Source organism: Trachurus japonicus, chromosome 22, assembly GCF_045865225.1.
Source record: "Trachurus japonicus isolate A0001 chromosome 22, Traja_1.0".
Lineage (NCBI taxonomy): Eukaryota > Metazoa > Chordata > Actinopteri > Carangiformes > Carangidae > Trachurus > Trachurus japonicus.
In genome coordinates, this window is record NC_140928.1 from 3,326,410 (window position 1) to 3,470,588 (window position 144,179).

The 144,179-nt window shown below is 42.6% G+C and overlaps 7 protein-coding genes and 1 non-coding gene across 9 annotated transcripts in view; 6 read left to right on the forward strand and 2 right to left on the reverse strand.

Annotated features, from left to right (window-relative positions):
• Positions 1-920, forward strand: part of LOC146963236 (nuclear factor 7, brain-like) — a 1,412-nt gene extending 492 nt beyond the window's left edge. The window contains exon 1 of the mRNA XM_085768282.1: positions 1-920. This exon is cut by the window's left edge and continues 492 nt beyond it. Coding sequence (XP_085624408.1) covers positions 1-885 — 885 coding nt within the window. The 3' untranslated portion in view covers positions 886-920.
• Positions 921-5,048: 4,128 nt separating this feature from the next.
• On the forward strand, positions 5,049-10,006 carry LOC146963237 (E3 ubiquitin-protein ligase TRIM35-like). 2 transcript variants are annotated; one of them, XM_085768278.1, is made up of 2 exons: positions 5,049-6,374; positions 9,945-10,006. In XM_085768278.1, the coding sequence occupies exons 1-2, from the start codon at positions 5,049-5,051 to the stop codon at positions 9,987-9,989; spliced, it is 1,371 nt and encodes a 456-aa protein (XP_085624404.1). In that variant the 3' UTR covers positions 9,990-10,006. The 2 variants fall into 2 exon arrangements, with proteins under 2 accessions (XP_085624404.1, XP_085624403.1); XM_085768277.1 differs by lacking the exon at positions 9,945-10,006 and having other exon boundaries at positions 5,049-6,563.
• A 196-nt stretch (positions 10,007-10,202) lies between these two features.
• Positions 10,203-80,268, reverse strand: arhgap5 (Rho GTPase activating protein 5). Its single transcript, XM_085768275.1, has 7 exons — positions 79,850-80,268; positions 68,709-72,667; positions 66,419-66,572; positions 27,783-27,860; positions 20,617-20,748; positions 13,372-13,477; positions 10,203-12,056 (listed from the first exon to the last, which is right to left on the reverse strand). Exons 2-7 carry the CDS (start codon positions 72,441-72,443, stop codon positions 11,738-11,740), a joined length of 4,524 nt encoding a protein of 1,507 aa, XP_085624401.1. The 5' UTR covers positions 72,444-72,667; positions 79,850-80,268; the 3' UTR covers positions 10,203-11,737.
• Positions 80,269-109,021: 28,753 nt separating this feature from the next.
• On the reverse strand, positions 109,022-109,095 carry trnat-ugu (transfer RNA threonine (anticodon UGU)). Its single transcript has one exon. It is a non-coding gene; the product is annotated as a tRNA-Thr (tRNA).
• Positions 109,096-111,020: 1,925 nt separating this feature from the next.
• LOC146963240 (E3 ubiquitin-protein ligase TRIM39-like) lies at positions 111,021-119,195 on the forward strand. Its single transcript, XM_085767984.1, has 3 exons — positions 111,021-111,036; positions 115,278-115,309; positions 117,819-119,195. Exons 1-3 carry the CDS (start codon positions 111,021-111,023, stop codon positions 119,193-119,195), a joined length of 1,425 nt encoding a protein of 474 aa, XP_085624110.1.
• Positions 119,196-121,497: 2,302 nt separating this feature from the next.
• LOC146963241 (nuclear factor 7, brain-like) lies at positions 121,498-123,138 on the forward strand. Its single transcript, XM_085767985.1, has one exon. It carries the CDS (start codon positions 121,738-121,740, stop codon positions 123,136-123,138), a length of 1,401 nt encoding a protein of 466 aa, XP_085624111.1. The 5' UTR covers positions 121,498-121,737.
• A 9,153-nt stretch (positions 123,139-132,291) lies between these two features.
• On the forward strand, positions 132,292-133,710 carry LOC146963242 (E3 ubiquitin-protein ligase TRIM35-like). The gene has a single exon (XM_085768284.1). It carries the CDS (start codon positions 132,313-132,315, stop codon positions 133,708-133,710), a length of 1,398 nt encoding a protein of 465 aa, XP_085624410.1. The 5' UTR covers positions 132,292-132,312.
• Positions 133,711-144,101: 10,391 nt separating this feature from the next.
• The window catches only part of LOC146963243 (E3 ubiquitin-protein ligase TRIM39-like), a 1,490-nt gene continuing 1,412 nt past the window's right edge, over positions 144,102-144,179 (forward strand). Inside the window, exon 1 of the mRNA XM_085768283.1 lies at positions 144,102-144,179. This exon is cut by the window's right edge and continues 1,412 nt beyond it. Within this exon, the coding sequence (XP_085624409.1) occupies positions 144,123-144,179 (57 nt within the window). The 5' untranslated portion in view covers positions 144,102-144,122.

Here is a 144,179-nt window from a genome sequence, read left to right on the forward strand (position 1 = left end):
GAGAGGCAGATTAAGGAGCAGTTTAAGAAGCTTCACCAGTTTCTAGAAGAGGAAGAGGAGGCCAGGATGGCTGCACTGAGGGAGGAAGAGGAGCAGAAGAGTCAGAGGATGAAGGAGAAGATGGAGGCTCTGAGCAGAGAGATAGCAGCTCTTTCACACACAGTCAGAGCCACAGAGGACGAGCTGAGAGCTGAAGACGTCTCATTCCTGCTCAACTACAAGGCTGCAGTGGAAAGAGTCCAGCAGCGCCCCCTGCTGGAGGATCCACAGCTGGACTCAGGAGCTCTGATAGACCAGGCCAAACACCTGGGCAACCTGACCTTCAACATCTGGAACAAGATGAAGGACATGGTCTCCTACAGTCCTGTGGTTCTGGACCCAAACACTGCTCATCCAGAACTCATCCTGTCTGAAGATCTGACCAGTGTGAGAGAAGGAAATAAACAGCAGCTTCCTGACAATCCAGAGAGGATTGATTCTTTCTGGTCTGTCCTGGGCTCTGAGGGTTTTAACTCAGGGACTCACAGCTGGGATGTCGAGGTAGGAGACAATATAGACTGGAGACTGGGTGTGTTATCAGAGTCTGTGCAGAGGAAGGGAAACAAGATAGTGTCTGGATTATGGGGACTATTGTTTGACCAGGGTGAATACTCAGCTCGTTCACCATCAGATCCAGACATTGATCTCCCAGAGCAGAAGAAGTTCCAGAGGATCAGAGTGAATCTGGACTTGAACAGAGGAAAACTGTCGTTCTCTGATCCTGATACTAACACACACATACACAGCTTCACACACACTTTCACTGAGAAGATGTTTCCATATATAGACACTGTTGATAACCATCCAGTGAAGCTGTTACCAGTGAGAGTGGCACAGAGCAATTAGAGATGAAGAGGATGATCATAATGTTGTTTATTTCATAAAGGGGGAAACCTGTGAATATTATTAGTATTAGTGATTGGTCAAAGTCTTAGTGGTGAAAAAGTTAAATACATTAAGAAATGCCATTTATTTGGGATTGAGTAAATTGTTGAAAACAGTTTGGATGGTTAAAAAAGAGAGAAAAGTACAGTAAAAAATGTTGCTGTAAGTGGTTGCTGAGGCATCACAATGGCAACACTGATTATTTGATCCAATTTTTCCAGGCATGTTGTGGGTTAACATAGAACATGTCTGTCGGCCTATATCTTGTGTTGTGTTGTGTTAAGTCACGTATGCATGTATATAGTAACATATTTTGCTGTGTTACATGTATAATTTTGGTGTTTACTGCACTTGGAATGAGTTGTGAGACGTTAGTGAGCTGAAAGTACATTGGAAATAATGTCAGTAAAATACTATGCATATTATTGTGACATAAAACGGGTGAGTGCATTGTGAAAAAGAACATATTTACTGCAGACTTCTTCCTTTTTATACTGTTTTTGTAAACTTGCTCAATTTTCATTAACGTTCTTGCTGAAGAATTGAATTTGCTGCATGTGTGACTGCTATTCTTTTAAGCAGTGTCTCATTTTGAGACTACTGTTTGTAAAAATGGGCTATACAAATAAAATTGTCTGGCCTTGCCTCATTTTATTTTATATTTCAATTCATTTTAATTATTAGGCGTCTTTTTTCTGTAGCTGTTGTGTGCTGTTCAGTTCATTTTTTTTTTTTTTTTGAGTGCAACTTCACTTCACACTTCAAAATGTGCTTTATAAATTGCATTTTTCCATGAAAAACAGTTTTTGTAATGTGAAACAAAGTTTTGAATAAATAAATAAATAAAAAAAACTTCACCTCCCGTACGTCTGTGGTGGTGCATGTGACATGACGTTGCGGTAAGAAACACCAAAGTCACCTGGGAAATGTAGTTTTCACTGCTCGGCCGACACGCATTTTGCCACTAGATGTTTTTACTTTTCATTTATCATTAGTATTATTTAATTGCATCGATCCTTTCTGCCGACACGTTATAAAGTACCTACTTTTTTTTTTTTTTTTTCTTACCTGGGCGTCCTGTTGACCGGAGAGTAGCAGCTCGGTTCCCTCAGCCTCATGCGGACCTGTTCTCCCCCACAGAGCTCCTCCTTGGCTGCTTCGTTCATCTTTGGGATGTAAATAACACCGGGACCGTTTGTAAGTACTTGAACCTACTGACACTGCCTGCCATGTCATATGTTGACTGAGACATTACTCTGTGTGTCACTGTGAAATAAATCCTAAACATTCCTAACTCAACTGCAGCCTAAAGTTAGCTAACAAAATGACTCGCTACTAGCTAGCACGGCGGCTAACAAGATTCACATTCAAGTTAACCGCTGGATGTTACGTTACATGTCGTTTAACTGTGATACAGTCACTCACCGTCCAAAAACTGCATTTGAGACTTGGAAAAATCCTCTTCCCGCTGTAAATCCTGTTGACATCCCAACACTCGTACATCAAATGTCTTGATTTTTTTGTGTGTGACGCGACGCAAACATTGTAATCTGGACAGTGACCCGGTCAGTCACCCGGCTAGAGAACTAACGGTTATAACGGTCGAAGTTTTAAATACTCCAGACGTTCGAATCCACGGGCGGGAAGCGCGCGACATGAAAGGACGGTCTGTAGAGCACAGAGGAGCACAGTAGTGATGTTCGATTCCACAAATTTCCTTTCCGATCTGATACTGAGTAAAATTCAGGCTGGTATCGGCGATACCGATACTTTGTGCAAATGCACCTAATGTGCCTGGTAAATGTAATAAAATAAAATAAAAAGTACTGTATTTCAAGTCATAGCTTCCTATCCTAAGGATGCAAGACTTCAGAGTAACATATTTACTTTAAACTCTGAACTATATTGAGGTAGTGGCCTCGTTTAGAATATAGCCGAAAATACTGTTTCAAACACTAAAAAAAGAACATAAGTAAAATAATAAGACCATAAATTAAATTTAAAAAATGATAAACAAACATAATATTTATATATATATTTTTGTATTTATTTATTATTAGTTTCCCACAGATATTACAGACTTCGTCTTCACTGTTTGTGGCGCTGAAATAGCTCCACACCTGACTCCTCTCCGCTCCACCATTGACTCTAGTCTACACAGACTGACTTTGTGAGCAGCATGCTGCTGCGCTTGCACGTTACGCACTTACCCAGGCGGAAGAAAAAGTAGTTCCTACCAACCGCGTGTCATTTAGACAAGATCTCAATAGTTTAGTCACTTTCCACTGTGTTCCTGTTAATGATATGCATTAGAAATGACTTAAGTATCAAAAGTATCGATATTTTCATTTGAGTATCGATTCTAGAGCACACAGACCTGGTATCGGAAGTATCGATATTTCAGTATCGATCTGCACATCACTAGAGCACAGCGTAAAGATGGCGGCGTCGCTGAGCACTGTGTTAGGTGTTCAGGTTCAGACGGGACATTTATCAGCTTTGAGAGTCACTGGAGTTTTTTGAGCCTCTTACAGCACTGGGGATCGCTGTTTCTTTATTTATGTATTTAAAGGTGTACAGAAAAGAAAATTGAATTTAAGTCTACTCTGGGTCATAAAATTAGTGTAACAACTCATCTATCAGACGATGTAGGCCAAACTTTGTGCAAAATTCTATTTTTGAGTAAATCTGCGATGAAAGTGTGTATTTTTTTTCCCGCATTGGATAATGCAGGCGCACGGAAACGTCAGCCTGTACAGCCACTGATATTGGATCCATAATCCGTCATTCAAACGTCTGAGACACGCACACACACACACGGAGCTCGGGCTCGCCCCAAGCTTTGAATATCCCGCCTGCTTAATAATGACCAATCAAATTTGTTTTCCTTACTCGGGTAAACTCGTGTTGCAGCTCGTGACAACTCGGCGCAACAAACAGGACAAACGGCCATTTCTGTACACCTTTAAAAGGATCCCCATTAGCTGATGCCAATGGCACAAGCTCTTCCTGGGGTCCGAAGAACCTTACATCGAAAAGAGAAAAAACAGATCATAGGCTATTTTCAATATCACATTCACATCAGTCAAATAGACATCTTAATACATCATGTTTGCAGTAATACTAACAACAGGTGCTGTGAAATCATACATTTTACACCTTACATTTGATTACATTTAAACAAGTTGGTATTAGTCTTAATAGCCTATCAATCATTCATTAACAGGAACAAAACAGGGATAAGATATTATACTTGCCAGACTGGATTATTGCTCATCTGTTAGGCTAAATAGTGCATTCTTAGATGGTATTTGAATGAGGACTTGCTGTTAGATTGTCGTATAATGGAGGGGGCAGTTATTCCAAAGCTTGATAGCACGAAAAATAACTGCTTTTCCATGTGTTGTTGTCTGACTCTGGAACAGCGAACACCCACAGCTTCTCCTGATTGGTTCTCATCAACCTGACACCAGTAGTGAAACAACATGATAACGACTTGCATTGTGACTGACCTTGCTGTCTTTGCAGCTGTTCATTCATTCAGTCAAATTCTCTATTTTGTTGCTACAACTATTCCTGAGACTCACCAAATAGGCTACAGAGTAGACAATCTACTTCCTGTTTGCACTGACTTGCATGTGTCCAGCGTAGTGTAATGGTTAGGGTCATGTGATGTGTGTTATGGTGTGTTCCAGGCAACCCGTAAACCTGTGTTTTTCTGACCTAGTGGGAACTTGTATCAGATCGATCTGGTACAAGGCAAGCGATCCATGGTCTGCAAAGGTAAAGTATTTTTAAAAGTCTTTGAGGTGAAAAGATAAATAGATTCATAAATAGCCTACCATTTAACTGGGACTGAATAAAATGTTGTTTTAAACAACAACAAAAAAACAGTTTATACGGTTGAAAAGGAGGCTAAAATACTTTAAGTTTTTATTTTGGTTACATGCTGTCATTCCGACATCCCACCAACATACCACTATTCCGACATGCGAACGTCCCACTATTCCGACAAGGCTTTCAATGTAAGGAAATGTGCGTTACTTGTGCGTTAGAGGAGGGAGGGGAGCCATGACTGACTCTACTTCCTGTCTGCTGTGTTTTCAGCTCCACTTCTAGACTCAATGGCTTCCAGATTAGAAGAGAATCTCTGCTGTCCGGTCTGTACGGAGGTCTTCAGAGATCCTGTTGTTCTGTCCTGCAGCCACAGCTTCTGTAAAGACTGTCTGAAGAGCTGGTGGAAGGAGAAACAAGATCCACTGTGTCCAATTTGTAAGAGAAGATCTTCAAGGTCAGAACCACCTTGTAACCTGGCATTGAAGAACCTGTGCGAGAGCTTCTTACAGCAGAGAGAGCAGAGATCTTCAGAGGCTCTCTGCAGTCTGCACTCTGAGAAACTCAAACTCTTCTGTCTGGACCATCAGCAGCCATTGTGTGTTGTCTGTCTCCATTCACAAAAACACACCAACCACAGAATCAGACCCATCGATGAAGCTGCTTCAGACCTCAAGAAGGAACTTGAGGAAACTCTGAAACCCTTAAAGGAGAAGTTAGAGGGTTTTGAAGAAGTTCAAGTGGAGTTTGATCAAACAGCAGAACACATTAAGGCCCAGGCCCGACACACAGAGAGGCAGATTAAGGAGCAGTTTAAGAAGCTTCACCAGTTTCTAGAAGAGGAAGAGGAGGCCAGGATGGCTGCACTGAGGGAGGAAGAGGAGCAGAAGAGTCAGAGGATGAAGAAGAAGATGGAGGCTCTGAGCAGAGAGATAGCAGCTCTTTCACACACAGTCAGAGCCACAGAGGACGAGCTGAGAGCTGAAGACGTCTCATTCCTGCTCAACTACAAGGCTGCAGTGGAAAGAGTCCAGCAGCGCCCCCTGCTGGAGGATCCACAGCTGGACTCAGGAGCTCTGATAGACCAGGCCAAACACCTGGGCAACCTGACCTTCAACATCTGGAACAAGATGAAGGACATGGTCTCCTACAGTCCTGTGGTTCTGGACCCAAACACTGCTCATCCAGAACTCATCCTGTCTGAAGATCTGACCAGTGTGAGAGTAGAAGATGAACAGCAGCTTCCTGACAATCCAGAGAGGTTTGATTCTTACTGGTCTGTCCTGGGCTCTGAGGGTTTTAACTCAGGGACTCACAGCTGGGATGTCGAGGTTGGAGACATCACATTCTGGTTACTGGGTGTGTTATCAGAGTCTGTGCAGAGGAAGGGAGAAAACATAGAGTCTGGATCATGGGGAATATTGTGTGACCAGGGTGAATACTCAGCTCGTTCACCATTACGTCGTCCAGACATTGAGCTCCCAGAGCAGAAGAAGCTCCAGAGGATCAGAGTGAATCTGGACTTCAACAGAGGAAAACTGTCGTTCTCTGATCCTGATACTAACACACACATACACACCTTCAAACACAGGTTCTCTGAGAAGATGTTTCCATATATTGAGGCTGTTGATGACTTACCAAAGAAGCTGTTACCAGTGAAGGTGTCAGTGACAGTGGAGCAGAGCAGTTAGAGATAAAGGAGATGATCATATAACTGCACCTGTCCTCCTGCTGCCTCGTTATTCTCTCTTCTTTACTTTTCTCTTCTGTTGGACTGGACCCGCTGGACTTGGTTGATAATGGTTCACGTTAGACTTGCATGTCTAGACACAAACATGTAAAAAGCCTCTGGACTCCTGCAGAATCCCGGACAGAGTGAAGCTGCTTTTTTTTTTTCCTCCCTCACACCTTCTTTTGCAGCTATTCCCAGAAGCTCCTACTGTCCTCTCCTGCAGTTCAGGCTGACAAACACCAGGTGGCGACGTTTCCTCACAGTCAGCCAGAGCTGCTGGCCAGTGGAGCTGAAACACACCAGACTGGGGGAGGGTTAAAACTAGTTGGATGTCATTTTAATTATAATATTTTTTTTTATTTCTAAATAAAGTGAAATTGCATAGATCCAAGTGTGCGGAGATCTTTTTCTTCAGTTTGGACACTTTTGATACCTCCATCACCTTAGCAGAGAACCAGCCGGGTGAAGTGGCAGCCACCTTTTTGCATATACTGTATTTCTAACACATAAAAATACTGATGGATGAAGTCTCATTTTACCTTAAAGGGATAGTTCACCCAAAATTGAAATTTCACTCATTATCTAATATCTACTCCCCCTCATGTGGACTAAGGGCTGGGAGAAGTTTCAGAGTCCTCCGTGGCTTCTCTGAGTTACAGGGGGTCTCGGCGTAGCAGTGCATGTCCATATAACGGTTGCAAATGGATACCAACTGTCTTCGTGACAAAAAGACACACCAAAAAACATCCAAATACCTCCATGCTGCTCGTATGTAATGTCCGTCTTGTACTGAAGGCCCGAAATGTGAAATTGTCCCGAAAAAAATTAAATAAGTCTATATTTCAAGCTTGTTTGTAGTGAAAGCTCCTCTTTCTGGTTCCTGGCTCTAATTTGGACGAACCAGGGTCCGTCCTCTTCCGCTACAAAACAAGCTTGAAATATAGACTTATTTCATTTTTTTCTGGACAATTTTGCATTTCGGGGCTTCAATACAAGACGGACATTACATACGAGCAGCATGGAGGTATTTGGATGTTTTTTGGTGTGTCTTTTTGTTACGAAGACAGTTGGTATCCATTTGCAACCGTCATATGGACATGCACTGCTACGCCAAGACCCCCTGTAACTCAGAGAAGCCACGGAGGACTCTGAAACTTCTCCCAGCCCTTAGTCCACATGAGGGTGAGTAGATAATGGGTGAAATTTCAATTTTGGGTGAACTATCCCTTTAAGACAATCTTCATACAACACAGGTGACAGGATCTCATACAGAGATGGAAGAAGGAAGACAAAAAAAATACACGACTCAGCATGTTTGGAAAAAAGAAACTTTTATTTGGAAACATTATGGAGAGAAAAGAAAAGAACCTTGTTTTAGAGTTTTTCATTTCTGAAAATCATTTTTATTTACTATAATACACAGCGGATGACGTTAAGAGTCAGTTGGTTTGTACACCGGTGCAACGGGATGAGAGCAGATCTTATCAACAAAATGATAAAAATAAAAAAAAGAAGAAAGAAAGACGAGTGATTGATGGAAAACTACAGACAAACAGCTTAATCTTTTATTATCTAGCAGCTGCTGACCCCCCTCCCTCCCCATCCCTCCCCCTTCCTCACCCCCTCCCCAACTAAAACTTGAGCTTGTACATCAGGAAGCTCTTGGCTCTGTTCCACCTGCCGTTCGCGCCCCTTCCCCTTCCCCGTCCTCCTCAGTCCAACGTCGTAAAACCTTTAAAATAAAAAAAAGCAAAAAAAAAACTTTTGGCTTCGTTCCATTCTGAATATTTATCTCATCTTAACACTTTAAACTCCCTCCTCCTCCCTCACTCACACCTCATTTATCGGCTGCGTCCCATTCCAGACCACATGTCCCCTACAAAGTGCCCTTCCAAGGTCACTACACAAGCATCCTCCTCAAGATTTAAATAGAAAATTATTTAGTCTTCTTAAAAGTTCAAGTCTAAATTGTCAATTAATCTGAACAAAGTTTCTGGAGTTGTTTGTCCAATTGAATGCCTCAAATCATAAATATTGAAATTTAAAGTTTATAAAATGCAGTAAATCTTCAAAGCGATGAGCGAGAAGAACCATATTTTGATTTAATTATGAATATTGATGTGTTTTTTTTCCACTGATTTCTTTCAGCGGAAGATAAAATTTGGGTTTTTCTGAGTTTTTTGTAGATCAGTAAAATCTCACTGAACGAACATAAACACAAAGTCCTTGTCATCATCATCATCATCATCAATCGTATGAACACGTCTGAAATGGGACCGAACCTTCGACGTCCCCCATCGCTGCCGTCCATCATGTGCCACTCCTCTTTGAAAGGGGGGCTTTTATTTTGGCGGTAACTTTTTACAGAAGCTGGAAATTAAAGTGCAAACTGTAAATGATGTTTTTTTTACTTCTAATTAATTCAATAAAAGATCAAATTTGGATAAAGGAGTGTTTTTGAAGTGATAGAAATATTATTATAACTCTGTGAGACTGTTACTTCAGTACCTGCAGCTGGAACTGTGCATGAACAACACGCTTCTGAGACATAAATCCTGTTGTTTTTCTACAAAACTCCTCCGTCCATGTTGGATCAAGAAATATTCCATCAGCTTTATGCTAAAATAAAATAATAAAATGAAATAAAAACAGTCTCTATTTCATCATCCAAACCGAGACTGCGCTCAGAAACACACCCAGTAGACAGTGATACTGACGACTGGCTGTTAATATGAATGTGTTTTATTTCACAGCTCTGTCGCTGAAGGACTGAATGTGTGAAAAGACTAAAATGTTAGTGTGTTTTTTATTTATTTTTTTATTTTTTTATGTTAGTGTTTTTATTTTCCTTATTAATGAGCAGCAGAGCTTCAGTGGTGGTGGAGTAAAGATCCTGTAACTCAGAGCAGGTGCGTGAATGAGCATTAGCATTAAAAAGTACCTCAACGACGTGAATGCAGATATTATTGAAGGTGTTTTTCCAAAACAGGATTTCTTTGCAGGTGGAAGCAGATGGAATATTTCTAACAGACAGAGGAGTGTGTGTGTGTGTGTGTGTGTGTGTGTGTGTGTGTGTGTGTGTGTGTGTGTGTGTGTGTGTGTGTGTGTGTGTGTGTGTGTGTGTGTGTGTGTGTGTGAAGTGAAGTTCAGTCACCGATGAACAAAGCGATGAGGGATCGGTGTGTTTTCCAGTTTCTCTCTCTCGGACGACGACGAGCCAATGAGGAATTAAGACGTGTTATCAAACCCCCTCTCTCCCTCCCTCCCTCCCTCCCTCCCTCTCTCTCTCTTTCACACACACTCTCACACACACATACACACTGTCAGAAAACAAAGATGGGTTTTCAGTGACACCATCAGAACCACAAAGAAATATGATGATAGCTTCTGACAGGTTATAGTCCAGTACCCCGTGGTATTTCACTAAGTCAGCAACCTCTGCTGCTGCTGATAAATTTATATATATATATACTTATATATACTTCTTTCCTCTATTTAGGGAAACTATTCAACATATAACCAAAAATATGATATTAAGAGTTGATTTCTTGCATGACAGAAAAGAAAAATGCAGAAACTTTTAAACCCACTCTGGAGTTTTTCTGTGGAAATTTTTCCCCTTAAACCAAAAAAAAACAAAATAACAAACGATGCAAATCTGAACAAAAGCTCCTTTAGAGTTTCAAAGTGTTTTCATTTTCATTTCATTTCATTTCTATTGTTTTTTTTTTGTTTTGTTTTTAAACTTTAAAGTTCACTTTTTTTTTCCTCACTAAGTGGCAAAAAACAGAGACATGCAAATTCTTCGTTTCCAACAAATCAACGGAACAAAAAAAAGTAGAAATGAAGGAGAAGAAGGAGGAGAAGAAGAAGCGCCTCCTCGAACCCCAACGCTTCCAGATTTGAGTGGTTTTCCTCGCGCATGTGCCGTCGTCGAGGGGGTCGGGTGGGGTTAAAGGGGGAGGGAGGGAGGGAGGGGAGGGGGGTCGTGCCGTCGCTTCACAACGACAGACATCAGTCATTGCATTTAGAGTTCAGAGGCTCTGAGGAGACAAAAGTCCCAAGTCCGTCAAGGTCACAGTCTCTCAGTCCCAGCTTCCATTTCCCTCCTGATCCCAGGTACAAACTGGCTGCAACACACACACACACACACACATAAACACACACACAAACACACACACACACTGGGTAGAAATCAGACGATACAAAAAAATATTAAAAAAAGGAAATCTGTCGAAATGATACCGACATCAATCAACGGACATGAAACTGACACAAACCGAGCGTGTGCTGTCCTTTATGAGGGGGGGGGCGTGGCTAAAAGCTTAAGATCTTTTCTATGATTTTCTTTTTTTTTCAGTACTTAAAACCAGACTCCTCCTCCTCCTCCTCTTCCTCCTCCTTCCTTCCTCCCCAAAAAACCAAAACGTAATCCGTAGTATCTGATCTTTCTGCGTTTGTGTGGCGTCTCACAGTGCGATGATCCCTCGCCTCCGACAGAGCGCCGCAAAAACAAAGAAAAAGAAGAAATCTTTGCAGGAATCCTCTGCAGGAACAGGAAGACTCCGTGAACTCGTCTCAGGCCACGAACAAAAACGAAACAGTCAGGAAACAAACAGTCGGTCGGTCGGTCGGTCGGTCGTTGCGTCACAAACTGGTGGTTCAGATTAAAGTTGCAGTCGCGGGGACTCGTAGTTTGAAACTTCCCTTTTCTCTTGAGTGGGAGGAGGGGAGGGGCAGAAGGGGAGGGGCAGGGGCAGGTTTGGGGCCCAGTGTGCTATTCCATCAGGGTATAGTATATAAAGTAGGAGGGTAAAATCTTTATTCCCCCCCCCGGAAGTGTCCCAGAATCCCCGGAGTGGCAGTCGGTCCGACCCTGTGTTTGTCTCTATGTGCCAAATCCAGTCGATCGAGTCGCTTCTTCGTGGTCGTCGGCTCTCGGCTCCGATCTGAGTGTTAGTTAGTTCCAAAAAAAACTAAAACTAAAACAAAAACAAAAAAGTTAAAAAAAAATAAAAAATAAAAAAAAAGTGGCGTCCGATTGTAATTCTCTAATCCAGGATGAACCCGCGGCGGCCGGCGGGATGAGCAGATCTCAGATCAGCTACAGCTGCTGGATCAACCACGTCTTTGTTGTTTTTTCTTCTAAAATCGAAGGACGAGCTCCGGGGCGTACAAACCGCCACCACCGCCGCCGCCATCGGACTTGATTTTTTTCCCAGCATGCTCCGCTCCTGTTCTATGCTGTTATATGAGCGGGTCGGGGTGCAGGGCGTGCTGGATCTGCTGCGGCTGCAGCGGCGGCGGCAGCTGCAGCGGCAGCAGCGCCTCCACCATGTTGTGGCAGTGCGGCGGCGGCGTGCCCTCGCTGCTGGAGCTCTCCGCCACCTCGCCGCCGTGGAAGAAGTAGTCGCTCTGCACGATGAAGGACTCGATGACGGCCTGGTTCAGCTTGGTGGTGGACAGCGTGTCCTTGTTCTCGAAGTCGGGACGCATCAGCGTGGGCCAGAAGCAGATGGACAGGTTGTCGGCCGTCATCAGCGTCGTCTTGCTGTGCTGACTCACCCTGGAACACACACACACACACACACACACACACACACACACACACACGTTAACGAGCTGCTGCAGAAACAGGGCGCCGTGGTGCCTTCAGGGACCGGTCGTTAACCACAGCGTTTAAGTGCTTTAAGCCTCCGATTAGTCACAATGTTGTTGTTCTGTTCTTCACTTTGTTATTTATATCTTTTACTTTCACTTTTCACAATTAAATGTGAACTTTTTAACTCTGATACTTTTACCCTCAACAACTTTATTATTATTATGAAGAAGAGAGAAAACAGTGGTAGAAGAAGAGGAAGAACAAAGAAGAAACAGTGGAAGAAGAAAAAGAAAGAAGAACACTTATATTCGTCTTATTTCTTGTCAAAATGTCTCATTTCTAGTCAAAACTAATCTCTTTCCACTTAAAATAAGACTCATCACCTAAAAATTAACTTGTTTTTAGATCATTTTCACTTGTTTCAAACTAATTTTCACTTGAAATAAGTAGAAAAATCTGCCAGTTAAAGCAAGTTTTTTGTGCTTTTAATAAGAAAGAAAAACTTGCTCCACTATCAGATTATTTTAAGTGAAAATCTGCTTGAAAGAAGTAAAAAGTGTCTAAAAACAAGCTGCTTTTTATGTGATGAATCTTATTTTAAGTATAATGAGATTTGTTTTGACTAGAAATAAGACAAATATTCTTGGTAAGACTTTGAGTTTTTGCAGTGAAGTAGAGAAGGATTTAATATAAGACTGAATATTAATTACCAAAACAGATCCTGACACTAAATGACAGTGTGTGGTTGTTAGAGACCATGACTCATCGTGTCACAGAGATGCTGAGTCATTAGAGTCACTTTACACAGAAACATCGTTATTATCTGATGAACTGTGACATCATCATTAGTGCAGAAAAATTAACAGATCTGTTTAAAACTGACAGCGGCCGTCTGATTGGCCGACGTGTTCACCATGACGACGGGCTGGTCCCCGTGATGACACATCATGTATCTTGTCAGCACTTATCTTATTGATTTGCTTCAAGTTTGTGTACAGTACTCGAGTAAAAGTACTTAGTTACTTTCCTCTGCAGTAACAGTGACAGTTTCTACATGGAAATGAAGCCGCCTGCTGCGATACGTTCACTGGCACCGCAGGTGTTCGTGCATCCGAGCGTCAAGTCGTTCAGCTGCTGCTCCGGCTCACAAACACGGATAAACAACACGTGTGTGTGTGTGTGTGTGTGTGTGTGTGTGTGTGTGTGTGTGTGTGTGTGTGTGTGTGTGTGTGTGTGTCAGTGTGTGTGTGTGTGTGTGTGTGTGTGTGTGTGTGTTTACCTGTTGAGGTGTGTGATGATGTACTTGAAGACCTGGTAGTTGACAGGAGGAAACTTCTTCACGATTTCTCTCAGGACCTGCAGGCGCTCGATGTAGTCCACGATTTCTGATACACACACACACACAATCACACAAACACACACACACACGGACGGAGAGAAAACAGACGGCGTTTTACATTTTACACACACTCTCTCTTGGGAACGGAAATTATACTCTCTGGAAAACAAAAGGCTGAGATGCTGCCAAGAGCAGCTCCCACGCTCTACACACACACACACACACACACACACACACACACACACACACTAAGCCTTGTGGGCAGAAACAACACTACGCTGCATCACGTCTCTCTCCTTTGCCTTAAATCAAAACACTTTTCTCTGACGGGGAAAACAAACAGCCGATTAAAGGTCCAGCTCTTATTTTGAAACACAGCGAACGGCCGATTAAAGGCCCAGCTTTTATTTTGAAACACAGCGAAAGGCTTGATCAAAGGTCCAGCTCTTATTCTAAAACACGGTTAACGGCAGATCAAAGGTCCAGCTCTTATTTTGAAACATAGTAAACAGCCAATCAAAGGTCCAGCTCTTATTTTGAAACACAGTGAACAGCCGATTAAAGGTCCAGCTCTTATTTTGAAACATAGTAAACAGCCGATTAAAGGTCCAGCTCTTATTTTGAAACATAGTAAACAGCCGATTAAAGGTCCAGCTCTTATTTTGAAACACAATGAACAGCCGATTAAAGGTCCAGCTCTTATTTTGAAACACAGCGAACGGCAGATTAAAGGTCCAGCTCTTATTTTGAAACACAGCGAACGGCAGATTAAAGGTCCAGCTCTTATTTTGAAACACAGCGAATGGCAGATTAAAGGTCCAGCTCTTATTTTGAAACACAGCAAACGGCAGATTAAAGGTCCAGCTCTTATTTTGAAACACGGCGAATGGACGATTAAATTAAAGGTCCAGCTCTTATTTTGAAACATGGTGAACAGCTTGATTAAAAGTGCAGCTCTTATTTTGAAACACGGTGAACAGCTTGATTAAAGGTCCAGCTCTTATTTTGAAACACAGCGAACAGCCGATTAAAGGTCCAGCTCTTATTTTGAAACACAGCGAACGGCCGATTAAAGGTCCAGCTTTTATTTTGAAACTGAACATTATCGGCTCATAAATACAGCATCTATTGTATTATATTGTACAGACGTGTGTATTTCTATTATACTGTATGAAGATTATATTTATGATATCGTCCTACTTCACAATTTTGGCGCATTATTGTCTTTTGCTCTTAATTCTTTGCCTTTGATTAATTAATAATCTAATATTTTATAACATTTGTTCGTGAAATAGTGGAATAACTTAAACAGTGCATCATTTTTTCTTATGTAAAAGCACTTTAAGATGCACATAATGTCATGAAAGGTGCTGTCAAAGTAAAGTCCATTATTATTATTTTCACACTGCATTCATGTATTGATTTTCTTTTGCAGACTAATCAATCACTGTATCTCCAGGCTGTCAACAACACAGAAGCTTATTTCATTTATAGTGACAATTAAATGGAGGGGTAAAAAAAAAAATCTTCACATTTAAGAGGCTGAACTCTGGTAAATTATTCACCAGATCAATAAACTGTTCAGACTTGAGCTTCCATCAAATTTTCTGAGGAGGAAAGAAAAGATAAAATAAGACAAAGTCAGATCCGTCCTGAGAGATTTCCTGCACAATAATGATCAATAACTGGAGAAAAAATTAAAAAAAATCTAAGAGGAAAATGCTTTAAAATAAAAAACAGAAACTTTTCAAAGAGTCCAAAACTTATTTGATTGATTTTTTCTTTTTATTTAACAACAAAATGTCTCTGAAGCTGAAGCTGCCAATGATTAAATGTGAAAAATGAGAATATTAATAATAATATTTGGATGTTTGCGTGACGGTGAAAACAATGGCGCGAGCGGCTGTGGCTGTGATTCCTGGAAAGTTCCTTGACGCTCCTCGGTCGTCCCCGGAGACTGAGACTCCATCTCCATCTCATCTCTTTTCCCGCCAGCGGAGCAGAAACGCTCTGTTCGCTGATTAAATATTTAAAGAGCAGATGTTGAAATAAGAGCTTCCACCTTCCAGTTGTCACAACAAAGCAGCTTTAACACCAACCTCCGACCTTCCTCCTCCTCCTCCTCCAGCTCTCTCCAGGATATTCCAGACATTCCAGGACCAGCAGGAAGCCCTTTTTTTCCTCCTTATTCCTCCTTTTTTTTTTTTCATTTCACATTTTCAGACTTCAGATTTACAGCCGTACGTACGTAGGCTACAGATTTATCCGTCCTGTACGCGATCAATCATCTTAACGAGGAGCCGGGGGTCAGAGGTGGTTCATCCAGGGAGGCTGACACGTCACGTCACGTCTCGTCTCCACGGACACAGACAGAGCAGTTCACATCCACGCTACGCTTTAAAGGGATAGTTCACCCAAAATTGAGATTTCACTCATTATCTACTCACCCTCATGTGGACTAAGGGCTGTGCCTTCTCTGAGTTACGGGGGGTCTCGGCGTAGCAGTTGAATATTCCCCTGTCTGAATGGGGGATGTACATTTCTGTGTGGTTGAGGGGTAAAGGGAGTACTGGTTGTGGATTGGATGGTGTGTGTGTGCATGTGTGCGTATGGGTGGGAGGGGTGGGGGTCAAAGTATAATGTTACTGCTGTAAATATTGTGCTATTTGTCTTAATGTAATTTGCTACCTTTATTATAGGTCTCATTGCCGTGCTCCATCCGGCAGGGGGACTGCCAACGGAAATGAGCCTATTGGCTATAATTGGGTGCATTTACATTTTATCTTTTTAAAATGTTCATTAATGTACACTGTCCGTCTCGAACAAATAAAGGAAAAAAGAAAAAAAAGTGCATGTCCATATGACGGTTGCAAATGGATACCAACTGTCTTCGTAACAAAAAGACACACCAAAAAACATCCAAATACCTCCATGCTGCTCGTATGTAATGTCCATCTTGTATTGAAGCCCCGAAATGCGAAATTGCCCCGAAAAAAATTAAATAAGTCTATATTTCAAGCTTGTTTGTAGCGGAAGCCTCTCTTCAAGCTTGAAATATAGACTTATTTCATTTTTTGCGGGACAATTTCGCATTTCGGGGCTTCAATACAAGACGGACATTACATACAAGCAGCATGGAGGTATCTGGATGTTTTTTGGTGTGTCTTTTTGTTACGAAGACAGTTGGTATCCATTTGCAACCGTTATATATGGACATGCACTGCTACGCCGAGACCCCCTGTAACTCAGAGAAGCCACGGAGGACTCTGAAACTTCTCCCAGCCCTTAGTCCACATGAGGGTGAGTAGATAATGAGTGAAATTTCAATTTTGGGTGAACTATCCCTTTAATCCAGGGAGGCTGTCACATCTCCACGGACACGGACAGAGCAGTTCACCACCACCACACCACGCTTTGCTTTAATCTCCTTTTATTTAATCTACATCAGTCTAACACCGCCGCCGGTTACCCACAATGCACCTTGATTCCTCCTGAAGTGAAAAACAATAAAAAAGAGACGCTCCGTTTAAAATCATCTGTTATGGTTTTGTTAAAATTGATTTGAGGAACCAGTCGATGTGCGAAGGAGAAACTTTTCCTTCCCTTTCTTTTTTTTCCCCCTTTACTTTCCTGTTTTGTTTTTGTTCCCGTCGTTGGTTAATCCTCCTGAAAGCTCCAGGATTTATCCGGCGCCCCCCCGCCACGCTCCCAATCCATAGGTTAGTAAGGGAACCGGCCGACGGCTTTAGGCCAAATGTTCTGGGACTGATCCAAAAACACACTCAGACCTGGGAGGAGCAGATTAACCCTTCGAGGTCTGAGCCTCTAGAAACCACACGCAACACAACCTCACCTCTATGATCTGACTGGTGTGGTTTTTTTTATACTTTAACCTACTTTATTGACAAATCCAACAGAGAATGACGACATATGGGAAGAAATGCGACGATCAAATCTCTGGTCGATCAACGTCAAACAGAAACTGGGAGAGTTTTGAGTCTGCTCTTTCCAGGTGACCTAGTTTTTTTTTGTCATGTGACCCTGGAGGGTTAAAGACCTGGTTTAAACCCACACCGACACTAATGATTCCTTATAAAGGAATAAAGATTCAGTTATTGAATTAAAGGGATAGTTCAACATTTTGGGGCAAATTGGCCCATTCCCATAATCCCTATAGTCATAGCAGTAGGTTCGTTACCTTTAGTTATTTCTTGGTTTCCCTCATCAAACTCATCAAATACACAATCCAACAACTCCACAACGCTCTGGTGGACAAGTTGTGAGCTGCACATTCACCACGCTATGAGATAATAACACAACGTTACCAGACAGAGTTGTTTTAGAGGGAAATACAGAGACTGTTGATGAAAAACTGTCCCTGAAGGCAACGCGCATCAGCGGTTTTGCATGAATTTCCCTCTAAAACAACTCTGTGTGGTAACGTTGTGTTATTATCTCATAGCGTGGTGAATGTGCAGCTCACAACTTGTCCACCAGAGCGTTGTGGAGTTGTTGGATTGTGTATTTGATGAGTTTGATGAGGGAAACCAAGAAATCCCATGAGCCTCCGTAGTGTAGCTCTGAGCAGCTCACGGCTCTGCTCCGCCGTTCTAAAAACAGCTTGCACCGACAATTAAAGGTAACGAACCTACTGCTATGACTATAGGGATTATGGCAATGGGCCAATTTGCCAAAATGTTGAACTATCCCTTTGAGGACAGTTTAGAAAAGCACCGTCTCTACTCCTTAATGTAACAAAGTAAAAATCTAAATCAGTTTATTTTGTTCTTGTTGGTTGTATTGTTTCTGTTTTGTTTCGTTTTGCTTGGATGTGGTTTGAAATATTTAATCTTAATTCTCATCGCTTTAAAAACTCGACAAAACACTGAGGTGTTCGCACACACACATACAGGAATCTGAAGTTTGTGCATTGGGAGTTTTGGAGTCTGGTTGATGATTAATTCACATCAGCCTCTGCACATTTTCCTAAATATCCGACATTTCTCCTGCGCCAGGTTTTTTTAAAATTTTTCCTCCTCAGACTTTGTTGAACAGAGACGCCGAAGTGTTTCATCTCGGGATCGGTGCAGTTTGTTTCGATGGTTTGAGGTTTGAACAACAGCTCGGCTCATTAAATATGCGTGTGTGTGTGTGTGTGTGTGTGTGTGTGTGTGTGTGTGTGTGTGTGTGTGTGTCTGCAGCTTCTGCTCCTCTGATGCTTCGTTTCACTCACAGGTCGTGTGAATGTTTCACTGCGTCAGAGTAAAAAAAAAACGCTGCACACGAGACACGAGAGGCTGCGTTCATTATTAATGAGTTCACACAGGTCAAAGGTCAAAGGGCGACCGACGGCAGAGGGGAGTCATGGTGACAGGAGAGAGGAGGAGGAGAAAGAGAGAAGCTGGAAACAAGATTAGAAGAAATAAGGAGTTGGAAAGAGAGAGAAAGTAAGAAGAAGAAGAAGAAGAAGAAGAAGAAGAAGGAGGAGGAAGAAGAGGAGGAGAATAAGAAGGGAGGAGGAGAAGGAAGAGGAGGAGGAGAAGAAGAAGGAGGAAGAGGAGGAGGAGGAAGAGAAGAAGGAGGAAGAGGAGGAGGAAGGAGGAGAAGAAGGGGGAGGAGAAGAAGGAGGAAGAAGAGGAGGAGAAGGAGGAAGAGGAGGAGAAGAAGGAGGAGGAGGAAGAAGAGGAGGAGGAGGAGAAGGAGGAAGAGGAGGAGAAGAAGGAAGAAGAGGAGGAGGAGAATGAGGGGGAGGAAGAGGAGGAGGAGAAGAAGGAGGAAGAAGAGGAGGAGGAGAAGAAGAAGGAGAGGAAGAAGGAGGAAGAGGAGGAGGAGGAGGAAGAGGAGGAGGAGGATGAAGAGGAGGAGAAGAAGAAAGGAGATGAGGAGGAGAAGGAAGAAGAGGAGGAGGAGAAGGAGGGGGAGGAAGAGGAGGAGGAGAAGAAGAAGGAAGAAGAGGAGGAAGAGAAGGAGAAGAAAAAGGAGGAGGATGAGGAAGAGGAGAAGAAGAAGGAGGAAGAGGAGGAGGAGAAGAATCTTCTCTCTCTCCGTCAGACAAACTTCTTAAAGTGTGCACGTTGCAGTGTGATGACGTCTCTCTCTCTCTGTATTTTTGGCTCATTAATCTGCTGTTGTCAGCCTGGTCGCTAACACACACACACACACACACACACGGTGGGAGGGCAGAGTGTGTGTGTGTGTGTGTGACAGTATCCCGCGGCTGTAAAAAGCCTCTTAAGAGCGTATGTGACAGAAAGCTCTCTCTGTGTGTGTGTGTGTGTGTGTGTGTGTGTGTGTGTGTGTGTGTGTGTGTGTGTGTGTGTGTGTGTGTGTGTGTGTGTGTGTGTGTGTGTTACAACAGACGGAGGTTAAAAGTACAGGTGTGAGTCTGAGTGACAAGGAGAGGAAGAAGAAGAAGTTGATCAAGATGTCACCTGGGAGGCGTCTGATTGGTCGAAGGGTTTCTAAAGTCTAGATCTGCAGAGTCATGAATAAACTGACACGTTTCAGAACCAGGTGCATCATGGGAGTCTGAGGCCTTGATCAAATGATGCTAGAACAACCTGGAGAACTGTGTGCACGTGTTTCCTGCACCTTTAAGCATCAACTCTTTTAAAGGGATAGTTCAACATTTTGGCAAATTGGCCCATTGCCATAATCCCTATAGTCATAGCAGTAGGTTTGTTACCTTTAATTGTCAGTGCAAGCTATTTTTAGAACGGTGGAGCAGAGCCGTGAGCTGCTCAGAGCTACGCTACGGAGGCTCATTATGGGATTTCTTGGTTTCCCTCATCAAACTCATCAAATACACAATCCAACAACTCCACAACGCTCTGGTGGACAAGTTGTGAGCTGCACATTCACCACGCTATGAGATAATAACACAACGTTACCACACAGAGTTGTTTTAGAGGGAAATACAGAGACTGCTTGATGAAAAACTGTCCCTGAAGGCAACGCGCATCAGCAGTTTTGCATGAATTTCCCTCTAAAACAACTCTGTCTGGTAACACTGCATTAAATAATGATGACGTGTTTACGAAGATTTATTTTCAAAACGAACAAAAAAAGATCATTTTCATGTGGACGAGGCCTAATTCAGGCTGCAGCCATTTTCCAGTGTGTGTACACAGTGTGTGAGAACAGTGTGTGTGTGTGTGTGTGCGTGTGTGTGTGTTGTGTACTTACTTGCGGCCTCCACCAGCTCGGGGTGCAGACTGTAGGGGATCAGCGGGTCCGGCAGGTCGGCGAAGAACGCCTTCAGCGCTCCGGCAGCAGCGTTCACCGCCACGTCCATCACCACAAAGTCGATGCTGTGATCTACAGGACACACAATTGATTGATTAAATGATTTAGGGAAATTTTAAACAGCACAAATCGAGTACACAATAATTTGCTTGGTCAAAGTCCTCAGTCGGCCTGAACCGAGGGGATTGGGTGTTTTCAAAAAACCCAACACAAGAACTAACATTAAACTGTGTTGTGTTTCTGTTAGAGGTGTTAACCTGTGGGATAGATGTGATAATGAATTAAAAATGTGTACTACAATTTCCTCATTGAAAAATACACTGCCTGTCCAAAAAAAACACCACCTTTAGCTTTGATTACCTCATGCGTTCACTGTGGCATCGTTTCAATGAGCTTCTGCAACGTCACAACATTTATTTCCGTCCAGAGTTGCATTAACTTTTCATAGGTTCTCATCAGGGTTCAGGTCTGGACTCTGTGGTCACACTGGACCAAGTTTCTTCCTTGAGGATGATGGTTCCCCACATTTTATTGGTGATATTTATTCAAATTTCTATTTTTAATGAAGTTATTTATTGATATTCCTTGTTACATGTAACTAGCAGACTTTGCACACAGCTGCCAACCCTACCTTCTTTTTTCTTTCCTAGTTTCTCTGTTTTGTTATGTGTTTGTGCTATTAGCATGTGCTGTGCTGTGTGAGCCGCCAAATGGAATTGCCCTTTAAAGGACAATTCCAGGCGAATTCAACTCAGGGGTGTATTTTCATATCATTTTAGGTCTAAAAGAATGAATCTGAAGATGTTCAGTTTAATTGCTCCTGTTTTGCGGTAGTTGTGTCTGTCCCCGCATCGCCACGGCAGCAATGAATGGGAGTGGATGTAAGTTCCGCTGCTTAGGCTGTTTCCAGCCCTCAAAGCCGCAATTTTTTTCCACAGACAGCATCAGATGGCGACTCAAACATGCACCGAGAAGTTTATTTACTTCAAGCAAGCCGACATGTTTGTAAAACTAGATCTAATTCAAAGTCTCCCGGAGTCTCGCGCGAGACCCAGTTACCGTGCTGGTGTGTTCAGGCGCAGTAGGAGCTACCGCTTGTGTCATAAACACAGGAATATCAACTCTTTACTTGCTTGAAGTGTACATTTTTTTCCACAGACAGCGTCAGGTGGCTACTCAAACATGCACCGAGAAGTTTTTTTTACTTGAAGCAAGTAAAGAGTTGATATTCCTGTGTTTATGACACAAACGGGAGCTTTTCCCACTGCATGTGAACACACCGCGCACGGCAACTGGGTCTTGCGCGAGACTCCGGGAGACTTTGAATTAGATCTAGTTTTACAAACATGTCGGCTTGCTTGAAGTAAATAAACTTCTCGGTGCATGTTTGAGTCTCCATCTGACGCTGTCTGTGGAAAAAAATTGCGGCTTTGAGGGCTGTAAACAGCCTAAACAGTGGAACTTACATCCACTCCCATTCATTGCTGCCGTGGCGATGCGGGGACAGACACAACTACCGCAAAACAGGAGCGATTAAACTGAAAATCTTCAGATTCCTTCTTTTAGACCTAAAATGATAGGAAAATACACCCCCGAGTTGAATTCGCCTGGAATTGCCCTTTAAGGGATTAATAAAGTTGTCTTGAGTCAGTTTGTAATAATGCATTGGACAGTTCTTAACCCAGTTTTAGTGGTTTTAACAATCTCCTTAGATGTTTTATTTGCTTGATGCCAATAATGAAACAGATCAACATCTTGAAATGAGAAATGAGACTGCATCAGTTGGGGTTAAATAAGTTGTTGCAGCTGAAACATCATCATCCATCCTCTAATTATCCAATGGGAGGCTCTGACCTGTTAGCTTAGTTAAATCCAAGTGGTTACTTTTTTTTTTTTTGGACGGGCAGTGTATGTTTAAAACCAAAATACTAAAAGAATATACAAATCTGCTATGAAAGCTGAATGTCTGTTTGTTCTGAAGACCTACAGTATGGTGTAACTCAGATCTTAGTATTTAAAAACTGCCTTTTGAAGATGTTTTTGTTTTGTTTTGTTTTTTGTTTTTTCTCTCTCTCTTCTACATTTTTTGGTAAAAGCGTCGGCATAATGAGAATGAGCTTCAGCCCACACCTTTTCGATCAGCTCCATTCCTCATTGTATTTTGTTCATATTGTTGCTCGATTTTTCCCTGTCAGAAGGGTTTTCCATGGAGTTTTTCCTCAGTGGATGTGAGGGTCTAAGGACAGAGGATGTTGTTACGATGCCATGTGAAGCCTTTGAGACAAAATGTTTGTAAAAACGGGCTATACAATAAAGAAGAAAAGTAAATCTCCTTAAATGCTAATTGAATAAACTGAACTGAACAAACGAAGCAGCGCTCAATAAGACACCGTTTACCCACAATCCTCCAGTTCAAACACAAACTCCACTAACTCTTTGCAGCTTCCTGTCGTCACGACCCGAGTCTTATCTTATCTTAACTGTCTCTGAAGCTGAGCCCTGCTACATCCACCTTAAGCCCCGCCCCCACACAAGTCTCAGATCTGGGTCCTGTACTTGCTGCTTCGATCCGATTGGATATCAAAGAGCTGTGAGCGTCGATGCAGCAGCAGCAGCAGCAGAGAGCGCTCACAGCTGAGCTTTGTGTCTGAGCAGCAGAACAGAACAGAACAGAGCTGCTCTCTCTCTGACGGCGGCGAACAGAGGTCATCATCAGTCTGTCTGAGGCCAAACAGAGACCCGAGTGTCTCCGAGTGTCTCCGGCCACCGACACAAAACACGTCTCAGCTCCCAACAAGCATTATTCTGCTCAGAGAGGGAGAGAGAGAGAGGCTGCAGCTCCGTCAGAGTTCATCTCTGTTTGTTCAGGCTGGATCGGCTCCTCACAAACAGCAGCTGGAGTCACAGAAAACACTAGATTTTCCTCCTCTAACTTTAATAGAAAGTCCTGTCTCCAGAAATTTGTAGAAGATCACAGGATATTGTGTTGTTTTGTGATGTCACGTTCATCTTTGGCCTTTAACGAGCAAATTTAAATCAATTTATCCTCAAATCTAGGTGATTAAAAAAAAAAAATCTAACCTTAATTCTAATCCAAGTTCCTTCAAATTGATACGAAGACATGGCTTTCTGTTTTTTTTATAAGGTCATCACCAAAATCTCATGAGTTCATCCTCGAGTCCTGGAGAACTTTGGTGCCAAAAAGGATTTCTTTCACAATTTTTGGAGATATTGTGGTCACATGGTCCAAATATTGTTTTATGAGGTCAGCTTTTGTCCTTAAAGCAGAAGTCAGCGATATATTTGTGTTAATATAAGTCTTAAATAGTTGTATCTTCCGACAGCAATCACTTACATAGAGTGTTTGGACCGAAACACGGGTCTGTCAGTCACTCTGCATTACGTAATAATGTAATACATTTCCTATGATGTATCCTACAAGTTTTGTAATAAAATTCTTGAACGCAATATGTCTTAAACTTTGCCGCATTTTGTAATAAGTTGTTACATAATGCCCCAAATTATTACAAAATGCAGGTGTTGCTAACTCCATCATGAAAAGAATGTTATGGTGCGTTCAAGGCAACCCGTAACTCGTGTTTTTCAGACCTGTGAAGTGGTACCAGTTTGATCTGGTACGAGTTCACGGGTCAGAAGTTACGAGTGGCCGTTATAGTGACTTTCACAGGTAAAACAGGTCGGAAAAACACGAGTGGGTTGCCTGGAACGCTACAAAGTCGTAAGTTGTGACTTGAAACTGTAACTTACGGTTTCAAAAGCCTGCCTGGAATGCAGCATTAGCCAAAACGACCGGATCGCTGACTTCTGCTTTAACTCCAGATGAATGTTAATTCCTTACTTCATTGATCCTAATACGAGTTTTTTCAAGTTGATATGAAGATATGGTGTTTTATGCGGTTTGTAGCGCCGCATTATGTAATAATGTAATACATTTTCACCTCATGATGTAATAACACATTTTGTAATAAAATTCTTGAACGCAATATGTCTTAAACTTTGCCGCATTTTGTAAGTTAAGTTTGTAAGTTGTTACATAATGCACCGAATTATTACAAAATGCAGGTGTGCAAGTTTTTTTATGAAAAAAATGTAATAATTCGGTGTAATACATAACAACTTATTACAAAACTACATATCGCGTCAAGAATTTTATTACAAAATATGGCAGATTATTCCAAAATGCAGCGTTATTACATCATGTGGTGCTACAAGGTCATTGTGACTGCGACCTTTGACCTATGGCCACCAAAATCTCATGAGTTCATCCTCAAGTCCTGAAGAAGGTCGGCGCCAAATTTGAAGAAGTTCCTTCAAGGTGTTATTGAGATATGGTAAGGAACAGGATGGATGGATGGAAGGATGGAAGGAAGGCCTGAAAACAACATGGCTGCTCTCTCTCTCTCTCTCTCTCTCTGTCTGTCAGCGGCTCAGGGAAATAAAAACCGTTTCCAGAGACGTCAGATGAAAAAGAAATATTTATCACTTCCTGTTTTGACACGCTGTGGTGTCCAAGTGGTGACAGGAAGGAGGAGAGAGAGGGAGGAGGAAAGAAAAGAGAAAGAGGACAGAGCCCTGAGGTAACACGACAGCTGTCACACTCAATCTGAGAGACGGCCAACACACACACACACACACACACACACACACACACACACACTGAGTCCATCAGAAATACTCTCAAGGAAGTAAAGAGATAGGAGGGGAGGCAATGAGGAGAGAGATAAAAAAAAAAGAAACAACAGGAAACACACAAGTGAATAAAAAGAGGACAGAGACCAGAGGGAGGAGGAGGAGGAGGAGACGAGGAAATGAAATGAGGACAGATAGAAGGAAATTAAAAAGGAAAGATAGATAAAAACGAAGAGGAAGAGGAAGAGGAGGAGGAGCTGTTTAATAAAGTCTATTAATAAACAACCAACAACTGCAGCTTCAGCCTGAACCGTTAATGTGACCCAGAGGAAACTCATTAAACCTCCAGCTCTGCTGCACGGGAATATATTCATAAATACATGAACACAATAAACTACACAGTCAGGTTACTACGATGGAGGCAAAACCAGTTCTACCAGGTACTGACACAGGAGCTAACTGGATGTAATGGAGGAGGAGGAGGAGGAGGAGGAGGAGGAGGAGGAGGAGGAGGAGGAGGAGGAGGAGGAGAGTCTCAGAGCAGCAAGTCGACAGAGTTATTAGACCTTTATTTAAAAAGGTCAGTGAAGACACAGATATGACAGAAGAACCAACACCAACACAGTCTGGTGTCTCCTCCTCTGTGTCTCTAACCCTCCTCTCCTCCGTGTGCATCATCTGTTTCCAACAACGAAGCCGGTGAGAAATGAATCCATGCAGCGGTGGATAAGGTTATTTATCATCTACCATGTTACCATGTGTCTATCTGTGTAGTCTTATCTGTCATCAACAAGAGATTACGGGTTACGGGCCGCTTTCTTTAGATTTTATTTTAAAAACTTTTTGAAAAGTTTACCACTTTAACAAATTTTTGAGAAAATATTCTTCTTTTTTTATTAGAATCCTTACCACCTTTTTCTAGAATTTATTTTTTTAACTTTTTTTTTTTTTTTTTTTTTTACATTTTTATCACTTTTTTCTAAAAAAAAAAAAAAAAAATGTGAGAAATTTTACCACTTTCTTTAGAATTTTTTTAAAAGAAATTTTTAAGAAAATATTTTAACTTTTTTTTTTTTTTTTAGAATTCTTACCACGTTTTTCTAGAATTCTTTTAAAAACTTTTTTTCTATAAAAAAAGTGGCTGTGCCGCAGAGACGAGAGCTGGGACACCGGGTCGGAGGTTGGTTTTCAGCCAAGAGACGCTAAGTGGAAGGCAGAGAGCCTCCATTCTCACAAATACTACAACAACTGACTGCTTCTCATTGCATAAAAAAGATGGATTATTGTCCCTAAGACTTTGCAGGACACATTTTATGGGATTTCAGTTTCTCAGTACATGAATATATAGATTTTTGCCGTTTTCCCATCAGTTTTCTTCAGCCCTTTGACTTCCAGAGCTGCATGATACTGTCTGGTTAACCAGCAGTAACCAGCCGGGTGCAGACTGGTCTTTACATCCAGAGACGCTCACGTAGCCGTCGACGTCTATTCACATGTTTAACCCAAGACAAACAGTTCAAATTCCATCGACTGTCCTTAAAAGACAAGGTGTGATGACCAGGCATCTGAGGCACAGCAGCCGCTATTTACCACAGAGCAGTTTTACATTTCAGAGGTAAAATCACTGTCAGTTCAGTTCATTAGCAGTGAGAAGAGTTTAAAATATGATTATTATGGTTTGTAGGTTCTGGTTGACTACATGGGTTTATGGATTTCTATTTCAATCTGACATCAGAGGAACGATGGTATCATGTCTGCACTGTTCTGTTTCTGACAGTTTGAGTAGTAACATAGATAATAATCACTGGGGCCGGGCTGTAAAACGTTGTACATTTCCTTCAGGAAGCCTGTTGTGTTGATTTTGTGCAGGTTGTTTAAGAGTCAACAGATTCCTGCTGAGTTTGAGGAGACACAGAAATAATAAATCCTTCAATAATAATAATAAAAAAGTGAGACTCCATACAAAAGCTCCTCCTCTTCTCAGTGTTTCATGGGCCGGCTGTATAAATCTCTGACAGCACCGACCGTGTGCTGCTGATTTCTGCCTGCGGTGACTTTATTTATTCTAACAGCCGCTCTGGCAGCCGCCCAGCCCGCGGTCTGATCGGCATGTGCAGGTTCGACTCTGCTGGGCATGTGTTTCTCTTTAAACGGCTTCTGCTGCGTGGTCAGATTTGGAGTTTTTTTCTCTTTTTTTCTCCTCAGCGGGTTGGATTTATTGCACACATCACACAAAACGCTGCTAGTGCTGCTCCTCCGGACTTCTTAACAAAAAAAAAAAAAAAAAAAAAACTGCACGATTTAAGTTCATGAGAAAATAATTTAGGATCACGAATAGAAACAACGATCTGTGAGAGTAATGAGAGCTGCTTTGAAACTCCACTTCCACATGTTTCCAGGTAGCTCTGTGTGTGTGTCTGTGTGTGTGTGTGTGTGTGTGTGTAGGGGTGTGTTACCTTGATCAAACTGTTTCTGGATGTTGTCCTGGTCCGTCTTGTTCCCGCTGACGCGATACAGGCCTTCTGTCGTCAAACCTGCAAACACAAAAACAACAATACAAATTCAAATAACCGGCTCTCAAAAGGATTTCACTTTCACTTTAATTTAAGCAGCGTTACACACACACACACACACACACACACACACACACAAAAAGAAGTGCTGAATCAAAACAGATGGGCCAACAGGAGCAGTGTACGTTGGTTTTATCTAATGTGGTTTTTCTGTAAAACCACAAACGGAGACTTTCTGTGGATCCATGCTGCTGAAGCTTCACACTGAAACTAATCCATTAAAAGGAGAAGAAGTTTTCTCAGGATTTTTTTGTCTTTCCTTTTGACTTCAGGCTTTTTCCCTCATCACATTCTTGATCACGTCTGGTTTCCTGTGAGAGGATGTTGAAAAGATGTCGATGGTTTTCTTCATTTTATTTTGAAGGTCAGAGGGGGAAAAGTTGAAGAGTACTGGACTTTAAGAAATATAGATGTTTGTGTTAAAGCTCCTTCAAAATAAAGGTAGATGTTTGTATTAAAGCTCCTTCAAAATAAAGGTAGATGTTTGTGTTAAAGCTCCATACAGTATAAAGGTAGATGTTTGTGTTAAAGCTCCTTCAAAATAAAGGTAGATGTTTGTGTTAAAGCTCCATACAGTATAAAGGTAGATGTTTGTGTTAAAGCTCCTTCAAAATAAAGGTAGATGTTTGTATTAAAGCTCCTTCAAAATAAAGGTAGATGTTTGTGTTAAAGCTCCTTCAAAATAAAGGTAGATGTTTGTGTTAAAGCTCCTTCAAAATAAAGGTAGATGTTTGTATTAAAGCTCCTTCAAAATAAAGGTAGATGTTTGTGTTAAAGCTTCATACAGTATAAAGGTAGATGTTTGTGTTAAAGCTCCATACAGTATAAAGGTAGATGTTTATATTAAAGCTCCATACAGTATAAAGGTAGATGTTTGTGTTAAAGCTCCTTCAAAATAAAGGTAGATGTTTGTATTAAAGCTCCATACAGTATAAAGGTAGATGTTTGTGTTAAAGCTCCATACAGTATAAAGGTAGATGTCCATGTGTAGTGTGATTATAAAGCAGCTCTAGGTTCTATATTAATACTGTGAAAGTATCAAAGCCTCAGTCCACAGAGAAATGCACACAGCCTGTATTCAGAAACTGAGCCTTTAAAAACCAGCCGTCAGGACTTCCTGTCACTTTGTGATGTCACAACTAAGCCCCGCCCCCTCACCACCACCTGGACCCACCATCCATCCAACAACAACTAGTAGGAATTGGTTTCTCTGAGTGTTTTATTCTGAAATCTGCTCAGATTTTTTATTGGATCACTTTAGAAAACACAGCCTAGATGCAGAAGTCACTGTTGCCAGGCAGCATCATCATCATCATCATCACTGTTTACACATGCTTATAATTATCCACCAATGGTAAAGAACGTGTCAGTCTTAGTTAAATCTGTGTTGAACTTCTTCTTGCAGGAGCAAAAAAGAAAAAAATATATATAAATAAATATGTGTGTGTGTGTGTGTAACTGTGTCATCTCATAAATACCTTTTTATTTATTTATTGTCTGGACTTTGGCTCTGGTTTCTCTTTAATTCTGTAAACGCTGCATTGTGACACACGTGGGCGTAATAAGCCTTTAAACCTCGGCCTACACCTTCACGCTCATTACTATAATCTGTTTTCCACATTTAATCATTATTTTTGTGTCTGTTCAAGCACTCAGGTGCATTAGAGGTTTTTCTTCTTCTTTTTCTTCTCTCTCTCTTTTTTTTCTTCAAAGATCCTTGGCAGGTTTTTTTATTAAAGGGATAGTTCAACATTTTGGCAAATTGGCCCATTGCGATATTAATCCCTATAGTCATAGCAGTAGGTTCGTTACCTTTAATTGTCGGTGCAAGCTATTTTTAGAACGGCGGAGCAGAGCCGTGAGCTGCTCAGAGCTACGCTACGGAGGCTCATTATGGGATTTCTTGGTTTCCCTCATCAAACTCATCAAATACACAATCCAACAACTCCACAACGCTCTGGTGGACAAGTTGTGAGCTGCACATTCACCACGCTATGAGATAATAACACAACGTTACCAGACAGAGTTGTTTTAGAGGGAAATTCATGCAAAACCGCTGATGCGTGTTGCCTTCAGGGACAGTTTTTCATCAAGCAGTCTCTGTATTTCCCTCTAAAACAACTCTGTGTGGTAACGTTGTGTTATTATCTCATAGCGTGGTGAATGTGCAGGTCACAACTTGTCCACCAGAGCGTTGTGGAGTTGTTGGATTGTGTATTTGATGAGTTTTAATGAGGGAAACCAAGAAATCCGATAATGAGCCTCCGTAGCGTAGCTCTGAGCAGCTCACGGCTCTGCTCCGCCGTTCTAAAAACAGCTTGCAACGACAATTAAAGGTAACAAACCTACTGCTATGACTATAGGGATTATTATGGCGATGGGCCAATTTGCCAAAATGTTGAACTATCCCTTTAAATAAAAACAATGTTAACAAGCCAGCGACAGAAACTGGTGCAGAGCAGAACGGAGCAGTGATCCGTCTCTGCAGCAGCTGGGTGAAGATCATATTGGTAAATCGAGGATCAATAAAGCAAAAACAACAAGAAGAGATAAACAGTGAACCAACAGTCGACTGGTCTGAGAGCAGCTGCCACCTGACAGCTGATCTCAGAGCAGCACATATGGAGACAGAGAGAGTCTTAATTAGAGCTATAATGTGCGTTCTGGCTGCACGGATGAACACAACACACACACACAAACACACGCACACACACACACACACACACACACACAGAGGAACACAACACAAACACACACACACAAACTAACCATACAGGCTGTAGCTCTGCTCTAACGCTGCTACAAGGTCATCCACACTGCAGTATACATGCTTCTGTGTGTGTGTGTGTGTGTGTGTGTGTGTGTGTGTGTGTGTGTGTGTGTGTGTGTGTGTGTGTGTGTGTGTGTGTGTGTACTTGTGTGTGTGTGTGTGTCCCTGCAGAGGCACTTAAGCAGAGACAGAATTATGTAAATTCAGCTTTAATGGATTCAAGTAAATCGTGTCAAGTGTGAGCAAATGTGGGAGAGGAGAGGTGTGTGTGTTTGCATGTGTGTGCATGTGTGTGTGTGTGTGTGTGTGTGTGTGTGTGTGTGTGTGTGTGTGTGTGTGTGTGTGTGTGTGTGTAGTTGTTGACTCAGGTGTATGACAAAACACTCCAGCTTAACTCTTAAATCTGAGGAAAGCAGCGTTTTTCTTTAACGACCTCGGTCTCATCAGCAACCCACCCAGTGTGTGTGTGTGTGTGTGTGAGAGGATCAGAATTAGAAAAAAACTTTATTGATCCCTGCAGGGAAACTGCTTGTGTGTGTGTGTGTATGTGTGTGTGTGTGTGCTCCAGTCAGCAGAATAGCAGAGTGTGTGTGTGTGTTAAACTCGTGCTGATGAGAAGCGACGGCGTGTCGACACTCCGACCTTCGGCCTGATCGCTCTGATATCAGATTAACTACGAGATGAATCCACGCCTCTGAGTCACCGTCTGCAGAAACTCCTCCTCCTCCTCCTCCTCCTCCTCCATCTTCATGTCTGACAACAAACTCGACATCGACACGTCATCGTCGACCACAAACCACAACGAGCTCCGGAGCAGGAGACTGAATCCTGGCGTGGAGGTTCAACGGCTGAGATCACAAAACTGAAATAATATACAAGTAGTGTCGGCCAAGTGTATATAGGATTTCTTAAGAGACTGTAACATCGATTATTCACTAAAAAAGCACAAAATAATTAACATTAAGCTGACGTTACGTCATCTGATTGGTTTGAGGTCTGTCCGGTTGCGTAGAGAAGCATTTTGATCTACTATACGTCCTCCTGCACTGCAAAAACTCAAAATCTTTTCAAGAATATTTGTCTTATTTCTTGTCAACATGTCTCATTTCTAGTCAAAACTATAATCTCTTTCCACTTTAAATAAAACTCATCACCTAAAAATTAACTTGTTTTCAGATCATTTTCACTTGTTTCAAACTAATTTTCAATTGAAATAAGTAGAAAAATCTGCCAGTGAAAGCTAATTTTTGTGCTTGTAATAAGGAAGAAAAACTTGCTCCACTATCAAGTTTTTCTACTTATTTAAAGTGGAAAATTTGCTTGAAAAACTTAAAAGTGTCTAAAAACAAGCTACTTTTTAAATGTGACGAGTCTTATTTTAAGTAGAATGAGATTTATTTTGACTGGAAATAAGACAAATATTCTTGGTAAGATTTTTGCAGTGTGGAAGACGAAGGTGAAAACACCTTCACCAGACGATGATGCACCGATCTGACTTCTTCAGTCCCAATGTCGATGTCCGATACCGATCTGATACCACTGTTGGATTAATAAACTCTACACCTCGTCATGTGGAAGACAGTGAAAACATCTGGGCTTAACTTTAATATCACCTTCCAAACTTTGTAAAACATTGTTGCTGACGCAGAATTGAAGTGAACAGATCGGCTCCATTATCTGATACCTGATCTAGATGTTTAGCCCACATCTGGACCGATATCCGGTCTTAACATCCGATCGGTGCGTCCCTACGAGACTGAGATACAGTCCGCTGTTAGCCAGCCTAGTTAGTTTTACACCTTAACGCAGTGCTTCTCAAACTTTTTTCGTCATTCCCCACTTTTAACAAGTGGGGATTTTCAAGCCCCACTTCCCCCCGTCGCCCCAACAAAAATTACTTCAAATTTATTGAACTTACTAGCACTAAGTATATCAGTCATATTTCATGAGTCGAAATCAAAAACATGAAATAACACAAAGTTCAAAAAGAGAAAATAAAAGTGCAGATCAAAAACGAAAAGTAAAAGTAGGCTACAGTAGCCTTGTCAAATAATGAAACAGTGTTTCATTTGCAATCTGTGCATAAAACAAAAACATGAACAAGTGAACTTTCCCTGCATTAGTGGCTGCAATGTGCCTGTTTTGCACTGCACATCCTCGGGGTTGCAGGCTTGAAACTGCCTCAAGTCATGCTCAATGTTGAGCTGAGAAGTGTGTGTGTGTGCGTGCGTGCGTGCGTGCGTGCGTGCGTGCGTGCGTGCGTGCGTGCGTGCGTGTGTTTTCATCTCTCTCGAGTCTGACATAAGCTATAAAACGCACACAAATATGATCGCATTTGTCAATTGCTGTGTTTTATTTTGAAAAGTGCTTTATTTATTTCCTGCCAAGATTGACGCGTTAGCTCGCGGCTCGCGCACAAAACTGGCCAGATGCCGAACCGATCGCTGCAGGGCGCGACTTCCACCACTGGTCTGAACTACACAACCGGTACTTGAGCACCGAAGGGAAGCGGTCTCTGTTCCGCGCTATTCGCGGTGCTTCGGCGTCCGGTGAGAACCCAGCAGCCTGCTACCAGAGCCGGTCTCTGTTAGAAACTCTCTGCTGCTGCTGCTGCTGCTGCTGCTGCTACCTTGTTGTCCCGCTGCAATTAACATCCCGACGTCAATCATTGTTTTTGCACTTTAGCTCCAGGTTACATTTTTTCTCCCGGTCTCCTAATGCTTTTTAATAATTTTAGCTATTCATTATTACTTTGTTTGTGTGTGGCTATTTTGTTTAGAGTGAATTATCTTTGTTGTCAATAGCATTTACAGTAAGATAGGCATGAAATTGAAAATTCCCTCCCGTTTGTCGCGCCCCACCTGTCATGTCTCCGTTCCCCACCAGGGGGGCGCGCTCCACACTTTGAGAAGCGCTGCCTTAACGGCACTTAACAATCGATTTAAGTGCATTTTGACTTCAACTTCCTGCAGAGTTTTTATTAACTGATGCAGAACTGGAGCTTCACCGACGCCCTGAGTCACTTGTTCTAAAAGCATCGGCTCCACTCAGTAAATCTAATATAAAGCTCTAGATTGAAGTTTAATGGCAGATAATGAAGTGGTTTTACATTGGTGTGAGTGGTTTGGACCGTTCTGCATTATAAACACATTAAAGCTGCTCCTCCATGGTTTAAAGGACCATTACGGCATTTAGTTGTGATACTGTACTGGACTGTAGTTTGTCATTTTGTATGGTGTGGTGTGTGTCCCTGACCGGTGAATTAAAGAGTTAAAAATAGCCGATGATTGACTTTCATTTATTGAACCGGCTTCCTGTCTCCTCCCACGGCAGATGGTCGTCACGGCGATAAAATAACTGTGGCAACCGGCCAATGAGCTGAGAGACAGAGACAGAGACAGATACAGAGAGAGAGAGAGAGAGACAGGTAGAGAGACGGTGAATCAGCTTTGAGATAAGATACAGATAGAAAGATAGAGGTGGAGACTAGAGTGATGACAACTGCTACTGTGTGTGTGTGTGTGTGTGTGTGTGTGTGTGTGTGTGTGTGTGTGTGTGTCAGTGTGTGTGTCTGTCAGCGTGTGTGTCAGGATATTAGATCATATCGCGGCAGGACAAGTCTTATCAGATCCCAACATGCAAACACGAGCTGAACTGTTCACGTCCTTCCCCTCAGGTCTGCTCTGTGTGTGTGTGTCAGTCAGTGTGTGTCTGTGTCAGTGTGTGTGTTACATCCTGTTGAGAGTCAAATGTCCTCACAAGGACACGGTGTTGTGTATCTGGGATGGCGACGTCTCACTGGAGGTCAATCCAGGGTGAATATAGAAAGAAAACTGTGAATTACGAACGTCCAGTGAACGCAGCAGCAGCAGGAAACAGGCCCGATGTGGTAAACAGTACAACACAACACAACACAACCGTACGTACGCACACACACACACACACACACACATGAACGGTTTGTTTACCGATTGTAATCAGCTGATCTCTGATTGGCCGCCTGCTGCCAAGTGGAAGCTTTGAAGATGAAAAGAACACGACTTCCTTCATTTGATGCATTTTCCTATTGAAGCAGGTCAACCAGGGGTCAGACGTATACATGTGTAATTATATTAACACTAATGCAGTCACGCCCACCGACTGCAAGGTCGTTACTGTCGTATGGCAGGAAGTTCAACAGCTAAACTTCACAATAAAAGACCCGTAATTAACTAAGACTCCCACTGTAAACACACCGAGGTCAGAGCTGTGGTAGATTCATCTTCACTGTCCAATTAGTTTAAATCAGAGGTGACGCCTCCAGACCACAAATATTATATATATATTAAATATTATATCTACTATATCTATATGGATCAACCTTTCAAAATAAAAGACAAAAAAGAGGAAAATCTGCAGCTTTATAGATGTAAAAGTATAAAACAAAGATTTAATCTCAGGTCTCGTGTTTTAAATAATATATAAATGTTTTTTCAACAAGGTAAAAAGCCAAACTTCACAATAAAAGACCAAAATTAACTAAGACTCTTATTGTAAACACACCAAGGTCAAAGCTGTGGTACATTCAGCTTCACTGTCCAATTAGTTTAAATCAGAGGTGACGCCTCCAGACCACAAATATTCTATCTATATGGATCGACCTTTCAAAATAAAAGACAGAAAAAGAGGAAAATCTGCAGCTTCATAGATGTAAAAGTATAAAAAATGATTTAATCTCAGGTTTCAGGTTTTAAGTAATATATAAATGTTTTTTTCAACAAGGTAAAGAGCCAAACTTCACAATAAAAGACCAAGACACACCAAGGTCGAAGCTGTGGTAGATTCATCTTCACTGTGATCAGTTCCAGACCGCAAATATAATATCTTCTTATGGATCAACCCTTCAAAATAAAAGACAAAAAAAAGAGGAAAATCTGCAGCTTTATAGATGTGAAAGTAGAACATAATAATAATTAAAAACTAATCTTAGATTTTGAATGATATGAAAATGTTTTTTCAGCCAGGTAAAGAGCTAAACTTCACAATAAAAGACCATAATTAACTAAGACTCCCATCTGTCCAGTCTCGTCAGTTTAAATGAGAAGTGACGGCTCCAGAGGAAAACAAGTCGACATGTCAGTGCTCATCACAGGTTACATCATCACACCAGGGCTCATTAGGAGAATGAACAGTTGTTTTCATCACTGATTCATTCATTATTTGTGATGAATGTCTGCACAGTGTTGCAGAGACAGAACAGCTGTTTGGCTCATTCATCAAATAATTTGGTGTCGACACGCGCAAGTCATTCAACCAAAGATTGATTGATTGATCATTTGATGTTTGTCATCAGCCTCCTCCTCTCCTCTGATTGGCTGACACTTGACCACCTGTTGTTACTAGACCTCCAGAGAGAAGCTGAGAGAGAGAGAGAAGGAGATGGTTTTTAGATCTTCTCATGGATCAGCCCTTCAAAATAAAACACAGAAGAGGAGGAAAATATGACTTAGACTTCTCAATTTTTAAATAATAAAGTAGATACTAGTTGAATCACCTTGTTAAAATCAAAGCTGCTCTTCAGTGTTCGCCATGTTGAAGTAAACAAAAGCTGATAGACGTTCCTTCTCGTTTGCCTGTTGCTGATTGGTTCCCTAGTTTAGCTTTCAGGGAATTAAAAATCGACCTCAACGGCTTCTTCTCTACAAAGAGAAATGAAATCTCAGGCAGGAAGGAGGTGATCAGACATTACACACTGGGTAATTGAGGTAAAACTTGTCCACCAGAGCGTTGTGGAGTTGTTGGATTGTGTATTTGAGGAGTTTGATGAGGGAAACCAAGAATTCCCATGAGCCTCCATAGCGTAGCTCTGAGCAGCTCGCGGCTCTGCTCCGCCTCCGCCGTTCAAAAAATAGCTTGCACCGACAATTAAAGGTAACAAACCTACTGCTCTGACTATAGGGATTATGGCAATGGGCCAATTTGCCAAAATGTTGAACTATCCCTTTAATTTGTTGTGTTTTTTAGTGAAAAATCAATGTTACAGTCTCTTAAAATCAAAGCGACAGCTGAATTAAACAGCAGCTGCTTTTTGGTGTTCGCCATGTTGAAGTAAAGAAAAGCTGATTGGTGATTGGTTCCCTAGTTTTCAGGGAATTCAAAGTCGACCTCAACGGCTTCTTCTCTACAAAGAGAAATGAAATCTCGGGCAGGAAGGAGGCGATCAGACATTACACACTGGGTAATTGAGGTCTTGATTGGGAAGCGATGGGGAGGTGATGTTGGTGTTGTGATTAAGAGACTGATTGGAGCTCACTCAGACCGATGGAGCATTTTAAATCAATGGCATTCTCTGTCCGTCCTGTTCTATTAAAAAACACACACACAAAACAAAAAGAACGCCGACTCGTCTCTAGATAAATAAATCCTGCATTGTTGAGCACATACACAGGCTGATTGTTGTGAGTCTACAAAGCGTCGCTGCCCTGAGGAGTCTGTCCAAACACACACTCTGAATAAAGTGTAATAATCCCTGCTGCTGTTTACACACTCAGTGGGATCCATGTGGAAACAGAAAGCAGCGCCGCAGCCGTTTGTCTGCGTTACCCACATCGTCGACTCTTGACCTGAACAGTTCACTCGTCCTTTTAAAAGGTACATTGTGTAGAATTACTCCCATCTAGCGTTGTGGTTGTATATCTCAAGCAACTCAATCATATTTTTCATGCTGCATTCTAGGGCTGGGACGATACGCTTTTCTCCCGATTCGATTCTTCTACGATTTTTTGGATGGTGATTCGATTTAAATTGCGATTCTACGATATTGCCGATTCTCTCGATTTTTAGTCTTTAGCATTTTTAACATTTATCTGCACACAAATACTGTGGGAGCCTATAAATGAACATACTCCATTATAAAGTGAACTTTATACCCTTATAACCCTTTTCAAAACCTGTACTCTCTGTATGTAAAAAAGGCTAACAAATGCACATTGCACAATATTGAAAAACATTCCCAAAAAAAAATCCAAAAATTCCCCTACTGCATTCACTTGAAATTGGGCAGACGGCAGACGGACGACAGCCGCTGCACGTAACGGCATAAACAAGCCTCTATGTAAACAAGTGGTCGGTCAGCACGAGGTGAAACAATAACACGTGACAATATGTTGTTGTTGTTACATCTGGTTTGTTAGCGACGGCTGTCTGCCCGACTGCAGGTGAATGCAGCATCAGTGTAACGCTCCATTCCTCCTCACTGCGTTACCGCGGTGACTTTTCACAGACGCCACCTCGACCTGAGCCGACAGCTCCGGTGTCTCCGCTGAGTCTGTGGTTTCCTACCGTCACGCTGCCACTGAACGTAAAAACATGGAGACACCACATGGCAGCAGCACCGAGCTTACCCGCTCCATGGAGATATGAACGATATGAACGGCTCATTCAGAGCTGGAAGGAACACTTCACTTTGTTGATGGCGGGGATTATTGATGAATGAAAAACAGACTTTTGAACCAAATAATCGATTTTCGTGAATAGATAACAGGTGAAGTTACACAATGTCCCTTTAAATATAAACAGACGACAGCGAGATCGTTCAACGCTTCACTCCCATTAGGATAATGACTTTACGGTGCTGACACGACGGGTTAATCTGATTAAAGATAAAGTAGCTCAGCACCAAAACACACACACACACACAGAGCAGAAACTGTTCAACAACATTGTTCACAGTTTAAATGTTTCATTCACCACATCCCACCCACTATTTTATTGTCCCCACTTCCTCTTGTGCAACATGATGTTGAGTCTTTGATGTTGTGTATTTGATTTATTTCTCTATTGTGCGACGTCGGCATCTTTACCTCCAGACTGTGTTACACTGACACGCAGTTGTTTGTATATATATATTTATATTTAAATATACATAAAAGGGATAAATCTGGTGATATTCAATATATTTTCCTCATTGTCATCAAATCCTGTGAAAATCCCGAACGTATCCTCCCGGTAACGAGCTTTATGTTTGTGTGTTCAACGGCTTGATTCCTCTGAGCCACTGAGCTCCATTGTTGTCCATTTCCATGAACACACACCCTGCAGTTTATCATGACTCACACACACACACACACACACACACACACACACACACAACCCTGCACCATCCTGCTGCCCCAAATAGCCACAAGGGCATAAATGTGGACGAATCCGCCACTGAAAATAGTCCCCAACAAACACACCGTTTCTTCCTGTTGGTTGATTTGTGTGAAACCAACAGTGAACATCTGCTGCTGGTCGTCCTGATCTGAATCTGTTTGACCCTGAGCTAACAACGGAGATCTGTATGAAAAGTTCCTAAAATACTGTAGGCGTGTTGTTTCTTTCTAATGTTTCTAGAATAAGTCGCTCTAACTCCACTAAAACAACACTTTAAGTGCATTTTGTCCAAACAGTGTTGATTTTGGTGCAGTTGGAGTCAAGGAGCTGCTGATGTGTTTAGTGGCATCTCTATCCATGAGCTGTGTCCCGATTCAAGGACTGGGACCTCTGAGGAAACAGCTTCAGAGGTGTCAACCGTTGGTAAATGGGATGGTCCAGCCTTCAGGCCTTCAGGCCAACAATGGGCAAGTGAAACTCCATCTAATGATAGCATTTTTGTAAAAACAACCACAAGTACTTTGGTAAAAACCCCCTTAGAGGTTAAATACTTTCTCCACTGTTTTGTCAGACTGGTGACGACTAGTCAGATCGATGCGTTAGGAACTGACCCCCTTGAATAACCCCTTGGATAAGAGGCCAAACGTCTTCCTAGACAAATACAAGTCCAGTTGCCCAGAGGTCTAGCCTTCAGAGTATTTCCTGATCGTGTCCAAAAGCAATCAACGTCCTAACGTCAAACATTTAAAATTAGCAGCTTTTTTTTTTTTTACACTTCCAGCAGCTCCTCACCTTGGCGGGCGAGCACGGCTCCAAGCCGGCTGCAGAGTGGGGCTACCATGGCTACAGCACTGAGCCAATGTTAGCTAATTAGCTATCTGAACATTGAGGCGGCTAAGCGCTTTATTGTCATTTTTATGCAAGTACATAAAAACTAAATAATGTGCAGCAATTCAAAAACAATTTAAAAAGGAACAGTGCAAAAAAAAAGAAAAACTCTCTTTTAACTTAGTCTGACTCCTGGGGAACTCCACACAAAAGTTCCAGTTGTACCCAGCTTGTCTGTGCACAAAACGGCGAAATATGCTTCTTGAATCTAGGTGGCTAAAAAATAATCGGCGAGCAAAGAGTCTTGGGATACGGGAGGCCACGAAGGACAGATATGGTGTGTCTTCATAGAACAGGCAAAGGAAGGACGGATTCAAAGAAGAAGCCTTTGAATTAGGACTAGGGATGGGTACCGTATTCTGTACTTATTTTGGTACCGACCGAATTCCCACCAAAGTACCGAGTACTGATTCACGTGAAGTCAAACAGTACCACATTTCGGTACCTGAATGAACGAAAGAGTTTGTGCTGTTACTCTGTTTCATTTATTTTTTATTTACAGAGTTTCACACAGAACTTTCTGATGGCTGTAGGAGTCTTTCCATGTTTCTCCTTCTACCACAGTAAAAAGGGAACATTTACGTACGATATGATAGTCTCATGAACTAACCCATTGAATGACTATTTGGTATTCAAAAATCATTTCCCATCCCTAAAACATAAAATACTCCTCAAGGCTGAGGAGTTAGACAAAATAACTTTAATTACCACACATAACACACAAAAAGTACCGAAAACAGGTACCGTTGTGTACTGGTACCGATTCCCAGGTATTCAAAAGTGAAAGGTATCCATCCCTAACTAGGACAGGCCCTGTCATCGGCCTTCAATTCAAATGCGTCCTCTGAGGGATGAAGCCCCTGAACTGAGACGCAGCTGTAGAATCGGTGCCATCGTATCGTTTTCCAAAGGTGAAGGAGAGGACAAGAGGCCGAGGAACCGTCACAACGTTCCCGATATTCTCCGAGGTCTTGACTCCAAATTGAGACCAAGATGGCGCCATCTTGACCTGATCACTGTGTGTGGATCTATTCTTGACTTGACACTTTTCTTCTTTAACCTCTGAAGTGAAGCAGAGATCAGCTCCTTTATTAATATTCTCTCTCTGTGGGTTTTTATTAAATCAAAGCGTATAGATTTTTAATTTTTTAATCCAATAAAGACGTTCTATTCTATCTTTGTCTCTGGTGTTATTTTGTTAATCCTGAATTCAGTGAAAACACCCACACACTTATCGCTGCTGCTGCTCCGACTCCACTTTGAACAGGATCTGCTGCTGCTGCTGCTGCTGCTGCTGCCGGTCCCAGTCTGCATGTTCCACTTTCTCTCTCTGCAGCGGGACAGCCGGGCCTCAGCCTGCTCATTATACATCCAATATGACAACGCTAACATGCAGCGGCTCCTATAAGGAAGACGAATGTGCAGGTGGAAAAGCACCAGATTCTTCCCCCCAGAGGCGCCCCAACGCAGCGTGGTTTTTCTTTTTTTCTTTCCCACAATCCTCGGGGCTGCTGAGAAACGAGCCGGTCTGGAAGTCATTCTGCTGCCAATATTGAGTGTGTGTGTGTGTGTGTGTGTGTGTGTGTGTGTGGAGCTAATGACCTAAGGTGAGCACTTTCTTTGCCTTTTTAAATCCTCACACACACTTGCACAGACACACAGACACACACACACTTGAGGGTTGTGGTCTGGTGGAGTCATCAGTTCCTCCGCCGGTGTGTTAATTTAATGACCGGCCCTGCACACAACCATGAGTCAATATAAATCAATACAAAGGCATTGAGGAGTGCATGTTGGTGTGTGTGTGTGTGTGCGTTTGTGTGCAAGTATGATTTAATATCTGGGCACCTTGGGTAATGAGATACCATACCCACACACACACACACACACACACACAGCTGCAGTCAGAGCTCCTTCCAGCAGAGTGTGTTTGTTCACACTCACTATCTTCACCATCGACCGTCCACTTCCTCTGTGTGTGTGTGTGTGTGTGTCTCCACTAAAATGTAAAAAGTGTGTTTAGTTCCCAAACAACACACTAACAACAACACAACACAAGTGGAGCTGCACGTTTCAAAGCAGCTCACTAACAAAAACACAACAACAACAACAACTTCCCTCCTGATCATAGCCTAGGACAATGGTTCTCAAGGTTTAGGTCCGGGGACTCCCAGGGTCCCTGAGAGGGTTCAAGGAGGTCCCGAACTTTTTCTTATAGTTTTACAACTTTTTTCTAGAATTTTTCAACTTTTTAAAAAAAAAAAATTACCATTTTTTCTAGAATTTAACTTTTTTTGAGAAATTGTTCCATTTTACCACTTTTTTTCTTTTTTTTTTTAGAATTTATTAACTTTTAGCAATGTTTTTATTTTTACTTTAAATGTTACCACTTTTTCTAGAATTTTTTAAAACCTTTTTTTTTTTGACAAATTGTTACACTTTTTCTAGAATTTTTAAACTTTTTTGGAGAATTTGTTTTAAATTATTATTATTTCTTTTAAAGAAATTTTGCCACTTTTTCTAAAATAAAATAAAAAAAGTTTTTTGGGAGAAATTGTTTTACTTTTTTCTGGAATTGTTTTTCTGAAATTTTTACCACTTTTTTTCGAAAAAATTTATAACTTTTTTTTTTAGAAATCTTACCACTTTTATCCAGTGATTTCTCTACAATATTTCCAACAATTCACGCCATTGGCTCCAATTTGAACGTGCATTTTTGAGTTTCCGAACAAACATTTGTGTATTTTTGCCCAATAGGGGTCTGTGGTCTAATTTAGGGGTCCTTGATGTAAAAAAGTTTGAGAACCACTGGCCTAGGTCACATGGAAAACAAGTTTAGTCATCGTCGCCGTGGAAACAGACGGCTCTCTGTCCTCAGAGCATCTGAAGACGCTTTGTCACAATAATCTGAGTCATGTCAGTCAGAGGGCAAAGTTACAACCAGCACACAAACTGGGTTAGTGGGGTTTGGAGGAGCAGGAAAACTGGAGCTAACAAGTTGCATTGTGGGAATTGTGGGATGTTTAAGCTGGACCCAGAACAGCCAAGATGTCTCTCTCAGATTAGGAAAAGAAAATATGAAGGGAAATAATCCGAAGAGAAAAACATTTGGTCGATAACGGTGAGTAAAACAACTCAGACGAAAACATGTTATTATAAAAACTGAATCATTTCAGCAGAAAAACGTCACGACGACAACAACAAGTTTGTTTTCCTCCAGATTGCTATTTAATGATGTTTTTAAGAGCACAGGAGCAAAAGTCACACAGAATATTACATTATGGGATGTTAATTGTGAGCAGAGAGAGGAAATAAATGTGTTTTTCAGCATATTTGAACTGAGTCATGAGTAATGGTGGAAATATGGAGAGAAGGATGTTTCTTTTTTTTCTGTTTCTGCTGCATAAATGTCTCATTTCCATCTTTGTGTCTGAGGAAGAGGAGGAGGAGGAAGTGGAGAGGAGTTTCGTGGTGTTCATAAACGTGTTTTGCCAAAACAAAGTGTCATTATATTAACTGAACTGTAATTACTATAAAACACTGAGTTAATTGTTGTTATTATCATGACAACACATGTTACTAATATGTCAGTGATGATGAAGAAGGAACCTCGTCCTCCTCTTTCTTCTTCATTTTGTGTCTGTTTTTTAAAACCAGACTTTTAATAATAGGTCATGAGGCTGCACAGTGTAATAAACATTATATTTAGATTATTAAATGTGATTTCAGTGTGAAAAGTCAATTCTAGTCATATAAAACTGATGATGTGAATGTTGTCGCGTCTCTTTCTTGTCTTCAGGATCTGAAGTGTCTCGTCTCCGTAGTAACAGAGGTGCTGATGATGATGTACGACAATGTTGTGACACCTGCTCTTAATGTGAAAGTAACAACGTCTGACAACTGGTAGTAAATAAAGATTCAGAGTGAGATATTATATAAATATACATTAATATATGTAATTAGGTTTCATTATTGTGCATTTACAGTGTGTTACATTTTCAACATTCACACTGGTTTCCTGTGAATGTGTGTGTGTGTGTGTGTGTGTGTGTGTGTGTGTGTGTGTGTGTGTGTGTGTGTGTGTGTTGACAGTGGGACAGATGTCCAGCTTTCAGGAAGCGACAGGAACTATGACACACACACACACACACACACACACTCGTTTCTAATGTAACCGAGACAGATGGGCCACTATTATAAATAGAGCTGTCAGGCTGCAGCAGCTACCTAGCTACTGCTCTATTTACTCACGTACACACACACACACACACACACACACACACACACACACACACTTTGTCCATTTTGTGCAGTGTCCTCTTTAATCCCGATTGTTTCCTCTGATAATCTCTCCTCCTCCGTCGCTGCAGCAGAATGTGATGAATCACAACGAGGCGGATTAATAAATGAACAAACTCACATCTGCAGAGAAAACGACGCCAATTAACGTCGTCCGCTGCTCGGTGTCGCACAAACTCTGCACAAACTTTAACATCAGAACATTTGAGACGAACTGACAGACTGTTCCTTTAAACGTTAAAAAACGACTGAATCAATGAGTCAGTTCTACAACACACACACACACACACACACACACACACACAGAGGGGGGGTTTATTTTTGGCTGAGCTATAAGTGATGACACGAGAGAAGAGAAGAGAAGAGAAGAGGATGGAGAGAGGAGATAATGATGAGGTGGAGAGGATGGATGGTGGGATGAAAGGAGGAGAGAGCTGGAGGGGGGAGAGGAGAGAGGGGGAGTGTCGGAGGAGGAGGAGGAAAGATGAGAGAGGCTGGAGAGAGAGGAGGGATAAGAGGATGAAGAAAGAGGGATATGGGATGAGGATTAAGGAGGCAGAGGATGGAGAAGAGAAGAGAGGAGGGAAAGGTGGAAGAAGGAAAAAGGAGGGAGGGAAGAAAGGATGGAAGAAGAGAGGATGAGAGAAGACAAGAGGAAGAGGGACAGAGAGAGTCAGCACCTTATGTTCTACAACATGGCCGACTAAACGCCCTCAGAGACCTTCATCAAACACACTGCATCATCACAAACACTGTGTGTGTGTGTGTGTGTGTGTGTGTGTGTGTGTCCCCTGCAGCAAGGTGTGTGTGTGAGGTCAGAGTCGGTCAGAGGCGACAGACCGACACGTCTGTCACAGCACCACGTCAAACACACTTCTTCATTCTGAGCTGTTAAAGGAATAGTTCAACATTTTGGCCAATTGGCCCATTACCATAATAATCGCTATAGTCATAGCAGTAGGTTAGTTACCTTTAATTGTCGGTGCAAGCTGTTTTTAGAACGGCGGAGCAGAGCCGTGAGCTGCTCAGAGCTACGCTACGGAGGCTCATTATGGGATTTCTTGGTTTCCCTCATCAAACTCATCAAATACACAATCCAACAACTCCACAACGCTCTGGTGGACAAGTTGTGAGCTGCACATTCACCACGCTATGAGATAATAACACAACGTTACCAGACAGAGTTGTTTTAGAGGGAAATACAGAGACTGCTTGATGAAAAACTGTCCCTGAAGGCAACGCGCATCAGCTGTTTTGCATGTATTTCCCTCTAAAACAACTCTGTGTGGTAACGTTGTGTTATTATCTCATAGCGTGGTGAATGTGCAGGTCACAACTTGTCCACCAGAGCGTTGTGGAGTTGTTGGATTGTGTATTTGATGAGTTTGATGAGGGAAACCAATTAAGAAATCCCATAATGAGCCTCCGTAGCGTAGCTCTGAGCAGCTCACGGCTCTGCTCCGCCGTTCTAAAAATAGCTTGCACCGACAATTAAAGGTAACGAACCTACTGCTATGACTATAGGGATCATTATGGCAATGGGCCAATTTGCCAAAACGTTGAACTATCCCTTTAAAGCTTCTCTGAACTGTTTTTAGCCTCCAAAAATAACACACACACACACTGACACACACACTGACAGCTCCGGTCTTTAGTAGCAGCAACGACCCATTAACCAATCAATCTGCTGATGATTCTCTCAATTAATCAATTAATTATTCATACATGTTAAAAAAACACACACATCTGCAGGCAACATCTGTTCCCAGGCTGAACTGAATCTAATAATCCATTAATCATCACAGCTCAACCAAGGTGAAATAAAAATGCTGCTTATCTCCTAATGAGACATGAGATGGAAGATGGATTCAGAGTTTCAGAGTTTATTTTAATATTTCAACTTGTCAGGAGAGAAACCAGCGAGCGAACACAGACACCAACACAACGAGCTGATTGGTTCAAAGTTTCACCGACAACAACAACAACATCTGTAACATCTGTTACATAAACCCCGACTTCCACCGGTAGGAAACCATCCATCGTAGCGATGTAATTATTAACAGCTGCTTTCATAACACAGACACACACACACACACACACACACACACACACAGACAGACAGAGGAGATAAATGATGAACGACCGGAGACGCTTCCTCCTCAAACCTGAACTCACAATGAACAAATCTCATATTTATTCTCTAAACTTCATATAATTTTTTTTTACCAAACTTGGCTTTAAAGTGAAATAACTTAACGCCTCGTTGCTGCTCGTCTGTGATTGGCTGTCGTGCGTCGACTTCACCTGAACAGGACCAATAATAACTCTTTCATTCAAAGTCTGTGGCATTTTCTTCTGTATTTCTCTCACCTGGTTTCCTTGTTTATTATTAATCCTGTATTAAAGGGATAGTTCAACATTTTGGCAAATTGGCCCCATCACCATAATCCCTATAGTCACAGCAGTAGGTTCGTTACCTTTAATTGTCGGTGCAAGCTGTTTTTAGAACGGCGGAGCAGAGCCGTGAGCTGCTCAGAGCTACGCTACGGAGGCTCATTACGGGATTTCTTGGTTTCTCTCATCAAACTCATCAAATACACAATCCAACAACTCCACAACGCTCTGGTGGACAAGTTGTGACCTGCACATTCACCACGCTATGAGATAATAACACAACGTTACCAGACAGAGTTGTTTTAGAGGGAAATTCATGCAAAACCGCTGATGCACGTGTTGCCTTCAGGGACAGTTTTTCATCAAGCAGTCTCTGTATTTCCCTCTAAAACAACTCTGTCTGGTAACGCTCACAGCTCTGCTCCGCCGTTCTAAAAACAGCTTGCACCGACAAATAAAGGTAACGAACCTACTGCTATAGCTATAGGGATTATGGCAATGGGCCAATTTGCCAAAATGTTGAACTATCCCTTTAAATCTCAGCCCTGTAATACACAATCAAGTAATTGAAAATAAAAAAAGGTAAATAAATTTCACGTATATTTGTTGGAAACACACAGAAAATGATTATAAACTTCTTTTTTTAGAAACTATGTATCTGTTCTATGAGGTCTTAGAATAAGAATAAGGGCTCTAACTGTGATACTAAATATATTATTTATATTATTTACATTATTTACAGTGCATCGTATACAATGGCAGCGACCTCAGAGGGTTAAAGAGTGCTTTGGATCACACTATTAAAAATAAAGTGTGTGTTTTCACAGGACGCCGCTCTGTCAGCTGTTTTCATGAGGGAGCGTTAGACTGGTGCAGAAAGTGGCACTAACAAGAACAGTGAGTCCTGTAACAACCAGGACACAGAGTGTGTGAAGAGACGACTGGAAAAAAAACTCAACTCTGCACCGAGTTCAGACGGAAAACAGAGAATACAGAGGAAGATAAATGAAGACCTGAAGAGAAGAGAGGAAATATACTTGTTTTATGTGTTCATTTCATGATCAATGAACCTGATTATTGTGTAAAATGTGACGACTTCCTTTGTCCGACCCACACATGTTCAGTGAAATATCTGAAATAAAAAAATCATTTTTAAAGCATCAGATTTGTTAAAATGTACATTTTGTTTTCATGTTGGTTTTATGTCATTTGAACCATTTTTAACCAAAGTCAGACTGAATGTCACATGGCGTGACCACAAAAGAATAATAAATAATAAATATCTTATCTACAACGGAGTATTAGGGCCACATTGAGAAAAAACAAAACAAAACACAGAGTTTGAGAATAAAGTAATAAATTTATGAGAATAAAGTCGTAAATTTACGAGAATAAAGTCGTACATTTACGAGAATAAGTCGTAAATTTTACGACTTTATTCTCGAAGTTTGTGATTTTTTTATTTGTCAATGGGGCCCTAATACTCCGTCGTACTTATGAACTTATGAAAAATATTCTTTCTAGTGAAAACATTCAACTGAAATAGATTTGTTTTTTTTTTGCTGTATTTCTATATTTAATTTTTAATGCATTTTAGCAACACTGAGCAGGATTTATCCTAAAAACACAAAAGCTTTTCTCCTAAATAATGTGACAAATTATGTGAAATGTATCGTTGTTGTGTTTAGTTTTTGGTCCAACACACCGACTCGTCTGCAGCTTCACTTCATCGGTCGTGTCATCGTTCTGATGTCCACACTGAGGTCGCTGCAGCGTGGTCACTTTGTGTGTGTCGTTGACTTTGGTTCCAACACACACACACACACGCACTCACGTGTTCGCTGGCGGCAGCGTGACAGAAAACATGAGAGAGAGAGAGAAGGGGATGAAAAAAAGATGGAGAAGGGCAACATAAGGGCTTTTCAAGGCAAACTAATGGACGACTGGACTGCTCAAATACAGCCACGGGAAACACACACACACACACACACACACACACACACACACACACACACACTTTCACTTACATACACACACAGAGTCACACACACACACACACACACACAGAGTCACACACACACACACACACACACTTACACACAAGCCCCATTAGAGCAGATGACTGCCTCGGAGCCAGGTGGCATCGCACTCGCCTCTCTCTCACCCTTTCTCTTCTTTCTCTTTGCACAACCTGCCCCAAGACACACACAACCACACACACACACACACAGTTTGTAGCATGCTAATTCGTTTTACCACCACACACACACACACACACACACACACACACACACACACAGACACACACACAGTGCTGTAGCCCCCGGCCCGGCTCAAACTGGCCTCGTCTGTCTCTCGCCTTCAGGTTAGTTTGCGATTGGACGGGTTCCTAATACTCTGCTACACACACACACACACAGACACACACACACTGGGGGGCATATCCAATCGCCTTAATCTAATACTTGCATTGGCCTCTATCACTTTAAGCAATATGAAGGAGGAGAGGAAACAGTCTGAAGGTCGTCTTCATGCAGCTCTGCAGCACAAATGTCTTTTTCCTCAGTTAATAAAATAACAACAAATCGAAAAACAGAGGAAAATCCAAACTAAGTGAATTAATTAACTCTCCTACGAGAAGACGTCGGCCATTTTCAATCATTGTTTTAAAGTCCGGTGTCTCCTCCTCTGTGTCTCTAACCCTCCTCTCCTCCATGTGCGTTTGTTTTCAACAACGAAGCCGGTGAGAAATGAATCCATGGAGCGGTGGATAAGGTTATTTATCATCTACCATGTTACCATGTGTATATCTCTGTCATCAACAAGAGATTACGGGTTATGGGTCACCATGGAGACGAGAGCTGGGACACCGGGTCGGAGGCTCTGATCTTACAAGGTTGGTTTTCAGCCAAGAGACGCTCCATTCTCCCTGGAACTAGTTACCAGTCATTGATTTCAGTGGTTCTCAAAGTTCTTTTAATTTTTTTTTTTTATAGAAATGTAACCACTATTTCTAGATTTTTCTTTAAACTTTTTTTTTTGAGAAATTTTAACCACTTTCTTTAGAATTTTTTTAAAACTTTTTGAAAATTTTACCAAATTTTACCACTTTTACCACAAAATATTTTAGGCCTACTTTTCTTTTTTTTAAGAATTCTTACCACCTTTTTCTAGAATTTTAAACTTTATTTTATTTTATTTTTTAAACTTTTTATCACTTTTTCTAAAAAAAAAAAAAAGAAGTATTTTTCCAGAAATTTCTCAACAATATTTCCACAAATTCACGCCATTGGCTCTAATTTGAACATATACATTGACTAATGTTCTTCAGTCAGAGACGCTATAGAAGAGAGAGAGCCTCCATTCTCCCCAAGTCATTGATTTAACCAGCACTAGGACTCTGGAGCTGCTTAATTAAAGCAAAAATGTCATATAATTCCTATTTAACTCATTTAAAATGAATATTTAAAATGCAACAGTATGAACTAACTTCTGCTATTCTGCAGCCTCACACTTAAAACAATTACATAAGACAGGAAGGGATCATGGGAGATGTTTTCAACACCACTGCTGTCAGTCAGGAGCTGAATTATCCAAAGGAGACGTCCTCCTCCTCCTCCTCCTCCTCCTGCTCCTCTTCTTCACAACAAACACACCAGATCATCACAACCAGTAAAAAAAAAAACACTGAATGAAGCCGTTTCATGTTTTAAAGTCAGAGTTCCAGACTGATCCTCAAACTTATCGTAGAAGCAGACGTTGAGGAGATTTTCCTCCTGTGCAGCTGAATAATCCACAGATGTGTCCTCATCTCCATAACAAAACAGACAAACAGAGGATTAGATGAGAAGAAACAACAAGAAAAGGCGTTTTCCAGCAGCTGTCAGACGTTTTACTCCAGATGTGAAAGACGAGCCATGCAGGTCTGATCTGAAAAAACTGCATCAAGGTTCATTCTGAGCTTCTGACGGGAAACAAAAGACACGAAGGGAGAGCCAGATCCAGGAATAGCAGCAAACATCTGGGACGATGTCACGACTCAGATCAACACAGGTCGACCCGAAGGTAAACGACGACATCTGATGAACAGTTGAGGAGTTTGTTCCCACGGATACGGGGTTTAGGAGAATCTGCAAAAAGTTTTTTAATCGTTTCATCACCATGGAAGCTGAGTTTTGGTGAAACGATGACGTCATAGCCTCTCTAACCTGGTGTGAGTTAAAGGGATAGTTCAACACTTTGGCAAACTGGCCCATTGCCATAATAATCCCTATAGTCATAGCAGTAGGTTCGTTACCTTTAATTGTCGGTGCAAGCTATTTTTAGAACGGCGGAGCAGAGCCGTGAGCTGCTCAGAGCTACGCTACGGAGGCTCATTATGGGATTTCTTGGGATGACCTTCTCTTTTTATCGATTGATCCACGGACAACTGTGATCCGTTGCACTACTACTTATAATAATAATATTTTGATTTCCCATAGGTCCATTGTGGTCCAAATAGGACCACGATGGAAATAAGCCTTTGGGCTTTATTGTGTTTTTAATCCTTTTGAACGTCTTGTTATATTGTTCAATAAAGTTTTCAATCAATCAATCAATCATATTGAGTTGGTAAAACTTAAAGCAGAAGTAAGCGTAATATTTGTGTTAATATAAATCTTACATGAATGAATGAATGAATTTATTCATTTAAAACAGGGACAATACACAAAAAACATTAATCTTGTAAAACAAGAAGAGATGCTTTAAGCCAGGTTATAGCAACAATTGCTAATTTCCGCCTGTACTGTAGTCCCTGGGCAGGTAAAGTGGGAACAGATACAATATTAAGACTAATTGAAATACGACATGATAACCATAATATTTAAAAAATTGACAGAATGCACTAATAAAAGCAGGGAAACAGGAGCGCCAAATCATAAAGTGCACAATAGGGACCAACAGCACATACACATACAATACACAGATAACAATCATCCTCCTCTAATATAGTTGTATCTTCCGACAGCAATCACTTCTATAGAGTGTTTGGTCTGAAACACGGGTCTGTCAGTCACTCTGCTCTGCTCTGAGCCGAGGAGAAAACTTTCCTTGTATCCTACAACCTTTATCCAATGAGGAGAGAGAACGGCATAAAGGGGCGGTCCTCTCTGTGTGTGCAGCCAAGGGATGCGCCTGAATGTGGTGACGTAGGGACGAGGGCGGGGACTGCTAACTCCATCTGCTGACAAGAAGTTAGCCAAAACCACCGGATCGCTTACTTCTGCTTTAAGTTGTGTGTTGCAAATGTTACATAACAGATTTTGTTGGAATGCCCTTTAGTGGATAATAAGCTGGTATAGGTGTATATAATGAGCTGAAAAAAACAAAAAAAAACATAAAAAGTCAAATATAATTCCCATATTTATCACAAGAAGCATTAGAAATTCAAATCTGAAGACGGAAAACTTTTTAAAAACAAAGAAGAAAAAAGACAGTTTAGTTTAGGGATCGTTGTGTTTCCGTGTGGTTGAGACCTAAAACCTGCTGCTCCTGACTTCACATCATCTGTTTGTTTGTTCAGCAAAACACGAGGCCGACGTTTGCGTGTTCGTCCCGTCTGGAGGAGATTTTAACAAAGCTCCGATTTTAGAGAAAGAGAAAGAGAAAGAGAAAGTCCTGGTTAAGATACGACTGAAGCCAAAAACCAGGATCAGAATGTGATCACATTCAATTCATTTAAAGTACAAAGGAAGAAGCATCATGGCCGCGTTAGCCTCCCTCTCTCTCCCTCTCTGGGGACGATCAGCACACAGAGGGGAGAGAGAGAGCAAACAAACCCAAAGAAATACAGAGTTTGCCCAGAGGGAGGGAGGGGGAAGGGGGGAGAGGGGGATGAAAGAGGTTAGAGTCCCAGCTTCACCTATTCACCAGGAGAAAAGAGGGAGAGAGGGAGGGAGATGGAGGAGGAGAGGAGGTGGTGGTGGTGGTGGTGGTGGAGGGGTTAATGGAGGAGTGGCTGCTCAAATATTCAGCCACAGGCATCACACACACACACACACACACACACACACACACACACACACACACACACACACACACACACACATTTTCCTATCTCTTGGTGTCTCAGAGTTGGTGACCAGGAAATCCACAGGGAAGAGATTAAGACTAGAGGCAACAGAGCAGGATGTAGGGTGTGTGTGTGCGCGCGCTTGTGTGTGTGTGTGTGTGTGTGTGTGTGTGTGCATGTGTGTGTGTGTGAGAGAGAGAGAGATGAAAAGAAACATGAATTAAAAACAGTGCATTCACTTGAATTTCGAAGGGAAAACTGAATCAAGCTGACGCACTAAAGAAAACTACAATTAGATTAAGATGTAAGGGACGGACTGACATACACACAAACACAAACATGCAAACGCACACACACACACACACACACGCACACGCATATGCATCATGGAGGCGTCTGATTGGCCCCAGACTCACTCTGCAGCACGACAACAATGAGTCCAAGTCATAAGGAGCGGTGAAGGACAGTGTGAGTTTATCTGCAGAGTCTCATGGAGTCGGACTGAGACCAGACTGGTTCTCCAACATGATGGAGAACTGCTGCTGCTTTTACTGGTGTTAACTGATGGATAATCAATCAATCAATCAATCAATCAATCAATCAATCAATCAATCAGGCTTTATTTCTATAGCACACAGAAGCTGCTTCACATGATAAAAACAAGGAACATAGGAGACACACATACATTCACATACTCATTCACACAATAGTTTTAGTGGATTTTAGAGACATCGAGGAAACGCTGTCTTACACTCAATCATTTGCAATGGGGAAAACACCAGATAAAATGAAGTCAAATAGATAGGTGTAATAGGATAAAATAGAATAAGAATGAATGAATTAAAATGGAATAAAAAAGAAAGATAATAATAAATAAATACAAACTTTTCCTTGTATTGTATCATCACTGTACAGATGTGGCTGTACAATTGCAATTATTTTCTTAATAAGATCTAACTTAGGACACATAGGGCTACTAAAGCTTCAGAAAAAATAAAGAGACCACTTCAAAAATTATGAGTTTAAGTAAAATGAACATTTTTTGTTTTAATTCTAGTAACTACTGACATTTCTCGCAAAACTAAAATAAAAATATTGTCATTTAAAGCATTTACTGTCTATTTGTGCTATTTTCATATTTCATATTTCATATCTATATATAATACATATATATATATATATATATATATATATATATATATATATATCTTATATTATATCTTAGACTGACTTTTTATTACATTATGTCTGGAAGCAGGCACAATGACACATTTCTATGCACATTGTACAATGTATAATTGTGTGTGTAACTCTTATCTTTGTAGTTAGTTAATCCAGCAATAGAAAATAATAAGCTTCTGCTCTCTGTGAATTATCAATGGTGTTAGTTGTGTGCTCACACTGAGCCACACTTCTCAACGGGTGTTTTTTGAATTATTTTTGTTGAATCATTATGTTTTCTAAATACTTTTTTGATGATTGTCTCCATTGTATTTCTTACATTTATTTCTTAGTCTTGTTTGAAATGAAACGAAGCAGCGCTGCAGAGTCCTGGTTGGTTTAACGATGTCATCTATCAATCTTAAATAAAATGTAATACGTTAATAATGAAGCTTGACACAGCATGAGTTTATATATATATGTGTGTGTCAGTGTGTATAATTTGTATAATGTGTGTGTGTAACCGCGAGCTACAAACCCAGATTCAGTCTCACCTCAGCGCGACCACACTCACCACAAACACATCCTGTCACACACACTGTTTTTGTCTGATGTCTCTCTCTCACACACTCTCAGAAACCACAAGTCACACACACACACACACACACACACACACAGACACACACTTCTCCACTGGTGGTTTATTACAGGTGGTTAAAACTCAACCGACCGTCGGCCCAGTTCTCTCTTCGCTCCGACTGGAAACCATCAGTGACTCACCCACCTCGAGTGCTGGGAAACGCAGCTCAGGCCGTGACTCAGAGAAAAAGAGAAATCAGCTTCTGTTAAAACAACACTACTGTAAAAATAAATAAATAAATGAATAAAATAAAATAAAAGGTCAAGGGTCAGAGAGGGAGAGTGTGTCTGTCTGAGAGCAGCAGGAAGTCGATGAGTTAATCGTGACTGCAGACTGTTGTCATGTGAACGGGCTCTGTGTGTAAAAAAAAAACACCTGCTGGGGGCTGAAATATCACAAAAAAAATCCAAAGAGTTTCACTGAACGCATTCAAGTGAGAAAATGAAATTCACCAGTGACCCGGACGTAAGTGAAAGTGTCGAGGTTCTGTACTCCCACTCTCCCTCCCACTTCCTGGTTCAGTGGAGAGAAACTCACAAAGAGAGAGAAAAAAAACAAAAAAAACAACGTGATGTGAAAAATGATTCAACAAAAACTAAACAAAATAGTGGTTAAGATAAATTGCGGGGCTCTGCTTTACTTAATGACATACATGACTGATTCACACCACTGTCAATTGAACAATAAGCACAAGTCAGCGGCCACAGCAGGTGGGATCAGATCTGGGTGTTAATATGCAGCTTTCATATCAACAAAGAGGAAAAGAAGCTAAATGAGACCAGTGGCGGCATGGACTGAGATTGGTTTTAATTGATCCTCTGACAGAAAAACAGTAAATAAATGTCTGTATCATCATGATGAACGATGAGTTTGTGCCACTGGTCGACCTCGTTAAAGCTGCTGTGTGTGAGTTACTGGACGCTGCAGCGACTCGGTATCGGAAAAGTGATGAGGATCGAGGCTAGCTGCTTAGCATGCTAGCTTCTGTTGAGAAAAAACTAGATGAACTAGAAATAAATAGAAAGACAAAAAGAAAGGTAATATTGTCGCTGCATGTCGACTCTACACACAGGAGTTAAAGGGATAGTTCAACATTTTGGCAAATTGGCCCATCGCCATAATCCCTATAGTCATAGCAGTAGGTTCGTTACCTTTAATTGTCGGTGCAAGCTATTTTTAGAACGGCGGAGCAGAGCCGCGAGCTGCTCAGAGCTACGCTACGGAGGCTCATGGGATTTCTTGGTTTCCCTCATCAAACTCATCAAATACACAATCCAACAACTCCACAACGCTCTGGTGGACAAGTTGTGAGCTGCACATTCACCACACTATGAGATAATAACACAACGTTACCACACAGAGTTGTTTTAGAGGGAAATACAGAGACTGCTTGATGAAAAACTGTCCCCGACGGGAACGAGCATCAGCGGTTTTGCATGAATTTCCCTCTACAACAACTCTGTGTGGTAACGTTGTGTTATTATCTCATAGCGTGGTGAATGTGCAGGTCACAACTTGTCCACCAGAGCGTTGTGGAGTTGTTGGATTGTGTATTTGACGAGTTTGATGAGGGAAACCAAGAAATCCCATGAGCCTCCGTAGCGTAGCTCTGAGCAGCTCACGGCTCTGCTCCACCGTTCTAAAAATAGCTTGCACCGACAATTAAAGGTAACGAACCTACTGCTATGACTATAGGGATTATGGCAATGGGGCCAATTTGCCAAAATGTTGAACTATCCCTTTAAGGTAAAACAAAAACGTAGCTACATGCTTCATAACTGTGACTTTCTTAGCATTTCTTTTCCCAGTGGACTTGAGCCTTTAATAATAACACAAACTAAAGACAAATCAAAGTTCATTAAATAGTAGATAAATCAAATATGCAAATTAATTTAAGTGTCAGCATCGGTACTCTTTGTGCTGCTTTTATTTGTTTGAACAACAAGGGGGAAGTACGTTTTACAGCACAGTCCATCATAAACACCAGTTATCAGCTTACTGGTTTATTGACGTAGAAATGTAACGGTTGGGGGAACTCCAGTATCTCTGCAATAGATAAAGTTCGGGAACGTCATATGAATCACGTTCTCTGTTTTCTCTACAGTTTCATGTTTGTTGAGGCTGCGGCTCGTTTTCTCTATCATCTAATGAGAGTCGTTGTCTCTCCCAGTCAGAGGTCAGAGGTCAGACGGCTGCACCGGTCCCAGCGGCGGCGGCGGCGCGGAGCAACTGGAGCGGCGCTCTGAGCAATTGAACAGGAAGCTCAGTCGGCGTGTTTCCATTGAACATGACGTCAGTCGGCACGGCCAGCAGGAAAACAGCTCACACATGATCACATCACACACACACACATATAGAGAGAGAGAACGGGAGGCATGCCAGCCACCAATCAATTCTCAACTTGAACTCTCACTTTAGCTGATTCCTGCTCTCTCTCCTGCTGCAGCAGAGAGCGGAGCTGCAGGCGGATTTATAACAACACAGAGGAGAAGTGGAGGCCGTGATTGACAGCGAGGGGCAGGAGGAACACACTTTATTAAAAATTATTTCTCATCTCCTGCCAGTTGTGTTTTTGTTGCTGCCTCTTCTATCGTCTTGAATTCGCTCTTCACTCCGTTTCCCTCCAACCTCAGGGTCCGACACCGACTGACTGACTGACTACGCTCTGGTGGACAAGTTGTGACCTGCACATTCACCACGCTATGAGATAATAACACAACGTTACCACACAGAGTTGTTTTAGAGGGAAATACAGAGACTGCTTGATGAAAAACTGTCCCCGACGGGATCTCGCACCAGTGGTTTCACATGAATTTCCCTCTAAAACAACTCTGTGTGGTAACGTTGTGTTATTATCTCATAGCGTGGTGAATGTGCAGGTCACAACTTGTCCACCAGAGCGTTGTGGAGTTGTTGGATTGTGTATTTGATGAGTTTGATGAGGGAAACCAAGAAATCCCATGAGCCTCCGTAGCGTAGCTCTGAGCAGCTCACGGCTACCAACAATTAAAGGTAACGAACCTACTCCTAAGACTATAGGAATTAGATGGCAATGGGCCAATTTCCAGTTAAATGAACTGGACACTTTCTTCAGAATGTGTTGTTGTGTCTTTGAACAAATATAGATCTATAGCTACGACACATGCAGACTTAACTCAGCGACTTCAAAGCAGGATGGAAATAGCTAATAATCAGCTTTGTATGAAGCCTGGTTGACATGGCTGCTGAATAATTCCCCAGGAGGGAGAGCAGCTCCACAACGTGGTTAAAAACCCGTCCACTGGGGGTTTCCCTCCCTCTCTACCTCCCCCCTCTCTCCCCCTCCAGAGCTGCAGCAGCTGGGCACCGGCACAAACTGGCACCGCTACAACACGACCGAGGGAAAATCTACATGTGCAGAAAAACAATGTGGCTGATTGAAAAGATGAGATTCTTAAGGCTGATAAAAAAAAAAAATTAAAAAAGAAGAGAAATGTCCGTGGTCATGAGTGATGACGATAAACTGAACAAAGACAGACTCATTTTGAATTTAAAAAAAAAAGTGTAATGAAACACATTCAGTGGAGAAGACAATAGAAAACAAGCTAATGTTTTCACACAAAGGAGGGAAATTAAAACAAAGCTCGGTTATAAATCTCCACGAGGAATTTTATTTGACGATTTTCATGAATCTATCTCATTTTTACAACATATTCTTCAGTGTGGTATGTCAGTAAAGCTTAAATTAATTAAACATGTACATAAAAATAAAAAAAACATTTACAAAGAGCTAATTGTGTCGTAAACTCTGCACAATGATTCACACGTGTGGAATTTATTGGACCATTTCTGTTGCTGCTCTTTGGTTATTTCGTGTCACTGAATTAAATTAGCGCTCTTTAATTAAAAAACGAAAAAGAAAGAAAATGTCCTGGTTAACAGACGAGGACATGACCCAGCCTCTGTCTCTAGTCTACAGTACAATAATAACATTTGTGCTCTGTGCTGTTGAGATTGCCAATTGTTTCATTCTGCACCATTATCATGGGGTTTTGATTGTGAAATAATTACACAAGCTGCAAATTGGAGAAAATTAAAAACTAAAAAATGATAAATTGCATAAAGTGACACAGAATTATTTAAAAAAAAAAACATAATTGAAAAGTTTAAAATTTGCAATTCCTCTACAAGCAAAACTTTGTTTAGTGAAATCGCTGATGAAAGTGAGGAAGAGACTCCTCCATCCATCCATCCATCCATCCATCCATCCTCACATTACACTAAGTGCTATGGAAGATAACAACCAATGGGACTTCCAAATGCATCAACATCAAAAAGCCATTTAATCACTGCTCTCTCTCTCTCTCTCTGTCTCTCTCTTCTTCCTCCAGCCTTCGTGCCAAATACCATTTCATGTCTCTGGGGAGCAGGAAACATTTAATAAAACTTCTCTAATCGAGTTGGGCGGGCAGAGCGCCGCGCGGCCTCGCTCAACGCAGCCGCGGCCGCCTGCTCGTCGTCTCGCCGTCGTCTCCGAGACCCGGTTTGTCAAAAAGGTTTTAGTCCGAGGAGCTGAAGCTGATGTTTTGAGGGCTTTCATGTAAACAAACCAGACAAAAAAAAAAAAGAGTCGACCCGATTGTGCCTTTTATCTTCTGGCTCCCGGCCCGGAGGTCGCACAGAAGTGAAGATTGAACGACTTAAACTTCAGCAGAGAGCTCATAGAACTTCAATCTGGTATTTTATTCACTGGAAGGTAAAACAAACGTGGTATTTAAACACAGGACTACACGGACTAAAATTTATGCAGCTCGAACTGGTGCAGACTGGAGCCCGGGGCGTGTGTTTTAGCCGTTTTAAAATACCAAGATGTCAGCAACTTTAGGTGAACAAAGAGCAGATTTCTGGGAGATGAAAACAAGTGAGCCAGAGCATCACTTCACTGCTTTTCATACACTTTTCACCTTTTTCTTTTTTACTATTTTAGCATCAAGACAAATAGAGCAAGAGAATAACGATTTTTCCATCTGACTATTTGTTAGAAAAAAGGAAATATTTTCAGGATGCTGAGTTAGCTCAAGAACAGAGGCAACATGGTTGGTCTGTAAAATATGAAGATTGTGTCTTACGGTGATGTCCATTCATAAAACGGCTTTATGATAGATATTCAAATCAGTCGTCTAAAACAGTGGATCCTTATAATAATCTTTGTTTCTGCCTCCATCTCACCCTCTTCCACTCGTCTCTTCTTAGTGATCCAATAAAAACAGAGCAGATGTCAGAATAAAACTAAATCCTGCAAGGGTTGGATAGTGCGTCCTGGTGGGCGGGGCTTGTCTGACTGCTTTGTTGTGACATCACAAAGTGACAGGAAGTCCTGACGGCTGTTTTTTGAAAGCTCAGTTTCTGAATACAGGCTGTGTGCATTTCTCTGTGGACTGAGGCTTTGATACTTTCACAGTATTAATATCATAAAATGTCCAAACTATTTAATTCAATTCGCAGATGGACTCACATGAAGGTGTAGAAACACAATCAACAACAAGATCTACATGACTGTCACAGCAAAGGGTCTGAATACTTATGTTCACGTGATATTTCAGTTTTTCCTTTTTTTAATTAGTTTGCAAACGTTTGTGCAGTCAATATTGGGTGGTGAGTTTAGATTGATGAGATAAAAATGAGTGTTATTGATTTTAACATAAAGCTGCAGAAAGATTGAAGGGGGGGGTCTGAATACTTTCCGTTCCCACTGTCGAACCTAGAGCAGCTTCATAACCAAACACTGAAATAGTTTTATGGCTCCTGAAGACAAATAAAACCCAGCAGACCGCGCAGGGCGTCCGTCCCGGTGTTTTCCTCGAGGACAGTTGGACGGCGTGACTTCTTGTTCACAGGGACGTCTCTGCTGTTTCCACAGAGATGAAGCCAAAGGACGCCTAACACGCTGCATTTCTCCTCCCCCACCCCTCCGCTCACTGCAGTGGCCATTTTTCAAAAGCCGCTATTACTGTCTGAATATCTGAGCGAGTTCACTTTTCATTGGGAGAAAAGCTGCCGAGCGCACCGGCCGAAAACTTTGAAAGAAAGAAGTACCTGACGTCACCTTCTCAACAATTCATTCTAGTTTCTCTTCTTTAAAAAATCCCTCTCTCAGGTCCTTCTGGAGCTTTTCTTGCCTTTCATTTCTTTTCCACATCACTTCCCTCTCTGAGTATTATCAGGTCTCTGCAGCTCTGACCCTTCACCTTCTTACTATTGGATGCTAGTAGAAATTGGACTCTTCTTTTTTTTTGTCCTGTCGTTGAGCTTCTCTCTGTGTCGTTACGGATAACTGTAAGAGCTTAATGTTGGAAATACAGAGGGAAGATTTGTGCTCGACCTTGTGCGAGCGGGTAAACCCGCGGCCGTCTGAAAGCCTGATCCCCTGGCTGCTGCATTTTGGAGAAATGTAAGGTCAGGACCCGTCAGTGCTGCTGTAAAGGCCACACTTACAAACTCCTCCACTGATGCAGTAATTCTGACTTAAGCCGACACACATTCAGGTGCACGTGCATGAGTGTGTGCAATGAAAAAGGTTGAACCATGGCAAAAAAAATAATAATACGAATGTTGGGATGTGCATTGAACTTTTTATCGTTTCATGGACTAACTACATTGGTTTAAAGTTGAAGGTCGAGGAGTAAATGAGGAAATGCATGCTCAGACCAAGACCTGACAATGTTGATGATTGGCTAAGAACACATTTGAGTGTGTGAACCTCAAAATAAAAACCAAGTTTAAACTATTTTCTTTTTGTTAGAACGTATTCAATGTAACAAATCAGTATAGAAGTCAAGGTCTCTGGATCGTAACATTTTGACCTGGATGTTTCTGTTAAAAAATAAAACTCAACACGTGACGCAGCTTCTTTGTAAAGGCCCAGGCTTTGCTTCTTGACTTTCTGGTTCAGTGGAGTAGAACTTGTTCCATGTTTGAAAGAGCAGCAATTAAATTATGGCGCAACACCTCATCCTAATTAAGCTGGAATTTCCAGTGTTTCCAGTTGACTAGCGAACGCGTCACTAATTGTCGTCACAACAACAATAACATCCGAGTCATTCGAAGCCTTTTTACTCCAGACTATTTCCAGATCCAGTGAAACAAAGCCCATGTAAATCTATTAAAACCTACCCTTGATTCATAATCCTTTAAAATAACACATTATACTTCATAACAAAAGAAATGTCCAAACTATCCCTCACTAGCGGTTCTGGATCAGTCGCTCTCATGTGAAGATATTTTATGACCATAAATTGGTTTTGGAAGAGCTCACGTGCTTTTTTGGCCACGACTCAATATCTAACCAGGAATCTGTGACTATAATAAGACAGATGGAAACACACATGGGCGGTTTGGTGGATGAAAACCAGATCCAAAGTGCGTCAGCTGACGAAAGGTGACCAGTCCAGATAAAAAGGGAAATCCCAGCTTTCAAGCTAAAGACAATGTGGCTACTGTAACACAGTGGTCTTTACAGCCAGTAACACACAACAGGGCTATAATAAACAAAATACCAACACTTACATTTAGACAGTCTTATTACTTGAAATGGGGAAACCATTGGATGTATTTCCGACATCATTCAGTACTTATGACTTATGTGCACGTCCACTGATTTCTACTTACACTGCGGCAAGACATGAATTACATTACCACAAGGTCATAGTTAAAACGCTGGCATCACCTTGGCTGCCAAACACAAGGTTAATGGTTTTTCTCTGTCAGGCTTCATTCAGTGATGTTTCCCTCCGCATGGTCCCGTTTCTTGTACCTTGTACCTTGGTACGTGACCAATAAAACTATGGATTTATGAATTACACCCAATCAGGCACAAAAGAACCCATTATGAATGTCTCAGCTTAATTTGGACCGGTGTCAAGCCGAAATAGAGGTTCAGACTCAGGTATGTTGATTAAGACGGGTGCTGAGTTTTATTTACCACGTTATTTTCAAGGCCACCCGTTTTTCTTTTAAGAAACCTTCAAGGCTTTGGTTCATTTTCCTTAAATCAACAAAGCTTAAAGGGCCTGCGAGACCCTTGGGAAGTCTCTTAGTTGTATTATTATAAGAATGTGGTGAGTGGAAAGCATTAAAAATGATAACAAGCAGATTTCTGCTAACGGGAACCAGAGCACGGAACGAACATCACCCTTTAATTTAATGATGGCATTTCATCTCAGAAGTTCTTTAACTGTTCTTTTAAAGCCGCTCATCTGATGCTGAACTCTTGACAGGGATGGAAGCTAATTAAGACGATTCCTGGAGAATGTCACGTTGAGTTTCCGCCGTTAAAAAACTCTGCAGGAAAAGTTTTGAGATCTGCAGTAAAAGACTCCCAGACCGGGGAGGGAGTGGATGTACAAATCACACGACACAGTCTTATCACTTACACCAAACCCACCAAATAAAAGGTCACAGGCAGAAATCACAGTCTCACATCTCCGCACACTCCTGTCACATTTGCAGCCACGCTCCGTTTCACACACACTTTCATCTCGCAAATACTCATAAAGTCACAGTTTTTCCCTCTCTCGCACTTTTCTGCTCTGAAACCACAGGCACCACAAATAGCTATCATCAGCTCTCTGCCTCTGTGCCTCTCAGCTGGCAGCTTATTACATGTGGTTAAACTCAACCAACCGGCAGCCCGGCCTCCCAGAGATTATCGCTCCTCGCCAACACCAAAAGCTGAAACGGTGACCGACGGCGGTTCAGTTTTTTATTGTAAAAACAAACAGCGGGTTCATTAATTAGCCTGACTGTTGGTGTTTCAGCAAAAAAACGCTATAAATCCCATGTTTTCTTTGAGGGGAAATTGAAAGTTTTGGGTTTTTTTAGTTTTGAAACAAGCAACTGACATATTACAAGATAAACGATTAACTGAATCATCATCTACTAATTCATGAAAACTGAAAAGCTAAAACCAAAATTAAACTTCAACTTTAAATCATATAAAAACAAAAGATATGCAACACATCATCACATTTGAAACAGAGCCAGAGTCAGTTACGCAGCACTTTTCATGCAATGAAAGAGAAACCAAACTTCTCAAATGTTAAGTGTTGCTCAACAGAAAGATGCATCGATAATTGAAGAATATGTAAACAAGATAAGCAACATTTGCTGAACCGTTTGACGCCAACTTTCAATTAATTTTGTTTACTTGTAAAAAAAAAAATACTGAGGTTCCAGACCCGACCCCGGCTTCAGAGGAAACTATTTTCATCTCAGATTGAGCCTGTCAATCAAACTGTGTGGGTGGTATTGTGGCATAATTATTCCTGAGTTTCTTGTAGGTGACACTTTCAAAGTGAGAAATAAAACAAACACCTCCCTGTGAGTTATTTTTCCAGAGAAAAGAAACGCTATTAAATTGGGAGGAGTGCTTTAACATTTTGACATTCAACCTCATAAAATGTGACAATTGTCTGGCATCTAGTGGAAAAACAATAACACAATATAACAGCGATGTTTTAATGATTCCCACTGGGAGAGATTGCTTTTCCTTCTCCCCCCCCGCTCCGAGGTCAGAGGTCGGCCGGAGCAGCCACTCTGGACCTGGCAGAGATTCATAGTCTTAATTTAGCAGCGACGAGCTCAGCAGACACAACGGTTCGAGTCCATTTGTCCAAAAAGAGAAAGAAAGAAGAGCCTCTCTAACCACTGAGCTGTCTGGCCAACACCCACAATGACACAGGACAACCCCACCCTCCCAGCCAGAGAATAAAACATGCTGTACAAACAGGTTAAACCCCCCCACGAAAGCAAACAGAGTATGACAACGAGCTAAGCTAAGCCTCTACACAGGTGGCTAACAAGGAAACCACCTGAAAGGTCTCATCAAGTTGTAAAAACTCTTAAACCTTCTGGATATCCAACACCTTACACAACAGCAGGCTTAAAAAAAAAGGCACAAAGATGTTCTCTCTGCGTCTGGTGAGAAATGATATTCCAGAAAAAGAAGGAGGGGAAAAGCTGTTAAATCCACCCAACAGACCGTCTGGACTTAGAGGGTTTCACGGCACTGGCCATGAAATCTCCGATACACTGCTGTCAGCTGGCAGGCGTCCGCACACGCACACACACACACTAACACACACTCACACATCCGCACACATACAGCGCTGGGATTAATCCTAAATTTGGTTGGCAGCCACCAACGGGCTCATGTAGATTCAGCTGAATATCAAAACATATTCGGAAGGGATTTTCAGGACAGGAATTAACAGCCCCACCACGAAAAAGAGCTCAGGCACAGGCGCTACCTTCAAAACACAACCCAACACACGAGATACCTCCTTTTAATGTACACGCTGCTATACATGAGCTGCTCACATGGCTTCAGACGGAGGAGGAGAGACTGAGGCACTACGGTTACAAAACAACCGTCCTCGAAACAACATTAGAAGATTTATTCTCTAACTTCCTCAGATACTAGAACTGCTTCAGGATTGAGCACACAATCAAAAAAAAACCTGGGTCTGAGCCAGACTTATCCTCCTTCTCCTCCGTCTCCTCCCCCCCCGGGCCGAAACACACAAACACACACCAACAGCAACAGCAACAGCAACAGGAAACTTTACGTCATCAGATATTTTAAAGAACCCGACCAGGGGGGGGGGAGTTACTCTGAGGTCATTCGGCAAAGAAGCTCTTTCAGCTTCTTAGAGGAAAAGAAGTACTGGACCATGTGTAAATACATTATGCAAGAACTCATAGCTTATTGAATATGTTTGAAATATTTATACCAGTGGTCAGACTGGAGGGGGAAAAAACAGTGGGTTTAATAAGTGTCTCTGTGCTGTGGGCATAAAGGAAAAGATAATAAACACCTTTGAAACGCTCAGAGACACTTTGGCTCGAGTGTCCACCTCGGTGTATAAATATCTAATCCATGACTTCACTGAGGAATCTCTCGGAGTTTGGGAGAGGCCTCGTTTACGACAGCTGGGAAGGTAGCCAAACACATACCCAGCATGCATTGTGGGGCCCCTGCGTCACTACTGGGGGAGTTACACATGTCTGAACAGGCCGCAAGTCTTATTTTAAACCTATTTTCTTTCTAAATCCAGAATAAGTCGTCTTGAGTGTGTCTGCTCCTCGGACACTACATCAAAAAGAGTTGATGGGCTGATGCACCTCGCTCAGAGAGCCGTCCAACTGTAGTTTTAGGATTTCTCATTCACATGCAACCACATTTTTCTCAAACTATTAACATCAAGCAAACCAAAGTGCTCTTTGTGAGTTTTCCAAGTTCGTCTGGGGACTTGAAGGTACTGGTACACCAGGAAGCTCAGACTGCTCTGAGGCCAGTGCACTGATAGGAAAGCTGGTTGCATGTTGTATCTCCACACGGTCCCCTCAAAAATATCACAATATATGACATTATTGGGTTGGTTGAGGATGAAGTGACGTATCAAACCCCCAGAGACGTTCAACTTTTAATGATATGAAACAACTAAAGGAGAAAAATCTGACCCACAGATTTTATTTTTGACATTCTTGCTGTTAACAGGAATTCTTTTTTTTACATACTGCCCTTTCAGCAAAAATAAATGTCCAATAACACAGAACCCCCATCAGCAGTAGCCATCTGTAATTCTTCTTCCGTCCAACTGAGGCTGGTATCATTTTCTTTTCTCCTTTCTTGCGGACAGATGATTAATGGACGGCACGTACTGGTGTAAATCCCTCCACTTTCATTTCCTTAATCAGCTTTTTGATCGCGGTCATCTTTTACTGTCTGATCCTGCAGTCGCTCCAGCCTTCCAGCTTTGGCAACGCACCACACGGCAAGCCAATAAGAGCTGATCCAATTGAAATTGACTGGTACCGACAATACGCATTCAGCGGGTGATGTCAATGCCGAGAAGTGAATCTCCTTAGAATTTAGATTCCTCCCACCTTCAACCATCCTTCATCCTTCTTTATCTTCACTCAATCACTCATTTGGAAAGACATGAGAGGCATGTTCGCAGCAAATATCCACAAAGCATTTGCATGAAAAAACACAAAACCAGCTGTGCTTTGAAATAGCTAGAAAATACCTGAGAGAGCCAGGCTGCACCCGAACGCCTCAACAGAGGCAACAAATAAAGACAAAAAGGAACAAAAACAACAGAGCGGAGTGGGACAGAAGACGGAGAAAACGCATGACTCACCTGTGCGCTCGATGTAGTCGACACATTTCTCGATAAACAGTGGGATGGGTCGATCCAGGGTCACCAGGTTCTGCAGGGGAACACCAAAGTAGTTGCTCTCCCAGGTTCTCCGGGTGGGGGGGTACAGAGGCTTGGGGGGCTTGGAGGATTTCGGCTGTAAGGTGGGGATGAGAGAATAAAGACGAGGGATGAGATGGTAAGAACCAACAAAGGGGGAGGAGGGGAGTGATTGCAAAGGAGGGGAAGGGCAGGAAGGACGGGGAGAATTAAGAAAGCGGGATGGAAATGAGGAAGAGATAAGAAAAACAAAGAAGAAAAGAGAACAGGCAGGGAGGCATGGGGAAAATGAGAGGGGTAAAAAAGGGGAAGGAGGGAAGGGAAAAAGAGGAAATACAAAAGGGATGAAAGAACAGGAGAAGGAAGAAGGAAGTAAGAAAACAGGAAATACCAAGTTTAGAGAAAAGATTGAGCAAGAGGAACAGATGGAAGAAGCCGTGACAGAACGATGGAGGTGGGGTTCAGGGTCAAGAAAAAGGCAGACGGGAAAATTAAGATTTTTTAGGAGAAAGCGAGAACGGGAGAGGAACGACGAAAGAAGAGGGAATTGAGGGAAAGACGCGAGGGAGGGCAGCAGAGATGGAGGAGGAGAGAGGGTGAAGAGGAGGCAGAACATATCAGAGGAGAGGAGGACGAGAAGGAGGAGGAAGAGGGCAATCGGGGAATAGATCAGAAGGAAAGTTAGTGGGATGAAGGGAGAGAGCAAAGGGAGGTTCATGTGGAGGAAGACAAAAAGGAAGAAGACAACAACAGACAAAACTGTTCTTGGAGAACGGAGCAGGGACGAGTAACGAGGCACCGAGGTTGCTTTGATTTCCCACACTCCTCTGCTCTTCAAAGTGTTGTCATGCCTACAGCGGTTCGGGCTCCTCTAATTGGCCAGGACGGCGACTAAACACCTTCCATTTTGTACCTTCTGGTTCTCCGTTCGCTCTCCTCTCTGATTATCAAAGACGGTTTGAATGTTTCCAACAATGCCCCGCATTCATGACGCCCATGTAGCTCCGGCGGCTGTTTCTCTACTGATTTGCACACTATTATCTGATTCGTGCCAACGCGCTCGCTCCCGTGCACGGGAGTGTGTTTGTGAAAGTCCAATTGTGTGTTTGTGCTCGGGCTGCAGGAAACAGACGAATAAGTCATGCTGGGATTATTTTTGCTGAACACTGCAATTGCTAAATAGTGGTACTGCCAACAGGCTGATTTTTTTGTGTGTACTATGTGCGTGAGTGTGTATTATATTCGTAAAGTGACTACAAACACATTTAATCAAAAGCAGATGTTGTAGCTTTACATGCGCCGTTTGAATTTAATACAAGTTTGTGTTTACGATGCTCAATTTGGCTTCCCAAAAATGGCCAAGAAAGTAAAACACTGAGGATCCATTTTGAAAACCTGACTGAAAATGGAGTAAGCCTATTTATTATTTTTTCTTTCATTTTACATTTCAGCCTATAAGTGATTTCTAAAAAATGAGTATACGGCTGCATGGGTGTACTTATGTGTGGGTGTGTGCGTGCACGGTATGCTAATGTGCACTTTTACCTTCATTTCCAACATAGCTGTGTGATTTGTGCCAACATGTGTCTTCATTTCTACATGTGTGTGTTTGTCGACAGAGACGTTGTTTGTCTTGGAGTCTACGTGACGGCGGATGAAACACATGCACGTGTTTGTAGAGGCCTAGCTCAGCTGCCTCAGACAAGCCTTTAGAGAGAATAAGGAGGACGGATAAGCAGGCGTCTTATCACAGACGCAGCCTCTGATCTGAGATTATACAGACAGAGCCCTACTGTCTTTAACAGTGCGTCTTTTATCAAACTTTTTTTTTTTTTATAATGGGTTCTCCGGGGCTTTTAAGGTGTAGAGGCTCATAAAGGAGTGGGGCCGATCAATCAGTTATCAAATTAGTTTATTCTCACCACAGGTCCCGGGGCTATTAAAACCAGAAATGCGCTTGTATCTCACACCCCCGCATACACAATCTCTTCTGCTCTCATTCACACACGCAGACACGCACATCTTTCTGTCTCTTTCTCATATTCAATGCACTGAAGCTCACTCGCTCAAGATAAAAAAAATATATAAAGAAGAAGACACATGGAGGCTCTGGCTCAGTGGTTTGGAGACTGTAATATCTTTGCTGTCTTCCTTCTTTCTGTCTTTTGCTAATTTATGAAGCACATTCAAGCCATCCTGTTAAAATGCAGTACTGATGACGGATCCGACTCACCTTCTTTGGTTCCTTTGGTGTTTTGGGCGTCTTCTTCTTCTTCATCTTCTTGTCCTCTTGCTCGGGGTCCGAGGTGATAGCGGGGTTATCTATCCCGCCCTTCCAGGGGTCAGCAGGGGAGAGCAGCGGGTCCTCCTCGCTGCCCCGGGGGGCTCTTCCCTTTTTCTTTTTCTGTGTGGCGGGGCCAGACTCCTCGCCGTCGCTGTCGGAGTGGAACCGTCTTTGGTAGGCCTTCGTCCGACTGAAGAGGATTTTTGAGCGGTGTTTGTACTTCGACGGTCGGCGTCCGGTCTGAGACTTCCGGTCGTATCCGTTCTCTTCCTCTCCCCCTCCATGGAGACCGTGTAACCCACCGAAGGAGTTTCTTATTTTGACCAGGCGGCTGTGCGAGTCCTCAGGCACGGCATATATGTCGTCATTGTGGAAGCCTCTGGACCTTAGCAAAGTGTCCACGGGGTCTGCATAGTTGTCCGATGCCTCCACATCCTCCGTGTGCCCCATTGGGCCTCGCGGCATGCGACGGTTGCTTCTCATGCCGGCCTCAATGGTTTTGAGCAGGTTGGGGTCCAGCTTTTTGACGTTGGGCTTGGGGAGCACAGGTTTGGGCCGCACAGGTGGAGGCACTTTGTGGTTGCGTTCATGGTCTCCCACAGGCGTGCTATGGACGGGGTACTCGTTCCCCTCGAGGTCGATGCGGTACTTGGCCCGCTCGCTGGGCGTGGGGAGGAGCTGGACGTCGTCACCTATTGGACTGTAAGGTGGGGGGGCTTCATTATCATCGTCAGACTCTGGGTAGTAGGTGTTGTAGGCTGGGGAATGGCTGTGGGGCGAGGTGGGGAAGACATCCTCGCTGGCGCCGGTGGTGCACTCGCGTGACGAGGTGTCGAACAGGAACGAGCTCTCGATGCTCGGCTTCTTCTCCAGCACCTCGTTGAAGAAGGGCGTGAAGACCTCCGTCTGCCGATGATACTGCGACAGCGAGTACAGCGCCGTGAACTTGGCTGCGATCTCTGTGGCAATGTGCTCCCCCTCCGTCATCAGCTCCTTGATGGCGTCGTTCTCAAAGAAGTCGGCCTGGCTGTCTGTGATGGCCACCATCTGGACGGGGATCACGTCCTGGACTTCGGCCAAGAACGCCCGCAGCGTCGCCATGGAGGCTTTACGTTTGGCAGAGTAGACCAAAATGTAGCCGTGCACCAGCTCATCTTTGCGGACGCCAATGGCAGAGTGATAGGAGAGGACGGTGACCTGGATCCTCCTCCTGCTGTCGCCGATGATCTTGTCCAGGATCAGCGTGTTGCTCTGGCCCGGCTGCCCGGCGCTACAGCAATGTGAGTCGAGGAAAGGCGAGAGGATGAGGTCGACGCTGAAAGGATCCCAGCACATAGCACACATGACTATCCTGAGGTCCGTCTCTGACATGTCTTTTATAGAAGGCAGCGGGGCCAAGACATCAAAGTTATGCTTCAGCCCCTCCAGCACTGCTCGGAGACCCTGTTTAATTTGGAACTCTGTGAATTTACGTGGAAAGGCCCCAGAGGGGATGTCGACAAAGGTGCACTGCAACTTGTTTGCCAACTGTTGGCCCTGGTGCCTCAGGATAGGGATGTTTTTGCAAACACTGTCTCTCTGATTTGCCAGGATGAGGATAAACGGCAGCGGCTGAGCGAATCTGTCTCTCCTGCTCTGTGCTATCTCTGCTCTGATCCTGCCTATGCAATCTCCGATGCAGTTGAGAGACTCTATGGAGTTGAACACACAAAAGCAGCCGTGCGGCTTGAAAGTGTTGACCCACGTGTGGCTGAAGAGCAGCGTCGAGTTGACATCCACGGGAAGAAGCTCCAGCTCGTAGATTTTACCGTCGAGAGTGTACTCGTCGTCTGTGGACTGAGCTCGGATCTCATTGGCGAGTTCCTGCGGGAGACCCTCCCTTCCCAAGAGGCAGAGGTTGATCTTATCGATGTTGGCACTGTTGTAGTAGAGATTTGAGCGCCCGTGGTCGAGCTGCACCAGCCTGTTCGCCAAAACCTGCTCCACTTTCAGATCAACACAGTTCTGCCCGCTCAGGCACGTCTCCTTTGTGGGGTGGTAAACAAACCCAATGTGTTTAAGGAGGAGAGACTCTCTATCTGGGGCAAGTTTCTGCAGCGCTCTGTATCTGGGCTCTTCGTTCAGCACACTGTGAATTTCGCTCATCTTGTCACAGCTGGGGGTGGCATTCAGATCCAAGTCATAGAACAGCTCAGCATGCTCAAAAAGCATTTCCTGAAAATCCTCTTTGGCCCTTTCAACTATTTCCTGCTGGTGTCTACAGTAAACATCCCTCCTATCTGATTCTGTGATGTACTTGTAGGCCTCGTCCTCCATGACAAAGCACATGACTTCCTCCCAAGGCTGCCCCGGGCTGATAAAGTGAACCCTCTCCAGCGTCTTCTTGAACCTCTCTTTCATCTCCACCCGCCTCTTCTCCGACAGCAGGTGTTGGACGTGGTTGCGGTAAATTCTCTCGCCATCGGGTGTGTCCAGCAGGTCGAAGGGTATCCTGCGGTCGCTGTTGTCGATGTGGTCGCTCTCGTCCCACGGCGTCTGTTCCAGGATCACAAACCAGTACTGGAAATCCGGCCGGTTCCGGATCACACTCTGCGCCTCAGGCCACGTGAGGTGTTCGACCTCCTCTAGGTTATTGAGGATGTTGTTAAGGGTTTTGGGTAGCGTCGTAAGATACTCCTCCCTCCTCCTCTTAATGTGCTCCTGTTTCAGTTGTGCAATGTGCTTTGAGAACATGTTGCGTGCTTTCCTGGAGCCCTCCAAGGTGATGAACTCATCGTAGTCGGGTTGGCCCTTCATATTATTCGCCACCGTTTTCCACGTAGTGTGGTAATCTCTCACCGTGTGCACCATCAGTTTGTCAAATCTATCCGTCACTGAGGCAACAAGCTGCCGTTGGATTTTATAGGCCTCCAGATATGGCACAGTTTTTGGTTTCCCCCTCGTTTTATCCAGCTGCTGGATGAGGGCGTTGAAGCAGATCTCCACGTTGACGTTGGCGCGTGCTGCCGTCTCGATCAGCAGCAGGTTCTTCTTGCTGGCGACGAAGGCCTGCAGGTCTCTCAGGTGCTGGTCCACGCACTCGTCACATTTTGTGGCGGCGACGACGATGGGCTTCTTCGACTTAACAATCTGAGAGTACAGGCTGTTGACGAACTTCATCTGGTCGTCAAACTTCCTGTTGCAACCCTTGCTGACGTCGATGCAGAGCATGAAGGCGTCGATGTTCAGCTTCCCATCGGGCATCTGCTTCTGGTCAAAGTCCTGCTCCAGGCCCAGCTGGTCAGTGCAGATGTACATCAGCTTCTCCGCTGACTGGAGCTTGGTCGCCGCCGCCCGTTTGGTGTACGGCTGCAGGTTTGTGCTCCGATGGGGAAGAAACGTCTGGTCATCAATGAACTCCGTTTGCTCTATAACTTGAATTTTACACTCCAACCCATCGTCCCCTCGATGGCACACGTCCCCCCAGAACAGGAAGTGGTCATTGTTTACCACGCGTCCACCAAAGTCTATTGTGCTCAGCACCGAGGTGTGCTCCGTGTAGTAGCTGTCCGCCTCGGGACGCACATACCGATTGCACAGGCAGGACTTGCCCACGCCACAGTTTCCCTTCTCTTTCTCCGTCCCCGAGAGGCCAACCACACTGACGGCGAATGTCGGGGGGCGAGCATCCTTGTTCTTGGCCATTATATCCCCCCGCTCATCGCTAACTTGGTCACTACCAGGAAAAACAAGGTCAAGATATCATTCCAGTTCTGCTCGTCAGTGGTACAGAGGCACTTTCATTCTGATTTCCTCTTGGTAGCGGTGAATCCCCCTCCAACTCTGCTGCACGTCTCCCTCTCTCACTTTCTATCCTGGGTCTTCTTTAAGCTGGGATAGAGCAGCCGGCTTCGCCTTTTATCACCTGCCTGCAAGACATGGAATTCACAATTAGGAAGAGATAGAGGCAAAACAAACAAAAACATATCCGCTCTGATTTGTCCTCAGAGCACCTCACAGTTTCCTTATCACAAATAATACAATTAGCATATTCCCTTGGGACATACGTGTACGTACATGCATGCACAATGGAGTGGTTTTAAACAGAAAATCAGACATGTTAATATGGCATTACATGGAGTTATCAGAAAATTAAACAAAGAACACTTTATCACACTTGTGCAGGACAAAATAATCTCTCCTAAATGGTAAAAACTCAATAAATGTTGTTTGATTTCAAGCTGCGTGCACTGGTAATAAAAACACATCGGCCCTGAAACGCCACCGGACTAGGTTTGTTTGTTTGTTTGTTTGTTTGGAAAAATTTGAATTTAAAATATGCAATGTAAGAGAATATTTTAAGTTAATAACCTGATTATGCATTAGGCTATGTTATGTAAGCACTGTTCTTTGACTCATGACTTATTCTTCTAGAACGGACCGATGACATGAGTGAACTGTCTAGCAAAACATGAATCCCCTACGGCAAACAACAGATCAATGCCCACATGACCACCGACCATCAGCCTATGTCAGACTCATGTACAAAAGCTGCGTTCAATGCCAGAGAAACTAAATGGTTAATAACTGTTCAATGTTGTCTTGAGTCATTTTGATGTAATCGTTTTTATGATTTTTCTGCAATAAAGCACGTTAAGCTTTGCTGCGTTGAATACACAAGGAAATTAAAACAGATTTCCTCCACATGAAACATCACGACGGCCCTCTGAGGGGACAGAACCCAAAGTGTGTAAAAGCACGACTTATATAAGAGAAAGGGGGGAGTAATTCAATCGTGGACCATGCTTCAGCAATGTCACTTTTCCCCTCACAGAGAAAAAGAAGTGCTTTCAACCAATTTGTGCCGAGGCAGGATAAAAATGGCATGCAACTCCAGCCCTTTGACAGCCACTGACCTAGAAATGATTTGCTTCAGCGTAAGGAAATAAATCAGTTCACAGATTTGTTATCATCATCATCATCGGCACAACCTACGGCTACATGATTAGGGCTAAATGTGTAATCCTGATTATTGTGCCTGTCTTTATTTGGCCTGACATTCTGCTGGTGATTATTAATCCTGATTAGCACTCCTGATTATTTGCGGAACTGGATTGTTTTGCTGCTTTCAACCACATCTTTTCAACATTAACAACCAGGTGAAATTAAATGTTTCACTCCTGACGATAACGACGTTCTGCAATTACGGCTGACAGAAATTGAAATGTGGCAAATGCCTCCACATCTGATTGACTGTGCAACCTTTCTGTCAGTATTATCTGGGATTGTCACAGTCAAATAAGCCTGAACCTTACCATGACCTAACTAGAGGCAGATAACCGATAACAGCAGAGAGAATTGCAGTCATTGTTGTGTTTTACAGAACGATGGCAATCAGCCAGTGAATTTGCCTGCGTGAGCGGGAACTGCTAGCTGCAGCACGACGGCATGCTGAGCCTGAGAAACTGCACCAGAGCAGGAATCCAGTCCACTGAGACGTAGCAGCGAGGTTTTCCCCTGACTTACTGTTTATAAAAGGTCGAGCTGATGGTGATGATGATGGCCTGTGCAGAGTGTGCAAGAAAATAAAGAAAATAGACTTTCTCTTTTTTAGTTCAAACACCATAAGGAACTAAAAAAAACCTAGTCCAGTCCAAAATAAGGAGGATAGATGGAGGTTTTCAAACTGAAGTCATCACAAATTCCTGTTTTATATCTACAGGGCGACACAAACACACCTGATTTCCAGTTAGAAACCTTATATCAGCAGCTGCTTGCATCCTCAAACACACCCAGGCCTTCCCATGAAGCCAGCAGCAGGTCTATCAGGTTCACAGGTTAAAGGGATAGTTCACCCAAAATTGAAATTTCACTCATTATCTACTCCCCCTCATGTGGACTAGGGGCTGGGAGAAGTTTCAGAGTCCTCCGTGGCTTCTCTGAGTTACAGGGGGTCTCAGCGTAGCAGTGCACATCAATATAACGGTTGTAAATGGATACCAATTGTCTTCGTAACAAAAAGACACACCAAAAAACATCCAAATACCTCCATGCTGCTCGTATGTAATGTCCGTCTTGTATTGAAGCCCCGAAATGCGAAACTGTCCCGGAAAAAATTTAATAAGTCTATTTTTCAAGCTTGTTTGTAGCGGAAGCTTCTCAAAGCTCCTCTTCCTGGTTCGACTTTGAGAAGCTTCCGCTACAAAACAAGCTTGAAATATAGACTTATTTCATTTTTTTCGGGACAATTTTGCATGTTGGGGCTTCAATACAAGACGGACATTACATACAAGCAGCATGGAGGTATTTGGATGTTTTTTTGGTGTGTCTTTTTGTTACGAAGACAGTTGGTATCCATTTGCAACCGTTATATGGACATGCACTGCTACGCCGAGACCCCCTGTAACTCAGAGAAGGCACGGAGGACTCTGAAACTTCTCCCAGCCCTTAGTCCACACGAGGGTGAGTAGATAATGAGTGAAATTTCAATTTTGGGTGAACTATCCCTTTAATAAACCACATCACTAGCTGCTACAGTAGCTGCTGGGCCACACCTGACTGGCGGCAGGAAGCCAGGGATGAGTGTATCAATCTGAGCTTATGAAGCACATGAAGCACAACACACGTGTAGACAGATGTAGTGGAGACACACTAACGCTTGCAAGCGAGGTGTTACTGCCTGTAGGGTAGAGACCCACAACTATTTTTACTACTGATTGAGTCACGTTTTTTTGATGTGTCCATCGACTACTGGCTCTGAAATGGAAAGTGATGCGTTCACAAAATCAGCCCGTATCTGTGACAGTGCAATCAGGAACCATGAGAAACATTTTGACTTGGAAACGGACTAAAAAAAAAAAACATCAATTACAAAAAAAATCTGGAATCTGTTAATTTCCTGTTGATGGACTAACCAACTGATTATTACAGCTCCCGCATTCTTCCTCCGCCCCCCCCCCCATCCAAACCAAACCACCGTGTTTGAGAAGATCAGTCACCCAAATCCAAACATCTGTTTTAGGTTTTTATCAGCCAATATCAAAGTCTGTTTTCACTCTGCTGTCGACACACGGGGTCAATGAGAGACTAGAGATGAGATGAATGGATGTTAATATGCATGAAGAAGAAGAGGAGGCGGGATGCGGGGGGTTGATGGTAGCCGTGGTAGCGCTACACTGTAAACACCTGCATGGAGCCGGTGATGCTCTTATTACTGCATACAGCACCAACACTACGGCCCAAATTGCATTTGTGCCGCACTAATGGCTGAAAGTAGCCTTGTGCATCATGATTAGTCTATTCACCGTGAGGCTGCAGGCGGGATTAAGGTATCACTTGGCAAGCTGGTTTTTAGAGATGACTAAATGCTGTTAAGCCCTGAAACACAGAGCAACTCGCTGCCAAGAATGCTAAACCTGTTAAAGCTGCACTCCACTCCATTTTTAGGTTAAAAAAAAGAAAGAAAACATAGCTACACTTTCTTTTCTTCCTCCTCCTCCAGCAGAGAAGAGCATCCCATCTACTTTTAAATGAAGTGCCACCGACTCATTATGCTTCCCTGAAAAGTTAACTCTGATCTCGGGTCCAGACAACGGCAATGAATCAAAACTTGTGAGCAAAATCTAAACTACCTCCTCAAAAGCAGCCCCCCTCCTCCCCGCTTCTCTTCAACATTACATCTTTTCCTTCCCTTACTCTTAAAATAAATCATGAGGGGTTTCAGCAGCAGCAGCAGCAGCATGCCGACCGACTGAGCGACCTCTGGGCACTCGGTTTCAGATTCTTACAACCGTTACCTGCCGGCTGCCACGGACATTTTCCAGCTGCCAATGTGCAGAGTTGTGCAATTGCAATTTTAAATGTCAGCTATACCTCGTCGTCAGAGGAGCTGCTGGGGAGTTTGCATATGGACAGTAGGGACATGTCCCTCCCTATACTTAAATGAGAGCGAACTGAACTAGTTCATTCGTACCATGTTTGGACAGAAGTCACTCGATAATAATTGTGTTTCCTTCCCTTCCATCTCTAAGGCGACTAATTCAGGCACGCTAGCGTATGATTGGCGGAGGGGGGCGGGCGGTGCTACCTGCTGGAGGATCACATCATGCACAAATATGAAATTAATTGCCTGGTATAGGGGAGGTGAGAGCCGATTATGAGCGTCAGTCCAAAGACTCCCTTTCCTCCATCGCCAATGTTTTATCCAAACCAGCATCGAGTCAGCGCCTCGACTATTAAACAAAAACCTGTTTTAGTCGACATTCAGTAGATATCATGACTCTAAAAGTTACTGATGGATGCCAGAATATTGTTTGTCTTCTTTCTGTTTTCCATTGACAAGTGATTTCAGCTCCTATTGATCCCTGATTTGTTTACAGGTAAATACAGATCGTATCTCCGTAGACCATCCTGCTGACAACGTTTAAAAAACTCCCTACCGATGCCGACACCAAACCTACGCCCTCGGCTCTAAGCAACACCCCTGTAAACACAAACTAAAATAACTTTACAGCCATGTCAGTGCATAAATATACCAAAAATCAGCCAGTCAGTCGGTCTGCTTCAGGTGTGTAATAAAGGATAAAACCATATTATTATATGACGCTTTGTTTTTACTTCCATCTTTCTATTGTCTTTAGGGGACTATGTATAATTTTCATGCATCCAGGATGAAACTGCTCAACAAAACACCTCTGTTGCAAGGTAAAAGTTCAAATAACGCTTTGATTACACTGATTATTGTCTTTGAAAGCTACATAAAACAAAGCAGCAGTAAGAGGAGGAGGAGGAGGAGGAGGAGGCCGGTGTTTCTTGGAACTAGATTTCCTCTAAAAAAGATTCCTCAGATGTTTGGAAACACAATCCAAGCTCATTCAAAAAACTATGCCATCCTCCTCCTCCTCCTCCTCCTCCTCCTCCTCCTCCTCCTCCTCCTCCTCCTCCTCCTCCTCCTCCTCCTCCTCCTCCCCCCGTGAGCGTCACTCATCCGACTGGCCCCGGCGATGATGTCAGAACAACAGTTTATAGGCCAACTGACACAATCAAGCCGGCCATCGCTCACACACACACCGACTGTCAGCACCACGGCTGCCAACGACTGTGTGTATGTGTGTGTGTGGTTTCTAGAAGCTGATACTAGTATTGAATACTCCCCCCTCCCCTCCCCTCCTGCTCACACATTAGCATAATGCCAATACCGATGTGCATTTTCTTTTTGTTCTGGTCTTCACGCTGTCACACGTGGCCGTCCCGTCCATACCCATCAGCTGTGATACATCATCAGCCCATCTCCGCTCGCCCTATTACACAGGTAAAACTATTCATCTAGAGATGGAAGACGGTTTGCGAGCCAACAGAAGTCTTTCTATCCTGCACGGACGCGGACCGAGCTTTCAAACATTTACTCAGTTTCCTTTCCGAGCGTGCTGTCATCACAAAATTAGACAGCATTCAGTTCTGTGTGTGTGTGTGTGTAATTTTCGTTTCAGCTTTTCTCCAAACAGCGAAGAGAAAAGGCTGAAAAGAAAAAAAAGCCATGACTGAACAGACTGACTGCGATGATAATGATAAACACACACACACACACAGTCCTATACTGACTCACTCAGCGAGCCCTTGTGGATTTATGGACACTAAAAACAAGATAATAGCAGGTACTAAGTGGGAACAACAAAGAACCTAATTGCTATTTTTCTACGCAAATGGGTTCCACTAATAATCGCTGCTTTAAAAAGAAATTAAAAAAAACTACTATAACTCCAACAATGGAGCAGATTTTACACGGCGTGGTGCAGCTTGACCATGGATGCATGAATACAAAAAAAAGCTGCAGGAGAACAACAACAACCAGCAGCAGCAGCAGCACCAGGGTGGGATAGCCTACAAGCCGGACTATCCCTTTAATTGGGAGAGTTTGGGGAAAAGGGCAAAAGGAGCTGCAGCAGTCGACCCCATGCAAATGCCATGCAGAGCTGCAGCAGGAGGAGGAAGAGGAGGAGGAGGAAGAAGAGGCAGGTCAGTGGGTTTGTTCTGCTGCTGCTGCACAATTAAAAAAAGAAAACACACAAAATATAAAGTAATATAAAGAAGTGTGAAGTGGCAGCTCTTTAACACAGCTGGGGGGTAAAAACATCCTGGTTGTTAATGTCGGGAAAACTTAGTTGGATGATGGAGCCACTCCTGGATCTGACCCTCCATCCCTCCATCCATCCATCCATCCATCCATCCATGCATGCAAAGACGTGAAAACGGTTGAAAACTGGCAACCCAAACAACTTCACCGCGATCACAATGTGGAAAAACTGTGGAGTTTCTGACCTTAAAAGTGAAATTTTTAGTTTGCAGTGTTGCACCCATTAAAATGTTGCAATAAAATAAAAGAATCCATGTTAAAAAAGGCTCAAACTCTAACCACAGAAACCGGATGTGGTTAAGTTCGGGCTCTACGAGTTAGTTTAAGCTTGAATTGAATTAAATTAAAACCCAGTAGACATAATGTTGATGCGTCAAAGCAAAAACCCCGGCTAACATCCAACCACCACCACCCCGCGGGGGTCTGACACGGGTGGGGAGACTGGAGGGGTCGGTGGGTGGTGGGTGTTCATTTCTCCAGGGAATGTGGAGGATGAAAACCTGGCTCGGTTTTTAGTCTGGCTCGGCTCGGCTCGGCTCGGCTCGACTCGGCCCTGGTTACTCCGATAAAGGAGGAAGGAGGAGGAGAGAGAAAAAAGAGAAAAAATCCTCCTCCTTCTCCTTTCCCCCAATCCCGATTAGCCTCGCGTTAGCCTAGCACGGATAGTTAGCAGGCCAGCGTTAGTTAGCACGCACACCCCGGAGCTAACGATGTGGAGAGAAAGCGGGTTAGGCTGACACATTTTTATTTATTTAACAAACCTACAAACTGCGGCCCCCTCTTTTTACGCATTCACCACGTCCTGGTTTGGCTTGGCACGGCTCGGCTCGGCTCGGCTCGGTCCTAGTGCGGAGGTTGTTGGTGGTTATAGGTTTCGCCCATAGGAAGGGAAAAAGGAGTGGGTAAAGCTAAAGCTAAAGCTAATGAAGTCCCAGTTTCCCAGTTACAAACACACACACACACACATTCCCTCACCCACCTATTAACATGGTCGCTCCCTGATCCACATACCACGGAGAGGAGGAGGAGGAGGAGGAGCAGCAGGACCCGGAGAGACAAGCATTCCCACATTAACCAACAAAAAAAAAAAAAAAAAAAGGCAAGAAAACTCCCTTTTATTATACAATCCACAGTCCAGAGTCCAGAGGCAGGGTCCAGTCCAGGAAGTCGTGCTCCAGCAGCCAGGTGTCGGTTCGGTTCGGGTCTGGCTGTGTGGTCTGGTCTGGTCTGGTCTTCAGTGTATTTTGGTGTTGTCGGTGTGGTATGCAGCGCTGTAAGCCGAAACCTGCCTCTCTCTGCCTCTCTCTCTCTCTCTGGGCTCAGCTCCCTGCTCCCTGCTCCCTCCCTCTCAGCTGCACCGACTGTAATGGCGACTCTCTCTCTCTCTCTCTCTCTCTCTCTCTCTCTCTCTCTCTCTCTCCACTCCCCCTATCTCTCTTTCTATGTCGCTTTACCTTTCCATTCACACACTCACTCCCTCCCTCTCTCTAATATGTAAAGTTATTTTATTGCAGTGCAAAAAACAATATGGCATGGAAGTGAGAAATGCACCAACACTGTGGAGAGACTCTGTTATCCATTAAATCCATTAATAGGAAGATATATGATTATTGATTTCAGGTGCACACACACACACACACACACACACACACACACACACACACACACACACACACACGTGCACACAAAAAATAAAACTCTCTCTCTGTCTTTCATATGTAAAGTTATTTTAGTGCAAAAATATCACATGGACATGAGAAATGCACCAACACAGTGGAGAGACTCTGTTATACAATAAATCCATTAATAGGAAATTATATTATTGTATTATTATTGATTTCAGATACACACGTGCGCACACACACACACACACACACACAGTTGGCCTGGGATCAAAAAATAAACTCTCTTTCTTTCTCTCTCTAATATGTAAAGTTATGTTATTGCAGTGTAAAAAAAATATGACATGAAAGTGAGAAATGCACCAACACTGTGGAGACTCTGTTATCCATTAAATCCATTAATAGAAAGCTATATAATTATTGATTTCAGATACACACACACACACACACGCACACACACACACACACACACACGTGCACACAAAAAATAAAACTCTCTCTCTGTCTTTCATATGTAAAGTTATTTTAGTGCAAAAATATCACATGGACATGAGAAATGCACCAACACAGTGGAGAGACTCTGTTATACAATAAATCCATTAATAGGAAATTATATTATTGTATTATTATTGATTTCAGATACACACGTGCACACACACACACACACACACACACACACACACACACACACACACACACACATACACACAGACCTGGGATCAAAAAATAAACTCTCTTTCTTTCTCTCTCTAATATGTAAAGTTATGTTATTGCAGTGCAAAAAAAATATGGCATGGAAGTGAGAAATGCACCAACACAGTGGAGAGACTCTGTTATCCATTAAATCCATTAATAGAAAGCTATATAATTATTGATTTCAGATACACACACTCACACACACACACACACACACAAAACTCTCTCTCTGTCTTTCATATGTAAAGTTATTTTAGTGCAAAAATATCACATGGAGATGAGAAATGCACCAACACAGTGGAGAGACTCTGTTATACAATAAATCCATTAATAGGAAATTATATTATTGTATTATTATTGATTTCAGATACACACATGCACACGTGCACACACACACACACACACACATGCATGCATACGTGTGTGCGCACACACACACACACAGTTGGAGGCCTGGGAGCAAAAAATAAAACTCTCTTTCTTTCTCTCTCTAATATGTAAAGTTATTTTATTGCAGTGCAAAAATATGGCATGAAAGTGAGAAATGCACCAACACTGTGGAGAGACTCTTTTATACAATAAATCCATTAATAGGAAATTATATTATTATATTATTATTGATTTCAGATACACACATGCACATGTGCGCGCACACACACACACACACACACACTTGGAGGCTTGGGGGCAAAAAATGATGTTATTAAATGTTATTGGTGCCCTATTGACCCCAGACTGTGCATGGAAGCTTACCCCCCACCGCCCTCCCCTCTCCCAATCCAATAATCAATAGTTATTTCGTTAGGTAATAGTTAATAGTCTGTGGATATAAAAATTGATTATAGCAACAATTGTGGTAACTAAAGCCTAATGTTTTTAAAGCTGTGAGATACCAGGTCCTGGATCAGCACAATAACTAATATGCACCATGGTCAGTTAAACTGGTTGATTAAGAAAGGGATTTATGGTTAGGTTTGATTATTTATCAATAATTAAAAAAAAAAATCCATTCACACTCCACCCCCAGACTGTACATGGAAGTTTAATAATTTCCCTTGTCATCCAATAACCAATTATACTTTTAAAGCTTTGAGATACATCCTGGATCAGCATTAATGTGCACCATAGTCCGGTTTATTGATACAGAGGTGAACTGGTTGATTAAGAAAGGTATTGATGTTAGGTTTGATTAGAATCTGTGCTGATTCAGAGCAATGGGGTTGAATATGGACTAAACCAACATGATAACATTTGAATACTGAGAATTATGTTTTATATATTTAATCCCATGTGCACCAAGCTGATATCTGTTATTTAACCATTTATAGCTGGACTTCATGAGTCTCATCTTGTTTTTCTGTTAAACTTTCTATGCAGAGTTTTGTTTAGTCAAATAAAAGCAGATACTGATTTATGACATTTGGTTGATTCACAAAGATTAAAGTTGGTTATTTACATATTGTTATGAAACGTGTGGAGCGGCTTGTTTACCTGCAGATAAGAAAACAAGCTCTTTATGGAGATAAGCTGTCAAGTCGACTGAACAGTAGAGTTCATTTAAGAGACGAACCAACCAAAACTTCAATATCATTAGGCCTTATAGCAGATAATGAGAGACGTTTTGAACAATAAATATAACACTGCAGGCTCAGAGGAGGACAGAGGACGGACCATGTGTCAAAGTTGATGTTTATTATACTTATAGTGATAAAAAACATTTATGGCTTATTTGCATTTAATCAAATTACACCAGCAGGTGCAACCTCGCTGACCTCCAACCTGGTTCAAAACAAGTCACTGTATCTTAATATTGCTTATTTCTCAATGCGGATCCAATGTAAACCATCTTATTTTAGCAGATTTCTATCTTCTATCTTCGTCTTTGTGTCTCCTCTGATGCTCTTTTCTTGTTTCCCCTCGTGTCTTATTATTATTGTAGAAAAAAAAAAAACTCTTTGAAATACATTTCTATGCAAATAAACACATCGTCGCGCCTTTTGACCCCTACTGTCTGTGCATTATGTCTGAATTAATGAAGTCATTAGTAATTTGTTTGTGGCAGCTTGATTAAACACTAATTTACATAGTGAACCCACAACACACACACACGCACACACTAATAAAACTGTGGAAACTGAGATTTCTATGCACAAGATGATGCCGATGTTCATGTGATTTATGTGCTTTATTATACATGCTTGCACATTAACATATATCACTATATAAACTGTATATAATAATAATGGATTACATTTATATAGCGCTTTTCTATTGATACCCGATACCCAAAGCATGTACAGTAATCATTATTCATTCAAACCACATTCACACATTATATAATATTATATATAGAAGACCTAGAAAGGGTGAAGCAGACTGATAAATACACCAACGGCTCTGTTTTCTGCAGTTTTATTCCATGTTTGCAAAACAATGATAAGTTAATTAAATGACCACAGTGGAGCTGGAGCCTTCAGGCAGTTTCCCTTGTTGCGTGATTATTAATTCAGTCTTAGTTTAGGAAATATTCAAACTTTTGTTTGTTTCAGAATCAGAATCGACTTAACTGTATTTGCCCAAAACATAAGAAATGTATTAATAATAAGGATTGTTTTTGTTTCCTTTCAAAATATCTTCCACTATAACTCAGCGTCATGCATATGCTTAAAGGGATAGTTCAGTAACATTTTGGCAAATTGGCCTATTGCCGTAATCGCTATAGTCATAGCAGTAGGTTCGTTACCTTTAATTGTCGGTGCAAGCTATTTTTAGAACGGCGGAGCAGAGCCGTGAGCTGCTCAGAGCTACGCTACGGAGGCTCATGGGATTTCTTGGTTTCCCTCATCAAACTCATCAAATACACAATCCAACAACTCCACAACGCTCTGGTGGACAAGTTGTGAGCTGCACATTCACCACGCTATGAGATAATAACACGTTACCAGACAGAGTTGTTTTAGGGGTATATTCAGAAACTGCTTGATGAAAAACTGTCCCTGAAGGCAACACGCATCAGCGGTTTTGCATGAATTTCCCTCTAAAACAACTCTGTCTGGTAACGTTCTGTTATTATCTCATAGCGTGGTGAATGTGCAGCTCACAACTTGTCCACCAGAGCGTTGTGGAGTTGTTGGATTGTGTATTTGATGAGTTTGATGAGGGAAACCAAGAAATCCCATGAGCCTCCGTAGCGTAGCTCTGAGCAGCTCACGGCTCTGCTCCGCCGTTCTAAAAACAGCTTGCACCGACAATTAAGGTAACAAACCTACTGCTATGACTATAGGGATTATGGCAATGGGCCAATTTGCCAAAATGTTGAACTATCCCTTTAATGCTTATATGTGTTTACATTTCTACATGATAATATTATATTTTGAGGAGAAAAACCTTCATATTCAGTCTTAACTAACACTTTCAACACACTGGAACATGTATAATCACATTCATCAACAGATTAAAATCAGCTTATCTACTGATTGTTTCAGTTTCAACAGGAAGAGAAAAACAACTCTGCTGCCAAAGTATCAGATCAAGGATAAAATCAGAGAACACACAGTAATAACAGGTGTGAATATTGAGATGTAGACGCCCTATATGCAGGATAAAGGCATTAATACTCACAGCAACACACAGGCATCTTACACACTGTGTGATATTACATCATGTTACATGCGGAGCTCCTCCTCATTGTGTGGGAACGTCTCTCTGATCCTGTTTTTTGTAAATGTTTGTTTGTGTCTCCATCTTTATTCTGATTCATTTCAATCATCCTCCTCCCTGGCACAGATATGAACAGAGCTGCTGCTGCTGCTGCTGCTGCCAAAAAGCATCTAAACACAAATTAAAATCTCGTTCTTTCTCGCTCCCTCATTCTCTCGGTGACGTAATTACGACAGGGGATTTTTGTTTCAGTATAAAACGCCTGGGGCGGAAAATGTGCAGGTTTATTTTATTTTTTTCCATAAATGTTGTATCTTTTCCTTCTTAAAAATACAGAAAACTCAAATATTTTGTCAGTTACTATAAAGTCCGTCTGTCTCATATCGTCCGTGGATCTTCTGCTCGATGAGAAAGTTAATAAAAGCAACATTTTCTGCGATGAACCAGTCACAATATTGACAGTAATGAAAAGAAACGCTGCAGACACTGTTAGATAATGGAGGGGCCGTGGGTTTGCACAAAGGAGTCCGCAGTGAAAATCCTTCATTTATATTTCAGTTGTTCTGGGCTGGGGGATCAATATGGGCTGCTGCTGCTGCTGCTGCTGCTGCTGCTGCTGCTGCTGCTGCTGCTGCTGCTGGTTCCAGTGGATTCCCTCGAGTGCAATGCTGCGTTAATGAGCCTCAGAGCTCAGACAGAATACACTCACCCAGAAAAGAGTGAACGGACTCAGTGGGGATGTGGTCGGAAATCTAAAATTAACCCGGTGCAGGATGGAAATTAAAGGATACACGTACATCAAGCGATCATGTTGTAAAAGCTGACACTTTTCTGGTGAAAGCTCCAATCAGAGTGAGTTAATAAGAACAGATATTTGGTGCTTCTTCCTTTCTTTCTTTCTTTCTTTCTTTCTTTCTTTCTTTCTTTCTTTCTTTCTTTCTTGGAGACACAGTTTTTACTCAGGTGATGTAACGGTCCCTCGGGATGCGGTGGAGGAACAGACCAATCTGTATAATCAACACGTTCTCACTCCCAGTGCGTCAACCCCCTGACGAACGGTCACTGTCCCTCCTCGTCACATGCCTGACTCATTAGGTACCCGTTTTTCGTCATGAGGTGACGAGCGGGGATTTCAATTCATTCCAATGCAACCCCCTTCGCGGCGATATGTGACGCTCAGAGTAAAGTGATCCAGCCGACCGGACGCGGCGCTGAACGACGCACTGAGCTGAAAAACTTTTTTTCCCCTTTGAAGCTTTATTGAACCTGGTGTGTCTGACATAGCTTTCATCCAAGCCGTCATTTTGGTTATTATTTATTTACTGATCTTGGCGTTGGTGCAGAATAATAAACAAACAAACAAACAAACAAATAAATAAATTACATCCTTGTCGGAAGACCAGACGGGGTGGGGGTGTGTAATAAATAAATAAAGAAATAAATATTTTTGTCCCGTGCGTAATTGTCAAGATCCGCATTTCGATTAAACTCGCCTTTCTTCTTTTGTACGAGTTGTTGGACGACTGCATTTTCATTTTATTTACTTATTTCCCTGTCCTAAGTCATTTTCATGGATACACAGTTGAACATATTGTCATTTTACCCTCGGCATTTTCCCCTCACTTTGCTGAATATCTGTTGATTCATGTCATAAACACGTTTTGTTCATTAAAAATATGTGGTGTTTATTAAAAATATGTTGTTCATTCAAATCGGTTGTTGTTCATTGCAGAACAATAGAATATTAATACGGTGATTTATATACAGATATTGATCGCGCAGTGTGACCACAATCACTACGCACGGAGGCGTGAGGGACATTTGAAACAGCTGTATCAATCGTCCCTGCAGCGACTACTGACACTTCAACCTGTTTTGGCTCTAAACTTCAAAACTATGACATTGCATAGTTTAGGACCTGTTTATGTACGAATTCATCTGTTGTTAGGTCATATTATTATTGCATGAAACACACAATACAACTTTTGATCACAAAAAAACTACCGCACGTAACATTTTACTTTCCGTAGTAAAAAAAAACAGGTTCGCGCTAATAACTTTTGAATGGCGTGACGTAATTTCACAAGCTTTCCCAGGATTGGTCGGTGTTGAGTGCTGAACTAGAGGATGTGACGTCATTGCAACGGCGCCACCATAGACTGCGACACTGCCATCTACGGCGTCTGGACGGAACTACAACACCTTAACAGTGTGTTTGTGATCATGAGGAGTGGAAATTAAGCCATGTTGATTTAATTCAACAGCATGTGAATAAACAGTGAGGAATCAGAACAGTTAGACAGCTCTTTTTCAACAAAGTCCAAATAATTCAAGTAACTCAAGTCATATAGGCCTTTTTTTTTTTAATTGCAGAAAACAACATTTCTCCCCCCTTCTCCCTCCTCCCGCCCAGGAACCTTAGTTTATAATATAGTGTAGAATGAACCCGTCCACTGTAGTAATGTTTATGCACAACTGCACCATTTTAGCCAGCTCCTTTATTTCTGGTTTTACATTGGACAAACTGATTAAGGCTCCATTTTCAGGAGACACAGCTATTCTTTAATAACTTCCACATTCGTTGGGTTACGTTCAGAGGTTTATCAGGGCAGGGCCTAGGGTCATCCAGTGTTAGCAATTACAGACCCATCTGACCTTCACAGGGGTCACAGGTCAACTTTTCATGTGAAATTTGACGATTTTTGCTATCAATTCAGGCATAAAACACCAATACTTGGAGCTGGGAAGCTGAAATCTTTAGATTCTAGTCCAGACCTTGGAGCAGATTGACGGTGCCAAATATCAGAGCTCTGCTCCACTCGGAAGTGTCCAAAATGGCCAAAAAGCAGTGTTCATTTCTAATCCCCCATTGTGTACAAGACTAAATTCAACAGATAGTCTTTAATAACTTCCACATGCTTTGAGCTGGAAGTCTGAAAGTTTCAGGGTTTTGTCAGGGGCCTAGGGCCACCCATTATCTGCAATTTCAGACCAATCCCACATTCAGAAGGGGTCAAAGGTCAAGGTTTAGTGTGAAATTTGACGATTTTTGCTATCAATTCAGGCATAAAACACCAATACTTTGAGCTGGGAAGCTGAAATCTTTAGATTCTAGTCCAGACCTTGGAGCAGATTGAAGATCAGAGCTGTGCTCCACTCAGAAGTGTCCAAAATGGCCATGGTAAGTGTCAAAGGTCACAGGGGTCAAACATCAAAGTTAATCCTAACAAAACACACACGCTTTAAGTAATCATCATGAAATTTAGATGAGTTGTATATCAGAGAGTCCTCTATCATTATATTGTATTCCCATTGCTCTGGGGGCCACGGGGGGCCCCTGGGGGCCACTTCGCTTTCCCATGCTCTCATAGATTTGGGTGTCGGGTCAGTGGATAAGGGCCTCACAATGAGTCCACAGGCCAAGTTTCAAGTGATTCGGTTGGTTTCTATGGAAACAGCGGCCTCCTGGAGACAGAGGAATGCGGCTGTTTGAAGCCCCGCCTCTCGAAAAGTAATGGCTCAATCAGGACCGAACGCACATCAACGCGTTCGTCTTGGGCCCCCGGAACCACTGATATCAAATTCAGAACTGTACGACTTTTAGAAATATATTTCATCCATTTCAGCTTTTCAGATTCAGAGCCTCTCAGACTTAATGCCTGAGAGACCTTCTGAGTCAGAAAAGCTGAAATGGATGAAATATATTTCTAAAAGTCGTACAGTTCTGAATTTGATATCAGTGGTTCCGGGGGCCCAAGACGAACGCGTTGATGTGCGTTCGGTCCTGATTGAGCCATTACTTTTCGAGAGGCGGGGCTTCAAACAGCCGCATTCCTCTGTCTCCAGGAGGCCGCTGTTTCCATAGAAACCAACCGAATCACTTGAAACTTGGCCTGTGGACTCATTGTGAGGCCCTTATCCACTGACCCGACACCCAAATCTGTGAGAGCATGGGAAAGCGAAGTGGCCCCCAGGGGCCCCCCGTGGCCCCCAGAGCAATGGGAATACAATATAATGATAGAGGACTCTCTGATATACAACTCATCTAAATTTCATGATGATTACTTAAAGCGTGTGTGTTTTGTTAGGATTAACTTTGATGTTTGACCCCTGTGACCTTTGACACTTACCATGGCCATTTTGGACACTTCTGAGTGGAGCACAGCTCTGATCTTCAATCTGCTCCAAGGTCTGGACTAGAATCTAAAGATTTCAGCTTCCCAGCTCCAAGTATTGGTGTTTTATGCCTGAATTGATAGCAAAAATCGTCAAATTTCACATGAAAAGTTGACCTGTGACCCCTGTGAAGGTCAGATGGGTCTGTAATTGCTAACACTGGATGACCCTAGGCCCTGCCCTGATAAACCTCTGAACGTAACCCAACGAATGTGGAAGTTATTAAAGAATAGCTGTGTCTCCTGAAAATGGAGCCTTAATCAGTTTGTCCAATGTAAAACCAGAAATAAAGGAGCTGGCTAAAATGGTGCAGTTGTGCATAAACATTACTACAGTGGACGGGTTCATTCTACACTATATTATAAACTAAGGTTCCTGGGCGGGAGGAGGGAGAAGGGGGGAGAAATGTTGTTTTCTGCAATTAAAAAAAAAAAGGCCTATATGACTTGAGTTACTTGAATTATTTGGACTTTGTTGAAAAAGAGCTGTCTAACTGTTCTGATTCCTCACTGTTTATTCACATGCTGTTGAATTAAATCAACATGGCTTAATTTCCACTCCTCATGATCACAAACACACTGTTAAGGTGTTGTAGTTCCGTCCAGACGCCGTAGATGGCAGTGTCGCAGTCTATGGTGGCGCCGTTGCAATGACGTCACATCCTCTAGTTCAGCACTCAACACCGACCAATCCTGGGAAAGCTTGTGAAATTACGTCACGCCATTCAAAAGTTATTAGCGCGAACCTGTTTTTTTTTACTACGGAAAGTAAAATGTTACGTGCGGTAGTTTTTTTGTGATCAAAAGTTGTATTGTGTGTTTCATGCAATAATAATATGACCTAACAACAGATGAATTCGTACATAAACAGGTCCTAAACTATGCAATGTCATAGTTTTGAAGTTTAGAGCCAAAACAGGTTGAAGTGTCAGTAGTCGCTGCAGGGACGATTGATACAGCTGTTTCAAATGTCCCTCACGCCTCCGTGCGTAGTGATTGTGGTCACACTGCGCGATCAATATCTGTATATAAATCACCGTATTAATATTCTATTGTTCTGCAATGAACAACAACCGATTTGAATGAACAACATATTTTTAATAAACACCACATATTTTTAATGAACAAAACGTGTTTATGACATGAATCAACAGATATTCAGCAAAGTGAGGGGAAAATGCCGAGGGTAAAATGACAATATGTTCAACTGTGTATCCATGAAAATGACTTAGGACAGGGAAATAAGTAAATAAAATGAAAATGCAGTCGTCCAACAACTCGTACAAAAGAAGAAAGGCGAGTTTAATCGAAATGCGGATCTTGACAATTACGCACGGGACAAAAATATTTATTTCTTTATTTATTTATTACACACCCCCACCCCGTCTGGTCTTCCGACAAGGATGTAATTTATTTATTTGTTTGTTTGTTTGTTTGTTTATTATTCTGCACCAACGCCAAGATCAGTAAATAAATAATAACCAAAATGACGGCTTGGATGAAAGCTATGTCAGACACACCAGGTTCAATAAAGCTTCAAAGGGGAAAAAAAGTTTTTCAGCTCAGTGCGTCGTTCAGCGCCGCGTCCGGTCGGCTGGATCACTTTACTCTGAGCGTCACATATCGCCGCGAAGGGGGTTGCATTGGAATGAATTGAAATCCCCGCTCGTCACCTCATGACGAAAAACGGGTACCTAATGAGTCAGGCATGTGACGAGGAGGGACAGTGACCGTTCGTCAGGGGGTTGACGCACTGGGAGTGAGAACGTGTTGGTATAATGGAAGCAGCTCAGATGAGTCGGAGACAGGTGTGGGCTGAATGGCTGCAATCACACGGCAGTTTGCATCAAAATGCCAATGACTCACTGACAAAAAAATGATAATGCATGTGTTTTTTTTTCACGTGTGTGTGTGTGTGTTCAGGCTGAGTGCATTTTGGTTAACAGATGTTATAGCTTCACTTCTCCCTGCAACGCAAAACACACAAAGTCGACTCAATGCTGCCTTGATGACCGACCTGTGGGTCGTACATCAACTTTACCTCGTGCACAGATTTCCATATAGTCACCTCTGATTCTGCTGCTATTAAAGAGGAACCGTACCTTAATTGACCAGCTCCAGAGTCCTAGTTCTGGTTAAATCAATGACTTGTAACTAGTTCCAGGGAGAATGGAGGCTCTCTGCCTTCCACCTAGCGTCTCTTGGCTGAAAACCAACCTTGTAAGATCAGAGCCTCCGAGACTGAAGGACATTATTTTTTAGTCAATGTATATGTTCAAATTAGAGCCAATGGCGTGAATTTGTGGAAATATTGTTGAGAAAATTCTGGAAAAAAGGCTTTCTTAGAAAAAAGTGATAAAAATGTTCAAATAAAGAAGTTTTTTTTTAATTCTAGAAAAAAAGTGGTTAGAAATCAATAAAAAAAAAAAGTAAAATATTTTCTCAAATTTCTCAAAAAAGGGGTAAAATTTTCAAAAGGTTTTTTTTTTTTTTTAAATCTAGAAGAAATTGGTAAAATGTCTAAAAAAAAAATGTTAAAGAAAAATCTAGAAAAAGTGGTTAAATTTCTATTTCAAAAAAAGTAAAATATTTTCTCGAAAAAAGTGGTAAAGTTAATGGTTACATTTCTAAAATAAACTTAAATAAAAAAACTAATAAAATGAAAAAAAGTGGTAAAATTTCAAGAAAAAGTTGGGGACCCCTTTGAACCCTCTCAATGACGCCACTTTGAGAACCATTGAAATCAATGCCTTGTAACTAGTTCCAGGGAGAATGGAGCGTCTCTTGGCTGAAAACCAACCTTGTAAGATCAGAGCCTCCGACCCGGTGTCCCAGCTCTCGTCTCCATGGCGACACCGCCACACAAACGTAACGCGCTAACCCGTAACCCGTAATCTCTTGTTGATGACAGATAAGACTACACAGATATACACATGGTAACATGGTAGATGATAAATAACCTTATCCACCGCTCCATGGATTGAAAACAAGTGCACATGGAGGAGAGGAGGGTTAGCAACACAGAGGAGAAGAGACAGACAAGACTTGGACAGTTAATCTTTAAGACAAGAAAATATTTCTCCCAAATTTACATTTTCTAACTTTTAAAGGGACAACGAGGAGTTTTGGAAAGCGTAGCGTGGCGAAGTGTTTTCATACTACATTTACCATGAGCCTCCGCACGCACGGTGAAATTCTTGGACCGGCACAGGACGGACGTCTTGCCAAGAATGTTTTCATTAATCAAGAATTAAAGTCAGAGGTTCGAAGACGATCAGATACCGTCGTAGTTCCGACCATAAACGGCGATTCGGCGGCGTTATTCTCATGACCCGCCGGGCAGCGTCCGCAAAACCGAAAGTAAGGAAACGCTGGTCGGCTCGCCCAGCATTTCCGCCACCACTAATAAGAACAAAACAATTAACGATAGAGACAAAACGATATATTTTCATCGAAAATGGAGCCATTAACAAGTGTGGGTAACGTAGATTCATCCACATTAATATGAGACTTTTTTATTGTCGCGGAATTTTTCGTTCTGCCGACGGAGAAACTCCTCGTTGTCCCTTTAAACAGAACAAAAACCTCCATAAAGGCAACACATTCATGTACGGAATTTAAAATTGTGCTCCATTACACGTTAAAGTGCAGTAGGTTTGAAAGACCTTTGACACTGCATCAGAAAAACTACGATTACAACAGTAACCGTCATCTCCTGCTGCATCTGCATCAACCAGGAGGAAGAAGAGCGATGGAGAAAAGTTGGGGGAGGAAAAAAAAAGCAAATCCCTGGTGATCATTTTGACAGCAGATATACCGATAATAATAATTGCAGCAGTGACAGCAGGAACTTTCCAGAGTTAGTGTACTGTAAAGTCCTGCTCATATTGGACTTTGTGAATCATGCCTCATGTCCCAGCAGATTCTGAATCAACACAGGCCCACAGTGTTGTTTCAACGTGAACTCTGCCTGAATGTTAGTCACTGAGAAAAGGTGCAAAAAGGCTCCAGATCCAGAATGTGGTGCAACGCCATCTGCTTCATGACCTCCAGACGCCTGCAGCAGCGAAAGAATGAAACCCTTTTTTTTCTTCTTTGTTTTATTTAGTGTTGATCCATAAGAAGATAATGTTTGTGGTTTAAAGAACCACAAACCAGCAGATTGGCCGACTGTTTTCTGACTGATCCAATAAAAACAGAGCAGATTTCAGGATAAAACACTCAGAGAAACCAAGTCCTACTAGTTGTTGGATGGTGTGTGCAGTGATAAGGGGGCGGGGCTTTGTTGTGACATCACAAAGTGACAGGAAGTCCTGACGGCTGGTTTTAAGGCTCAGTTTCTGAATACAGGCTGTGTGCATTTCTCTGTGGACTGAGGCTTTGATACTTTCACAGTATTAATATAGAACCTAGAGCTGCTTTATAATCACACTACACATGGACATCTACCTTTATACTGTATGGAGCTTTAATACAAACATCTACCTTTATACTGTATGGAGCTTTAATACAAACATCTACCTTTATACTGTATGGAGCTTTAATACAAACATCTACCTTTATACTGTATGGAGCTTTAATACAAACATCTACCTTTATACTGTATGGAGCTTTAACACAAACATCTACCTTTATACTGTATGGAGCTTTAACACAAACATCTACCTTTATACTGTATGGAGCTTTAACACAAACATCTACCTTTATACTGTATGGAGCTTTAATACAAACATCTACCTTTATACTGTATGGAGCTTTAACACAAACGTCTATACTTTTATACAGGAGCCATGTTGTGCATCATGCTGTTGTGTTGTAGCAGACAGCTTCACCTTTGAGCTCCTCGTTGACTCGTAATCAGCGTTTTTTTCTCCTCTAACTCAACATCGTCAAAGGGCTTTTTGAGAAATGCACTAAATCAACACGAAAGTAGAAGCTGCTGAGGAGGTCGACGTTTGTTGTGTGTGTGTGTGTGTGTGTTTTCTGAGGAGTTGTGTGTGCAGTGCAGTCGGTGGCTGCCACAGGCGACCCCTGCTGCAGGCGCTGCACCATCAGCACCTCCACATGGAATCTGCAGATGTTTCACTTTCTGTCAGCCTTTCATGTTTCACACCTTTCTGCTTTGTAGAAATCCTGACGGAGTGTTTTTAATTTTTTTCCCCCCCTCCTCTTTCCTCAGCATGCATCCACATCCTTCACTTCGCTCACTCTCTCACAAACTTTGTGCACTGTCAAAGTCAGCACGAGGGATGACTGCAGTAGCAGCAGCAGCAGGAACGGCCTGTGATTGGTAAAGAGATAGTTCAACATTTTGGCAAATTCTCCTATTGCTGTAATCCCTATAGTCATAGCAATTGGTTAATTACCTTTAATTATCGGTGCATGTTGTTTTGAGATCGGCGGGGCAGAGACGTGAGCTGCTGAGCTAATACAACGAAGGTGCACGGTACTTTCACCCTTCTCTCATCAAACTCATCAAATACACAATCCAACAACTCCAAAACGCTCTGGTGGACAAGTTGTGACCTGCACATTCACCACGCTATGAAATAATAACGTATAGTTGTGTAGGCCTAATATTATGACACACAAAGCAAATACTCTGAACTACTTGCGTTTTTGAAATCCCTCCAAGTTGTGTTCACTGAGCAGCTCACGTCTCTGCCCCGCCGATCTCAAAACAACATGCACCGATAATTACAGTAAAGGTGATGAACCTACTGCTTTGACTATGGTGAGAGGAGAATTTGCCAAAATGTTGAACTATCCCTTTAAGTTCCTCTGAGCAAAGTGCGACGCTGCAGCCGTGTTGCTAGAGGCAGGAAGTTCAACTCCTCAGCATCAGAGGAACAAAGTGTAGTTCCAGCAGAACCACAAGCTGCAGTTATTATGTGATTAAGGATAAATAAAACACAACAGGAACAGGAAGCAGCGACAACAACATAGTAAAAAAAAAGTTAAAAAAAGTTAAAAAAAAAGTGCCAGAGATGAGTTTTTCACCTGCTGTTTGCTGTGGATTTATTTTCTTCACATCATCAAACATAATGTTTTTAATTAATTACTGATTTTTCCACGTCGTGCTGCTTTAAAAAACGATTTGATAGAACTTTGATGAGTTTCTTTCCGCCCCACGGTGACGGAGATGTAAAACACACAGAGAGACAGAGACATGTAAAGACGTTCAGTCATTAATGTTGTAAATGTCACAGTCGCTGCTGAGGAGCAGAGGGAAAAAAAACTGACAGGTGCAAGAAATGAAGCTGGGGAAGCTTCATCTTCAGTGTGTGTGTGTGTGTGTGTGTGTGTGTGTGTGTGTGTGTGTGTGTGTGTTGGGGTTTGGAAACACCACCTGGACAGAGAAAAATGTAAATGTTTGGGTTTAAATATTTGAAAATGAAGCAAACAGAGTTAAATATTGCAAACAGTTTTCTGGATAAACACTATAGAACATAAATTGATTATTAATTATTCATGTTCCAGGCCCGAGTTGCCACTGACACTGACTATAACCTGGCTGCAAATATATTTCCCCATAACGGACGGAAAAGATTCTTTAAGCTGACGTCATACGATATGATTTTTATGATCATTCTTGGTCTTTTAATTATAAATATTAGTGATTGGTCAGCAACAAATAAAGACAGTCAAATGAGCAAATAACAAGATAATTTATTAACTTTTCTGGTGTTCATGAACATTTTACAGATGTTACACTGTGTAGTTTCATTCAAATAAATAATTAATTTCCATGTAATAAAATCCTTTTCATTGTTTTTAAATCAAAACATTTCTTCACAAAAGTCAGAATATTCACTCCCCTACATATTTATCATATCTGTCCATTTATTTATTTATCCCCACGTCTTGCATAGGAACATGTATTTTTTTATGTGTCACTGCAGCAGTTTAATGATGAAAACAGAACTAAAAATAACTGTATTATAGAGTTTAAACAGTTTTTGTTCACATTATCAAAGACATTTTATGATGTTTATCATCAGTTACCTCCACATCGCTCCACCATCCATCCAGCTGGAGAAACCTGGAAGAACCCACACAGGCTGAATCAGAGCCCTGGAACATGAGATCTGATGTTCAGTGAAGCGGTGCTGACTGATGCTGTTGTTGGTATGAAGGCTCTAATTACCTGGTGTGAAGTAAACAGTGTGTGTGTGTACATTTTATCTGACACGTTCAACTACAAGTTACTGTAAAGACTCAGGCTTTAACGTCTGAACTCTCCAGGTCTGGTGTCTCTAACCCTCCTCTCCTCCATGTGCATTTGTTAGAAATCAATCCATGGAGCGGTGGATAAGGTTATTTATCATCTACCATGTTACCACCATGTGTATATCTGTGTAGTCTTATCTGTCATCAACAAGAGATTACGGGTTACGGGTTAGTGCGTTACGTTTGTGTGGCGGTGTCGCCATGGAGACGAGAGCTGGGACACCGGGTCGGAGGCTCTGATCTTACAAGGTTGGTTTTCAGCCAAGAGACGCTCCATCCTCCCTGGAACTAGTTACAAGTCAATGATTTAACCAGAACTAGGACTCTGGAGCTGGTTAATTATGGTATAGTTCCTCTTTAAATAAAAACATGTGACAAGCTGAAAAGATTCAACGCACTGATAAAAATTCAGCCATCTCATACATATTTCAGATGTGTATGAATGAACTACTACCTGTCAAAGTCAATGCATGTTATTGCAACATGTTTTGACCTTTGACGCCACCCATAGTTTGAATCAAGTGCTGGTGCTGCAGTGAAATCTGTGACCCGTCAGATTTTGTGTTGCACATTTTCAGCATGAGTCTGTAGGAGAAAATATACACCTATATGTTGTGTTGATATAAATGATAGAGCCACGCCCCCTGACAGTCTTACAGAATCATTAACACACATGTGACAATCAAAGAGTTAATGTCAGATAACAGCATCTGCACAGAGGCTGTGTCAGAGAGGATGTGGTGCAGATGTGATGTGAAGACCAACGTGCAGAGCTGGTTTCATGAAACATCATCTGGACGTGTTGCTATTAAAAAATAAAACTCCTCTGGCTGCTCAAACAGCGAGAGAGTGAGCGAGATTTATCTGCTGATTTCCTGACTCGCTCTTCACCCTGAACTCTGCAGCAAGTGTGTGTGTGTATATATATGTGTGTGTATGTGTGTTTGACTGGAGCAATATGAAGATTATAAAACACCACAGCTCTGAAACAGCATCAATGACAGAAAGACACTTGTCCTCTTCCTCCTCTCCTCTTTCTCTGTCTCTTTTCTCCCTCTCTTGCACACATCATTCAAAAGTAACACTCTGGGGCTTATGAAAATGTATTTTATTTTTTTTTCTTCTTGGGAAAATCTCCTTAAAACCCACTCTGAACGTAAAGCCCCGAGGGTGAGAGAGCTTTGAAAAAGACATCAGATGGGCAGAGAGGACATCCTGTCCTCCCCTGCAGCTCTGCAGCAGCAGCAGCAGCAGCAGCAGCAGCAGCGCTGGTTGCTGCTTCACACTCTGCAGCCAGCTGCTGCTCCACCGGCAGGATTTCCCCTCACATCCTGATGTAATGTCCACTGCCACACACACACAAACACACATGCACTCAATTTACACACACTTATTTTTATGTCGATAAAAAAAAGCCAATATTTACAGAGGTAAATTCATGCAAAACCGCTGATGCGCGTTGCCTTCAGGGACAGTTTTTCATCAAGCAGTCTCTGTATTTCCCTCTGAAACAACTCTGTGTGGTAAAGTTGTGTTATTATCTCATAGCGTGGTGAATGTGCAGGTCACAACTTGTCCACCAGAGCGTTGTGGAGTTGTTGGATTGTGTATTTGATGAGTTTGATGAGGGAAACCAAGAAATCCCATGAGCCTCCGTAGCGTAGCTCTGAGCAGCTCACGGCTCTGCTCCGCCGTTCTAAAAATAGCTTGCACCGACAATTAAAGGTAACAAACCTACTGCTATGACTATAGGGATTATGGCAATAGGCTAATTTGCCAAGATGTTCAACTATCCCTTTAACTTGTCTGCAGGAAAGTGATGACACCTGCTCAGGAGCAGGATGCTAACGTCCTAACATCGTAGCAGCTGCGTTTATTGAACACGAGCTGCGATTTCTCTTCATTAAAACTCGTGTCATAACCTTCAAATCTGTGTGTGTGTGTGTGTGTCTGTGCCTGAGCTCTGAATACAACTCATGAGTTAATCCTTCATGAAGGCCTTTTTCACTCAGTCAGTCAGTCAGTCGGCCGGGCTCAGGCTCACTGAGGCTCAGGCTGAGGCGGCGGTGGCCCGGTCCAGTCTATTGTGTCTGGGTGTGTGTGTGCTCAGCTGGGATGTCTGTAACACTGAACCCCAGCAGGGAGAAGCAGGAAGCTGTTGGAGTATTTATACCTCCCACCACCTCCTCCTCCTCCTCCTCCTCCTCTCCAACAATACGGAGCTGTGAAGCGGCCAAGCCAAGTCCTGCAGGATTTCACACTGACTCACCACAAACCATCACAAGACTCGGGTTTGTTTGGATTCAACATTATTATGATGTGAACTCATCAGCTTTGTCTTTTCTTTTCCTCTGCTGGAAAATTCCACAAAGGTTTCATCATTTTTTACACCGTTAAAACGTCACTTTCCACTGTTTATACTAAACTGATTTTCCGATTTATTATTCTTTTTTTATTTAAAGGGACAACGAGGAGTTTCTATTTGGTTATAAAAAAGTCTCACGTTAATGTGGATGAATCTACGTTACCCACACTTGTTAATGGGCCCATTTTAGATAAATATATCGTTTTGTCTCTATCGTTATTTTGTTATTATTAGTGCAAAATAACAATAGAGACAAAACAATATTATTATTAAATTCTGGTCGAGCCGACCAGCGTTTCTTTACTTTCGGTTTCGTGGCGAGTCATGAGAATAACGCCGCCGAATCGCCGTTTATGGTGGGAACTACGACGGTATGTGATCGTCTTCCAACCTCTGACTTTAATTCTTGATGAATGAAAACATGAGTCTGTCTTGCGCCGGTCAAAGAATTTCACGGTGCGCGGAGGCTCATAAATGTAGTGTGGAAACGCTTTGCTTTTCCAAAACTCCTCGTTGTCCCTTTAAGACATTTTATAACAAAAAGTTGCGTTAAGTTCACTTTAATTTGAATTTGATTTATTATTATACTCACATGTTCATGTCCACTTTTTTTTATGTAAAAACGATTCAAATTCAACTCCAGTGCCCTGTCTTCACTCATTTTTAATGGAAGTTTGATGTTTTTTTTTAAACCAAGAAATTAAATCTTGAGCTTTTCCTGCCAAGTGAAGTGGTTTAAGGGTGAAAGTTTGGTCTTATGTCTTTTTGTTTTTTCTATAAAAATGCAGATACAAATTAAGTTAAATTCAAAGTTTCAAGGCATTTATTCAACATTCATGACTCACTAAGCAAACTGATTAAAGTTTGAACTGCAGCCACAGTAATATTAATGCTGGGAGGTTCACAGACGCTGTTTAATGTCCTGCTCCAAAAAAGAAGCTGGATCCATGAAATAATCATCATCATGTTCTCTGCTCTTTGATTTCTTCTTACGGGCGACTGACGGCTTTAAACTCCTGTCCTCTCAGAGACCCAGAGACCAAAAGACACAGGACTTCTCTGTAAACTGACAAATAAATCAGATTCTAATATAAAGAATATGTAGGATATGTGGGGCCTTAAAGGGATAGTTCAACATTTTGGCAAATTGGCCCATTGCCATAATCCCTATAGTCATAGCAGTAGGTTCGTTACCTTTAATTGTCGGTGCAAGCTATTTTTAGAACGGCGGAGCAGAGCCGTGAGCTGCTCAGAGCTACGCTACGGAGGCTCATGGGATTTCTTGGTTTCCCTCATCAAACTCATCAAATACACAATCCAACAACTCCACAACGCTCTGGTGGACAAGTTGTGACCTGCACATTCACCACGCTATGAGATAATAACACAACGTTACCAGACAGAGTTGTTTTAGAGGGAAATACAGAGACTGCTTGATGAAAAACTGTCCCTGAAGGCAACGTGCATCAGCTGTTTTCCATGAATTTCCCTCTAAAACAACTTGTCCACGTTGTGGAGTTGTTGGATTGTGTATTTGATGAGTTTGATGAGGGAAACCAAGAAATCCCATGAGCCTCCGTAGCGTAGCTCTGAGCAGCTCACGGCTCTGCTCCACCGTTCTAAAAATAGCTTGCACCGACGATTAAAGGTAACGAACCTACTGCTATGACTATAGGGATTATGGCAATGGGCCAATTTGCCATTAAGCTGAGTTTGTTTGGTTTATTAGAATGTCAGTATCACAGGATTCACATGGTATTGATCACATGGACTGTTAGCATTAACCTTTAACCTTTTGATCTCTCACTTTATTGTGTCCTCCAGAAACACTTACTGCTGTTGTTGTTGTGAGTTTCTGCAGTTCATATTTTGTGAAACTGATGTTTTAACATGTGTTTTCTTAAGCTGCAGTGAACTGAGCCCTCAGGGCCACCGTAGTACTGTAGAAAAGCTAGGGATATTAGTCATGAAAAACAGGTCCCACTCATCAAACCGATGGTGAAAAGTAAAACAGTTATTTTATTCTAACTATTAATCAAGAGTCTGTTGGATGGATTTAATGATGTGTTTTATCGGTCCATGTGTTCAGGCTGATAAAATACTTATTTAAAGTGAGACTCTGTTTCTCCTGCTGCAGCTTTGAAGAGTTAAAGGTCACCGGCAGCGTGAGTCCATCAGCTCCTTCTACACCTGTCAACCAGCCCCTGAGTGCAGCGGCACAGCGAGGCGCCCTGAAACCATCCGCCGCCGTCAGCAGAGCATCAGTAAGAAAAAAGAAAAAAAAAGCAGCAGCAGCATCAGCATCAGCCCCCTGCAGACGGCAAAGTACAGTAAAACCTCTCCCGCGGCCTCCTGATAGGAGCAGCAGGCGTTTCATCAGACGCTGCTGCCTCGCCACTTCCTCTCTTTGATCCCACAAACCCCTGCAGTCATATGCAAAGCAGGCTGGGAAGACGCCGCCGCCGCCACTGCCACTGCTCCCGCCGCCGCCGCCGCCATGCTGGGAGCCATCGCAACGTCGGCTACAGAGAGACGAGATGAGCAAAGAGTGGAGTAGACTCAGTTCTTCATTTCAGCTTTTTGCTTTTTGCTTTTTTTTCAGAGGTTAAAATCTGTCGGCAGCTTCACGCTGACGCACCGAGGCCGCGGATTATGCTGCCTTCATGTGCTATGGTACAGATGGTATTTTCCACTTGTGACCTGGTATTTACCAGTGCGTTGTGTTCATGTGCTTTTGTTGTTGTACAGAGAAAATAAAGATGGTGGACACACAGATTCAGACTTGTTACTTGGGTAAAATCATAGATATACACGTGCGACATCCACATGTATGGGGTAAAACAATCTTGGATTGCCGATCATCTCTTACAGCAAGAAGATGCATTTTCAAAACTCAAACTCAAACTGGCTATTTGGCTAGCTTTTTAAAGGCGTTGTCTTTACTGTACATGCAGGCATACATAAAGTGAATAGCTGCTAAGTGTTTTCTAAAGGCTTGCCTTGCTTACCATTAACAAATCTTGCGTTGCTCGTCGCCATGTTGAAAAGGTCAAAGGTTATTCTCATCTCGGCAGCTCGGGCATCAAAAAATTCTACGAGTTGCCCAGTGGAAAATACCACATGAGAGGGTGTTCATGTGCACTTTTCACGTCGTCTTTTGGTATTTACCATAATTACCATAGCACATGAAGGCACCATTATACGGTGAGATAAAAACAACAACAGCAGCAGCAGCAGCAGCTTCAGTCCAACAACCAAACATCTCCTGATGCTGAATAACCCCGGTAACCTCACTCTTATATGAAAATGAATCTTCTTTTTTTTTACTCTCATCCTCTTCACCTTCATTTTAGGTGACGAAGCCTAAAAAAGAAGCCGGAGATGAATCTCTAAAAAGCTGCAGCTCCTGATTTTTTAATCGTTACCTCGTCTGGATGGAGGTTTTTTTCGACTGTGGCTGCTGCATAATTAAAGGAACACTAATATGACACATGAACATGAGTCATGACATCATGTGTCAAAACACATTAAACCACCGTGTTATCATCACTGAGCTGCAGATCTACGCTGCCGCCGCCGCGAGGATTTTCTGTTCAAGAGTTTCAGGACGGGAGATAAACACAGAGATGATAGAAAATAAACAACAACAAGGAGAGTGTAAATATTATTATATATTATCATTATAATGGTTTAATGGTTCATGAAGGCATCACTCAGTCCTCAGTGGTATCTTTCTTTAAAGGGACAGTTCTGCCATAATCCCTATAGTCATAGCAGTAGGTTCGTTACCTTTAATTGTCGGTGCAAGCTATTTTTAGAACGGCGGAGCAGAGCCGTGAGCTGCTCAGAGCTACGCTACGGAGGCTCATGGGATTTCTTGGTTTCCCTCATCAAACTCATCAAATACACAATCCAACAACTCCACAACGCTCTGGTGGACAAGTTGTGACCTGCACATTCACCACGCTATGAGATAATAACACAACGTTACCAGACAGAGTTGTTTTAGAGGGAAATACAGAGACTGCTTGATGAAAAACTGTCCCTGAAGGCAACGCGCATCAGCGGTTTTGCATGAATTTCCCTCTAAAACAACTCTGTCTGGTAACGTTGTGTTATTATCTCATAGCGTGGTGAATGTGCAGGTTGGATTGTGTATTTGATGAGTTTGATGAGGGAAACCAAGAAATCCCATGAGCCTCCGTAGCGTAGCTCTGAGCAGCTCACGGCTCTGCTCCGCCGTTCTTAAAATAGCTTGCACCGACAATTAAAGGTAACGAACTCACTGCTATGACTATAGGGATTATGGCAATGGGCCAATTTGCCAAAATGTTGGACTATCCCTTTAATAGATTTGTTTTTTGCATATAAAGCTACAGCTGTAGTCAAATTGCAGATGTTGACATCTGGCCTGTGTTTTTATTTTATTATTATTTTTAGATCAACTGTCAGTCATAGTTGTATCACATTATCTGTGATGCTAATGAGAGTTTCTCCTGCAGCGCTCACAGCTCACACCGGTTCACACATCACAACGCACCCGCGACCTCGACAACGACGACAGAGGCTGATGATGATGGTGATGATGATGGTGATGGTGATGATGCGAGGAAGCAGCAGTTTCTCTCTGACACTTTAAAGTTCATTGGATCCTCAGTCTTTATACACACCCGACACTGAGCTAACAACAACAATACAGACACACACTTATTCCAGAGCACTCTTTTCTAATGTAATCACACACACACACACACACACACACACACACACACACACACACACACACACACACACACACACACACACACACACACACACACACACACGTATGTAAAGCAGCATGAACAGAGACAAAACATTTTTTGTTTGACCTATATGGTGATTTTCATCAGGATATGACTTTATCTGCTTAGTATGAGGGTGGAGACAACACGCACACACACATACAGTATGCACACACACACATATACACAAACACACACATTTGCACACACACACACACACAGGTTTAACAGGCTCCACAGGGGGTCTTGCTGCAGTGGAGAGCAGCTGGCTCCTCCTGATACTATTAACAGAAGTGTCTATGCATGTGTGTGTGTGTGTGTGTGTGTGTGTGTGTGTGTGTGATTATGTGTGCGTGCTCTGTAACAAAAATATTTTGGCTAAATCTGTTATCATGGGTGCGTGAGGTAAGAAGCAGAGTTCAGTTCTGCTTCAGTTGTGTGAGAGAACGAGCCATGAAGAAAAACAATAAGGATGAGTGAGACGAGGAGGAAGAGGAGGAGGAAGATCTACACTATATAGGCTACCCCTTTCCCAGTGGCCAAAAAAACCTGTTTAACCCTCCTGTTGTCCTCCTGGGTCAAGGAAGGAAAGAAGGAAGGACGAAGGGAAAGATGGAAGGAAAGAAGGAAGGTAAAAAGGAATGAAAGATAGATGGAGGGAGGGATAAGATTGGGTCAATTGGGTCAAAAAGGAAGGAAGAAGTAAGGATGAAGGGAAGGAAGGAAGGAAGGAAGGGAGGGAGGGAACAGATTTGTTCAAGGAAGGAAGAAGAAGGAAGGAAGGGAAAAGGGAAGGAAAGAAAGATGGAGGGAGGGAACAGATTGGACGAAGGGAAGGAAGGGAGGAAGGAAGGGAACAGATTCGTTCAAGGAAGGAAGAAGGGAGGAAAAAAGGAAGGGAAAAGGGATTGTGGAAAGAAGGAAGGATGGAGGAAGGGAACAGATTGGGCCCAGAAGGAGGGTTAAACCCGCTAACAATCGGCTTTTGGTGGCGGTGGGAACGGCGCACCGACCCGCGTCAAACGACTCGGCTAGCGACACGTGGGTTAAAATCGCCTTTAATCGGCTCGGCTCCGATCGGCTTGCAGTGGGAACGCCAGACCCGGGTCAACCTGTTCATTTATGTGATGACGTTGAGCGTTACGTGACGTCACGTCATAACATCGAGCCAGTCGCGTCTCATATCACGTACCAAAACAAAGCTCTGCTCACATTCCAGACTGGGGATTTGAGCGATTGATTTCAGCGCTCGAAAATTGTTCCACCGTTTTGAGGACGGACAAAAGTGCAAAACAAGAAAGAACAATGTCCACCGCCTGACTCGCTTCCATGTTGCTCTCTGTTGTTTACTTCCCTGAATACTGTCGTAATTACTGTGCCTTCACACCAAAAGCTTCCAAAGCATCAATGAGAGCCCGGTGACACTGAGCGACCAAAGCGTCAACTGGCGTCACAGCGCTTCCAAAGCTTCCAAAGCTTCCAAAGCGTCACCAGACGAGAAGTTGAGCCTTGGTTAACTTTAGGGTAATTATCTATGACGCGGTTCAGCAGCAGCCTGTCAGAATAGAGATGTCCTTCGGCTGCCTTTTTTTTTTCTTTTTTTTGTCCGTCGGCTCCCCAGTGACCAGCGCAATCGAACTTTGACGTCAGTCACGTGACGAGTGACCAAAGCGGCTGAAAATATTTGCCTTTTTGGAAGCTGTCTTGTCTGAATCGCACCCTTGAGCGTTTTTGACACTTTGGAAGCTTTTGGTGTGAACGCACAGTTATGATATCATCAACGCGATCCCAGCGTGATGACGTCACCAAATGCCAATTGTTAGCGGGTCGACCCGCGTTTAAAAACCCCACATCGACCTGCTAATTTTAGTGGGAAAGCGACTTTAAAGAGTGAAGTGTGAACGTGCTGCTTTAACGTTTCCACCAGATCTGCAGCTCATCACAGGTGCAGGATGAAGATCAGAGCTCCACCTTCCTCATGCAGCAGCTACGAGACGGACTGAAGCTGGACAAACTCTGATGCTGCATTCATGGACCGTCGGAAACACCAAGGTTGTTACTAGCTTCAGTTCTACGAGGCCGAATGAGCTTCTGTTGTTGTGTGTGACCAGATCAGTGTTACTAATATTGTGTTTTATTCTGATGTAACTGCCAGGTGTGGTGAAACATCTGCCCATAAAATACATCTGGTAAAAAAAATAAAACAGTGCATGAAGTGTTAACGGAGAAGAAGAAGAAGAAAGTTCAGGATAATGAGTGTGAAAGTGAACGAGAGAGGAGGAGAGAGGTGACAGTCAGAGAGAGAGAGAGGAGAAGGTGAGAGAGGAGAGAGGGATGGGGGGGCGTGAGCGTGCATAAAGAGGAGAGGGAAGGACGAGAGACACCCAGAGACAGTGGAGCGACAGAGAGAGAGAGGTGACATTTAAAAATAGAAGAGGACAGAGAAGGTGTGTGTGTGTGTGTGTGTGTGTTGCGGCAGCAGCTGTTTTTCCTCCATCCAGTGAATATTAAAGTTGTTTCTCTAACAGGAACACATCGGTGTTAATTTCCCATGATCCTCTCCTCCTGTCAGCTGTGTGTGTGTGTGTGTGTGTGTGTGAGGTGTGGCAGCAACGACAGGTGACACAGCCAATCAGAAGAGAAGAGGCTCAGAGCCTCCTCCTCTCTTCTGATTGGCTGACACCGACCTGTTGTTACTAGAGCTGCAGAGAGAAGCTGAGAGAGAGAGGAGATGGAAAACTACACTGAGATGGTTTTTACATATTAAAGGGACAACAAGGAGTTTTGGAAAGTGAAGTGTTTCACACTACATTTCCCATGAGCCTCTGCGCGCATGGTGAAAAGCAAAAATAATGTTTTCAAATCAAGAATGAAAGTCAGAGGTTTGAAGACGATCAGATACCGTCATAATAACTATAAAGGCAAAACGATATATTTATCGAAAATGGACCCATTAAAGGACAATTCCCGGCAAATTCAACTGGGGCTGTATTTTCCAAACATTTTAGGTCTAAAAGAAGGAATCTAAAGATTTTCAGTTTAATTGCTCCTGTTTTGCAGTACTTGGGTCTCGCGCGAGACTTTGAATTAAATCTAAATCTAAAAACATGTCGGCTTGCTTGAAGTAAATAAACTTCTTGGTGCATTCATTGCTGCCGTGGCGATGCAGGGACAGACACAACTACCGCAAAACAGGAGCAATTAAACTGAAAATCTTCAGATTCCTTCTTTTAGACCTAAAATGTTAGGAACATGCAGCCCCAAGTTGAATTGTCCTTTAACAAGCGGTAACGTAGATTCATCCACATTACAGTAATATGAGACTCTTTTATAACCAAATACGAACTCCTCATTGTCCCTTTAAACACAAGTTGTTATAAAAAATATATATGTTTTATTTAACTTTAGTTTGTTTACAAGATCATTTTTGGACCTTGAGTGTTTTTCACAGTGTTCTGAGTTGGATCTCTCTCTGGACACATCAGGTGTGTGTTCTGAAGGTAAGAAGTCACATTGATAATGACGGCACATTCAGGGAAACACACACACACACACACACACACACACACACACACACACACACGCACACAGGCTCCTGACAGTAAGTGCACACAGCTCTGTTTCCAGTAGGAGGAGGATGAACAAAGGATGAATGAAGGATGAATGCAGCAGAATAAAAAGCAAGTGACAGGAACAAGTCGACTCATACGGGAAGAGTCTATAATAGTGTGTGTGTGTGTGTGTGTGTGTGTGTGTGTGTGTCCTGAGCCTTTTAATCGAAACAAAAGCTTGTAATGAATCACCTCCATCTCTTTCTCATTCAGTTTGTTTCTTTCCCGCACAGAGCGACTCCTTTACTCACAGCTAGAACAGTAGCTAAGTGATGGTTGATGAGTCTCTAAAGAGAAACACACTAAACAGACATGTGAGCATCCATGTGTGTGTGTGTGTCTGTGTGAACTTCCTGTGCCCTCCACAATAAAAGCTCAGCAGAAGCAGAACAAACACAGTGAAGTTCAACAGTTTGTTCTCAGCTGGGTCAGTAAACCTGTCATCCATCCATCACTCACTCACTCACTCGCTCACTCCATCGTCCATCGCTAATATTTCATACGGCACTTCACTTCACCTGTATCGCCATGGCAACCTCAGCCTGTTTTTTTTTTGTTTTTTTTTAATTGGAGCCTGAGGCCAGTCTGCATCCCTTTCATCTTCTTCCTGCACATATAGAGACTCACACTGATGGATGCATCTGTGCTCAGTGAAACACTACACATCAACTTTCTGTTTCTGACACACACACACACACACACACACTGCTCTGAGGCGTCGTCTCCCAGTGGGACACTCTGATGCTCTGTCAGTCACAGCTCTTCATGTTCCAAGTTCAAACCTGGTTCACGTACACACACACACACACACACACACACACACACACACACACTCGTTTCATCTGTGCGAGTTCAAACGGCGATGCCCTCGGTTCATGTTCGGTGTCAAACAACAAAAAACACAGACGTCGTTTCTGGGTCAAAACATTTATTGTGTTTCCAACAAAACTCAGGATCCGTCCACAAAACACAGAGTGACTGTTCAGCAGCGTCGCACAATAAAAAACAAGATTATCACCACTTTTAGTGACAGAATCATTATTAAAACAGCACAGTGTAGGTGTAAGGGTGTGATTAAACATTGATGGAAATCATTATACCGTATTTAAACATTCTACAGTGCAAAAACTCAACATCTTTCCAACAATATCTGTCTTATCTCTTGTCAAAATGTCTAATTTCTAGTCAAAACTAAACTCTCTCCACTTAAAATAAGACTCATTACCTAAATATTTGCTTGTTTTTTGATTATTTTCACTTGTTTCAAACTAATTTTCACTTGAAATAAGTAGAAAAATCTGCCAGTGAAAGCAAGTTTTTTGTGCTTGTAATAAGGAAGAAAAACTTGCTCCACTATCAGATTTTTCTACTTATTTCAATTGAAAATCTGCTTGAAAGAAGTAAAAGTGTCTAAAAACAAGCTACTTTTTATGTGATGAGTCTTATTTTAGGTAAAATAAGACTAGACTAGAAATGACAAATGACTGAGGTGTAAAACGTTGGGAACCACTGGTTTTGGCAGTGACAGCTCTTTGCTTACATTTAGAGGAAGAGGGTGGTTTCGGTTACATGTAAACAAGTCAGAACTGGATATATAATACACAATAGAATATATATAATGCTCTTTTTTATATAAACTTCCTAATACAAAGCCAATGACATTTGCACAGCTGGTCCAACAGATAATTAGTGATTGTGTGGTCTCTTTACTGCTCCCTGCTGGACAGGTGACAGGTGTGTTATTTACCTGACAGACGTCGTCAAAGTTAAGGGTTTATGTCAGTGCTGATGAATACCTAATACCTAATACCTAAAAAAAAAAAAAAAAGCTAGTAGCAGGTCTGAACTAGTGAAAAAACCTGAGGTATCTCTTTCACTGCAAAAACTATAAATCCATCAGATTTTGAAAACTGAGCTGCAGGTGATATCTCAATATCTCAGCTTGTACTTCAGGGTAAGATCCACAGAGGGACCGTGGAGGTGTCAGGACATGTCCAGTGTCTCCGTGAGGTGCTGCTGGGACTTGAACCCAGGATCTCCTGTTTACAAGACAGGCGCTTTAACCAGCTAAGCCACAGCACCTTCATCCTGCAAGGACAAGAGCTGCTTGGTTCTGACGGATGAAAGGCTTTTTGAAGCAAAACTCTCCAGATATCAAAGAAAAGAGCTGAGTTTTATTCTGGTCTTTGAAGAGAGAGACTGACCCTGATGCAGGACCCGTCTCTCTGTAGGTGTTTCAAGAAATAATAAATAAATAAATAAATAAAACACTGTTTCAAACCAGTTTAAAGGAGGTTACAGAAGAGTTTCTGTCTGTGTGTGTGTGTGTGGGAACATCACTGTTTTAACTCAGAAAGATGTGAATCAGGATAAAGATACAGATCATACAGACCAGAATCTCATGCTATAACATATAAAACCTGCAGACAACAGAGAAGTGCTGCTGGGATTTGAACCCAGGATTGCTTTGACCCACTAAGCCACAGCACCTCATTGATCTTTCCCACAGCAAACACTTTGCCTCGTCTCCATCGCCCTGAAAGGCCTCCGGTGTTGATAATGTTAGTGTCATTTAATTATCTGAGGGAGGCAGGAACGTGAGCGAGCATGCACGACTTCCACAGCCCTGGATGATCTGACACATGTAAATGCAGCTCAGCCGCGTCGTTAACGTTGCCGTTTGTTTGCACCTGCACACGCTTGTGGGAAAAGGTCGGCGCTCGCTGAAGGGCGACCGAATCAAATCAAAAGAACATTTTTCCACTTGCGGTGGTTTGAGATGAAGAAGAAGAAGAAGAAGAAGAAGAAGAAGAAGAAGAAGAAGAAGAAAAACACTTCCACACCAGTTTGAGACAAAAGTACAAACGACAACAACAGCCAATGCATATTTCATCAGATGCACTCTCACACCTGCGAACCAAAGGCAGGTTAAAAGTGCTGCTGGCAGCGTTGGAAGTTTGCACCACAACAAACCAAACTCCGACTCAATCAGAGCAACAGAAATGTTGGAAAATACAAACACTGTAGTAAAACCATTTCCTAAACTGTAATCATCTGAGGATGGCATGGTGCATTAGTGCTGTCATCTCATACCAAGCAGGTCCTGGATCTGAACATTTGACTTCAGAGTGAGCTTTCCTGCTTGAACCTTCTGTTTCATGCAACATGGAAATTATGGTGCGTTCAAGTGGAAGTTGGAGTTCCCAGGTGGCTATGTCATTATAAATGCCCCTGAGGTCAGAATTATAACTCAGAAACTTGGAGGAACTCCAGTAGTAAATTCATAATCCAAAATGGCTGCTCCAAAAACCAAAAGTGATAATTTTAGACATTAAATTCCTAGTCGTAGCGACAGTATTCTTTGGGGAGCATACATCGGTCCAACTGCCCAAAAGTCCGACGGCTCATTTCTCCGACTACCCATTCTACAGTGTTAAGGTTAGGTTTAGGGTAAGGTTAAGGGTTAGGGTTACTTAAGTCGGAGAAATGGGAGGTCGGACTAATGGACGCAAAAATAAAGAAATGTATGGTCGGAGAAATGGGTACTAGTCGGACAGACGACATGCACCCGTATTCTTCTAGCTAACAATGCTAACAACAATTAGCTAAGAAAACGGTTGCTCTATCACCAAGTTGTAGGCTAACTAGAACATGGTGAACTCAGATGTGATGTCTTCACCAATGCAGCGTCATCTTTATAGGGGAGCATATATCAGTCCGACTGCCCAAAAGTCCGACGGCTCATTTCTCCGACTACCCATTCTACAGTGTTAAGGTTAGGTTTAGGGTAAGGTTAAGGGTTAGGGTTACTTAAGTCGGAGAAATGGGAGGTCGGACTAATGGACGCAAAAATAAAGAAATTTATGGTCGGAGAAATGGGTAGTCGGACAGACGTCATGCGCCCATCTTTATAAACAACATTTCTTTCCTCCTCTGCTGCCATTTTAACAATTCGCCTAATAATAATTTAGTGGTTCCTCCTCCTCCTCCTCCGTTACAAAAACAAGATGGCGGCCATCAAAGGTGAGAAGTGTTGTGAACTAACCTGGTGCTTAGCTGCAGTGAGTGTCAGTGTGAAACACTTTTTTTTTTACAATTTGAGACATATGACACATTTGTTTAGACAGAGTTAAAAGAACAGTTTGAGAGCTCGAGCTTGGATGTGGTTAGCCTAGCTTAGCATTAGGTTAGTCGCGTCGAGTCTAAAAATAGACCTGGGGTTTAGCAGCAGATCTATAAAGCTCATTAACCAACACATTGTGTTTTGTTTGTTTGTGTTTGTTGAACACAAACAGAAATGTAAACACCTCAGTCACCTCAAACTCTGCAGCGGCTCGTTAAATGGTTCTTATCACAATAAATGTTGAGAAACTGCAATTATAAAGAGAAAGGAATGAAAGTGTGGTTTTCTCTGCAGCTATAAATTATTCACACACGCACACACACAAAACACACATGTCTGGTTGTGTGTCCCGAGGCTCGAGAGACTCAGGTGAACCACAGAGCTTATTAACCCTCCAACACACACACACACACACACACACACACACACACACACACACACACACACACACACACACACACACACACACAATGAAATCCATGCATCGACAGGCACATGAACACACACTCTGACAACACACACAGACCTTTAACAAGACAAAGGGAGGCTCCATCTTTTGACAGGAGAAGTGAACAGGGTGTTGAACTTCATCTTTGTTCTGTTTCAAACCAGTGGAGCACAAAGCATCATGGGAAATAAGGCGGGCAGAGAGGGAGGGAGGGAAGGAGGCCTCGATTGTCCGATTTCCCCTGAAAGTTCAGTCAATCAACCTGAAACTTTGGCAATTAAGTTTATTAATGAGGCGGTTAGTGAAAGGAAAGGAAGGGAAATGCTGCTAAAGATGTTAAATTCCCCCTTTAACCAATAGGAAACCACCTTCAAAGAGCTGACCAATGAGGAACCAGTTATTGTAGCTAAGCTGAGCTATCGTAGCTGATTAGCTCTGTCTAACCCTTTTCTGTTTTTGATTAGCTTCTAGCATCAACACATGATGATATTCAGATAATATTTTTTGTTTTTATTCAAAACCAGCTTTTGCCTCTCAGTTTAAAAAGTAAAAAAAAAAGGACAACCAGAATTTGCAAACCTCAAAGTTGGACCTTTATTTCCAATCTGTTCTTGTTTCAGTTTTTTTTTCTTCTTCTGGAAATACAGCTTTCTTTCTTCTTCTTTTTGTTTACTTTGAGTGTGCACAGACTCCGCCCTTGTTTCATCACATCTGGACTTGCTGCAGAAGATAGGACAGTTCATCAATTTCTATTCATGGCAACATCTTATTCCCACCATCAGGACCAAAGACACAGATCTGGGGCAACAACACTTGTCTGTACATGTGCTCTTATGCTATTTGTTATTTTTCCTTTTGGTAGCCTATTTGGTTCCTTTCTCCTTTTTGGTATGTGCACATGAATATTATTATTATTATTATTAACAGACATGTAAAGCTCTACAGTTAAGTCTCGATGCTCATGTGCAGCTGTTTCCTCTGTAGATTCAGACCAGAAATAGTTTCTGAAACATCCGAACGAAGTGAGCAGATGTGACTGTGGACAAATATAGGAGGAGAGAAAAGAGAGGAGGAGGAGGAGGAGGAGAGAGGGAGTGGAGGAGAAGAGGGTGAGATGAAATTATTAGGAGAGAGGAAGAGCAAGAAGAGGAGGAGGAGGAGGATGTTTCACCTCGTTCTCCCCAAAGAAAGAGACAGATGACTGGTGGAGTGTGGGGGTGCTGCTTTAATGAGAGGACACACAACACAACACACACACACACACACACACACACACACACACACACACACACACACACACACAGTGACACAGCACAATTGGAACCAGCTGCTGCTGTTTATCCGGCCACAAGCGGTACAGCTGCGTCGCCATGGCAGCGAGGCAACGCTCGGGGCTGCAGGCGAGAGCAGCGATCGCAAGGTCAACCAAGTGTGTGTGTGTCCGTGGAGAGCAAAGGAGAGTGTGTGTGTGTGTGGGAGAGACTTACAGTAACAAGATGAGTGTGAACAAGCTTTTTCATTATCAAGCACATAAAGAACAAGTCTGACTTAAAAACACCAAAGACTCAAACAGTTTAAACTTTGACCGAGTTGGACTTTTATTTTATTTTTTTAATTTTTTGACATCAGGACCTCGGCTGCTGTTTTTGGATCAACCTCCTCCACCTTCTCATTAGACAGCTGCTGCTGATGCACATTTTAATTGCTGTTGGGTTCAAGCTCCTTCCTGTGGACGATCCAACTCTGGCCTGAATCTGAAGGTGAGTTTTTTTTTTTTCAGGATCATAAAACACCGACAGTTTTGGTGTCAAACGGCCACATTTACATTTTTCATTTTTATCATTTTCCACCCATTCGCTCTGATCTACAGACGACTTTCCATTAGCGAGATATAAGCCGTCTAATTGCAGCCGTGAAGACGCGAGTCTGAGTCTGTGGGTGGAGACGGAGGGATGGTAATTATAGGGCTGGTGCATCCCAACACATGTGCCCAGAGGTGACGGGTCATCTGGGGCAAAAGCTGCAGCTGCTGGCAGGAGGATAAAACATTAATAATCCAAAGACATGAACAGCAACAACAACAACAAAAAATCCTCAGCGGCTGTTTACACCTGAAATGTTTGACTTTCCTGCGTTTGCCCTTCAAACATGGCAACATGGCCGACATCTGTGCCGACTGTGTGTGTCGCCAGTTTCACAAATTTTAATAATCGGCCCTTTCTCCCCTACTACTACACATCCAAGATGGCGACTGTTGAGGACCAGTTTGAGGCCCTGATGGTTCACTGCATGTTGATGTACTCAATAAATCAATGTGAACACACACATGCATTTAAAATAGTGCAAGACTAAAGAATTTTGCACATTCAGCAGCGTCTGTCTTGTTTTTGGAGCCCCCTGGTGGCAGAAGTTACACTGACAGCTGGCAACATTTAAATCAAAACAAGAGGAGGGAGATCTTTGTTCATCATTAGTAAATAAAAGTCAAAATTGTTGAGAATAAAGTTGAACTGAGTCTTTTGGAGGATTTTCATTTAAATTTTGCCTTTAGAGAGAAAAATCAAAATGTCAAGAATTAATTTTGAGTATTTCAAATTAAAGTCAACCTTTAGAGAAGATGTCAAACTCCACTCTCTGCACAGACGAAAATGGTGGAACTGTATCTCACAATCAGCTCTGAGAAAAAAACCCCAAATTATTTCTTTTTTGGCTCGTAAACGCAGTGTTGTTAGGGATTATTATCAGAAGGATTGTGTCTCAAAAGGTTGACTTTAATTTTTGAAATGTCAAGTTTATTCTCTTAAATTAAAATCCTCCTCCTCCTCTGACTCAGTTCAACTTTTGCATGATCAGTTCGACATTCTTCGACGTGTGTCTCAGCTTTTTGTGCAGAGTCTTTTCAGCTCCAACATCTTCGGCCCAAATTAAACATTTTCTCTCTAATTTTAGAAAAAGATGCAGAAACTGAAACTTACAGGTTTCCCAAATTGTGTCAACAGAAACAGTGTTACTGACAGAAAACACCAGCTCCATATTTTCATAGGCTAATGTTTACGACACACACACAGGCACAGCCTCTCATTTTCTTCTTTTTCTTCTTCCAAGCAGTTCTTTTTTTTGTTATTGTTTATAAACCCGACTCTTCACCTGCACTGCCAAACACAGAGCAGAAGAAGAAGAAGAAGAAGGGGAAGGGGAGGTGTGTGTGTGCGCGTGTGTGTGCGTGTGCGTGTGTGTGTTTGTTTCTATGTTTGAAAAAGTCAACTTCTTCTTCTCTAATTTGGGAATGCAGGATGTGGTTTTCATAACAACGAGGAGTTATATTTCATTCCAGCGCTGACTGAAGCACAAACGCACAAGTACAACACACATTTACACACATACATATACACACACAAGTGACTCAAAAAAAAGCATCTATACACACACACACGTATATGTAAAGTTGCCTGCAAATGTAGGCTGCGCACACACACACACACACAAATGTACTATGTGTATTCATAATATGCAAATGTACAGCACAGAGTGAACACTGGCACAAAAGCAACAAAACCAAACCAAGTGCATGCAACAGACACACACACACAAGGAGAAGGAAGATGGAGAATGGAGGAAATGGAAATGAGAGAAGCTGCTGGATGAGCGACGTTATTCAGCTGCAGCGATCTGATGTGTAGCCTAGATCTGCAGCTTTATTTTTATCATCACTGCATTTATTTATTGTCGTTATTGTCTAATACTTTTTCACTCAAACTTGGATTAAAGAGAGGAAAATATCTCACTGATTTACTTTTTACCGAAATGACTCACGACTCAAGACACTTTATTGTCATTTCACACATATGTATGTACAATACATAGGCTGAAACAAAATATCGTTTCTCACCAGCTTCTCACAGGACTGCTGAAGCTGAAGGACACAGCAATAAGAATAGTATCTTGACCTGGTCCTGCATTTCTGCTTGATGCCTCCAATAGTGCATTTAATAAATACTACAGGTTAGCTCATGATGATGTCATGAGTCATGAACATGCATGAGTGCTAGCAAGCATGCTACCTTTAGTTGAACAAATCACGTGATAGAGACACAAGTGTTTTACATTAGTTTTAAAATACTCATGAGTGAAACAATGAAACTTGATGCAGCTTGGTATAGACCTGCTAATGCTAACATTAGCCATTTATCTATATCTACAGTATGTTGATGTAAAGTTGAAAACAGCAGCATGCACCATAACTTATTATTGGTCCTGTACATGATAGTCAAGGTCAAGGAGAGTTCAAAGCTGAGTACAGTCACATGCTGCATGTAAATGACTGTTACAAAGTTTGAAATTAAGGTTACATGCTGTCATTCTGACATCCCACCATTCCGACATGCCACCACTCCAACATTCCACCATTAAGACATACTATCACTCCGACATACCGCTATTCCGACATGCCATCAAGCCACTATTCCGATAAGGCTTTCAAAATGTGTGTTACTCAACAGGCGACTCCCTCCTACTTATCTGGACTCTCTCTATCTATCTGGCCTGTCTAGTCTCTACTTGGTCTGTTTACTAAACTTAACCAACTCCTTTCATCATTGCCTAAACCCGTCATTACAAATACCGTCATTCCGACCAAAGGAGGCAAGAATTGTCGGAATGACGAGACATTAGATGAAGTGTCACCATTTAGGCAATTAGAGGCCTATGTCGGACTGGGGGAATGTCAGAATGGCGGTCGCCCCCCTGAAATGAGGTTCAGTTTATGAGCTAATCAAGCTTCTCTTTAGATGTCATTATGATTAAGGCCACTGTCGTTTTTCCCTTTCCCGTTCTTCTTCTTGGTCCAATTGAATCGCAAATTTCGCAGCCTAAGGCCACTCGAAACATGTCAACCCTGGTGAAAGGTCATGTGTTTAATGGGCAATTTCCACTGGATGTGGAACGGCTGCTATTCCACGCCAGCACAGCAGCGGATACGATACGTTTCAATTCTAGTCAATGTGTCAGTTCCCACAAGCTGCGGATGTGCTGCTTCACGGCTCCGGAAATCCGCAGCCCTCCCCAACACACACGCAGAGCTTCTATTTTTACTCTATCTTCTTACGCTTCATCCGGGTCGCAGGGGCAGCAGTCGGAGCAGGGACACCCAGACTTCCATCTCCCCGGACACTTCCTCTAGCTCTTCCGGGAGGATCCCAAAGCATCCCCAGGCCAGCCAAATGACATATAGTCACTCCAGCGTGTCATGGGTCTTCCTCGGTGTCTCCTAACGGTGGGACATGCCCAGAACACCTCCCGAAGTGTCCAGGGGGCATCCGATACAGATGCCCGAGCCACCTCAGCTGGCTCCTCTCGATGTGGAAGAGCAGCGGCTCTACTCCGAGCTCCTCCTGGGTGACAGAGCTCCTCACCCTATCTCTAAGGGAGCGCCCCGCCACCCTGCGGAGGAAACTAATTTCCGGCACTTGTGTCCGGAATCTTCGGTCATGACCCAGAGTTCATGACCATAGGTGAGGGTAGGAATGTAGACTGACCGGTAAATCGAGAGCTTCACCTTTCTGCTCCACTTCTTCTTCACCACAACGAACTGATACAACAACCGCATTACTGCAGCCGCTGCACCGATCCACCTATCAATCTCACACTCCATCCTTCCCCTCTCGTGAACAAGACCCCAAGATACTTAAACTCCTCCACCTGAGGCAGGAACTCTACTACTACCTGGAGGGGAATTAGAGGTGCTGATTCCCATCCCAGCTGCTTCACACTCGGCTGCAAACCACCCCAGGGCGTGCCGAAGGTCCTGGCTACTGACAGGTAAATACAACATGTCAAAATGCCAAAAAAGCCTCTGGCAACCATAATAATTCATAATGTCAAGCTCCACCCCTCACCTGAGATAAACCAGGCGAGTTGTTAACACTGAGGACAAAGTCCCAGGGACAACTTTATTGGACTTTGTCAGTCCCAGAAACAGACTGAAGAAGAGACGATCAGATTCAGCTTCAGACCAAACTAACAACTTCCTGTGAGTGAGTCCAGCTACAACACTGCTGCTTCAACCTGCTGACACTCCACACACTGAAGGTGAGTTTGACTAAAACCTGGACTCAGAGTCACAGTAAACTTCAGTCAAGTCAGTAGAGGAGGGAGGGGAGCCATGACTGACTCTACTTCTTGTCTTCTGTGTTTTCAGCTCCACTCTCAGACTAAATGGCTTCCAGACCAGAGGAGGATCTCTGTTGTCCAGTTTGTACGGAGGTCTTCAGAAATCCTGTTGTTCTGTCCTGCAGCCACAGCTTCTGTAAAGACTGTCTGCAGAGATGGTGGAGAGAGAAACGAGATCAACTGTGTCCAGTTTGTAAGAGAAGATCTTCAAGAGATGAACCACCTGTTAGTCTGGTGATAAAGAACCTGTGTGAGAGCTTCATACAGCAGAGAAAGCAGAGATCTTCAGAGACTCTCTGCAGTCTGCACTCTGAGAAACTCAAACTCTTCTGTCTGGACCATCAGCAGCCAGTGTGTCTCATCTGTCTGCATTCAGACACACACACCAACCACAGATTCAAACCCATAGATGAAGCTGCTTCACAACTCAAGAAGGAACTTGAGGAAACTCTGGAGCCCTTAAAGAAGAAATTAAAGGGTTTTGAAGAAGTTCAAGTGAAGTTTGATCAAACAACAAAACACATTAAGGTCCAGGCCCGACACACAGAGAGGCAGATTAAGGAGCAGTTTAAGAAGCTTCACCAGTTTCTAGAAGAGGAAGAGGAGGACAGGATGGCTGCACTGAGGGAGGAAGAGGAGCAGAAGAGTCAGAGGATGAAGGAGAAGATGGAGGCTCTGAGCAGAGAGATAGCAGCTCTTTCACACACAGTCAGAGCCACAGAGGACGAGCTGAGAGCTGAAGACGTCTCATTCCTGCTCAACTACAAGGCTGCAGTGGAAAGAGTCCAGCAGCGCCCCCTGCTGGAGGATCCACGGCTGGACTCAGGAACTCTGATAGACCAGGCCAAACACCTGGGCAACCTGACCTTCAACATCTGGGACAAGATGAAGGATGTGGTCTCCTACAGTCCTGTTGTTCTGGACCCAAACACTGCTCATCCAGGACTCATCCTGTCTGAAGATCTGACCAGTGTGAGAGGAGGAGACAAACAGCAGCTTCCTGACAATCCGGAGAGGATTGATTCTTTCTGTTCTGTCCTGGGCTTTGAGGGTTTTAACTCAGGGACTCACAGCTGGGATGTCGAGGTTGGAGATATTAAAGGGTGGAGACTTGGTGTGTTAGCAGAATCTGTGCAGAGGACGGGAAACAAGATACTATCTGGATTATGGGGAATATATTACAATGTAGGTAAACACTCAGCATTAACACCATCAGGTCCAGTCATTAATCTCCCAGTGAAGAAGAAGTTCCAGAGGATCAGAGTGAATCTGGACTTCAACAGAGGAAAACTGTCGTTCTCTGATCCTGATACTAACACACACATACACAGCTTCACACACACTTTCACTCAGAAGATGTTTCCATACATTAACACATGGAATAACCTCCCTGTGAAGCTGTTAACAGTGATGGTGTCAGTGACAGTGGAGCAGAGCAGTTAGAGATAAAGAGGATGATCATATTTATAATAATGGAAAAGTCAGTGAATTGAACCTGTTAAACTGCACCTGTCCTCCTGCTGTCTCATTATTATACACACTCTTTATTTCTCTTTGACTTATCACTGGTTTTAATTTTTATATTTTGTCATAAATAATGATGGAGTCAAAGAGGAGACACTGCAGCAGCAGAGTTACTCACTTTCACTGACCACTGAACAGTAGAAATAGCATATCCTAACCCAGTGTAACTTAAAATCAAAATTATACAAACAAGTATTTTCGAAAAATAAAAATATGTCCAGAGTTCCTCCATCTCAGTAAAAATTAATAGGCTAAGCCTAATTAGCACCTTTAAAAGTAACAGACGAAAAGGAAAAAACAAATTCATTCATCTCATACAATATTAAACAAAAGTGTATCAATTCAATTGAAATAATAAATAGGCTAATTGAAAGCTACAGAATTGCTGAGTCATGAAAACATGTGTGAGGGCTAACTGGCATGCTAACTTTAGTTGAACAATTCACATGATAGACAAGTGTTCACATTGGTCTTAAAAGAGTCAAGAGTGAAACATTTAATTAAATGCAGAACTTTCTTTTAATAAACTGCTAAGCTACTAATACTAGCTATTTATCAACAAAATTGCACAAATGAATGCCTGTAAAAGTTAGGCCTACATAAAAGTAAAGAAAAATTGATTAATTGGGACTGGATCAGAGTTCTTCAACGGGTCAAGTATCCGTGGGTACCCGCTGGTTACCCACAAAAAATGTGTCTGACGGGTAAAAATTATAGCTACTTCTATAAATGGGTAAGGGTACGGGCGGGTAACTATTTCACTTTGAAAAGCAGACAAAACAGACAACGTCACTTACTGACTCACTGTGCCGCCCATGCTGGTAAGAGGAGATGATGGACGAAATAAAGTGCAAGCTCGCCTCTCAAAGCCCACGATCATCCGTTTGAGCAGCTCTGCTTCATTCATGCCAGAGTTCTCAAAGACCCGACCTGGTCCGATCCGCAGGTGTGGAAGCCTAAACTCGATGCGGCCGGACTCATGAGCATTAATTCTCTGCTGGACTGCGGCAAAAAAAGGAAGCCCATGGTCCACTCCAAGTTATTAAATGTTTTTGATCTGAACATGGTGCGTGCAGTCATGTTGTTTGGCCCCGTCCGTTGACTGGCCCAAGGACAGAGCCCCACCTCTCCCTGTTTTTTTTCACAAATTGCACACTGGCAAGGCAAGGCAAAAAATTCTGGTCATTGCAAGTGGCACGGGTAAAGGGTCAGGTAAACGGGTCTTTATCGACGGGCGGGTCGGGTCGGGATTAGATTTACTCTTTATTGACAGGCAGGGCGGGCGCAGGTTTCCAAAATTGTACCCGTGCAGGACTCTGGTCTGTTTTAGCTAGTTAGCATGCATCAGAGCTGCTAATGCTAACGTTAGCCATTTATTGATGAGTTGAAGACATGAAGCATGCGCCATAACTTTTATTGTTCCTTTAGATAAGAGTCCAGGTCACTGCACATCGTTAAAAACTCTCTTTAGATGTTATTAAGGCCACGACTCCACAGAGAGCGTAACACTTGTTTTTTCTCTAAGTTTTCTTCTTGATCCAGTTGATTCACATTTTGCAGGATAAACTTACTCTAAACACATCAAACCTGATGAAAGGTCATGTGTTGAAGGGTCTCGCACATGTGCCTCCCTGTACTGAACCAAATGACCTAGCCAAACAGTGTATTTTGTGTGTGGGGGGAGATAGGCAAGGCAAGGCAAGGCAAGGCAAGGCAATTTTATTTATAGCCCGTTTTTACAAACAGTTTGTCTCAAAGGGCTTTACATGGCATCATAACAACATCCTCTGTCCTTAGACCCTCACATCGACTGAGGAAAAACTCCATAGAAAACCCATTTAACAGGGAAAAATTGGAGAAACCTCAGGGTGAGCAACAGAGGAGGGATCCCTCACCCAGGACGGACAGACGTGCAATAGATGTTGTTACATACAAGACAGTTTATGTCACAGAATGTGCGAAATATGGAAATGTTAGCAAGAGTTGATGAAGGCAGCCTCTGGTGAGGGGGGTGGGGTGGCAGGGAGAGCTGGTCAGCTCAATGGGGAGGACTGGGTGGCAGGTAGAAGATGTAATGGTGAAAAAGCCTCTAGTAGCCATAATATGAAACAAATAGGAGGTAAAGCTCCGCCCCTCACCTGACTCACCTCAGATAAACCAGGTTTATCATTAACACAGAGGACAAGGAACAACTTTATTAGACATCGTCAGTCCCAGAGATGCAGACTGAAGAAGAGACGATCAGATTCAGCTTCAGACCAAACTAACAACTTCCTGTGAGTGAGTCCAGCTACAACACTGCTGCTTCAACCTGCTGACACTCCACACACTGAAGGTGAGTTGGACTAAAACCTGGACTCAGAGTCACAGTAAACTTCAGTCAAGTCAGTAGAGGAGGGAGGGGAGCCATGACTGACTCTACTTCCTGTCTGCTGTGTTTTCAGCTTCACTCTCAGACTAAATGGCTTCCAGACCAGAGGAGGATCTCTGCTGTCCGGTCTGTACGGAGGTCTTCAGAGATCCTGTTGTTCTGTCCTGCAGCCACAGCTTCTGTAAAGACTGTCTGAAGAGCTGGTGGAGGGAGAAACAAGATCAACTGTGTCCAGTTTGTTACAGAAGATCTTCAAGAGATGAACCACCCGTTAGTCTGGTGTTGAAGAACCTGTGTGAGAGCTTCTTACAGCAGAGAGAGCAGAGATCTTCAGAGGCTCTCTGCAGTCTGCACTCTGAGAAACTCAAACTCTTCTGTCTGGACCATCAGCAGCCAGTGTGTGTTGTCTGTCTGCATTCAGACACACACAAAAACCACAGATTCAGACCCATCGAAGAAGTTGCTTCAAAACTCAAGAGGGAAGTTGAGGAAACTCTGGAGCCCTTAAAGAAGAAGTTAAAGGGTTTTGAAGAAGTTCAAGTGAAGTTTGATCAAACAACAAAACACATTAACGTCCAGGCCCGACACACAGAGAGGCAGATTAAGGAGCAGTTTAAGAAGCTTCACCAGTTTCTAGAAGAGGAAGAGGAGGCCAGGATGGCTGCGCTGAGGGAGGAAGAGGAGCAGAAGAGTCAGAGGATGAAGGAGAAGATGGAGGCTCTGAGCAGAGAGATAGCAGCTCTTTCACACACAGTCAGAGCCACAGAGGACGAGCTGAGAGCTGAAGACGTCTCATTCCTGCTCAACTACAAGGCTGCAGTGGAAAGAGTCCAGCAGCGCCCCCTGCTGGAGGATCCACAGCTGGACTCAGGAGCTCTGATAGACCAGGCCAAACACCTGGGCAACCTGACCTTCAACATCTGGAACAAGATGAAGGACATGGTCTCCTACAGTCCTGTGGTTCTGGACCCAAACACTGCTCATCCAGGACTCATCCTGTCTGAAGATCTGACCAGTGTGAGAGATGGAGGAGATGAACAGCAGCTTCCTGACAATCCAGAGAGGAGTGATTCTTACTGCATTGTCCTGGGCTCTGAGGGTTTTAACTCAGGGACTCACAGCTGGGATGTTGAGGTTGGAGACAATATAGACTGGGAACTTGGTGTGTTAACAGAGTCTGTGCAGAGGAAGGGAAACAAGATATGGTATGGATTATGGAGAATAGAGTGTGATGGAGGTGATTTCTATGCACGTTCACCGTCAGCTCCAGACATTGATCTCCAACTTCACAAGATGTTCGAGAGGATCAGAGTGAATCTGGACTTTAACAGAGGAAAACTGTCGTTCTCTGATCCTGATACTAACACACACATACACACCTTCACACACACTTTCACGGGAAAGATGTTTCCATTTATTTACACTGGTGATTACCTCCAAGTGAAGCTGTTACCAATGAAGGTGTCAGTGACAGTGGAGCAGAGCAGTTAGAGATCATTTCTCTTTGACCTCTCACTGTTTTTTTTCTATATTATTTTGTAATAGTTAATGATGGAGTCAAAGAGGAGAAGCTGCAGCAGCAGCAGAGTGTTACTCACTCACTGTGACCACTGAACAGTAGAAACATTTTTAAAAAATATCTCCAGAGTTCCTCCATCTTAGAGACACTCCCAGTCCTATTGTGAGAGAGAGGACTGGAATAGACTGGCAGTAGCCTAAGATAGGGCCTACTATCGCAGGATGTCATGGGCTCCACATTGTTTGTAACTAACACTAACCCCCCATATCTACATTACATTTCTATTGTTTATTATTTGTTTTTCCTTTTTTTTTGTTGAATATTGATGCTTTGGCAAAATTGTTGTTATTTTTTTTTTTTAGCTTTAATGTCAATAAAGCTTTTCAATTGAATTGAAATGAATTAAATTGAATTGAGAGAAAGGGCGGCAAATTAGTGACTAATGGACAATGTCATGGATTATGTGTTTTTCACTTGAGCCAAACTTGGATTAAAGAGAGGTAAATATTTCACTGATAAAGTTACCTTGAAACCTGCTGCTTAAGCTGAAGGAGACAACAATAATAATGCTATCTTGACCTTATTGTAAATATCCTGCATCTGCCTTCTGCTTCTGTAAATATGCAATAGTGCATTTAATAAAAACTACAGGTTGGGCCATGGTGATGTATTTCTATGGGCAGGTTAAAACGACTGACAGATTTAAAAGGAGATCAGCATGACACAGTTTGATGTTGGACTGTCTTCATGCTAATGTTAGCTATGTAGCTATAGCAAAAAAAACAAACAAACCCTATAATAACATAACTTTAAAGAAAAATAAAAACAAATTAATTTAAAAAAATGTCCACCTCAGGAGAGAAAGTGAATTTGTTCCCTCAAGACTTATAAAACAAACTGGTAAACAGCTGCTAATGCTAATGTTAGAGCAGCAGCAGAAATGAATAGGCCGAGTCATCGCCTTTAGGTTAAGTGAAAACAATTTCATTCATCTTATACAATATTAAACAAAGATGTAGGCTATTATTTCAGTTGAAATGATAATATTGGCTGAATTGCTCTACATAATTGCTGAGTCATGATAAGATGGGCGAGAGCTAGCTAGCATGCTAACTTAAGTTGATAAAAGACATGTCAGAGACAAGTGTTCACACTGATCGTAAAAGATTCATGAGTGAAACATGAAATTTGATGCAGAACTTTCTTTCAGTAGCCTAAACTGCTAAGCTGCTATTGATAATGTTAGCTATAGCAACAACAAAATTGGACAAATTAACGCCTGTAAAAGTTACATCTTCTAATGCCAATAGCCATCTATCTATGTTAATGTAAATTTGAAAACAGCATGCACCATAGCTTTAATGGTCCTATAGAGTCCAGGTCAAAGCTCATAACAGTAGCCTACAGTACAGTCAAATGCTGCATGTAAATGACTGCACATTGTTACAAACTCTGAAATGAGCATCAGCTTATGAGCTAATTATAATTTCTTAAGGTTTTTGGATGTTATCTTAAAGGCCACAGCTAGATAGCAGTTTTTTCCCCTCTCCCATTTGTTTAAAGTAGCACTATCGCAAATACAGCAGTAGCCTAATAGCAATATTAATTTTTTTAAAATGAAATAGGCAATAAATAGGTCCAGGGGAGCCATAACTATCTGTAGCCTACACGGTGTAGTGCCTGAGCAAATGCATAATTCTTTTTGTTATGAGACAAGCCGACCCGGCGCTCAGCCCCACCTCCTGAACACATATAAGATAAAATGCCTCCATGTACTGACATGAACCAAAAACCATAATTGTGGGTTTTGTGTGTGGTTAGCCTACATCACTAACAGGATCATGTCAAAATTATGTAAAAGCTTCTGGAAGCATATAAAATAAAAAGGAGCTCCACCCTTCACTTGGCACACCAGCAATAAACCAAGTTAATCATTAACACTGAGGACAAAGTCCCGGGAACAACGTTATTGGACTTTGTCAGTCACAGAGACCTAAGACTGTATAAGAGCTGATCAGATTCAGCTTCAGACCAAGCTAACAACTTCCTGTGAGTGAGTCCAGCTACAACACTGCTGCTTCAACCTGCTGACACTCCACACACTGAAGGTGAGTTTGACTAAAACCTGGACTCAGAGTCACAGTAAACTTCAGTCAAGTCAGTAGAGGAGGGAGGGGAGCCATGACTGACTCTACTTCCTGTCTGCTGTGTTTTCAGCTTCATTCACAGACTAAATGGCTTCCAGATCTTCAAAGGCGCTCTGCAGTCTGCACTCTGGCAAACTCAAACTCTTCTGTCTGGACCATCAGCAGCCAGTGTGTCTCATCTGCAGAGATTCAGAAACACACACCAACCACAGAATCAGACACATCGATGAAGCTGCTTCAGACCTCAAGAATGAACTTGAGGAAACTCTGAAGCCCTTAAAGAAGAAGTTAAAGGGTTTTGAAGAAGTTCAAGTGAAGTTTGATCAAACAGCAGAACACATTAAGGTCCAGGCCCGACACACAGAGAGGCAGATTAAGGAGCAGTTTAAGAAGCTTCACCAGTTTCTAGAAGAGGAAGAGGAGGCCAGGATGGCTGCACTGAGGGAGGAAGAGGAGCAGAAGAGTCAGAGGATGAAGGAGAAGATGGAGGCTCTGAGCAGAGAGATAGCAGCTCTTTCACACACAGTCAGAGCCACAGAGGACGAGCTGAGAGCTGAAGATGTCTCATTCCTGCTCAACTACAAGGCTGCAGTGGAAAGAGTCCAGCAGCGCCCCCTGCTGGAGGATCCACAGCTGGACTCAGGAGCTCTGATAGACCAGGCCAAACACCTGGGCAACCTGACCTTCAACATCTGGAACAAGATGAAGGACATGGTCTCCTACAGTCCTGTGGTTCTGGACCCAAACACTGCTGATCCAGAACTCATCCTGTCTGAAGATCTGACCAGTGTGAGACCAGGGGACAAACAGCAGCTTCCTGACAATCCAGAGAGGATTGATATTTACTGCTCTGTCCTGGGCTCTGAGGGTTTTAGCTCAGGTGCTCACAGCTGGGATGTCGAGGTTGGAGACAATACATGTTGGGGACTGGGTATGGTAACAGAGTCTGTGCGTAGGAAGACATCCAACATAGGGCCTGGATCATGGAGATTATATTTCTCTGTAGACGAATACGCAACTCGTTCACCAGCAGGTCGAGAATATGATCTCCCAGAGATGAAGAAGTTCCAGAGAATCAGAGTGAATCTGGACTTCAACAGAGGAAAACTGTCGTTCTCTGATCCTGATACTAACACACACATACACACCTTCACACACACTTTCACTGAGAAGATGTTTCCATTCCTTTGCAATTACGATGACCTCCCATTGAAGCTGTTACCAGTGAAGGTGTCGGTGACAGTGGAGCAGAGCAGTTAGAGATAAAGAGGATGATCATATTAATAATGTTGTTTATCTCTTTAAGGGAAAAGTCAGTAAATTGAACCTGTTAAACTGCACCTGTCCTCCTGCTGTCTCATTAAAACACTCTTTATTTCTCTTTGACTTCTCACTTGGTAAATAAATTAACTTTATTGGGGGGTGGCACACATTAGGTGACATATTTTTGATATCCCCATATACTTTTAATATTAATATTCTTGCATCACTTACACATCTTGTCAGAGGTTACATATTGATCACAGGTTTGCTGTCAGCTGTTAACATTAGGGTGACCAGACATCCAAGCAGGTGTCTCATCTTCGTTGTCCTGAAAACTTCACTAGAGCAGAGTCTGGAGTAGTAATTGCCTGATAAAACATTAAAAACTTATCACCATGGTCCTGCAGCAGCTCTTGCCGGTTACACACTGGCTGCAGCTGTTCCTATGTTAATTATGGCTGTTGCAGTTATGTGTACGGCAGTGGCGTGAATTGATAATTGAATAACTAGAAAAAGCATTTCCAAGAATGGAAATGGTGTGACTGCTGATAGCAACTGAACGCTGTTGCAGAATTAGCAAATAGTGCAAGCTGTGATCACCATACAAATGTTTGACCAAGGTCAGGATCGAACCCACATCCTCATGGTCATTAGACTTCCACTCTGCCTCTAGGCCACAGTGTACACACAGTTGCAGAGACTGTTGTCTGTTAATGATCTGCACACTGTCAACATCAAGAAAGCTTGAGAGTCAAGCTTGAATGACTTAGAATGAAAATGTCTGTGAATTTCAGGCTGAGCACTAACCATATGGCCACAGAGAACCTGAGTTACAATGAGCTTTATACTATGAGGAATCAAAGACTGTCCAATGACAGCTGAATAATTGGAATCAAAAGTCAAGCAATGAAGTGAAAAGACTGAGGCAGGAATCGAACCCATGACCATATGATCACTAAACCTTTACCCTGCCACTCGGCTACAGAGAGCACACTGCTTTCAAGACTGTTGTCATTCATTGTAATGTGATGATGTGCTGCAAACTGGTATGAGTAATCAAGGAGATAACAAACACCTGTAACCAATTGAAGGCGGGGGAGGAGAGCAGAATTCAACATAACATAACAAGAGTTCTTCCCTTAGCTTCGAACCAGTGACCTTAGGGTTGGCAGGCAGTTACCCTAACCCCTACACTACAGTGGAGTTGTGAAGAAGAGAGGTTGAGACTTTGATGAATGTGAGATTTTTTGTGAAAAAGTTAAATATTTTAAAAAGTATAAATAGTTAAAAAGAGAAAAGTAATGCCGATAAAGTTCAAAAAAAGCTGCACATTTTGATATATGAACTAGAAAAAGCATTTCCAAGAATGGAAATGGTGTGACTGCTGACAGCAACTGAACGCTGTTGCAGAATTAGCAAATAGTGCAAGCTGTGATCACCATACAAATGTTTGACCAAGGTCAGAATCGAACCCGCATCCTCATGGTCATTAGACTTCCACTCTGCCTCTAGGCCACAGTGCACACACAGTTGCAGAGACTGTTGTCTGTTAATGATCTGCACACTGTCAACATCAAGAAAGCTTGAGAGTCAAGCTTGAATGACTTAGAATGAAAATGTCTGTGAATTTCAGGCTGAGCACTAACCATATGGCCACAGAGAACCTGAGTTACAATGAGCTTTATACTATGAGGAATCAAAGACTGTCCAATGACAGCTGAATAATTGGAATCAAAAGTCAAGCAATGAAGTGAAAAGACTGAGGCAGGAATCGAACCCATGACCATATGATCACTAAGCCTTTACTCTGCCACTCAGCTACAGAGAGCACACTGCTTTCATAACTGTTGTCATTCATTGTAATGTGATGATGTGCTGCAAACTGGTATGAGTAATCAAGGAGATAACAAACACCTGTAACCAATTGAAGGCGGGGGAGGAGAGCAGAATTCAACATAACATAACAAGAGTTCTTCCCTTGGATTCGAACCAGTGACCTTGGGGTTGGCAAGCATCCACCCTAACCCCTACACTACAGTGGAGTTGTGAAGAAGAGAGGTTGAGACTTTGATGAATGTGAGATTTTTTGTGAAAAAGTTAAATATTTGAAAAAGTATAAATAGTTAAAAAGAGAAAAGTAATGCCGATAAAGTTCAAAAAAAGCTGCACGTTTTGATATATGAATTGTTGAAATAGCACAAAGTATGAAGGACTAGAAGAAGACCGTAAAAAGGCGGAAGAAAATGGCCAAACAGAAGAACAATAGTGTGACTGCTTCAGCAGTCACACTAATTGTTGAAATAGCACAAAGTATGAAGGACTAGAAGAAGACCGTAAAAAGGCGGAAGAAAATGGCCAAACAGAAGAACAATAGTGTGACTGCTTCAGCAGTCACACTAATTAGTGTGACTGCTGAAGCAGATTAGTGTGACTGCTGAAGCAGTCACACTATTGTTCTTCTGTTTGGCCATTTTCTTCCGCCTTTTTACGGTCTTCTTCTAGTCCTTCATACTTTGTGCTATTTCAACAATTCATATATCAAAACGTGCAGCTTTTTCTGGACTTTATCGGCATTACTTTTCTCTTTTTAACTCTTTATACTTTTTAAAATATTTAACTTTTTCTGATTTTTTTCAGCTTTATAATGTGTGTGTGTTGCGTCTAACGAGCAGAGCCAGAGTGGTGTCAGAGTGGATAGAGGCAAAAAAACATTCTAGAGTTTTTCTGGCTAAACTGTCAGCACGGCCACAAATTAAACTCTAGACAAATTATTTTCTCCAGTTTTGTAGCCACACTTGTCTTCTGGCTAAAATTCTGGTCAAAAATGCAAAGAGACTTAGATAATAATTTTAAATATTTTTTAAATGCAGCCAGGGAGCTCTCTGCTCTCATTCAGCTCAATGTATTTTTTTCACAGCAGCAGGAGAAGGAGCTGAACTTTGTAACTTGCTGTTAAGTGCTTTTTAATTCATTTTAATTCACCAAAAAATAGTCACAGGTCACAAAAAAGTCCTCTTCTTGCTTGGTGTGGCTAATTTATACTAATTTCTCTTTATTTTAAGAATCATTGAAAAATCTCACATTCATCAAAGTCTCAACCTCTCTTCACCACAACTCCACTGTAGTGTAGGGGTTAGTGTAACTGCCTGCCAACCCCAAGGTCACTGGTTCGAATCCAAGGGAAGAACTCTTGTTATGTTATGTTGAATTCTGCTCTCCTCCCCCGCCTTCAATTGGTTACAGGTGTTTGTTATCTCCTTGATTACTCATACCAGTTTGCAGCACATCATCACATTACAATGAATGACAACAGTCTTGACAGCAGTGTGCTCTCTGTAGCCGAGTGGCAGAGTAAAGGTTTAGTGATCATATGGTTATGGGTTCGATTCCTGCCTCAGTCATTTCACATCATTGCTTGACTTTTGATTCCAATTATTCAGCTGTCATTGGACAGTCTTTGATTCCTCATAGTATAAAGCTCATTGTAACTCAGGTTCTCTGTGGCCATATGGTTAGTGTGTTAGGTGTTGTGCTATTTCAACAATTCATATATCAAAACGTGCAGCTTTTTTTGAACTTTATCGGCATTACTTTTCTCTTTTTAACTATTTATACTTTTTAAAATATTTAACTTTTTCTGCCACGATTCCTTACTTTTTTTTTTAAGCAGAAGCCAGTGATCCTCTTATCAAAGGTTTTCTTTACCCCTCACATACTGTCTCTGTCTGTAGCCTAGTGGTTAGCTTGCTGGTCTGGAGACCTGAAGGTTGCTGGTTCAAATCTTGCCTCAACAACAATTATAGTGAATTATTTTCCCAGTCGTCCTCTGTTGACTTCTGATAACTTGCTTCATGTTGAAACTGCTGCTCTCAGCCTGAAATTCACAGAGATTTTCATTCTAAGTCATTCAAGCTTGACTCTCAAGCTTTCTTGATGTTAACTGTGTGTGCACCGTGGCCTAGAGGCAGAGTGGAAGTCTAATGACCATGGGGTTGTGGGTTCGATTCCGACCTTGGGCAAACATTTGTATGGTGATCACTGCTTGCACTATTTGCTAATTCTGCAACAGCGTTCAGTTGCTATCAGCAGTCACACCATTTCCATTCTTGGAAATGCTTTTTCTAGTTTTCATTTATTATTGACATGGAGGCTGGTGCCCTGTGACATGCAGCTAAAAAGCGAAAAAAGAAAAAAAACCCGTCTCTGCAGATACTGGGTGGGCAGGGAAATACCTGTGGATTACTGCGGCCTTACAAGATCATGCAAGCAAAGTGTCTTGAAAAGTTTGTAGGAAAGAATTTGGCAATTTGCACGGTGGGGAGTCGGACGTCAGGCTGCATGCAGGCGTATGTGGAAAGATGTCGTCTCTGGGATGTAAAATGTGTATTATAGAAGAGAAACACACATTTCAGGACCTCTGACGTATCATCAGAACAGACATGTCCAGTGATTTTCAGAAAGACTGTTCTTAATCAGAAGTCTCATCCATCCTTTTCCAGTTGTCTCCATACTGTAGAAACCCTACAGATTTGTCATCTTTTCTATGCCTGATGTGGAGAACATGTGGATTGTTGAAATATCCTGCAACCTGGGTCCTTATGACACATTGTGCTGTAATTCTGCCCTGATTGTCAAATGTATCGAAGCAAATGCGTCTCATAATTCAAATTAAAATGGATTAATAGAAATGCTTTTTCATTTCCTGAATAAAGCTGCATTTTTTGACTCATAAATAAAAGGAATAATCAATAATCCAAACTGCATTTTCATTTCTTTCTTCAAGACCGCTCATTCTGTGACTTAATCAAAATGATAAGGAAGAGGACATTTAAGGTTTCATTTTCAAAACATCCGAGAGCAAAAAAAGGTACCATAATTTTATTTGAAATGTCAAATTTGAAAATTAAAATGTATAAGCAAAAAGGCCAATGTCATAGTTGTATTATTTGACTCATAAATACAACTAATAAGAAATCATCCAAACTGCATTTTCATTTTCTTCTTTAGGTTGTACATTATATGACATAATTCAAAAGAAAATATAAAAAGAGAATACCTTTTTCGTTTTCATGCTTGCCCCGCAAAAAGTTTTCCATGACTCAAAATGAACTGGCACACACACACTTGAACTTACATTGAATGGATCTCCCTCTCTATGGGTCAGTGAAGCTGAAGGCTGCCTCTAGTGTAACCCAGGTGAATTTCTCCCGATGTGTCTCTGTGTTGTGAGGTGTGGAAATGAAACCATGAAAGCAGACTTGAGGGTTCTGGCACTAATATTCACTACACCACATTTATGTATCTGACAGGAACTATTTCTTGTGACTTTTCTGAGTCATGTTCACTAACAGAAGCTAAACAGAGCTGCTGCACCAACTGTTTCCAGAAATGAAACTCAACCTGTTATGGGGTGGAGCTTAGTAAGCTCCACCCCCTCACCTGACTCACCTGAGACAAACCAGGAAACTGCAGCAGTTTCTCTTTAGTCACAGCAACGCAGACCGAAGAAGAGACGATCAGATTCAGCTTCAGACCAAACTAACAACTTCCTGTGAGTGAGTCCAGCTACAACACTGCTGCTTCAACCTGCTGACACTCCACACACTGAAGGTGAGTTTGACTAAAACCTGGACTCAGAGTCACAGTAAACTTCAGTCAAGTCAGTAGAGGAGGGAGGGGAGCCATGACTGACTCTACTTCCTGTCTGCTGTGTTTTCAGCTCCACTCTCAGATTAAATGGCTTCCAGATCAGAGGAGGATCTCTGCTGTCCGGTCTGTACGGAAGTCTTCAGAGATCCTGTTGTTCTGTCCTGCAGCCACAGCTTCTGTAAAGACTGTCTGAAGAGATGGTGGAGAGAGAAACAAGATCAACTGTGTCCAGTTTGTTACAGAAGATCTTCAAGAGATGAACCACCTATTAGTCTGGTGTTGAAGAACCTGTGTGAGAACTTCTTACAGCAGAGAGAGCAGAGATCTTCAGAGGCTCTCTGCAGTCTGCACTCTGAGAAACTCAAACTCTTCTGTCTGGACCATCAGCAGCCAGTGTGTGTCGTCTGCAGAGATTCAAAAAAACACACCAACCACAGATTCAGACCCATCGATGAAGCTGCTTCAGACCTCAAGAAAGAACTTGAGGAAACTCTGGAGTCCTTAAAGAAGAAGTTAAAGGGTTTTGAAGAAGTTCAAGTGAAGTTTGGTCAAACAGCAGAGCACATTAAGGTCCAGGCCCGACACACAGAGAGGCAGATTAAGGAGCAGTTTAAGAAGCTTCACCAGTTTCTAGAAGAGGAAGAGGAGGCCAGGATGGCTGCACTGAGGGAGGAAGAGGAGCAGAAGAGTCAGAGGATGAAGGAGAAGATGGAGGCTCTGAGCAGAGAGATAGCAGCTCTTTCACACACAGTCAGAGCCACAGAGGACGAGCTGAGAGCTGAAGACGTCTCATTCCTGCTCAACTACAAGGCTGCAGTGGAAAGAGTCCAGCAGCGCCCCCTGCTGGAGGATCCACAGCTGGACTCAGGAGCTCTGATAGACCAGGCCAAACACCTGGGCAACCTGACCTTCAACATCTGGAACAAGATGAAGGACATGGTCTCCTACAGTCCTGTGGTTCTGGACCCAAACACTGCTGGTCCAGAACTCATTCTGTCTGAAGATCTGACCAGTGTGAGAGGAGGAGATGAACAGCAGCTTCCTGACAATCCAGAGAGGACTGATTCTTCCTGCTCTGTCCTGGGATCTGAGGGTTTTAACTCAGGTACTCACAGCTGGGATGTCGAGGTTGGAGACAATACATGGTGGCAAGTGGGTGTGTTAACAGAGTCTGTGCAGAGGAAGAGAGACAACTTGTGGTCTGGATTATGGAGAATATATTTCTATGGAGGTAAATACTCAGCTCATTCACCATCAGATCCAGACATTGATCTCCCAAAGCAGAAGAAGCACCAGAGGATCAGAGTGAATCTGGACTTGAACAGAGGAAAACTGTCGTTCTCTGATCCTGAGACTAACACACACATACACACCTTCACACACACTTTCCCTGAAAAGATGTTTCCATACATGTACAGTTGGAATAACCGTCCATTGAAGGTGTTACCAGTGAAGGTGTCAGTGACAGTGGAGCAGAGCCGTTAGAGATAAAGAGGATGATCATATTTATAATGTTGTTTATTTATTGAAGGGAAAAGTCAGTGAATTTAAATAAATCGTGATGGAGTCAAAGAGGAGACACTGCAGCTATCTCTACAACTGTAAGCTCCACATTATTAGTAACTAATGTTCCATAACCCCCCCACCCCCCCCCTCTCCCCATACTCTCCATGATATTCATATTTCTATTGTTTATTGTTGTTGTTTTTTAAATCAATATTTGTGTTTTTTTCTTGAATATTGATTCTGAGATGCAAAAAATAAAGAACTTTTTTTTCTTTAAACTTTCATGTCAATAAAACTTTTGAATTGAATTGAGTTGAACTGAGAGTAAAGGCTGTCAAACTGGCATTAAAGGAAAAGTACAAATGATTATTGATCAGGTTCCTTGGAGGTTGTAAGGGCCCTTCTATATTCACTGTGTCAGAAGGTGGTGAGGGAAGAAACAGGAAAAACTTGAAGTGTCATTAAAAGGTCACATACTGATCACAGGTTTAATGATTTAATGATTGGCACCGATCAGTCGCACTTACAAGGTTCTGTGAGTTACTGGCTATAGAAAATGAAGAAAGTTAATGAACAGGAGACGTCGGCATAGCACATTAGACACATGAACCATCATCACGTTAAAACTATCAACAGCAAACACACACAGGTGCAGACAGGCTAACAACCACAGTGGTCTGCAAAGTCTAATCAAGTCAACTAGCCTTTATTGTCATTGCAACAAAGTGCAACAAGATTTGTGGTACCACATCCATTCCAGGGCTAAAAAGGACTAAAAAGGACATCCTCAACGACACACATGCATGCTCACACAGGAAAAAAAATCATCCAGTTATTAGAAATCAGTATTATAGATAGAACCTAAAAGAATAAATGGACATTGCACATTGACGTTAAAAAAGTGCTTGGTTTAGTGCAGTTGTGCAGGGTTATTTTGACTGGTTGCTGTGGTTAATAAGTCTGATGGCCCAGGGGTAGAAGCTACCATATTTTTGTGTCTGTTGGTGTGTGACTTAAAGACCCACTCCCGTGAAAATCGTGTTTTTTGAGCTTTTCACATGTTCCTGTGGCATTTTTCTTGTGTTAGAGCACATATCAGCAGAAAAGGAAGTGCAAAATTGCATTTCTGAGTTTTTCTGCCTTCAAACTGCTGTGAACCAATGGCAGACGCAAACTGGCAGTTTCAGGGAGACTGGAGTTGACGGTGTCACAGCTCCAGGGGAGGGCACTAGTGCTACAAGCTCCCGCCCTGCTTGCATCTGGCTCAGAGGTGAAAGGCTTGACAGCTCAGTGTAGCTGTCAAGGTATAACAGGTATAGCTCACCTGGTAGAGCAGCAGGCATTGTGAGCAAGGACTATGCTCCAGTCTGGGATCGAATCCCAGTGTGGAGTTTTATGCTAAACGCGCTGAATCTGTAATTGTACAATGTCCAGCTGTCAGCAAGCGGGGGGTGGGGTGCGAGGAGGTGGCTGGGCGGGTGCAGAGCAGCGCAGTCTCCGCCCACCCTCCAGAGGTGCATTGCTAATGTGCATGGCTAATGAGCTGGTTTTAAAATGGCCGAAAAGGGTCGCGGGAGTGGGACTTTAAGGCTTCTGTATCTTCTGCCAGAAGGAAGGAGGGAGAGCAGATTGTGGCCTGGGTGTCACTGGTTCTTTATGATGTTACGGGCTCTGTGGAGGCAGCGGGAGGTTGCAGTGTCTTCCAGGGTGGGCAGAGTGCGGCCGATGGTTCTCTCTTCCATCTTTACCACACTCTGTAGGGTTTTTTTATCTGTAGCCGAACAGCCACAGTACCTATCTGTAGTCGAACAGCCACAGTACCACGGGGAGATGCACTGCGTCAGCACGCTCTCGATGGTGGAGCGGTAGAAGGTGACCAGCAGCTGTTGGTTGCATTCGATGCTGGGCCTTCTTTACTATGGTTGTGGTATTGGCTGTCCAGGTGAGGTCCTCGGAGATCTGTACCCCCAGGAATTTGAAGGTGGAGACAAGATCCTCTCCACCCTGACCCCGTTGATGCAAAGTGGAGCTAGCTCTGCTCTATGTCTTCTAAAATCAATAACCAGCTCCTTGGTTTTATCCGTATTTAGAGAAAGGTTATTGTTTGTACACCAACCCGTCAACCTCTGGATCTCCTCCCTGTACTTGGACTCGTCCCCTCCCTGAATGAGGCCCACCACGGTGGTATCATCGGCAAATTTGATGATGGTGTTTGAGGGGTGAGTTGGAGTGCAGTCGTAGGTGTATCAAGAATAGAGGGGGCTCAGCACGCAGCCCTGTGGGGAGCCAGTGCTGAGGGTGCGGGTGGAGGAGCAGAGGGGGCCCATTTTTCTGAGAAAGTTACTGATCCAGACACATGTGGAGGGGGGAAATCCAGGTTTGACAGTTTATGGATGGATGAGTATGTGAGGGATGATAGTATTAAATGCTGAGCTAAAATCAACAAAAAGCATTCTAACATCGTTACCTGGGACAGAGCTGTGTGGAAGGCTGTGGGAATGGCGTCCTCAGGTGATCTGTTTGCCCTATACGCAAACTGATGGGGATCAAAGGAGGGGGGAAGGAGGGCTTTGATGTGGTCAGCCACCAGCCTCTCGAAGCATTTCATGACTGTGGATGTCAGTGCGATCGGTCTATAGTCATTGGGGCTGCTGACAGATGATTTCTTGGGGATGGTAGCTGATTTCAAACAGGAGGGGATGATGTCTTGTGACAGGGACTGGTTGAATAACTTGGTAAGGACCCACGAGAGCTGGACTGCACAGGCTTTAAGTACTGTCCCAAGTATTCCGTCAGGTCCTGGGGCTTTCCTGGGATTTACTCTTGCCAGCACTTGTTCCACTTGCTGTCCTTGGACAATGAGTGGGGGGAGGGAGTTGGTGGGGGAGGATGACAGGGCCAGGTTGGGAGGGGCCTGCTCGTTTCAAAGCGGGCAAAGAAACTGTGAAGTTCCTCTGCCGAGAGGGTGTTGCATCTTGTTGATCCAGGTGAGCTACCCTTGAAGTTGGTCAGCTGGTGTAGCCCCTGCCACACTTGCCTAGGATCGTTGTATGTGAGGTGGTCCTCAACCTTCCTCCTGTAGTCCTCTTTGGCAGCTCTTATGCCTCTCCTCAGGTTTGCTCTAGACACGTTGTACTGGGCCCTGTCACCCGTCCTGAAGGCTGCGTAACGGGATCTCAAAAGGGACTGTACTGCACGTGTCATCCAAGGTTTTTGATTTGGGTAAACACGAATGCGTTTTTCCACGGTGACAACATCTGTGCAGAATGTGATATAGGATAGTGCAGCCTCTGTGTGCCCATCCAGGTCCTGCTGTTCATATACATCCCAATTAGTGCGCTCAAAACACTCCTGTAGTTGGGGCAGCGCATCCTCAGGCCAGGTCTTTATGTATTTCATGGTGGGCCTTTACAGCAGACAACACAGCATGTACAGTTTGATCCACGAAGCACCAGACCGAAGATTCAACACACAACAGCAACAAGAGTGAAGCAGCATCTTAACAGAACCAGGCAACACAGTGATATGGACCGAACCACACACAGGAAACAACAACCAAAACATCAGGGAATTTATCTGACAGGAACTATTTCTTCTGACGTTTCTTATTCATGTTCACAAACAGAAATAGAGCTGCTGTACCAAATGTTTCCAGCAATGAATCAAAGATCAACAATGAAACTCAACCTGTTTGTGGTTAATAAAGCTCTGCCTCCTCATCTGAGACAAACCAGGAAACAGTTTGTTCCTCCTCAGTCCCAGAGACGCAGACTGAAGAAGAGCTGATCAGATTGGGCTTCAGACCAAACTAACAACTTCCTGTGAGTGAGTCCAGCTACAACACTGCTGCTTCAACCTGCTGACACTTCACACACTGAAGGTGAGTTTGACTAAAACCTGGACTCAGAGTCACAGTAAACTTCAGTCAAGTCAGTAGAGGAGGGAGGGGAGCCATGACTGACTCTACTTCCTGTCTGCTGTGTTTTCAGCTTCACTCACAGACTAAATGGCTTCCAGACCAGAGGAGGATCTCTGATTAGCACCTGTCAAAGTTACATAGCCTAAAGATTTAAAAAAGAAAAATGATTATTGGGTCTGGGTTAGCTAGTTAGCATGCATGATATAGGTAGAGCTTCTAGTGCTAACATCAGCCATTTATATAGCTAGCTAGCTATGTTGATGCTAAGTTGAAAACAGCAGCATGAACCATAACTTTTTATAGGTCCTTTAGATGAGAGTCAAGGTCAAAGGTCAAAGGTCAAAGCTGAGTACAGCCACATGCTGCATGTAATTGACTGCACGTTACAAACTCTGAAATGAGCTTCAGTTTATGAGCTAATCAAGATTTTCTTCAGATGTTATTATCATTAAGGCCACAACTCCACGGAGAGCAGTGGCATTTTTCTTCTTGATCCAATTGGATCACAGTTTTGCAGCATAAAGCCACTTGAAACACATCAAACCTGGTGAAAGGTCATGTGCTTAAGGGTCTCACACATGTGCCTCCATGTTCGGACTCGGACCAAACTGTGTATTTTGCGTGTGGCTAACAGGCAGATAGAAGATGTAGGCTAAAAATGGTGAAAAAGCCTCTAGTAGCCATATAAAACAAATAGGAGGTAAAGCTCCACCCCTCACCTGACTCACCTGAGATAAACCAGGTTTATCATTTACAGTGAGGACAAAGTCCCAGGAACAACTTTTTGACTTTGTCAGTCCCAGAGACGCAGACTGAAGAAGAGACGATCAGATTCAATTTCAGACCAAATTAATCCTGTGAGTGAGTCCAGCTACAACACTGCTGCTTCAACCTGCTGACACTCCACGCACTGAAGGTGAGTTTGACTAAAACATGGACTCAGAGTCACAGTAAACTTCAGTCAAGTCAGTAGAGGAGGGAGGGGAGCCATGACTGACTCTACTTCCTGTCTGCTGTGTTTTCAGCTTCATTCACAGACTAAATGGCTTCCAGATCTTCAAAGGCGCTCTGCAGTCTGCACTCTGGCAAAATGGCTTCCGGACCAGAGGCGGATCTCTGCTGTCCGGTCTGTACGGAGGTCTTCAGAGATCCTGTTGTTCTGTCCTGCAGCCACAGCTTCTGCAAAAAATGTCTGAAGAGATGGTGGAGACAAAAACAAGATCATCTCTGTCCAGTTTGTACGAGAAGATCTTCAATTAAAGATCCGCCTGTTAGTCTGGTGATAAAGAACCTGTGTGAGAGCTTCTTACAGCAAAGAGAGCAGAGATCTTCAGAGGCTCTCTGCAGTCTGCACTCTGAGAAACTCAAGCTCTTCTGTCTGGACCATCAGCAGCCAATGTGTGTTGTCTGTCTCCATTCAGAGACACACAAAAACCACAGATTCAAACCCATCGATGAAGCTGCTTCACAACTCAATAAGGAAGTTGAGGAAACTCTGGAGCCCTTAAAGGAGAAGTTAAAGGGTTTTGAAGAAGTTCAAGTGAAGTTTGATCAAATAGCAGAACAAATTAAGGTCCAGGCCCGACACACAGAGAGGCAGATTAAGGAGCAGTTTAAGAAGCTTCACCAGTTTCTAGAAGAGGAAGAGGAGGCCAGGATGGCTGCACTGAGGGAGGAAGAGGAGCAGAAGAGTCAGAGGATGAAGGAGAAGATGGAGGCTCTGAGCAGAGAGATAGCAGCTCTTTCACACACAGTCAGAGCCACAGAGGACGAGCTGAGAGCTGAAGACGTCTCATTCCTGCTCAACTACAAGGCTGCAGTGGAAAGAGTCCAGCAGCGCCCCCTGCTGGAGGATCCACAGCTGGACTCAGGAGCTCTGATAGACCAGGCCAAACACCTGGGCAACCTGACCTTCAACATCTGGAACAAGATGAAGGACATGGTCTCCTACAGTCCTGTGGTTCTGGACCCAAACACTGCTCATTCAGAACTCATCCTGTCTGAAGATCTGACCAGTATGAGACGAGGAAACAAACAGCAGCTTCCTGACAATCCAGAGAGGATTGATATTTACTGCTCTGTCCTGGGCTCTGAGGGTTTTAACTCAGGGACTCACAGCTGGGATGTCGAGGTTGGAGACAATACAAGCTGTATGGTGGGTGTGTTAAAAGAGTCTGTGCAGAGGAAGGGAAACAATATATGGTCTGGATTATGGGGAATACGGTTCAATGGAGGTAAATACCGAGCATGTTCACCACCAGGCCTATTGACTGTTCTCACAGAGCAGAAGAAGTTCCAGAGGATCAGAGTGAATCTGGACTTCAACAGAGGAAAACTGTCGTTCTCTGATCCTGATACTAACACACAAATACACACCATCACACACACTTTCACTGAGAGGATGTTTCCATACATTAACACTGGTGATAACCCCCCAGTGAAGCTGTTACCAGTGAAGGTGTCAGTGACAGTGGAGCAGAGCAGTTAGAGATAAAGAGGATGATCATATTTATAATGTTGTTAATTTCTTAAAGCTTCAGTTGATAACAATTATTCAGTCATATTTGCAGGAACTAACACTTCATGACCCCCCATGTTCTACATGATATTCATATTCCTATTGTTTTTTTTTTAAGCTTCTTTTTAATCTATATTTGCGTGTTTTTTTTTCTTGAACATTGACACTTTTGCAAAATTGGTATTTGAAACTTTCATATTAGGTTTGAAAACGTATTGTACAAAATTAAATAATTCACAGTCACTCCCTGCCTATCTAAACCTGCTTGCTACATAAGTGCACAGGTGCACATTAAAGGGGCCCCAAAATAAATAACTTAAAAGAAAGTGTCCCTTTGTGAGATTCCTCCGCAGAGTTTAAGAAAATAAAGTTGCTTCGTTTGGAGTCATGAAAGTTCTTAGTGTGTGTGTGTCTTTCTTTAAGTAGGCTATGTATGTTCTTTTTACTACACGGGTAGGTTTACGTGTGATCTTATCTGTATCTCAAATGAAGGAGCAGGATGATGATGGTTCCAAAGACGCCACGGCTGGCCACACCAGGCTCTTGGTCCGTTCACTGTCGACTTCTGCAGTTGGCTCGCCACTGACCATCAGGGTCAGGTTCAGATGATCTCTCTCTCATCAAAAAAAACAATCTATGCATACAGAACAGAACGCATTAGTTATTGTCTCATTTCTGTTTTAATCTGATAATCAATTTATCTCCATCATTCAAAAGTCTAATCAAATATAACCAGTTGTAAAGGATATAAATACTCTAATCATTAGGAAAATGAATAGATACACATCACACCACATAAGATAGGTCAGTTCCAATGAGCAATCAATTAATCAATCATGTACTTCCATATTACAGCAAATAAATAAAATCATGACTTTATATTTTAACCTTTTAAATCTATTTATGCATCTAATAGCATTTTAATCATCACATTTTTAATTAAACATTTTAATATATTCATTCTTTTATCAGTTAAGATGAAATTCTGTTTCTCATATCCATATCAAACATGTATATTGGCATTTAAATGAACTAGCCTAAATCACCCTTATTTTACACATGATAAACACGAGGATAAATACTTCCTCAATCAAATGGAAACAAATCAGAGTATAAAGGCACTTTTAGTGGTGTAGTGGTGACTAGCTTAGCTGACCTAGCAACAGAGTTAAAATCCAAACAGACTCACATTTAAATGCTAGCGATTAGCTCACGGCTAGCACGATTAGCAATATTTTATAAACACTTCCAACAACATTTACACTCTGAGTCTGTGTCTATGTGATAAACACAAAGTATCAGGGTTACAACTCCGATTGGTTTTAAAAGAACAATATTTCACGGCATAATGGAGCTAGCACAGTTAGCATAACACTCTGATTAGCATCCTTACCGGAGGTATCCTGAGGAACTCGCAGATTCATGCGGCTCAACTCTCTCTCTCTGCTTTCAACCTAATGAACAGACAATATTTCAATAGATGGTACGAGATTTTATGAATTTCTATCCCTCAGAGGATATTTCCGTACCAGTCCTTGATGCTTTCTGGCAACGTCTCCATTGGAAAAAGTAAAAGCTTCTAGAAAATTCCCTGCGGCGTATGCGCCACCCTCTGGTGGAGTTGAGGATTGCACTCCAGTAACCTTGTACAGGTAGGTCACATAGCCTACAGATCACAAGTTTAAGATAGGCTTTTTTTTTTTTTAGCTAATACAGTCAGTTCTGATTATAATGTGAAGTGCAGCAACAGAACTGGCAACACTTACAGGTCATTTGTTGATTTGATTTAATGATCGGCATCAATCAGACGGTTCTATGAGTTACTGGCTATAGAAAATGAAGACAGGTAATGAACAGGAGACGTTGGTATAGGTGCCACATCTGTTTATTTGTCTGTCTTTTGGGGTTTACGTCAGGTCCATAGACTGTAAAAAGAATGGACGTAGCACCCGTGACGTCACCCATTGGTTTGGGGGAGTCTGTTTTGTGCCGCTACGGGGGTTTGAACCGCGCCATGTTGGATTTGACTTTTGGAGCGGTGCGGCCGTTAGCCGGCTGAGAACCCGCCCACTGGCCTCGAAGCAGCGGTCTCCGGACCTGTCACTCAACGTTTCCGCGCCCTAATTGGCCAGAATTTTAGACCTAATAACAGTAAAACGGTAGAGTTTTAAAAAAATTCACCCCCCTCAGAGTGTGTGCGGGGGTAGAAACTATCGGTTGAGACCAAAAAAATGAAATGTACCAGGCTGTAAATGTTTTTTTAAGCTGTAAAGTCGGCTATTTTAACATGGGGCTCAATTGGAGTTGCTCCCTTCTGGAGCCAGCCCCCAGCGACAGCCGAGGGGACTGCAGTTTTTTGAACGCGGAAGTGAGCTTCACTTCTCAGACCGACAACTGCCCCCTTGGTCAGGTCTCCACGGGTGGCAGTAGCTATATAGCGTTTTCCTCTATCACACGGGTGCAGGAAATCAGGTGACGCATGGGGTGGAGGATCATGCGTTTTTTACCGCTCGCCACGCTCACTCCTTTGTTTCCAGCCACTGCACTTTATTAGTTTCTTTTTGCATTAATTAAGTCATGTTTTGTTGTAATCTTTTTGTTTATTAAATGGGACCCGACCTGGATCAGCGCATTGGACAGTCATTTTTTGAGCGCGTTAAAAACAGTCTCCCACTCCCATACAGAGTGACTACAGGAGGGCAGGATAGTCGCTAGTTGGCACAGCACATTAGACACGTGAACCATCATCACGTAAAAACCATCAACAGCAAACACACACAGGTGCAGACAGGCCGACAACCACAGTGATCTGCAACATTTACAGCAGACAACACAACTTGTAGTTTGATCTATGAAGCACCAGACTGAAGATTATGAAGTCATTATCTCTTTACCATAACATTTAAATGTATTTAAATGTTCCTTATGTTTCTGCTCCACATCTCTGCGACTAATATTCACTGCACCACATTTATCTGACAGGAACTATTTCTTCTGACTTTTCTGATTCTGTCATGCCCAGAGTTCGGCTTTCAGTTTGGTTTTGGAGTTTTGTCACTGTCTTGTCCTGTGTAGGTTCTTGTCTTAATTTGTAGTTCTGTGTCCTGTTTCCTGTGTGTTGTGTTTCGTCTAGTTTCCCCTGTTATGTACTGGTTTCCTGTTTTACTTTGAAGTCTGTGTCTGATTCCTGTCTTCCTGTTAAGTTTCCCGCCCGTTTGATGACCTCATGTGTCTCACCTGTGTTTGATTGCACCACCTGTGTCTTGTTCCCTCGTGTGTAGCCTATATAACCTCTGTGTTTCCATTGTCTCTTGTCACGTCATTGTCAACCCATGCCTACCTTCATGTTCCTGTGTTACGCCAAGGTAAATAAAGCCTGTGTTCTTTAAAAGTCTGCATTGGGGTCCTGCATTTCCCTCCAACCCTGACAGATTCATGTTCAAAAACATTAAAAAAAACAGCTGCTGCACCAACTGTTTCCAGCAATGAATCAAAGGTCTGCAATGAAACTTGAGCTGTTTATCTCAAAGGAATTTTAAATTAAATCGAAAGCAACTGGGTTTCGATTTAAAATTCCTTTGAGATACTATGACCTGGACAAATGAGAATATGCACAGGCTTGAGCTGTTCATACTTGATAAAGCTCTGCCCCCTCACCTGACTCACCTGAGACAAACCAAGAAACTTCTGCATTTCCTCCTCAGTCCCAGAGACGCAGACTGAAGAAGAGACGATCAGATTCAGCTTCAGACCAAACTAACAACTTCCTGTGAGTGAGTCCAGCTACAACACTGCTGCTTCAACCTGCTGACGCTCCACACACTGAAGGTGAGTTTGACTAAAACCTGGACTCAGAGTCACAGTAAACTTCAGTCAAGTCGGTAGAGGAGGGAGGGGAGCCATGACTGACTCTACTTCCTGTCTGCTGTGTTTTCAGCTTCACTCTCAGACTAAATGGCTTCCAGATTAGAAGAGGAACTCTGCTGTCCGGTCTGTACGGAGGTCTTCAGA

What these genes read in the sequence shown, in the direction of transcription:
- LOC146963237 (XM_085768277.1), top strand. Translation starts at nt 5,049, where the DNA reads ATGGCTTCCAGATTAGAAGAGAATCTCTGCTGTCCGGTCTGTACGGAG.
- arhgap5 (XM_085768275.1), bottom strand. Translation starts at nt 72,443, where the DNA reads ATGGCCAAGAACAAGGATGCTCGCCCCCCGACATTCGCCGTCAGTGTG. An exon ending in CGAGCTGGTGGAGGCCGCAA is followed by an intron (nt 13,478 to 20,616) that starts GTAAGTACACAA and finishes TGTGTGTATCAG; the next exon opens with AAATCGTGGACTACATCGAG. An exon ending in ATCATCACACACCTCAACAG is followed by an intron (nt 12,057 to 13,371) that starts GTAAACACACAC and finishes TGTGTGTTCCAG; the next exon opens with GGTGAGTCAGCACAGCAAGA.
- LOC146963240 (XM_085767984.1), top strand. An exon ending in CATCACTGCATTTATTTATT is followed by an intron (nt 115,310 to 117,818) that starts GTCGTTATTGTC and finishes AGACCAGAGGAG; the next exon opens with GATCTCTGTTGTCCAGTTTG.
- LOC146963241 (XM_085767985.1), top strand. Translation starts at nt 121,738, where the DNA reads ATGGCTTCCAGACCAGAGGAGGATCTCTGCTGTCCGGTCTGTACGGAG.
- LOC146963242 (XM_085768284.1), top strand. Translation starts at nt 132,313, where the DNA reads ATGGCTTCCAGATCAGAGGAGGATCTCTGCTGTCCGGTCTGTACGGAA.